The following is a 144,179-nucleotide window of genomic DNA, read 5'->3' on the forward strand; positions in this document are numbered from 1 at the left end:
CGTGTGTGATTTCAGTACATTCTTCTCAGTAAATAACAAAATAGCCACAAAAGATTCAAACAGTATGCCCAACAACTGCCAAAATAACAGACATTGTTTTCAGGGACATAAGAAGAAAAATTATATATATGTAAAATATTTATATTCAGCTGGGCACAGTGGCTCACACCTGTAATTCTAGCACTTTAGGAGGCTGAGGCGGGTGGATCACCTGAAGGTCAGGAGTTTGAGACCAGCCTGGCCAACATGGCAAAACCCCATCTCTACTAAAAATACAAAAAATTAGCCAGGCATGGTGGAGGGCGCCTGTAATCCCACCTACTCAGGAGGCTGAGGCAGGAGAATTGCTTGAACCCAGGAGGCACAGGTTGCAGTGAGCTGTAATCCCAGCTACTCAGGAGGCTGAAGCAGGAGAATTGCTTGAACCCAGGAGGCACAGGTTGCAGTGAGCTGAGATCACACCAGTGCACTCCAGCCTGGGCAACAAGAGCAAAACGTCATCTCAAAAAAAAAAAAAAAAAAAAAAAAATCAAAAAACATTTACTTATGTCTCTGAAAGCACTGTGTGGTCATTTGACACTATGTTTTATTGGCAAAATATAATAATAATCTCTATGTTTATAAATTGGCCATAAGTTGAGTTACAGAGTAAGCCTCAACCAATTGCAAAGTATTAAAATGATAGAGTATCTGAATACAATTCAACAAAGGTAGAAGTTGATAATAAAAGGATATTAGAAAACCACCATATTTGGAAATTTTTAGAAAGTACATGTAAGTAACTCATGGTTTTAAAAAAGAAGTACAATGGAAATTAAATATACATTTAACTTAATGACACTTAGTCACCTCAAAACCTGTGAGAATGGAGGCTAAATTATGCTTGGAGTAAATCTGTAACAATATATTAGGAAAGAAAAAATCAACACACTAAGTTTAAAAGAATATTACCCTCCGTCCACCCCAAGGAAATGGCACAAAATAATGAACTAACACTGTAGAAAGCACTAAAGTGAGGAGCTGGTCTTTGAAAGAAAAAAAAACAGCTAACAAAATTGATGTTAAGAAAAAAAACCAAAACCTGCCAAGGAAAATCAGGGGAAAAAAGTGTATGGCAGAGGTGGGGGGGAAAGAAGTATGAATTCAAGGGGGAAAAATGCAATATTTATAATTAAAAAGGCACACCAATAGAAACTGCAGACATTAAAACAATTAAGTGATATTTTCCACAATTTTACTTTAACTGAATTGAAAATTTAGATGAATTCCTTGAAAACTCACCAAAATGGAAACAAGGAGTAAAAAACTGAAATAATCCTGTATCTGTGAAACGTAATCTGTAATTAAAAGCATTTGCAAAAGAACTCCAGGCCCAAATGGTTTCACCAGTAAATTTCACGAAGCATAAATCACTATTCCAGGAATACAAGTTTCATTTAATTTAACATTGTGAACAAAGTTTCTGTAATTTGTGTACCAGATTAAAGAAAAATCAGCATCATCTCAATGAATGAAGGAAAAAACTACTTGAGAAACAAAACCTATTCATGATTTAAAAACTCACAGCAAACAGTAACGTCCTTAATCTGATCAGAGATATCTATAGGAAATATACAGCAAACTTAAAGGGTGAAATGTCAAAAGCTTTCGCTGTGAGAGAAGAAAGCCTTTTCTTTGCAGTACTACACTGGGTGTGTGTCCTAGCCAGTGCAGCAAAGCAAGAAATATAAATATATAATGATTAGAAAGGGAGAAGTAAAATTGTCATTATTCCCAAGTTACGATGTTCACAACAAAAAAAATTGGAATTGTTAGAATAAGTTTAGTAATTTCAACATATAAAAATCAACTATTTTTATATGCTGAGAAATAGAAAATCTAATTTTATGATAGTATTTATTAAAAATAACATATACCTTGGAATCAAAATTATGAAAATGCGCAAGGTCTTCAAAAGCAATAAAACAGAAACTAAAGGCCTGCATAAATGGAAGGATATGCCACATTCATGGACACAAGACTCAATATTTCAATGGTGTTCATTTTCCCCAAATGATCTATATATTCACTACCAAATCAAAAGCTCAACAGGGTTTTTTTTTTTTTTTGGTGGAACTTAACCTGATTCTACAATTTGTATGAAAAAGCAAGGCAAATTAAGGAACAATGGAGGGACGGATGGACTTACTCTACCATATTTTCTGAATTATCTTAAAGCTATATATTAAGTCAACACACACAGAGCTCTATGGAATATAACAGAGGGTCTAGAAATAGATGCATATATGGACATATGATTTACTACAAAAGGGATACTGAAGAGCTGTAGGAAATGAACTGTCTTTTCAATAAATGGTGCTGGATCACTTAGATATACATATGCCAATAAAACCCCTTAAAACAAAAACAATTCACATTGTGCTCAACAAATGAATTATAGGTGGACTGCAAAGCTAAGTATAAAAAGTAGAACAATAAATTTTCTGGAAAACACAGCAGACTATCATCATGGCTTCAAGTTAGGAAAAGATTTTGTATAAGTATACAAGAGATGGAAATAGACTATATTAAAATTATTAATTCCTAGGCAACTTGCAACACAAATGAAGGCCTTATATACAAGACAAAGAATTCCTATTAACATAATAAATTAAAAAAAAAACCAGGAGAAATGTATTAGAACCAACACCTTATAAAAGGGAGATTTCTAAATGGCCAGCCTTATTAATCTAGAAATATCAAACTAAACATGATGACAAATCATTATTCACCCACCAGAGAGGCAAAATTAAAAAGAATGACAAGGGTTGACTGGGATATGGAAGTAACCTATCAATTCCACTTTTAGGTAAACACTCACAGAAATACATGCATATAAGCACCAAGGGAGATGTAAAAGAGTATTCCTTTAACATTGTTGGTAATATCCTCAAACTGGAAACAATGTAAATACCCTTTAGCAACAGAATGGATATGTGTATGTGAGAGCCAGCTACAGACACACACAAGGAATACTATATATAGCAATGAAACAAAAAAACGTGTAGCTGCAAGCAACAACCTCGACGCATTTCACAAATACTGGGCAAAAGTAGACAGATAAAAATAATACATACTCTATTATTCCATTTCTATAGTTCAAATACATGCACCTAAACATGTTTAGAGAGAAATACTGAATTGGTAAAACCATAAATCAAAGTACCAATAAACACCAGTATAATGATTACCTTTTGGAGAGGGAAGTGGGACAGGATAGTGACCACAAAGGGTCATGAGGAAGCTTCTGGAGTACTGGCACTGTTCTGTTCTCTTGACCTGTGTCACGGATACAAAATTGCTCACTTTGCAGTTAATTCACTAAGGTGAGCAGTTGACCCCTGAACAATGACTGCCAGTCAAAAATTCACATAAAACTTTTGAGTCCCCCAAAACATAACCAGTAATAGGCTATAAAACAGTGATAAGTGTCACACATGGTGTTTTAAGTGGATACTAGCAACACTTGAGCTCACAGTAGCAACAGATGGCTATAATATTATAGTACAGTACATATTTTATGCAGTTATGATTTAATATGGCTTTACATTGGTTTACATTTCTCAACTGTGAACGGCGCCATGTAGTGAGCTTAAGTTTTCATAAATTTTAACATATGATAGACTTGTATATATTTTATGGTAGTAAATGATAAAAGAGTAGTACCTAGGCCAGGTGCAGTGGCTCACCTGTAATCCCAGCACTTTGGGAGGTAGTGACAAGTGGATCACTTGAAGCCAGGAGTTCGAGATGAGCATGGCCAACGTGGTGAAACCCCATCTCTACTAAATATACAAAAATAAGCCAGGGATGGTGGTGGGCACCTGTAGTCCCAGCTGCTTGGGAGGCTGAGGCACGAGAATCGCTTGAACCCAGGAGGTGGAGGTTGCAGTGAGCCAAGATCACGTCACTGCACTCCAGCCTGAGTGATGGAGCAAGACTGTCTCAAATCAACAGCAAAAAAGTAGTTATCTACGTACTTTGTGCATTAATCACACAGCTTTTTCTTAACTTTTAAAATATTTCTAGGCTATGTGGTTCATTTGCAAGCTTTTTTCAAATTGTTGTAAATCTCCAAAAATGTTTCAATACATTAATTATATAGGTTTTTTGAGACAGCGTCTCATTCTGTTGCCCAGGCTGCAGTGCAGTGGCATGATCTCGGCTCACTGCAACCTCCGCCTCCCAGGTTCGAGCTATTCTCCAGCCTCAGCCTCCAGAGTAGCTGGACTACAGGAGCCTGCCAACACACCTGGCTAATTTTTCTATTTTTAGTAGAGATGGGATTATACCATGTTGGCCAGGCTGGTCTCGAACTCCTGACCTCAAATGATCTGCCCACCTCGGCCTCCCAAAGTGCTGGGATTACAGGCGTGAGCCACCACACCCGGCCAAAATTTTTCAATACATTTATTGAAAAAAATCCATGTGTGCAACTCATGTTGTTCAAGGATCAACTGTACATTTTTGTGTTCTCTGTGTTACATTTCACAATAAAAATAAGACATCATGACATTTCATTACTGTTTTTGGTCTGTTTCAATTTCCTACTATTTCCATGGCAGACAGCTGTTGAGCTCAACATTTATCCATTACTCCACCTATCTCGATTAAGGACTATGGGCAACATAGCAAAACCAGCATTAAGCAGCAGTAGCTACAGCAAGATGAAAAGAGTTCTGGAGACTGGTAGCACAACAATGTAAATGTACTTCACTATTGAACTGTATACTTCAAAATGGTTAAGTTGGTAAATTTTATTTAATATGTATTTTACAATTAATTTTTTAAAAACGAGAAACAGCTCCAAATTTCATGATCCTACACCCCCTTGGCTATGGAAACTCACTACAGGATGCTTTTATACTATTTTAGTCCTCTGGTCACTTGGTCATGGCCTAGAATGCAAATGAATTAAAACTCCACAACTATAAACTCAAGTAGGTTACAATGTAAGTCTTAAAAGGGAATTTTGTCTTTGGAGTTGCTGCCTCACTGCCTTATTTATACTACAGAGCACTACAGCCTAAAAGCTGTTTTATAGTCTAAAACTTCAAGGCCACGATCTTTAAGTTCCTTTGGTGTACAATGTTAGTGATCACACATGAAATGAATTAAGAGATCTAAAGAATATTTTAAGTCAATTATCCTATATTCCAATGTATTCAAACTACTATTTCGCTTTTGTGCTACAATACAAGTGCTTAAACAGTTACAATATGGTATTTTACTGACAAGATACACTGAACCAAAATGTTGTCTCCTGAGAAAGGTGAGGGGTCTTTCCTTTGGGATTTTTCTAATGAGAAAATTCTATACTGAGACTTGACATTTCATTACCAGAACTTCATGGATGGTTTTGTTAGGTTCCTATCCTTATTTAAACAGAGATAAAATTCCTAGTTGGCTAGGTGTTCCCCCTCCCCAAATCCCTTCCAAAAACAAAACAAAAAACAAAAAACAAAAATAAAAACAAACCCAAAAAACCGAGATTTTCATTCCAGGGTAAAAGAAGGCCAAATAAAATAGCTCGGTCTAAGATGAAATAATCTAATGTATTTTTTTCCATATGTTTTCTTTAAAACCTTTGTGAAAGTTAACAAGGAAGAAAGAGGTATGTGTTCAGTACCAATTCCTTTCAAAACCAAAAGATTTGTAAAAAACAACACTTAACACAAAATTTGAATTAACTTTATTTCCCCTACAGTCAACAACTTCTCTGCATTGAATTTTAAAGCAACAAAGTAAAATAAAATCCCCCAAACGACAAGGTATCAGAAATCCAGACTTCGTTACACTCTATTTGTGAAAATGTTCAGCCATTTTATTGTTCTGTAAAGGAACCATCATCTGGGTCAAAAATGAATTCTATAAATCAAAGAATATTCTACACCTTGGAAAAGAAAATCAGCAGTAACATTCTCACTGAACATTGTAAATTACATTTTTCTTCATAAAAGGTACATACTATTCTGCACTTTTCCACCAAAAGCAGTGGTGTGTTATGCTTGTTATATAAAAAAAAGTTATATCCTGTGGCAGGAAAAACCCTTTCTCTTTCACTAAACAACTGGAGAAAATGTTCAAGTCTGTATAAAGTTGCCTATAAGCTGGAAAGTGAACTTGTTCAATCTCCATTTACATTTTAGTGCATTTTTTGACAATTGTCACATTTTTAATAAAAGTAAGAAAATGCATATAGCACTAAAGAGTGTTTCATCAAATGCTTAACGGATTAAAAAATATGGAGCAGAGAACAAAATCATTGTGATGGATGAAACTGTTGTAAAATGAAAAAACTCCAGGCAAAGTTGTTCCAAGTCTTTTGTCACTTTGATGAGTCACAGAAAATGAACTCTGGATACCTGTCCACTTTAAGGGTTTTTTCCTTAATCTTTTACATGTAAACATAGTGCTAACTTCAGTACTAAGATACCAAAACTCCACCCTGGTAAGCAACATCCTGTGTAGTTGCCATGATTTCCAAAGAATATAAATTTAGCCCTTGAATGAATGATGTATGAAATCTGCTCAGTAAGTACCTGGTGAAAACAACTGCTAACAGCAGTAATAATGTGTCAACATAAAAAAACTACTTGAATCAATTAGCTACTCAGAGGTCCATCTTTGAAACAGCAGCTTCTTCTCAGAGCAAACAGTAAGCAATAGAAAATATACATTTGATGAAACATTCTTTGCATTGGAGAAACATGAAAATAAATATAATTCAAGGAAGTATAATGATTTTTCTAATATGTCTTTCTCAGACCTGTACTAGTTTACCGGTTCAAGAAGCTCTCATCACATTTTGTCACTTGTATTTTACATATTGCTATTTGGGTAATTCAAATAAAATGCAGGTCTTGTAAAAGAATAAAAACATTGACAAGTATGCATGTGCCAGGGACCAAATTAGAGGGTTCTTTGGTGCAGTTAGTCCAAATTCTCAGATTTGAAGGATAATATGTACCAATAAAAAAAAAATCTGCTGCTAGACATTTACAGCAGTGCTCTGTCTTGCTTCACATTAGAAATCGAAAACAGCTGTTCTCAACAAGCCAATTTTATTTTTTTAATCAGGCATTGCCAGAAAATTTTGTACATTAACCTGGACCAGTGATGGTTCTGTACCCTCTGTTGCTGTGAAACACGACATGAGCTAAAGGCAAAGACCGGTTCTCACAAGGACAACTGCTTCAAGTTAGGAACCAGAACAGTGCATTTAAACAATCTTCTTGGACATTTTCTTGCCTTTCTTAAAAACCAACTTATTTTTAATGTAGCCACGCTTCCTTTTGGTAGTCTATAAAAAAACAAAACACATAGTATTAATGCAGGTTTCTTACTGATTAAAAAATCTGTAAACACACACATGTTTTACTGCACTATGATGACTTAGTAAGCTCTTTGCTCTTCTTGTGACTGGATTCCTTGAATAGTTCAGTGAACACCACTAAACTGTTAGTGGTGTTTCTCACCTGAGTACACTAACCATCCAAAGTGAAAGGACTAGGTTCCTAGACATCCTCACCATCAAGTGAATGAATCTTCAGCTCTCTTCTCAACCACAAAGTGCTGAGCTGTAATTATTAACATTTCCAGGCAAGACAGAATATGTAACACTAGACTAAGGAATCAGAAATGGTAATGCTGCTCCTGGTTTAGCCTCCAGGAAATTAGGTGTGTGCCAGAAAAACAAGTTAACTTAGTAACTCTTAAGAGTCCCTGTTTTCAGTAAAATGAGGAAGACTGTAACCATCTACAAAAATGAGAGATATAATCACTTGGCACATTCTCTAAAAATAATCCTTTAGGTAGGAAAATAAGCAATTGAAAATGTAAAGCAAAACAACATTCCTTCAGTTTCATACATCTTTTAAAAATAAAATATTTTTCTTAACAATTCAGTATCCCACTAAAATACTTTCAATAGACGTTTCCTAGCATTAGAAACAAATTACCGGAAATGTAGTGGTACAAATTACTGCAAAAATATTTATGTTAGAACCCTACAGGATAAATTATAGGCACATATGTCTTTCAATCTGACCCACAGCCCTAGATATTGAAGACAGCAAATATTTTTTGAAAATAAGTAATTTAATGCACCATCAAAGCTCTGGGTTAACAGAGGCAGAAGACTCAAGAGACTGACCATTCAATTCAATTTTCACATTTAAATACAACTCTCAGAAGTTTCAGAAACTGGGTAAATCCTGCATCATGTTCCTTTATTCATGATGTTCAATTCATGACAATTTATAGTACTTTCTAACAGGGATGAGAACACAAGGCAAAATGCAATCCTTCTTAAGTTACTAAAAATTAGCTACTGCTAACTTGTTAACCCCATTATGTGACCTTATTGTTAAACTGATCTTATTAAGGCACAAAGTAAGAAACTTCAGAGGGTACAATTTTTAAAAATTCAAACTAGATCTAGTAGTTTCTTTATTATCATTACGTCCAGATTCTAACAGGATACTTTTTCTATGAGATCTTATGATGTGCCCCAGGAATATCCAAGTGTGTAATAGCCCTCAGGGTGCTTTTCTCCTACTGGCAGTGAACCATGTGCCAAAAAGCCTTTTCTGCAGCCTGGACTACAACTTCTAGCACCTTAGTCATGCCGGCTTTGCGATGGCCGGTAAACTCTCAGAATGGATGCTGTTATGTATACCCTCCTCCTCCAAAGTCAAAACCAGGGTAGAGAAAGGAAAGTATAAAAAGCATTCCTTCATAGTGCTAGTACAAAACATCTAAAGCCATGGAAACCAGAACGTCAAAATATGTTATTGGCTACCACAATATATGTTTTGGGCACACAAGACACATTATGTTTTATTTATCCATTCACATTTATTTGGGGAAAATGATGGGAAGACAAAAGGGGTCAAATGAAGAAAATTCACTGCCTTTGGGGTCTATATCATCAGACAACAAGTTCAACAGCCCTCTTTTTGCAGAAAAAGTACACCTTAGTTATACTTGGATATCTCAGGAGTAACTGCTTTGAGACTAGCAGCATTTGCTGCTCACCAGTTTCTCCTACCTCATGCCTGTGACAATCATCTGATTTTTTTTTTTTTTTTTTTTTTGAGACAGAGTCTCGCTCTGTAGCCCAGGCTGGAGTGCAGTGGCGCGATCTTGGCTCACTGCAAGCTCCGCCTCCCAGGTTCGCACCATTCTCCCGCCTCAGCCTCCCGAGTAGCTGGGACTACAGGCGCCCGCCAACATGCCTGGCTTTTTTTTTTTTTTTTTTTGTATTTTTAGCAGAGACGGGGTTTCACCGTGTTAGCCAGGATGGTCTCGAGCTCCTGACCTCGTGATCCGCCCGTCTCGGCCTCCCAAAGTGCTGGGATTACAGGCGTGAGCTACCGCGTCCAGCTCTCATCTGATTTTTTAATGTTATTTTACCTAAAGATAATGAGTTTGATATGACTAACACAATGAATGTCAGCTCTATGTGACATCTTTAAATACATTAGTCTAGATATGGTAATTTACATCTGGCACATATTCATATAAAAAGCTTCCATTTACCTATCACACCATTAATATTCAGCACTTTTATAGTACAAATTAAAATCATCTGTATTTTGAATATATTTGATGTATATTTTAAGTAACAAAGAGTTCAGACAGTTGTTTCAATGATATAAGATAGCTGATCTGAGCTATGTAAACCTAAGCATCCTTAAAAAATGAGATTTGAAGTCAGTCTAATAATAATCAGTATTATAAGGATAGTACCTTATAATGAACTTTAACATTTTATCTGACTGTTCATTACTTCCCATTTCTTACTGCTGGACAACCTATATAAATACTAATTTTAAGTCATCTTTTATAGCAAAGATTATAATCTATTTGGCTTCAGTGAGCAATAATGACCCCCAATGAAATACTTCGTATCTTATATAATATTTATTAGAAAAGAATTGCAGTAGTCTCGTAATTCCTGCCTATAAGCTTTGTCACAATTACATTAAAAAATTATTATCTTAAGATAAATGATTTTTTTGGGCTTCAGAAGGACTCATCCAACTCAAACCTATTCTTTATTCAATGAATAACAGAGTAATATCATACTAAGAATGGAACATGAAGATGCAATATAACTTTGCTCAAAAGATGAAGAACTAATCATAATTCTATTACTTGAGAATTTAGCATTTTTACTTTCATACAGGTTTGGAAAGCGACGGCCACAGCTACATCTTACTTTACAAGTAAGTCTTACTAGTGGGAATAGCACAAACCAAAGCCAGAAGGCCTCTGGAAAAATCTCAGCTTGGGATATCTGAAGTGCTCAGTTTGAAAGGAATGCTCCTAGCAGGCTAGCCTGATATTTACTTCGTATTAATACAGAAGCCATAGTCTTTATAAATCTGGCAGATGGAAATTTATTGCAATTTCCAGAAATTCTTTTTCATACAAACCAACACACCTTAAGTTACCCTTTAATGCCTTCACTTGGCACCCACCTTCTTTGACAAATACTTCTGTTTTGGGAAAATGTTGGTGACTCGAGGTTTGTGATCTAATGTCTCCCTGTTATCAGGTGCTTTTACTTTATATATCCTAACAAGCCAGTGTTCTGATGTAAAGGCTTCTTCCAAATGTTTGAATTTAATGTCCTTATTTCCAATCTCAGCATTACGTGTTCGGTCAAAACCTGGGGGTGTACGAAAATCCAGCTGCAAAAGTGACATTATTATTGGGTGTTAACCATATTGGAAAACATTCAGTGTTATAAGACAGTAAATGTTATCATTACAGTAATACCTTCTCCCTTTAAACTAGGAAAACAATCAAGTAATCTATCTATCTTAATAGTTCTCATGTATTGCTAACTAGATAGGAAAAAATCAGGAAGAGAGAAACTAAGTACATCAGAGTAAGAATTTCACAAAATCCTTAGAGTAGATGAACATTCTAAAGGCATTAAAAAAAAAAAAAAAACACACACAAAAAGACCCCCACCAAACATAGAAATGAAATCTATCAAAGCACTTTTTATAGGTATACAGACAGAACACACCCAAAGGGCTTCTTTTCTGTTTCAGAGCCTTGCACTATCTATCGTCTCTGCCTGGCATGTTCTTCATTCAGCTCTTTTGCATGGCTAGCTCCTTTACCACCCCCTTCAGGGAAATATTTTCTTGAGATTAGTGGCTGACAAATCTCCTTTATTGTTTCCTCATAGCATCTTGTTCTTTTACTCCATAACATATATTATTAACATCTTTACTTAACGCTAAAAATTATCTGTATCTTCGACTGGGATGTAAACATGTCTTTGTCTTATTCAAAGTGTAGCTTTATATCCCAATTATTATTTGTTAAATAAATGCACAAGTAAGAGATACTACATTCTTAAAGTGGGAACTACAAAGGAGGCCAAATAAAAAAACCAAACCGTGAAAGGATTTATGAGGGATAAAAAGGGAAAACATAGGGAGAGGAGACTTTAAGAAATTCTCAGACTGTCCTGATGTGGTGGCTCACACCTATAATCCCAGTACTTTGGGAGGCTGAGGCAGGAGGATGGCCTGAGCCCAGGAGTTCAAGACCAGCCTGGGCAACATAGCAAGATCTCATCTCTACAAAAAATACAAAAATTAACTGGACGTGGTGGTATGTGCCTGTAGTCCCAGCTACTCAGGAGGCTGAGGTGGGAGGATCAACTGAGCCCAGGAGGTCAACGCTGCAGTGAACCATGATTGCACTACTGTACTCCAGTATGGGCCACAGACTGAGATCCTGTCTCAGGGAAAAAAAAAAAAAAAAAAATGCTCAGACTAAGTTTATGTTGACATACAAATCTAGCATAAGTAAATTCAGCTTTTTTTTCCTTTTTTTTTTTTTTAAACAGATACTGGGTTTCACCATCTTGCCCAGGCTAGTCTCGAACTCCTGGGCTCAAGCAATCCTCCCACCTAACCTCCCAAAGTTCTGGGATTACAGGTGTGAGCCACCAGGCCTGGCCAAACTCAACTTTAAAACAAACATGAAAACCAGCTCTCCTTCAAGTAGTGAATTACTTGTTCCTGCTTATCTACATGATAGCAAAAGTTACACTTCAGATTTTAACCATATATTATTCTTGAGTAAGGTAGGCATCAAAATGAAATGTATGCTGGGAACATGGCTTAAAACTATTGATAAACTTAAAAGAGAGGAAGAAAAAGGTCCTTCAATGTGATCAGTAGTGAGCAGAAAAACTAATCAGAAACAAGCCAATCAGAAAATATGTTTTCTGGGGTAACTGATTATTATGGCCAGTGTGCTTCTTAGCAAGCGTTTAAAGACCAAGTGTGGCCTTCAAAAGAAATTATAAACACAAACAAAAACCTAAATCTAGATTATCACCTGCTGTTTTTTAAGTCATCTACAGAGTAATTCCAAGTGAATAATGATAAAATACGATTCACTTGGAATTACTTGAAGCAACACAACAAACAGGAACACAGTATATGCTAACTATTCTGAAACCAAGTGAATATTCTAGTCCATATTAGCCACAAAGATGGTGTTTTAGAAAAGGATAAAACTTGGGGCTGGGCGCGGTGGCTCACGCCTGTAATCCCAACACTTTGGGAGGCCAAGGCGGGGGGATCACGAGGTCAGATCGAGACCATCCTGGCTAATATGGTGAAACCCCATCTCTACTAAAAATACAAACAATTAGCCAGGCGTGGTGGCAGCCGCCTGCAGTCTCAGCTACTCGGGAGGCTGAGGAAGGAGAGTGGCGTGAACCTGGGAGGCGAAGCTCGCAGTGAGCCAAGATCACGCCACTGTACTCCAGCCTGGGCGACAGAGCAAGACTCCCTCTCAAAACAAAACAAAACAAAAAACACGGTAAAACTTGATTCACAAATTGAGGTCCAAACCCCTCAATTTGTGAATCAATTGTATACCCTCTTATACTTTATTTTTGAACCACATGAAGAGGAGTAGACATTTATTGTATATCCTTTTATACTTTACTTTTGAACCATATGACTGTATTATCTATTCACAAAGTTTAAAAATAATTTAAGATGCACAGAAATTTAGAATTTCTGTAATATCAATGTTCAAAGCATACATTTAGAAACAGTGATCTATCACATGTCACAGTTTTAACACTGAGTGCTAAAGCAAATCCACAAATAAAAACCCCTTTAGTTTTGATAGTTATCTTGATCCCCAGTGATAGTATAAAATTAAGCAAGCAATTTTTCCTCTGCTTTCTTATCAACTTAACCAGAGAACAATACAGAAATAAGCAGTTTTCAGTGAAACTAATAGTATGAAGATAATAATTTGGGACAGACACTTATAACAAAGGACAGATTAACAAGAGCAAAACAAATTTATTAAGACGTTAAGCGCACATTATGCAGGAGAAACCTCAATGAAAAGGAACTCAAAGCAGTGGCTTAGAACTCTGGCTTATATAGCATGCTTAACAAAGAACAATACATTTGTGGAGAAAGGACAAAGGAAAGTGGTTTTAGGCCTTCAAGATGGGAAAGTAGAAGGGTACATATATGGGAGAAACTAGTAAAAGAGTACATATATGGGAGAAACTAACGGAGTAAGTTTTGTTTGCAGATTCCTCTGGTGCTTTCTTTGGGCTGATAAGAGTCTTAGAGTTGTCTCCAGTACAGAATTTATATTCTGCCTTTAGGCAGAAAAGAGGTTAGATAGAACTTTTTCTCTGTTTGCTGCTTCTAAATTGCCTTCAGCTAAAAATTAACTTTCATGTCAAAGAGGCATATTTTGGGGTGACATATTCTGGTTTCCTTAAAAATCAAGTCATCAATCCAAACCCCATTATTTACAAACAAGAAAAAAACCAAGTGGAATCCAAGGCAGATACAAATTGTCTGAGAGTTACATGACTTGACAGAACCCGATCGAAAACACAAGTATTATGACATCAAGTCCATTGTTTCTTCTTTCTGCCACAATGCCTCTTTGCACATTCACTCATTTTGTAGACCCTTAAGCTTTTGTACCACATCATTCTAATTTACTAGAAAACTCTGACCCAGACAGCTCTAGCTATTTGTGGTAACGGAGAACAGGGAGAGAGTGAACATGTGAAGTGACTATTTACTTCAAATCTTTAATTTTAAGCTTTTCTCCACCAAGCAGCAAAGTGACCTAAGACCACACTGTTTCCTAGCTAGAACTCTCCTTGGAGAACAATACTTTCCAAAAGCATGAGGTCTAACAGTGAGATGGCAAACAAAGATTGGATTTGAGGCTACTGTTAATAAATATTAGAAAGAAGCCCTTGATCTAAAATTTTATTTTCTAATTTCTCACATATTAGTTTCAGAAATCTAAATTTAATGGAAAAAAAGACTATTTAGATAAGCACATTTCTCTTCAACACAATCAAAATATCATTATCCTGTTTTCTAGAGGCAAATAAGACTTGTTTTAAATATTATTTTGAATGAAAATTAGAGAAAAATGGATTTAACTAACCTGCATTTCTCCAAATCTGTAGTATGACATTTTATACATAAGGCAATTCAACAAAGTAGGGGATCCTGCTTTGTCTACACGGAATTCTCCCTGTGGGGTAAAATAGTCACTTTCCTACAAGAAAGAAACCAGAAGTTCTATGTTAGTTCAACTTAACATATTCAAAGCTAGTTTCCTCTTTTCATTTCCCCATAAGAATAAGCTTTTGAGGTATCTTTATAAAGCCATATTCAGTTACACCTCAAAAACATTAATCCCACCAGACTTTGAACCATGTTATAAGGCCTTAATAATTATTATTTTTGAGACAAGGTCTCGTTCTGTCATTGAGGCTGGAGTGCAGTGGCGTGACTGTGGCTCACTGCAGCCTCAACCTCCTGGGCTCAAGCAATCCTCCCATTTCAGCCTCTCAAGTAGCTGGGACTACAGGCCCACGGCACCACGCCAAAATAATTTTTGCATTTTTTTGTAGAGACAGGGTTTCACCATGTTGTCCAGGCTGGTCTTGAACTACTAGGCTCAAGTGATTGGCCTCCCAAAATGCTAGGATTACAGACATGAGCCACTGCACATAGCCACTTTCATAATTTAAAGAGACTGGTACCAACACCATGGCTTAATACCAGGTAGGGCTGGCTCTCTCAATTACCCATCCTCATCTCCGTTACTCCTTTTCAGAGTTTTCTTAAGTGTTCTAGCTAAATTTTTCCACATGAACTTTAAAATCGGCTTTATTTGGGGAGGACAATGTTAAAAAGACTCCTGTGGTAATTTTTATGGGGTTAACTTATAAATTAACCTCTATGAGGAATAATTTTGGCACTCTAGGTAAAAAATGTAATTTCTGAGTCAGAAATTCCTTTTCCAGGAATTAACGCTACAGAGATACTTGTATATGGCCAAAATAATGAATGCAGACAGTTATTATGCCATTGTTTATAAAACTAAAATATTGGAAACAATCTAAATTCCATCAATGGGGACAGGTTAAATAAATCACGGCACACACATAAAAAATGCAACGTACTGTGCAAATGTAAACAAAGGAATAAAGAAGCTCTCCATATTCTAACATGGAAAGATCAAGACATATTATGAAGTGACCAGGGTATATAACTTGCTAGAAGTTAAGAATTACAAGAAAATAACCAGTGATTACCAGGGACTCCACTGCCCCCACCCCCATTTTTAACTGACACATAAATTTGTGTATATTTATGGTGTACACCATGTTTTGAAATATGCACTGTGAAATGGCTACATCGATCTAATTAACATATGCATCAATCATACTTATTTTGTTGTAGTGAGAACACTGAAATATCTACTCTCTTAGCAACTTACAAGTACACAATGCATTGTTATTAACTATAGAGGAATTTTCTTTTTTTTTAGGGGGGTAGACTTTTTTGTATATCCTCTTATACTTTATTTTTGAACCACATGAAGAGGAGCAGACATTTATTGTATATCCTCTTATACTTTACTTTTGAACCATATGACTGTATTATCTATTCATAAAGTTTAAAAATAATTTAAGATGCACAGAAATTTAGGATTTCTGTAATATTAATGTTCAAAGCATACATTTAGAAACAGTGATCTATCACATGTCACAGTTTTAACACTGACTGCTAAAGCAAATCCACAAATAAAAACCATACTGGGAGAATTAAATTTCAGAAGATTAATACAAAAAAATAATGTTTACTAATCACAGTTAAGGGAAACATTACAGCACTGACATTTGACCAGGAAATCTTAGGCTTTACTTCATCCCCATCACACGACACCTGCATACATTTTCCCAAAAGATTCCTTTATTCTGGATCAGTGGAGCAATTACTTTTATCTTTTGTGCCTTCATCATGTAAAAGCACAATGCTGGATGTCCATCTTCTAAAAGCTCACAATTTAGTGAAAGAGGTAAGACAGAATCTAATACAAAACAGCAGTGGTTCCCAACCTTTTGGGCACCAGAGACTGGTTTCGTGGAAGACAATTTTTCCACGGACGGCGGAGGGCTGGTGGTTTCTAGATGAAACTATTCCCCCTCAGATCAACAGGCATTGGTTAGATTCTCATAAGGAACATGCAACCTAGATCCCCTGCATGCGCAGTTCACAATAGGGTTTGTGCTCCTATGAAAATCTAATGCTGCCACTGGTCTGACAGGAGGCGGAGCTCAGGCAGCAATGCTCGCTCACCTGCCCCTTACCTCCTGCTCTGTGGCCTGGTTCCTAACAGGCCACGGACCAGTGCTGGTCCGCTGCCTGGGGTCTGGGGACTCCTGCAAAACAGGTATAAATAATTTGGTGATGAGTACAGATGTGAGTATACCAGAAAAGGGCTTTTGGAGAGGGGATAAGTCTGTGGTAGGGAAGGTATTCCAGGAAAGAGAACAGTAAAAACACACGTGTCAGGTGAGTCAAGGAAAGAAACCACAAGCAAGTTTCAGGGGCTAGAACATACTGGCAGAGTAGACAAAGGTGGCAGAAGAACAAGAGACCAGCAAAGGAAGGCAAAACATGAAGAGGCTTACATTCCAAGCTAAAGAGTTTACACTTTATACCAATGTTTTATCAGAGGTTATCTATTTTGTACCAGTCCCTAGGCTGGGGCTTCAACTACTTTACTATAAATTCTCATTAAATGGCACTACAAATTAGTTATTTTTGGCAAAAGATAACCTAGTCGGCCTTGGTCACCATTTTAATTCCAGATCCTAGAACTAGACCTAGTGGCTCAAAGCATATTATGTTGACTGGCTAAAATAACTTGCCCAAGTTGACAGTTTTAGTTTTAACTCATGTCTGTATGGTTTTAAGACCCCTTCCCTTAATCTACTGAAGTCTTTTGAGCCTAAAAGTAACATGATCAATTTCATCTTACACTGGGAGGGAGGAAACAAGGCAAAGATAGCAATTTCAAGGTTACTATCCTATTTCAGGTTTACAAGCATAAGGGTAAGTACTAGAGTGGAAGCAATGGAAATGGAAAGAAAGGGATGACGTGAGAGGCTGTGAAGAGACGTAAAAGTTAAGAAGTCTTGGCAAGGGACTGCTTCATAGGGAAGAATGGTATATTAGTTCCATTTCGAGTTCAAAAAGTTTTAATATAGGAAATGCCTCTACTATCTTTAATAAATAGTAAAGCCAGGGTAAGGAACTAATCTGAGGGATAGGATGATGAAACAAATACAATGCAATTAGCAAGATCACAGAATTACTTGGACACAGTGAGCCATCTTTCACATAACTGGAATTATCTAGTTTCTTACCCGAATGTCTTTGGGATGTTCTCCTTCAGCTATCCTAACCATCCAGAGAAATTTGTTGATATCATCACCAGAATAGCCAATAACTCCTCCAAAAATAACCAAAACATAATCTACATCTAGAGTCCTCATGATTTTATAGGCTGCTGTTTCATTAGAAGACATAGCTTTTCCCACCTGCAGAATTAAAAAAAAAATGAGAAAGTTTTTGATTATTCCCACATTCATAAAAATCAATATATTTTTACTACAACATGGAATTCATCAAGAGTTTGTTTTACATGGAATTTTTTTGCAGAAATGATTTCCTATGAATTCAATAAACGCATTGGAATTTATGAACCTCTCAACTACTATAACTAATTTATAGTCAAAAATCAGAATACATGTTCTAATATTTTGCTAATAATTAAGTTCTATGACATTAACATTTTATGATGAAAGCAGGCAAGCTTAGAAAAAACAACTTCTCACAACCGCAGGCCAGGGCTGGCCAGTGATCTTGCTAGCACATACATTTCTTCTCCCCAGTCTAGCACGCATCTGATAATTAGCTACAAGAGTAATACAGATAGAATTCATTTGGTTAAGACTACTCTTTGTATTTAAAAATCTTTGAAGTACAAAGAGGGGATTACATTAATCTATGCAGATTAGTTGTTTAATAGCTAGAGGAACAGTTTGCCTATCCATAAAATACAGTGCATTTACTTTACATATTTGCAAATAATTTTTAGTTTATAACACGAAAAATACAAGCCAAACATTTTAAGTTTCAGATTTTGTCTAATTCTTCAGTAAGCTAAATTTATCATAAAATCTACCAGAAATCAGCCTGCAATTGTGAATGATACTTAGTATCATTCTTAAAAACAAAATAAGCACACCTTGAACTCACTTTATTGAATATATGTGTAAAAGTATTTTGAGAATTCAGCAGAGTACTTTTCACCCACATTTTTCCTATTTAGTCACAAGTGAAGCCTGATTGCTAAGGAGTGAATAAAGATTTTTTAACCTTGTATTTATTAAATCCTTACCAGTGCTATGTGGCTGTTATTCCAGGTGTTATTATCCACCAACGTAGTTCTATTAGCCATTCCAGCTATCTGATAGCCATAATCCCACCAAGACATTACTCGTGCATGTTCATCTGTATTTTGCCTTAGCCAAAAGTAAGCTTCTCTAAAATCATCTAAGATATTCCTGGTGCTGAAAAGAATCACAATATTCTTTTAAATGAGATGTCACAAATGTGAAGAGGCTAACTTAAAATCTTGAGGTATTAAACCACTGAATACGTTCAGATTTTAAGGATGGTAGTTATTAAGTAAAAGCCTCTACCGATGAGAAAAAAAAGAGTGAAACAATGAAGAGCTAGACTAGTGTTATTCAAACTAATGTGTGTGTGCACAAACCACCTGCATACCTTGTATTTAAAAAAAAAAAAAAAAAAAGCCGATTCTGATTCAGTAGGTCTGGGGTAGGGCCTAATAGCGTACAAGCCTAATAAGCTCCCAAGTGAAATAGTAGTTGAAAGCCATGGCAATACATAAATCAGCTGTTCTTACATTTTAGCTGCATCTGAATCACCTGGGTCTATTAAACCGCAGACTGCGAGACCCCAGCCCCAGGTTTCTAATTCTATAACATTAGGGTGAGGTCAAGAATTTGCATTTCTAACAAGTTTCATGGTAATGATGATGCTGTGCATACAAAGACCACACATTTGAGAAAAACTGATGTATATGATTATGCATGCAGAAATATTCTGGAAAAGAGCATGAAATACAATGATTACTACTCATGGCACCAAGGTGGAGGAGAGGACAAAGAAAGGTAGATTCAAATACAGAGCTTCACAGGAGCAGAAGGCAGAGGCTGGCAGGGGCGGGGGAGGGTGCACGGGGATGGTTAACGGGTACGAACACGACAGGGTGATTACAGTCAAAAATAATTTAATTGTACATTTAAAAATGACTAAGAGTGAAACTTGATCGTTTGTAACTGGAAGGATAAATAGTTGAGGGGATGGAAACCCCATATTACACGTGATTATTACACATGCCTGTATCAAAAGACATAAATAGAATGTACCCCATAAAATTACGTATTTACTGTGTACCTACAAAAATTAAAATAAAAAATTAAAAACAAAAAAGCAAATGCAGAATCTCACAAACAACATTCTATTTTTTAATTATATCCTTTGAGACAAAGAAAAAGAAGTATAAGTATAAAATGTTTTTGTATCTGAGTTATTTTCTTACCCATCATGATTGTATGAGGCCAGGACTACACTTGGACTAGAGTAGGCATTGCTTGTGACCCAGGTACAGTGGACAGCAAACATCATCAATAGCATCAGCATCAACATGGTGACAATGCTTTTTATATTAGGGCCTAATCCCTCTTCAGTTTTTTCCTGTTCAGTTGCATGTTTCCTCACTTTACCTGCCTGAAGATATTTAAAAAATTGGTTAGACAAATTCATTATTTGACTTGCTTCATTAAGATACCCAATGGAAAAAGTTGGGAGACTGTTTATCTATCAATTTAATTCTATGACTCAGAAAATGTATAACCACATATGGTTATATAACCATATGTGGGTTATATAACCCACATATAACCACAGATATTCTTATGTGGGTGATGGAGTGTTTTCTAAGTCAAATGTGAATAAGGTTTCCTGGGAATATACCAATCCAGAAACTGGTCATAGAGCAAAATAATTATCTCCAGTAAGAAGCTGCTTTCAAACCCAGTTGTCCTTATACTTTAAGTAAATACAAAGGAGATTAACCAAATGACCCCATTCTGGTGAAATCTTAATATGTAAATTCTTATAAAATCTGAATTCCACATCCTGAAAATGGCAATGCTCAGCTATAATTTTGACCATGTACCACTTTAGTATAGGAAAAAACTGCATTAACAGAATCAGTCTTCCAATTTTGAAACCCTAAAACCAACAGACTTGTTAAAACTATGATTTCCTTAAAAAATCACCTTCCCCAACAAAAAAGGGAAGAGAGAATAGAAAAAGTCACAACTTCTAAATTTCAAGGCTGGTTAAGAAACCACAAAGCAACAAAAAAACCCCAACAATAACAACAAACACAAAAATCAGGAATGTGGGTTTATTAACACACATCTTTACAAATTACATTCATCTTATAGAAGGAAAGAATTTCAAAGTTATTACCGATACTGGGAATTTATTAGTATTTTAAAATCTAGGCAATATTCAAATAGCAAAGTTTAATATGTCATCCAAGACAAGTGCTCTAATTCTTACAAGTCCTTTTCACACTTGCACCAACTAAGAAACTATAGATTAAAAATAAATTACCTTCTATTGGCCAGTTACCTATTGCTAACGAACTGGAGGGTTTTTAAAAAGGCATTTTGCTCCCTTCATTTTACTGTTCAATCAACCAAATATCACTTCCAAAATATTTTGAAAGTATGCACTGAGTATGGATCTCAAGGATAAGCACTTGTCTGTCCACATGGTTTCAGAGGGGTTTACAGTGCCAAATGTTATGTAATTTAGTACAGCATCAAGTTTTTGCTCTCAAAAATGGAAGGGTATATTAACAAGGGTATATATCTTAAGTATTTACATAACAAATGACCAAAAAGAAGAATTCCTTCTCTGATTACATTCTATTTTCTAACTCTGAGCTAAAAGACTGACCAGGATTCATATTTTGAGGCAAACAGTGGAGACCAACTAGAAAAGTCACAGTTTGTCCAAATCATCATTTAATAACATTTCTTGATATGTACAGTTCTTACTGTGGTAGAAAAATTAAGAAAGTACATAGACAATTTAAAGGCCTTACTTTAGATTCCCCACCTTATCATACAAATTTCCTTGGTTTCTTTTGTCATCCTCATCACTGCTGTCCTCCACAGGTGGATTTTCCCTTTTCATGTCATCCCCCAAATAGTGCTCAAAAACATTTGAAAAGGCAATTGCAGACAGCATACACACGACTGGAGTCAAAGTCAACATCAGTCGCACCATCACTCCAGCAAAGTAGACAGCACTGATTGCATATAGAGCAACTGCAAAGACAAATTCTCTTACAATATGTTGGAGGGAAAAAGTTCCCAGGAAACTGAACTAGATACTTAAAACCACACTGTAAAACCAATCTGGAATTATATAAATGTCTCACAAACGATTTAATTGTTTCTAAATTGATACTACTGACCAACTGATTAATTAGCCACATTTAGAAATTATAACTAGTGTTCACTAAATAAAACCTACACATCCACAGTTTAGAAAAATGTATACAATTCAAATTTAATTAGCTATGAAGAATTAGACTTAATTCACTATTTGTCAATAACATCATAAAAAACCCATAGCTGGCAGATAAAAACATATTTGTGCATGACATCACCAGGCAAAATAAATTTATAGATTTAAAATCTATAAAAAGCCAGTGCCAATATCTGGCATAAAACCTGCTTTAAAACAAAAACGGGATGAGAAGAACGTAAGTTATGAATCAAAGGAGGAACCTGCAAAGTTACTGCCAAGAAACTTAAAAAAATTTTTTGAAACAAATTTCCAATAGCCAGAGCTTTCTGGATAATGTGCTAACCACAGGAAAAGGCTCTAACTATTTCTGGCTGAAGGCTATGTATGACTTTACAAATTCAGTGAGTCATGTGAGCTCCTATCTTATCTGATGCTAATTCAATTTTTTTTCCTGATTAAAAAATACATCACATCATATTCTTAAGTGTGTATCTCAATGAATTTGTATATATACACACCTGTGTAACTACAACCCATAATGATATAGAACATTTTTATATGTCCTCATGCCTCTTCTCAGTCAATAATTACCCCATCCCCTATCAAAAAAGGTAACCACTATTTAGACTTCTAAAGAATTAGTATTCCTTATTGTTGAACTTTACAGGAATGTAATCAGATAAAAATGTTCTCTTTTGTACTGGCTTCTCTTATTTCCCCATCCTGTTCTTTAATGATTGTTGTGTTGTATTCCACTATAGATAAATAAAAATTTATTCATTCTACTGCTGATGACTTTGGAATATTTACTATTAGGGGTTACTGTAAATAAAATTACTAATGCATTATTAAACATGTCTTCTGGTAGACATATGCACTCACTTCTCTTAGATACATACATAGGAATGGGATTACTGAGTCATGAGGTTTAAGTTAAATCTTCTGGAATGATGCAGTATTAACAGGGCCTCATCCAGGATCCATTAACCTAGAGAAGAATGAGTGTGCAATCCTTTAAACTGAACCCCTACAGGTGCTGTTCTTTCTTTCCTGATTCATGTGTCACTCATGGTCCAGATCCTATAATTGTACAAGTTTCTAGCACTACAAATTACTTACTAACTGGTGTGATCCTGTGCACATGATAAAGCTTTTCTCAGTTTCAGTTTTTATCTTATACAAAACAACCACGGCATATTTCATGTGTGATTAAATCATGTAGAAGCCTTTGATATCTGCTTATTTTGTCCACTTATATTAGAAATATCGAATCCTAAATATTTGGCTTTTAAATATTTTGTATTTCAAGTCTTATTAGTTGGAAATATACAAATCTATCAATGAAGAGGATGTTTAGTGAAAGGTGATCCTTATTCTGTTATAAAATGGACTTTGCTCTGAAATCTGGAAGATGAATGTCCCTAAAAACTTCTTCCTACTTAAGTAAAATTTTACTCAGAAAACAAAGTCAAGGCTATTGTCAACAAAGTTAAAATTTTCAATTCTCGAACACAAACTATAACATTAACCTCTCAGAAACCATAATATACTAGTCCTAAATTAAAACAATCAAAACACTTAATACAAATTCAATGAATTTTTCTTTTTCTTTTTTTTTGAGACAGAGTCTTGCTCTGATTCCCAGGGTGGAGTGCAGTGGCTTGATCTTCACTCACTGCAACCTCCGCCTCCCAGGTTCAAGCAATTCTCCTGCCTCAGCCTCCTGAGTAGCTGGGATTACAGGCATGCACCACCATGTTCGGCTAATTTTTGTATTTTTAGTAGAGACAAGGTTTCACCATGTTGGCCAGGCTGGTCTCGAACTCCTGACCTCAGGTGATCCACCCGCCTCGGCCTCCCAAAGTGCTGGGATTACAGGCGTGTGCCACCATGCCCGGCCTCTCAATGAATTTTTCTTGGTTAAGCACCTATGCAAAATAAGGGAGAAAATTTATCTTGAATATATAGAGTCAAACATAGAAAAACAAAAATTTAAAGTAAATAATCTCAAAAAGAAAACTATTCCATATCAAAGTATTCATTAAAAACCTCTCTTACCAAATACTCTTTCATCGTTGATATTTTTGATACAGAACCAAAGGCCTGCTGGGAAGGTACATACAAGAATATGTAGATCAAAGAAGAAAGACACCCAAGTCGTAGGTTGATGCTCAGACACTGATGCAATAATTGGAATGTGTATTTTTGCATACCTGGTATTAAAAAAGTTAATATTGTTTACAATTAAGTGATAAAACAGGAGTTCCTTTTAGATGAAGAAATCTTGTTTGGTTGTAGAAATGGTACCTACTCCCTACCCTTTCTTTTTTAAATATACCTTCCAAGGTAACCGGTTATACTGGATAGTTTCTGTTTGGTCTACACTGGTAAAACTAAAACTAGTATGCCCTCTGTAAAATCCAGAGAATTATCTAGATCCAGACGTGAGAATGTTGGCTCTGAATTCCAATACAGAAATCTCTGTTCAACTGGCAATTTGTTCTGCAGTTTAAGTCAGCATTTTTCATGTTTGCATCAACGAGTCTCATTACCTTTTGGAATTATTACTACAGACTGAATATCCTTTATCTGAAATGCTTAGAATCAGCAGTGTTTCAGATTTTAGAATATTTGCATTATACTTACCAGTTCAGCATCTCTAATCTGAAATTCTGAAATGCTTCAATAAGCATTTCCTTTTAGCATCATGTTGGTGTTCAAAAAGTTCATGATTTTAGAGCATTTCAGATTTTGAATACTCAACCTGTAGCAGAAATACTTTACCCAATAATTACACCTTACACAATGATAATGCCTTGCTTGACATGAAGCTGGCATGGAGGCAGGTGAAGGAAACGGAAAGGACTGAAAAAATTATTACTGAAACACCCTGAGATTCTAAAGTAGTCAATTAATTGATTACTTTATAATATAACTGCACAAGTTATATTATATTATAATTTTACTTTACAGTTATATATAACTGTATAATTTATTTTACAGTTATATTACAAAATTACTTCATAATATAACTGCACAAGTTAACCTAGTAATTTAACCTAATCAGAATAACAGTCTACAACTTGGGTTATCCTTCAAATTCGTTAGTGATCCACAGGCTGAACTCTTGAAGTATGTGTCTAATTGTTAGTTCCAGTCATTCATGCATAATTTGCTTATGTCCTTTAATTAGACCTGGACACAAGTCCTTCTGGTATCACATCAGAAAGCATGTCTGTTCAATAAATTGTTTTTTATTGAGCCACCTGGGGAGTAACAAGACAGAACAGCAGGAACAGAGGAGGGGCATAAGTTATAATCAATAGATATTTTCTAATCTCCAGGAAAACATTTTAGAGACAAAAAGTTTTATTGAACTAGTCTAGTTCAAAACCAAATGTATTAACTCATTTTATAACAGCATTCTAAAAAAAAAAAACCACAACAGATATATATTCTCTTGTGTTTCACAGATTTAAAAAAACAAAAAAACTTAGATCAGATGGTATTAGAAAAAATTAAATTTTCTTCCTATCGATGGCAATTAAATTATAACATAGTATCCTTAAGAATTCTTAAGAATAAAAAATTATTACTAAAGATGAAAATGTTATATGTTAGGTAAAAGACAAATCAATCTTTAAATTGCACAAAGGTTACCTAAATATTACAAACAAAACAGAAACAAGGAGTTGCCCATGCAGAACAGTAATACACAACGTACATTTCATACTAAAGGTGCATTCAGAACAGGTATCATAACAAGATAAAATACAAGGAATTTAACATTTACTAAACTAGCATCTTTGGTACTTAGAAATGTTGCCCAAGAACTGAGTGAAACACTGACAAAACAGATAAAAACAAAGGAAAAGGAGTATTTCAATAAATATGATGCCAAATAACATAACTGCACTTACCCAGTATCCCACAGTGAATAAAATCTGCCACTCCATGGTGCAATGTAACCTTGGAAGGAAAAACATGGATGAAATTAATCTGCCTTATTATTTTGTAAATCTTTTATTGCCTTTATGTTTATTGCTAATTATAGATAGACAAACTAATGTTCAAAGAATTTCAGTTTTCATTTATAGGTGTCAACCTATTTTAGACAGTTGGCAGTCAGAAAAAATAAGGTAGTGATCAAATAAAAACAATATCCATAGAGAACCCATTTCCAGAGAAACACATTTGAGATAAAGTTGTAGAAAGTTTTCTAATTCTCTTAAGCTTTTAGTTGACTAATAAGGCTAAGGCATTAAACAAGACCAGATCATTTAAAAAAAATAAAATAAAGGGGGGGCAGGGGAAAGGGAGTTTCTAAATGATCTAGTCCAGTATGCCATATCCCACCAGATAAATTCAAAGATGATTTTAAACACTCACGGCTTTTACATTAATTTGACAGAATAAATTTAGAAAGAATTCAATTTGTTTCTAAGGACTGGTAAATAAAGGTTAGAGGGTAACTTAGAATCCAGAAGCAGACTGAAACTGATTCTGTTAGTAAACTGCTGAAAAGTAAGGGAGAAAGAGGGAGTGTGTGTGCATGCAAGAGAAGATGAGCATATAACAGATAAATAACAGAAGCTCTGATTTTTTTTTTCTTAGTTTGGGCCTATTCATCCAGCAAGAGAAGGATGCTTAAAAGTAGATTTATCAGAGCTTGATGCCGCAAAATTAAGACATACTATTCAAAAAAAAAAAAAAAAAAGAAAGAAAAATCACTTTGTAGTCATGCTGTTATTCAGATTTTAGAACTTTTGGCTATTTTTGTTATATTGTTTGTACAGACAATATTCACATCCTACAGGTGATAACACTTACCTGTATAAGTCAAATAGATGACACTAAGGAACACAGCACCTGCAGCTAGTGATACACCCAAAAAGAAAAGGGTCTGGAACTCTTGTTTTGTTAATCGGTCTCTCAGATACTGCAAGAAAGCATAAGCTTGCAGCAATGCAAAGACACCTAATTAAAGAAAAGGGTCATATAATCAACAAAGCAGTTTTCCAAGGTCATTTAAAAACTTTCATTTGAAAGAGCTTCTTAGAATGTCCTTGCACGATTCATATCAAAGACTAGTTATTTCATCTAGCCAACATTTCCTTTGTCAAATGACAGTTGCCTAATGAATACAACCAAAAAATTCTGTGACTTTTTTTTTTTTCTAAATGATCAGACTCCTCACACATGTACCAGACCAAAGGGGAAAAAAAAATCCCATTTGAATAATAAGCCTATTTAACACATTAAGTTCCTCCCTTTCCTCTATATTTTAGGGGGATTTTCTGGGGTGGAGGGAAGTAATTTTTAAAAATCAATGAAAAACAATTCTCCGATTTGTTTTGCTGAAGGATACAAACACTTAGGATCCGGATAATCTTGATATATAGTTACTATTTATAACTGAGTAATAAGATGTGACCTTAATTACGCATTTAGACAAGATTCTAAATTTGTATCAGGGCTCATGCCAAATTATGGCATCTTGGCATTTGAGAAACCAGCAGAAACTGGGAAGTCTCTCTCATCTTTTCTGTTTGTTCTTCCCTGAGGCAGGTCATAAAATAATTCTCTGACTTTCCTGTAAGTAGGTTATAAGATCCTCATTCCAGAGGGGTCCTTCTAATACCCAGAGGAAAAGATGAAGACACAGAGACACCAAGAAGAATATGAACAAATAGGCCTTAAGTTCTTCCCAGTCTATTGCCATTAGATCGTACTTCTCTTTGTCCAATCTTATTTCTACATGACTGTCCACTCTTCATCAAACCTAAGCATAAAAATAGTTTCCCTGCCTTTTTAAAATTTTCACTTCTGAAGACTCTTGTGTCATGTAAAATTTATGCTTTTCTCTTGTTAATCTGTCTTTTGTTAGAGATAACAATCTTTTCTCCCCTACATTAGTAAATATAAAGGTGAGTTCTAAGATATACAAAACTAAAGGAGTAGTTGCAAAAACAGATTCTCAAAAAGTACAAAACATGATACAAAAACATTAAACATAAAACTTTAAACAAAGAGGATGTAAGAATCCTCAAGCATCTAGAAGATTAATTTTTAAAAATAAATTCAATTTTAAGGGTTGTTTTTAAAAGTCCATTTTACAATGGTTAAGTAAGTATTATCAAAGATTTAGAGTTTAGGAAATGTTGTAATGCATACGTGTAAAGACAGGTGACTGCGTATCTACATAGACATTCTATTCATTATTGTGTACACAACACTAAATATACATCTCTCTGCGTCTCAAATTACTACTTGGTCAAGTGACAACATCCATTCAGAAATCTAAGTAAAAGCATTTCATAAATTTTAAAGTGCTATATAACAGTAAGACAGTGATTCTTAACTATTCTGGGAAGATGGGGATTAATTCAGACTCCACTGAGAATCTGATAATAAAACTACAGAAATACCACCTTTGAAAGTTATATATTACTATCTATATAGTATCAGTGTACAGATGTTACAAATAAAATAACTACCCACAGACTTCCAATGGGTCATGAACCTTGCAATGAGAATGTCTGATAAAATTTTTATCTACAGATTTCCCATAATTGTGACTCAGATTACTTTGATTGTCATTGCAACAACCAAAATGATCAAAAACTGTCATCTCTTGGAAGACTGCCAATCACACATCCACATATTCTTTAGAAGAAGGAAAATATATATTTTTCATACCTGCAGCTGCCATGTGTTCACTTGTTCTGATTGGCTGGAATCCCACAAAAGGTATCTGCATGGATAATATTAAACCCACAATGTAGAAAGTGCTATATGCTATAAAGACAAAATAGGAAACAAGGATAATTTACTACTACCATTAAGTACCTAAAACATAAATGTATATGTAAATCCTGTTTTTTAGCAAAGTATTAACTGAATTTAAGAACAGAATCTTGAAATGACTTTTATTAGATGTAAATTTGTTAACCATATGTTACAGATTCTGAATATTCTATCCATTTTTAAAAAATACTAAGTACTATATTTTGTAGATCATTACAACAGTTTGTGAGACTTGTGTTGCATTCCTTTCCCAGAAATGGAATCAAGTTTGTTTTGATCTACCATTAGTAATCGTTAATATGACTCAAGAAGCTAAGTAATATATACATAAAATTAAGTAAATACCAGTCCTATTGGCATTAATCCAAAATACACAAGACTTAATACTCATCACCACTGCCAGCATGTGTGAATACCTGCTACTGTCTCAAAAGCTCTCAAGTATTTCATACCTTTTTATTATCCCATAATACTCTTTGTATAGTACTATGAGTTAAATAAATTCATATGTCCACCAAGTTTTCTGTAATTAAAGAACTAAGTACACAGAAGTCAAGCCATTATACAGACCAGCTACTGAATTTAGCATCTAATAAAAGAAACTCACTTCTTTTCACACTAAGTATATTATAGTATTCTCGTCAATCTAAATTAAGTTTGTCAATCTAAATGGACAAGGAAACTGGGGAGGGATTTACAATTTGTGTCAAATACTTGCTTTATATTCACAGACCACTGTTAGGCAACTGATTAGAGAGAAAGTATTTGAAGTCACTGAAACCAAAAATTCAGTAGAAATAAAGCCCATCTGAAGTAAGTTAACGTAAAAACTACCCCATTTATACAGATTATACAACATTTAATAGTTTTTGGCAAATAAACTACTCTATCAAAAACAAAGATTGGGGGTATATTTAGGAATACACGTATCTGTGTATCCTATATACTGTGTAGCATAGTCTACTACACACTTTCCTCCTCACCCAACTTAGATGAGAAAGAATATTCATTTGCTTTTAAAAGAAACCCATCTAGAGAAGGAAGCTAGGGGCTACTGGTTCAAATATTAAGTTGCCTCACCATCTATACGATAAGAAATGACCACAGTGTTAGGAAGACAGTAAGAAGCTCATAAATTTAATAGGAAGGACCAAAGTAAGTAAAGTTTCCATTGACCTCAAGCTAATGGAGGACCAGATGTCTAGAAGACAACAGACATAATCCATCAGATAATGTTCCTTCCAAACACATTAATGTTGGAATGGAATTACCCTCTATGACATACCCAAACCCAAATGTAATCAAAGTTAAACAAAAATTTCCCCGTCACATGACCTGAAATGTCTACAAATTATTTTTTTAAACAAATCAGCCTGTTGAAGCCCTGATAAAGGAGAGTCACAGACGCAGGAGAGAGAAAAAAAAAAAAAAAAAGAACCATGCATACTAAAGTGTAAAGAAAATTAAAAACTGAGAACAAGATCACTATGTAATCTTACAACTGCTTAACAGCAAGCTTCAGTTTCCTCACTATAGAATGTGGTTTGGACAAGATTTGTAGATCCCTCCCAACAATTATAAACTAAGATTCTATGATCAACAGGCCTTTCAGATATCCAGAGCTGAGAAGTTAAACCCTAGACAAACACTGAACACACAAAGGCACAACTAGAAATTGACTAGGCCTGAGAAAACCTTATGTCATTTATGTTTTTATTATAGCTAAGTCCACTTATGTTGAAACACACCAATCACTTCTGAAGCTGGATTTCTTTCTTCTAAGTACAAATAAACACTGAATGCTGTAACACTGTCACAGAATTTAGATTTAATATAAGAAATGATACAAACTGAAAGAAAAAGCTCTGTTAAAAAAATTGAGGTGAAAGTCACATGACATAACCATTTTAGAGAGAACAAATTCAGGGGTATTGAGTACACTCACAAGGTTGTGCAACCACTACCCCTCTATAGTCCTAAAGAATTTTCATTACCCCAAAACAAAACCCTACACTCACTAAGCTCTTACTACTCCACATTCTCTCCTATTTCCAGCCTATGGTAACCACAAATCTGCATCTGTCTGTATGGATAATTGGTTCAATTGCAAGGTAATAGGTGTTGTTTTTGTCTTAAAGTAAAAAGTGAAAAAGTTTCCACCCTATTTATTTCCCTCTAAGTCACATTCTCCAGAAATAATCACTAGCAGGTATACGGGTACGCAAATACATATTCATTGTCATATTCATACTTTCTCTTCAAATGGAGCCACACTTTGCTTGACAATGTAAAAATTTTAGCAATCACGTTTGGTAACTATAGATGAAGTTTCCTCTTAGACATTTGCTCAAATTCATTTCCAGGCATATTTGAAAAGAGTAGACCTGAAAATACTCTCAATTCAGCACTTCCATGCTACTTCTCAGATATTTACTATCATTAGTAAAGTAGAAAACACTTTATACAGAAGCAGATGCACTAGAGTTTAAGTTAATAATAAGAGTGATGGAGAGTTCAAGAAAAAGAAAATAACAGGAAATGAAAAAGCCCAGGTGGGACTTTAACTTGTATTACTTGGTAAAACATAGGTTAATGCTAAAGATAAACTAATAGAAACAGACAAGTTTTCAACAGTATTTTACCTTGAAACTTCCTCTATCCCAATTAGTTTCATTCATACCCACTTACCAGCACCAATGGTACAAATCTGATAAACGTGGTATCTACAACAATCCAAACATAAGCATTTACTTTTAAGAGAACTGGACCCAAGTCCCTATTTTTCACATTTTTTGGATCACTGATTCTGAGATGTTTACATATTGGAGATATGTGTTTTACGTCATAACACTCTTCAGTACACGGATAGACACAGTTTGAATATCCATTATCTAAAATGCTTGGGACTAGAAGTTTTTTGGATTTTTGGAATATTTGCATTATACTTAACAGTTGAGCATACCCAAACTGGTAATGCAAAACAGGAAATGCTCCAGTGAACATTTCCTTTGAGAATAATATTGGTGCTCAGAAAGTTTTGGATTTTCAAATTAGGAGTACTCAACTTCTACTTCCATTAAATAAAGTTGAAGATTGCTTGCCAGATAATATGTCCAATACAACAAATACCTTGCTTAATACTGACTGCTCTGCTTGAATTTGTAAAATTACACATACATTGCTAGACCTCAATTTAAATCTCATTTACAAATCTACATTTTAAGACATAGAAAATAAGAAATTAGATACATTTGAGTAAAAAAAATGGTGAAGTAACTCCATTCTTAAAAATAAACAAAATCTTGGCCAGGCATGATGGCTCACACCTGTAATCCTAGCACTTTAGGAGGCTGAGGTGGGCAGATCACTTGAGGTTGGGAGTTTGAGACCAGCCTGACCAACATGGAGAAACCCTATCTCTACTAAAAATAAAAAAATTAGCTGGGTGTAGTGGCGCATGCCTGTAATCCCAGCTACTTGGGAGGCTGAGGCAGGACAATCATTTGAACTGGGGAGGCGGAGGTTGCAGTGAGCTGAGATCGCACTGCACTCCAGCCTAGGCAACAAAAGTGAAACTCCATCTCAAAATAAATAAATAAACACAATCTCCACTGCAAAATGAAAACATACGCTTTTTGCCAGACTTTGTACTACAGCATCTAATATATGTTTAGAAACTACCTCTTCAATTTATGCATTTAAACATTGAGTATGGTCAATATATTCTAAAAACAGAAAATCCCATTAAGATCAATCCTACCCTCTAAGAGTCAGATAAATTGGTAAAAATCAGAGATGTAAACAAATAACCATAATATTAGAAAGAAAGGTCCTGTGACATTTGGTGGGGGAAAGGCTCTATAAAACTTAGGATCTCTTCTCTTCTTGACATGGACATCGAAGAGGTAATTAATGTCTGGTACTGCTCTCTAGTGTTTTCAGAAGACCTCAACAAGACAAACTCATAGCCATCATTCTCTACCAATTCTCCTTCCAATGAACTCTTTAAGAACCCTGACTAAACTACTATACCCATCTATTACAATTTTCTATCCATCCATGTAAACCTACTTTTCTTACCCTTTAAGTTAGAAGAATAAAGCATTCCATCAAAGTGGTGAGCTCTAAGGAAATACATGATACCAATAGTGTTGTAAATCATTTATTACATCATGAAAATGTTACCACACTGCCATCCTGTGGATGCACAGTTACTGGCATTCATTACTGGAGATCATAATTCCAATGTGTGAGAAAAATTCCACAAAAAATTACCATTAGAAAGATATGTATATACATATACACACACATATATTATTATTCTGTTTATTCTTAACCAAAGAAAATCTCTCATCTGGGACAGATAAGTAATAATCTCAACAGAATCTAAAGATGTCTACATTCTTGGAAGTATTTTATATCCAAGGGTGGGACGAGACAGATATAGAGAAGAAATATACCATAGCCCTTGACTTAATGTGCTTAAGTGAATTATTCCATAAAAGAAAAGGCACTGAAAAGTCTGACTCAAATTCAAATGAAATTTTAAGTACTGAAGAAGTTTGCTGTTCCCCAAAGCAATCTTTAAGTACCTTCTCTCTGATAAGGCATTGCAGCTTACGTTGACAGTGCTCTTTACACTTTTAAGTTATCGTTAAACTTCTTTTTATGTAAATAAAGTTAGAAGAGGTTATGCAAATACTATATTCCCATTAACTTTAACCCATGTTAAATCACATTAGCATTTTTGAATTGCTTTGCTCTCTCTCAACCAAAACAGTATTAGTCAAAACAAACACAATGGGTAGATACTTTAAAATCCAATCAATTTTGCTTTATTATAAACAAATATGATTAAAGGCTTATGAAGGCTTTGAATACTTAAGATATTTTATTTCTTTGTAATCACTTTTGGTCACTGTGAACCCTGGTAGATATGCAGGGTAAAGAATGGTAAGAAACATGGATTAAAGAATAAAACAACAAAAATACACACAACACTGATTCTTCTTGACCAGCAGAGAAATATATGATTAACTTAACAGGCATACATAATGATAAAAATCATTTCTCTTTTCCAAGGACAATGCTCATTATAAACTATGTTGAGAATGAATCACTGAAACTTATATTTTACAAACTCCAGACTTGTAAAAGCAGCAAGAAATTACTTGTTCAAAACACTTCAGTAGAGATACTTAATCACAACATTTTTAAAACAGCAAGTGTGGCCGGGTGTGGTGGTTCATGCCTGTAATCCCAGCACTTTGGGAGTTCAAGACCAGCCTGCCCAACACGGTGAAACCCCATCTCCACTAAAAATACAAAAATTAGCCAGGCGTGGTGGCACATGCCTGTAGTCCCAGCCACTCAGGAGGCTGAGGCAGGAGAATTGCTTGAACCCAGGAGGCAGAGGTTGCAGTGAGCCGAGATGGCACCACTGCACTCCAGCCTGAGTGACAGAGTGAGACTCTGTCTCAAAACAAAACAAAACAAAAAAAACAAAATAACAAACTCAGCAAGTGTATCTTGTACTGATAACTAAAATGAAAAAAATAAAATACCAGGAAAAAACAAATCTAAACAAAGTACATCTTGGTTTAAGTTCTACCACGTGGGAACAATTCATTTAATTCTGGCAATGTTTAATGAAATAATATTAAAATATAGTGAAATTACAAATGTACTATATGTGTGGTGTGTTTGGAGACTATGAAAAACTCATGGAATATATGATAATTTTTATGTAACTTAAGAGGTGTTAGGTAATGATCCTCAGTAGCTTCTAGAGCTAAGTAGTGACTATACATAACATATCAAGAAGCAGTAAAAGACAAATATCAGCAAATTTAATTCACTCATAAAGAAGAGAGTAAAACAAACACAAAATAAAAAAAGATTTAAACTACAGGAAATCACAAATCCTGTTACCACAAGTCATGTTACCACTAAAAACGTTTTGATTCTTCTTAACACATCCTTTTCTTTCTTTCTTTCTTTTCTTGAGACAGAGTCTTTTTCTGTCGCCAGGCTGGAGTGCAGTGGCATGATCTCAGCTCACTGCAACCTCCGCCTCCCAGGTTCAAGCAACTCTCCTGCCTCGACCTCCTGAGTAGCTGGGACTACAGGTGCGTGCCACCAAGCCCAGCTAATTTTTGTATTTTTAGTAGAGATGGGGTTTCACCATGTTGGCCAGGATGGTCTCCATCTCTTGACCTCGTGATCCACCCAACTCAGCCTCCCAAAGTGCTGGGATTACAGGCATGAGCCACTGCGCCTGGCCAACACATCCTTTTCTTAATGTCGACTACTACTGTAGTAGGCTCCTAAATTCATTTAACTGATACCATGAAGAATCCATAACTACTTCTATGCAGGAGTTAATTCTTCTGGACTATGAAACACACATTTCTCAATGAGAAGAATAGACCTTTAAAGGAAATCTCACTCAGGTCTATTCTTCTAGATAATGGTTGGCCTGTAGAACATGAAGACTGTTTCTATTCACTGAAAGCCTTTTTGATCAGGCCAATGATTATTGCTACAACATAGGTGAGATCCTTGCTCTAAATATCCCGAGTTTTAATATAAGGAGATACTGGAGGACTAATCCTTGTGAACTACACAATGAGTCATATCAGCAGCACAGGTGGTGCAAGCAATACCATCTTCCCTTTGTGTTTGAACTTTCAGTTTCCCCCAACCCCAATAACCTCTAAAATATCCACTCGCAAAGCTGCAAAGAAGATCCATAAATATTGTAAACCGATCTAAGGAAAATCTCATCTCTTTCCCCCAATAACTAGCTTCAATACCTGTTACAACACTCATCTTGAAAACTCACTTTATGTAACCAACACTGAAACTTCTAATTTTAAATGAAAACCTATGGAAAAAATGGGGGCGGAAGAGTGTAGTTATTGTAGTCCCCTGTTTGCCTGTGTGCTCTTGGCTCACCTACCTTGAAGGTACAATAAACAGTAAAGGCAAAACAATTGATGCAAATAATAATATTCCATCTGTAGAAGATGGAATCTTGTCTTTATAAAACTTTATCTGCCACAAACATAAAACTGTACAGCCTCTTATTGTTTTCAATACCTTAGGATCAAAACTATCAAAACTACTTGTTTAATTACATACTGAACACCAGTGTAAATACTGGGGTGTAATCCCAAATATTTTGTGGCAATAAAATGTAGCTATATTAAATAAAATGCTGCTGGGCACAGTGATTCATGCCTGTAATCCCAACACTTTGGAAGGCTGAGGTGGAAGGATCACTTGAGCCCAGGAGTTTGAGACCACCCTGGGCAACTTAACGAGATCCCCTCTACCATTTCTACAAACAACAACAACAGCAACAACAAAAACCCCCCAAAAAACAACAAAAAACAAGAAATCAACATTTTATTTGCTATAAACCCTGTAGTATTTGACTTTTTCAACTATATACATTTATTCAATTATATACATTTGTATTAGTCTGTTCTCACACTGCTGATAAAGACATACCTGAGACTAGGCAATTTATAAAGAAAAAGAGGTTTAATGCTCACAGTTCCATGTGGCTGAGAAGGCCTCACAATCAAGGTGGCATGCAAGAGAGAAATGAAAACCAAGCGAAAGGAGTTTCCCCTTACAAAACCATCAGATCTTGTGAGAGTTATTATGCACCACCAGGAGAACAGTATGGGGAAAATCACTCCCGTGCATCATTTCCCACCAGGTCTCTCCCACAACATGTGGAAATTATGAGAACTACAATTCAAGATGAGATTTGGGTGGGGACACAGCCAAACCATACATTCTGCCCTGGCACCTCCCAAATCTCATGTCCTCACATTTCAAAACCAATCATGCCTTCCCAATAGTCCCCCAATAGTCCCAAAAGTCTTAACTCATTTCAGCATTAACACAAAAATCCACAGTCCAAAGCTCATCCGAGACAAGGCAAGTCCCTTCTGCCTATGAGCCTGTAAAATCAAAAGCAAGTGAGTTACTTCCTAGATACAATGGGGGTACAGGCACTCGATAAATACACCCAGCCCAAATGGGAGAAATGGGCCAAAATAAAGGCGCTGAAGGTCCCATGCAAGTCCAAAATCCAGCAGGGCAGTCAAATCTTAAAGCTCCAAAATGATCTCCCTTGACTCCATGTCTCACATCCAGGTCACGCTGATACAAGAGGTGAGTTTCCATAGTCTTGGGCAGCTCTGCCCCTGTGGCTTTACAGGGTACAGCCTCCCTCCTGGCTGCTTTCATGGGCTAGCATTGAGTGTCTGCAGCTTTTCCAGGCACATGGTGCAAGCTGTCAGTGAATCTACCATTCTGAGGTCTGGAAGACAGTAGCTCTCTTCTCACAGCTCCACTTGGCAGTGCCCCAGTGGGGACTTTGTATGGGGGCTTCAAGCCCACATTTCCCTTCCACACTGCCCTAGCAAAGGTTCTCTTTGAGGGCCCCACCCCTCCAGCAAAATTCTACCTGGACATCCAGGCATTTCCATACGTTCTTTGAAATCTAGGTGGATGTTCCCAAACCTCAATTCTTGACTTCTGTGCACCTGCAAGCTCAACACCATGTGGAAGCTGCCGAGACTTAGGGGTTGCAACCTCTGAAGCCATGGTCTGAGCTGTACCTTAACCCCTTTTAGCCATGGATAGAGCAGCTGGGACACAGGGCACCAAGTCCCTAGGCAAAACTCAGCAGGGAGGGCCCTAGGCCTGGCCCATGAAACCATGTTTTCCTTTAGGCCTCTGGACCTATGATAGGAGGGGCTGCTGCAAAGGTCTCTGACATGCCCTGGAGACATTTCCCCCATTGTCTTGGCATTAACAGTTGGCTCTTTGTTACTTACACATATTTCTGCAGCCTGCTTCAATTTCTCCTCAGAGAATGGGTTTTGCTTTTCTATTGCATTGTCAGGCTGCAAATTTTCCAAACTTTTATGCTATGTTTCCCTTTTAAAAATGGAATGCTTTTTAACAGTACCCAAGTCACCTTTTGAATGCTTTGCTGCTTAAAAATTTCTTCTACCAGATACCCTAAATCATCTACCTCGATTTCAAAGTTCCACAAATCTCTAGGGCAGGGGCAAAATGCCACCCATCTCTTTGTTAAAACATACCAAGAGTCACCTTTACTCCATTTCCCAAAAAGTTCCTCATCTCCATCTGAGACCATCTCAGCCTAGATTTCATTGTCCATATCATCATGAGCATTTTAGTCAAAGCCACTCAACAAGTCTCTAAGAAGTTCCAAACTTTCCCACATTTTCCTGTCTTCTCCTGAGCCCTCTAACTGTTCCAATATCTGTCTGTTACCCAGTTCCAAAGGTGCTTCCACATTTTCGGGTATCTTTTCAGCAGCCTTCCACTCTACCAGTACCAATTTACTGTATTAGTCTGTTCTCATGCTGCTGATAAAGACATACCTGAAACTGCGTAATTTATAAAGAAAAAGAGGTTTAATGGATTCACAGTTCCACGTGGCTGGGAGGCATCACAATCTTGGCAGAAGGTGAAAGGCACATCTTACATGGCAGCAGGCAAGAGAGAAATGAAAACCAAGAGAAAAGGATTTCCCCTTATAAAACCATCAGATCTTGTGAGATTTACTCACTACCATGAGAACAGTATGAGATAAACCACCCCCATGATTCAATTATCTCCCACTGGGTTCCTCCCACAACACATGGGAATTACGGGAGCTACAATTCAAGATGAAATTTGGGTGGGGACACAGCCAAACCATATCAACATTTATTATCAAATTTTAAAATTATCAAAAAAACCCACCTGTTACAGGTTATATTTTAATTGCTATTTTGTACTTTATAACACACAAGTGTTATTTCTCCATTATGTTTCTTACAACTAAAAATAGCTGAGTGAAAGTTTATTTTCACTTAAAAAAAAAAAGAAGGAACACTCCTTAGATTCACACTGGGGTTTTATCCTTTCAGTCTTAATACAGTAATCACCTCTCTTAGCCTCTTGAACTCTTTTGTCTATCTGGCTATTCCTTCATAACTTTAACATCAACAACAAAAGCAAACACTTAAATAGTATTTTTTGTGTTCATCCATTATTAAGCACCTTTCATATATTAACCTATAACTCATTAATCCTTAACAATCTGTAAGGTAACTATTATTATCTTTATTTGACCCATGAGGACATTAAGGCCTAAGGACATCAAAGGACATTAATTTGTCCAAAGTTACACAGTAGTAAGGGAACAAGAATTGAATCCTGATAGATTGGCTCTGGAGTGTGTACTTGTACCCTCAATGTCATGGCACCTTTTATTTATGGTTACATTACCACAAATTCTAAGTCTGCTTCTATACTATTCTCTCTTCTCAAGATCAAGACTTATCTCCAAAACTTTTAAAAGAACATGGTTAAAGTCCAAACTGATTTTCACAAATTTTTCCCTATTTCCATTTTGATCATATGCTATTAAATTGATTACACTGTATAATATACACTCCTTACAGGAAGGTTTTTATTCATCTTTGTATCATAATGGCTGGCAGAAAACAGTATTTATTTTTTCAACACTTAATAAATGTATGGTGAGTGAAATTTGCTTTAATTTCCTCAATAGTATGGTAGAATTAGACAAAATAAACTCCAGAGCTTCCAGCCCTTGTATCCAGGAATTTTTTTTTAATCCTGGATTTTTTACATGCAATCTTTTTAAGTTTGTTTTTTCTAAGTTAAACTAGCATTAGCTGTGTTCTGTTTACAGCTGCCAAGTATAAATGTGACTCCTAATAATTTGGCTTTACTTTTAATGTACTCAATAATTGGATTGTCTTTTCTTTATTCACAAAATACATAATGCCCATAATAATCTGTACAGAACTAAAGTAGGTAGTATGTTCATAAAACTTTAATGATGGTTCCCAGCAAATACCATCCGAAAAATACATTTTAGATATAATATGAAAAACAGCTGTTACTCTCCTTACTCAACTCACTGCAGAAAACATAGACAATGCCATAAACAAGCTGTTCTAGTGACATTTCAAAAGCATTCATCAATATTAGAAATTGATTTCTTCTCTGTGCTTAAATTACTAACCTAATCTAGTTAATGCAGCCCTTGAGGTAAAATTTCTATTTCTATAAACTAAAAACCAAGTCTTATTTATTATAAACTTAACACATACTCATTGTATGTATTTGGAAAGCAGAAAATCTGGAAAGCAGAAATAAGTATGAAAAAAATCACTGGTAATCCTTACTGTCTGCTTTTAATTAACATTTTCCTGTGTCATCAAATACTCAAAAAGATTAAATTTAAAGGCTGCATAATATTCCATATGGCAACACTGCAATTAAAAAAATCATTCCCCTATTGGTCATTTAAGTTAGTTCCATATTTTCACAATTACAAGTTATACAACAGTAAATATCCCTAAATTTGTCTTCATATCTTTAATAATTTCCTTATGACATAAACACAAAGTATGATAAGCTTTAATCAAATTAGAAAGCTTAAATCACTTCACATCCCATCAGTTTTACTGTGATTTCCTGCAAGCCATTCTTTCTACAAATGCAACATAAGGTTTGGGTGTTCCTTTTAAAACAGTAGAATCCCATGCATAACATAATTTTTAAACATTTACTTCCCAATATAGTGAAATTCACCAAGTCAAAAATATCTCTTAACAGAAAATTAAATTTTTCCTCCCAAAATTTCAAATAGAGACGGCCTCCCATCTCAGCTTTTCTTACACCTCCCTTGCTCAATTCCCATGCCACTCTTCTACCACTATACATCCACATTACCTCCCATGTGCCTCCTTTTCCACATGTGAATAAACTTTGACAGTTTTCTGTGGTTGTGTTACAATTGATTTTAAGGACACATGCAAAAAATCGACTCAAAGAGGACACGACTTTTTCATAATTATTTAAAATAATTCAAGTCATTTAATTCAACACTTAGAACAACACAACTAGACATTAAGTTAATATAATTATGAGTCTGACATTTATCAATAATTATTTTTTTTTTACCTAAACATTTCTGCTCAAGGGGAGAGAGAACAAAAGACAAAGGATGTTACGTGCCAAAATCAAAGAACTTCATATACAAACACTTTACAATGCTTCCATAGTTTTTAGGACCATTAAGTTAGGAGAAATTGAACTTAAATCCTGACACACTCTGGGTGAAGGAAGAGCAACACTTGCTCTATCATACTACTTTCCATCCATTTAGAAGTAAACCCTATGAAAGCAGACTAGAAATCATCAAAATACTCCTGGATAATTATAAGTAAAAGAAACAAGTTGGGTAGAGTGGAGAATTTGAACATTATGAACATTAGCTTTATACACACATACATCCCTAACCCATTTTATTTTTCTTTCTTCTCAAAATACTCTCAAGAATCAACCAAAGTAGTATGAATTTCATATTTTTCTAGAATGACAAAAAAAAAAAAAAAAATCCCAGCTACCAAATACAAAGGCCTTTCTCAAATTCTAATTCTTTGAAATCTTGGTGCTAAGGTTAAAGGGGAGTTGGACACTGCTTGAATTTTAAACTTTTATGTAGAATATACTTCCATCTGACCATTTTAACAATATACTTATTTGACTACTTCTGACATCTCCTTTGGCTCTTCTTCCTGAATCATGGCATTTCATAAAGTGTATTTCTCAATCTTCTCTCTCCTGTATTCCTCTGACCATTAATTTCCAAGATCCCCAATTTTTAAACTTACACAAAACAACAACAACAACAAAACACCCTCTTAGTTCCTTCACTGTAACCATTTAACTTAAAAAATAAAAAAGTTTAATCCATTATTTATTATTCTCCTTTCTGGATCCCAACTACTGTTTATAGTGTTTTTGGGGTAGAGAAATACACGTTTATGTATTTCAACAGTACGGTTATTTGTTTATACGAGAGGCACACAGATTTGGTGGTTTTTAGCATCATGGGCCATTCATTCAGTCACTCATGCAATCAGAGACAGGTCTCCTTCTGTCACCCAGGCTGAAGTGCATAGCACACAGCAGTCTTGAACTCCTGGACTCAAGTGGAACTCCAGCCTCAGCCTCCTGAGTAGCTGAGATAAGAGGTGTGGGCTACTATGGCTGGCTCATTACAGGCTTTAAAGCCAAAATCTGAGTTCAAGCCTCAGCCCCGTTATTAGCTACATGATCTTTAGCAAATTATTATGTCTCCTCTTGTTTCCTCACCTGTAAAACGAGAATAGTACCTACCCTCACAGTATCAAATGAAAAAGTACGCTGAAATGGCTATAAATGTAATATACTATGCTTTTTTATTTTGTTGAGATACAATTAATATACTACAAAATTTATCTTTTAATAACCTATCACGTAATGGTTTTTGGTGTATTCACAAGGTTGTGCGACCATCACTACTATCTAATTCTAATATATTTCCTCATCCTTGAAATAAACCCCATATCCATTAACAGTCACACCTCTCCTCTCCTCTCCACTATTCTCCTCCTCCTAAATCCCCAGGCAACCACTAATCTACTTTCTGTTGCTATGGATTTACCCATTCTGGACATTTCCCACAAACTCTACTTTCTGTTTCTACGGATTTGCCTATTCTGGACATTTCACACTAACAGAATCATATACTATGTGGCCTTTTATGTCTGGCTTTTTTACATAATGGCATAAAGTTTTCAAGGTTCATGTTGTAGCGTGTATCAGTATTTTATTCCTTTTCATGGCTTAATAATACACCATTGTATGACTATACCATATTTTAAGGTTTCATAAAGTTGATAGACATTTGGGTTGTCTTCATTTTTGGCCATTAAGCACAATAAAAGCTGCTATAAACATTCACAAAGAGGCTTTTGTATGAATATATGTTTTCGGTTCTCTTGGGTAAATACCTAGGAGTGGAACTGCTTGGTCATATGACGAATCTATGGTTAACTTCTGAGAAATTGCCAAGCTACTATGCTTTTGAAAATGAACTTAATTAAGATTTATCTTTGTGTTATTGTTTTCCAAAAACAATATTATAATAGAATTGTATTATTTTACTAAGACACTGGTTTCAGTTCACAATTGCTCTCTAGTTCCTTCAACCCCTAAAAGTTCTAACTCTATCATGGAAAATGAGATCTAAGGTGAAACATCATCTATCGCTAAGCATCACAGTGAAAATATTGTTTTAAAACCTGTAGAGAAAAATGAACATTTTTCTAGAGACAACAGAGACTCAATCTATTAGTACATTATCCAAAAAAGAGCTTTTGAAAGCTTATTAAGCTGCTTACTTTGAGGATGTCAATCTCTTACAGTAAGTTGAATTTGATATAAAAAATGTGAATGATTTTCATGATAAAAATTCCCATTCCCCAAAATTAACAGGAGGAAAAAGTGTAGACAAATATTAAACCCAGACTAATTTCTACAAAAATAAAAAAAAAACTTATCAAGGAAAAGTTGATGACAAAGCACTTATATAAAAATGCCTGGCTTTCTTATCAATATAAACAGCAAAATGAACACAAAATTAATTTTACCTTTTCATGCATAATATTGACCAAATAGAAATATCTCTTCAATAAAATGAATGAATACAAAACATCTCTTAGTTGACAGATGTCAAAAATCAAATTACTTACCTATGTAGACTCTTTTGCTGTATCTCTGCATCAGTAACAACACAAATACATGCAGTGGAATAAGATTGATGATAAATACATAACCACCCCAAGCAGAGACCTATAGGAAAAGAAGTGCTAAGTTAAATATATATTTTTACTTTTTAAAATAAGTATATTTAGGAATCTAAACATACAATGAGCAAATATAAACATTACGATTTTAGCAATTTTGAGAAATGCTTAAATAAGAACTTACTAACCTATGAAGAACGTATTCCTCATTTTTATTGATCATTAAAATAACACGATCCCACAAATCCAATATGCTTTTCCAAACGCACTGGAGAAATGTTCAAATTAAATTAGATTTAATAGAAAAGCTGAGAGTATTATAATTTGTGAATCGTCAGTAAACAGACTGTCATAGAGACAAGGAGTTTTAGGATATAGATCATAAATTTTGAAAATAAAAAAACGGCTTTTACCTCACCCACTTTTTATGACAGATTTGTTGTAAGAAAGGTCACTGAGAGTAAGAGCAATGAAAGGACTCATTGACAACTAAAAAAAATTCAGATGACATGAATACGCTTTGAGATTCTCAAAACTAAAAGTGCTAGTTGGGCATAAATTTTTTTCTTAAAAATGGATTACAAAGCAAGATCCCATTTTAATCTTTGGCTTATATAAGATACACTATTTAGCCAGAATAACTGAGGATGTTCTTGGTCTACATTAATGAATATTCTAAAGAGAATCTCCATTCTCAACCAATAGAATTAATTAATTTTTTGGTACACTAAATAATAGGTAATAAGCTCCTGTCAATATCAAAGTTCTTAGATGTCCTCTAATAATCAGAGCTTGAAAGGCTCATTTGTATTAACAGTCACGTTAGCAGACTATATGCTAGCATATCTATTCCAATAATGCTTCTCTTACCTAAAATATTTCAGAACCCCTTGTGGAGAACTGCCATCAGTTTTCAATACATACATCAGTTTTCTGCCTTGGTCACATGCTATTTTTCACAAAAAACAATGTTATTCTAATGGAGCGCCAGTCCTATCTGAAAGACTTCTGATTACTTTAAAAATTTAAGTCTAAATTTGAAAGAGAACAAGTTTGATATTGCTAAGTACAACTACCCAGAATGTGCCCCAGGCTCTAACCACTTTAACTCGGATAACTTGGATGCACATATTCCATGACATTTGTTTAAAAAGAAAAAAAAGATTAGCTCAAATTATCATTAATTTTCAGAACAAGACTACTATACAGGCTATGGTGTAGAAAAAAAGAGAAAGAAGAATAAAAAGGTAATACTGAACCCCAATCTTAAGACACCTGTTTAAAAAAATTTGTAGGTAGCCGGGCACATTGGCTCACGCCTGTAATCCCAGCACTTTGGGAGGCCCAGGCAGGCGAATCACCTGAGATCAGGAGTTCGAGACCAGTCTGACCACATGGAGAAATCCTGTCTCTACTAAAAATACAAAAATCAGCCAGGCATGGTGGCACATGCCTGTAATCCCAGCTACTTGGGAGGCTGAGGCAGGAGAATCACTTGAACCCAGGAGGCAGAGATTGCAGTGAGCTGAGATCATGCCATTGCACTCCAGCCTGGGCAACAAGAGCGAAACTCCATCTCAAAAAAAAAAAAAAAAGTAAATTTACAGGTTAACCTAGGGGATATGACCATTATTTCGGTAATGACTCTAGGTATCTACTACATTAAGGTTGAGAATTGAGTATAATATCAATATGCTACCTTAACTACTCTCTTCACTTAAGAACAAAGAAAAGCTGAAACCAATCTGAAAGTGAATGTGATGTTCTGAAAAGTACTTGCTGATCTTATGCATGATCTTTAACTACAGGGATTTATTTCTTCTCGGACCCACATAAATTCATTTTAAGAGTTTTCCTTCATTTACTTTAAGGAGTGAAATGAAAGCAAATGGGCCAGAAGAACATTCTTTCTACAACTTTTTCTCAATCCGTCTCTCTTTTTAGTTAACTCTTTACTTGGGTTATCTTTTTCACCAAGACTTCCAAGTACTCTTATTTCTCTGTTCTAAGTTCACTTCACTAAACTGTTTAGATAATGACTGTTTAAAAACTCAGATTTTAACATTAAGCAGTTATCTAGTCAACTACAATACGAAAAACTAATTTTTAATATCATATTTAAAATTGAGTGTTAAGTAAAAACTTATTTCATCTAAACATGGTTCCATGCTTGATATATGACAGGCAAAATTTCCTGTTCTTTTTGAATATGCAATCTAACTTGGAAAATATTTCACCTGTCAGAGCTATTTAAAAAATAAAGCTAGGGGCCAGGTGCCATGGCTCACACCTGTAAACCCAGCACTTCGGGAGGCTGAGACAGGCAGATCACTTGAGGTCAGGAGTTTGAGACCAGCATGATCAACATGGTAAAACGCTGTCCCTACTAAAAATACAAAAATTAGCCAGGCATAGTGGCACACATCTGTAATCTCAGCTATTTGGGAGGCTGAGGCGCGAAAATAGCTTGAACCCAGGAGGCCGAGGTTGCAGTAAGCCGAGATCGTACCACTGCACTCCAGCCTAGGCGACAGAGCCAGACTGTGTCTCAAAAAAAAAAAATAATAATAATAATGAAATAAAATGAATAAAGTTAGGAAGAATAGAAAAATAATATTTAAATTTAAGTCATTAAAAAGTTAAAAAACAGGCACGGCGGCTCTCGCCTATAATCCCAGTGCTTTGGGAGGCTAACGTAGGAGGATTGCTTGAGGCCAGGGGCTTAAGACCAGTCTGGACAACAGAGTGAGGATCTGTCTCTACAAAATATTTTTAAAAATTAGCCAGGCATGGTGGCACACGCTTGTAGTCCTGGCTGCTCGGAAAGCTGAAGTGGGAGAATCACTTAAGTCCAGGAATTCAAGGTTATAGTGAGCTATGATTGCACCACTGCACTCCAGATTGGCAAACAGAGAAAGACACTATCTCTGAAAAAAGAAATGATAGGCCAGGCGTGGTGGCTCATGCCTGTAATCCCAGCACTTTGGGAGGCCGAGGCCAGCAGATCATGAGGTCAGGTGTTCAAGACCAGCCTGGCTTCATGGTGAAACCCCGTCTCTACTAAAAATACAAAAATTAGCCAGGCGTGGTGGCAGGTGCCTGTAATCCCAGCTACTCGGAAGGCTGAGGCAGGAGAATTGCTTGAACCCAGGAGGCAGAAGCTGCAGTGAGCTGAGATCGTGCCACTGCACTCCAGCCTGGGCAACAGGGCAAAACTCCGTCTCAAAATAAATAAATAAATAATGAATATAATCTTAAAAAATTAAAAAAAATTCTTAATAAAACATTTAAGTATTTTGAAGTGGTACACTTGAAAACATTTTGTTTCACTTGCTGCAAATATTTGAGGGGTTAAATATTAGCCCTCTCCACCAAAGCATGTGTATACAGGACCTGTGAGTAGGAGAAGGAAAGAGGATGGTAGTAATGAAAGATTACATTAAACAAAATAAAAATCCTACAGACTTCAGGAGAAAAGAAGAGACCTGTTTTAACCTCCAAAGACCTACTAGACTTCATGTAGTCTCAAATATGAAATCTTACCATATAGAAATAGGATAAGCAGCAGCACATTGTCCAAAAAACTGACCCAGTTTTTACAGATTTTACCTAAAAAATAAAAGCAACTGATATAATAAAAATGTTTACAAATGCTCTTGCGGAATTTTAAAAGTTAAATGTTTGGTAACTACATGCTACAAAAAGTCAAGGTTATTTTAAAAAATACTGTGGTTATTCAGATATGCAGACGTATTTCATATATGCATTTATAACACTGAGCAGCACACTGAGACATTTTAAGAATAGTTCTCATTCTCTGTTATGTAGTTTTCAGTAAAAAGAATCATCTTTTAAATAACAAATTACATTTTTTTCGTTTTCTGCAAAGTCTCTTGCCCTCAATGATATCCACACACCATGCCACAGGTCACCACGGCCACCTCCCACCCCTTCTCCTTAGGTGTCTACACTCCAGAGTGGTCTTTTGCTTGTTCAGCAGTGCCAAACCAGTTCAATGGGCTGAACCACACCCTACGCAATGAGGTGTGAAAACCTTCCAAGTCTGCCCTTTCCTGGGTACTCTCCCTCAGCCTCAGGATACCATATAGAGTTTCCTTCTATTTTAGTTACTCTTTTATCGTAATTAATACTTCTTTCTCTCTCCTAACTGAACCCAGACTGCTATAATCTATTACAATAAAACCAAGGTATATTTTACAACCACTAAATACAGTTCATATCTTGAAACTTCCCCAGACTCAATCCAATTGGCTGAAAGAGAAAAGTAAATGAAACATATTTTTCAGTATTTACTAATACACAGAAAACTTTGCTAGGCTATGTTGAACACAAACTATAACTCAGTCCTGTACTGGGGAGATAAGATACAAAGGCAAGAACTTGAGTCAAAGCATAATATAAAAGAGACCCTATGGTGAGTATAAACACTGAGTACCAAAAGGTCCTTGTAGAGCCTGAATGCCAAAGGCAGGAAAGCAGTTCTGGCTGGGATAAAATTACCAGAAGCTTTACTGAGGTGGTGGTTTTGGGCAGAACTTTGAGGGCAATGAGGCAGGAAAGATGCAAGGCATCCAATCAATCACCCACAGTGGATGCAGTAGCAGGCACAGATGGAAGAAGTATAGGTGTGGAATTTAAAATTTTTAAGCCCACAAAAAGCTCACAATCTAGAGAAGGAAGTAAACTGAAAAGCAAGTAACCAATATACCATATTTCATAAAAAACTATGACCATCACTCATAACATACATCCTAATTTCAGAGATGTCAAAATCTGGGGAGAAAGTATACATTTTAGGATTGATGAAAGGTACTATATACAAAGTGCTATAATAGAGGTAGGTATCAGAAACTAAGTGCTATGAAAACAGAAATGAGAGTAACAAAATCTATGTAAAAGAATGGTCAAAATGTCAAAGCAGGCACTGAAGAATTATAAACAAGGAGAGAGGGATCAATAACAAAAAGGGGAAAACAGCAACACCTGCCAAAACAGAAAACAACAGCTGAGCTACTCAGAAGGAACTGAAAAGACTTTAGGAGAAAAGTTAGGACTTCGTAAGTACGGTATTATGATATATGGACTTTCATCCACAGTTTGTGCCTCTTAATTCCCTTTGTTACAGAATCTCTCTCTCTGAACTTCTCCTACTCACTTTTCACTTCGCCACTTGGCAGGACTCTAATTTGATTTTGGGTCAGAAGACCCTCATTTCAGAGAGGGTTCTGCTCCATACCTGGAGGAAGGAATGCTGCACAGAGAGGCCAAGAAGAATCTGAACAGATAGGCTTTGCTGGGTTTAGGTCACACTCTTTTTGTCCAGTCACATTTTGACAAGGTTGTCCATGCTTCAATCATGGACAACCAATAAAGTCTCCATAAAAGGCCCAAGGACAGGGTCTGGTGAACTTCTGGACAGTTGAATACAAGGAGGCTGACAGGAAGGTGATCAAGAACTCATCCATGTACCAGGATGGTGGTGCACCCCAACTCCATGGGAACAGAAGCTCCTGCACTTGGGACTCTTCCAGATCTTATCCTACATATCTCTTCATCTGGCTGTTTATCTGTATCATTTAGAGTATCTTTCATAATAAGCCAACAAATTGAACTAAGTGTTTCCTTGAGTTCTGTTAGCCGATCTAGCACATTAATCAAACCTGTGAAGGGGAGCTGGGCCCAGTGGCTCATGCCTGTAATTCCAGCACTCTGGGAGGCCGAGTCAGGCGGATCACGAGGTCAAGAAGTCGAGACCATCCTGGCCAACATGATGAAACCCCGTCTCTACTAAAAATACAAAAATTAGCTGAGCGTGGTGGCACGCGACTATAATCCCAGCTACTCAGGAGGCTGAGGCAGGAGAATCACTTGAACCCGGGAGGTGGAAGGTGCAGTGACCTGAGGTCACGCCACTGCATTCCAGCCTGTGGACAGAGCGAGACTCCATCCAAAAAAAAAAAAAAAAAAAAAACAACCTTGAGGGGGTGATGGGAATCCCTAATTTAAGCTGGGCTATCAGAAGTTCTAGAGGCCCAGACTTTCAACTGGTGTCTGGGGGCGTAAGCTGGGACAGTGTCTTGGGGACAGGCCCTCAACCTGTGGGATCTCATGCTATCTCCAGATAGACAGTGTCAGAAATGATTGGGAGGACACCAGCTGGTGTCCGCAGCAGAATTAACTGCTTGGCAGTGGGGAGAAATCGCCAAATATTTTGAGGTCACATAAGTCTTCTGTGTTGATGATCATTGTTTTGGTGTGAAAGCAGAGAAAAAATATGGATTGAGTTTTTTCCCAGACAATAAGTCATGCTCACCATTTGGTCTTCATTTACACATATCAAGGAGTCCAGTAGTAGAGGCTTTGAAATAAGAAAATCGCATATTCGGATAAGCCATTTTTGAAAATAACAAGGGTAAGCTTTAACCCAAAACTACAAGACATGCAAAGAAACAAGAAAGTGTGACCCAAATTTGGACAGGTATAGGTTGGGGAAGGGGGCGTGGTTGATAAAAACTAACTCTGAGTGGGCCCAGATGTTGGAGTTAAGAGGATAAAGACTCTAAAACAGCTGTTATATGTTCAAGGAATTAAAGAATACTATATTAAGAAAATTAAAGAAAAATATAATGATATAACACAAAATTTCCATAAAGAAACAGAATATATATATTCTCCTATACATGTGAGAAATAAGAATGAATTAGAAATTTTAGAGCTGAAAAGCATAATAAATGGAATAAAAAATTCACTAAGTAGGCTTAATGGCAAATTTGAGATGGCAGAAGAATCAGTGAGCATGAAGATAGGTCAACAGAAAGTATCCAACCCAAAGAACAGAGAAAAACGAAGTTCAAAAAAAGAGAGGCTACAAAGACAGACAGATAAAAACATTTAAAGAAACAATTACAACTTCCCAAATTCTAAGGTAAGCACTAATCTACAGATCCATGAAACCCAAGAAGCCACCAAATATAATAAACACAGAGAACTACACCTAGGTAAACTGTAGTCAAAATACTGGTAGATAAACACAAAGAAGAAAAGTTGAAAAGAGAAAGAAAAAAAAAAACCCCACAAGGAAGTAACGACATGATTGACTTTGCATCAGAAAAAAAAATTTTGACAGAAGGCAGTGGAATGACATACTCACAGCGTTAAATGAAAGAGAAAATTATCAAGTGTTAAATGAAAGAGCAAAGTATCATTAAAAGTAATGGGAATAACGGCAATTACTTTTGCACCAACCTAATATATTCTTACATAACTATCCTTCAAAAAGGAAGGCAGGTGAGGATTCTGGGAAGATACTGAAAGAAGAAGCGACAGAAATCAGCTCCCCACCTAGACAATAATTGCACGGGCAGAATCAATCTGATGCGAGGAAACTTGTCCTCCAAGTATTGAGGTTCTGCACTCTGATCACTGATTGCTGCTTTTTGTCACAGAAGAGCAGACAGAGGTGATCACCTTTGCACTTTGGCCCCAATGTTGCAAGCCCCTCCTCTGGCTGAAGTGACTGACAGGGGATTTAAAGGGCTGGCACTTTTTTCACCTTCATTTTTCTGCTTTTCCCCACTTTGGAAACCAAATACTGAAGACTACGACACTCAAAATCAACCACATATATGAAGAAATATATGACGGGAAATTAGAAAGTCACCGTGAATACCCTGGAGAAGGTGTAGGCTTTTACAAATGGGCAATAAGCACATGAAAATATGCTCAACATTACTACTCATTAGGGAACTAAAAATAAAACTCCAAGATGCCACCTCACACCCATTAGGATGGCTACTATCAAAAGAACCAGAAAATAACATGTGTTGGCAAGGACAGGGAAAAATTAAACCTTTGTGCAGTGTTGGTGGGAATGTAAAATGATACTGCTGTTGTAGAAAACAGTTTGGCATTTCTCCAAAATTTAAAAATAGAATTGACATATGACCCAACAATTCCACTTCAAGGTATATACTCACAATAATTAAAAGCAAGGTCTTGGAGAGAGATTTGTATAACCACTTTCAAAGTAGCTAAACCATAAAAGTGTCCAGCTGCAGATGAATCAATAAGCAAAATATGGCATATACATACAATGGAATATTATTCCACCTTAAAAAGGAAGAAAATCCTGACATGCTACAACATGGATAAACCTTGAAGACATTATGCTAAGTGAAACAAGCCAGTCACAAAAAGACAAATACTATATGATTCCACCTATGTGAAGTATTTAGTCAAAATCATAGAGACAAAAATGTGAATGGTGGGTGCCAGGGGCTGAGGGGAAGGTGGAAAGGGGAGATATTGTTTAATGGGTACAGAGTTTCAGTTTTGCAAAATAAAGAGCTCTGGAGATGGATGGTGGTGATGGTTGCATAATCAATGTACTTAATGCCAATAAAGTATATACTTAATGATTAAAACATAAATTTTGTGTCATGTCAATTTTACCATAGTTTAAAAAAATTGGGGGAAAAATGAAGGCAAAATTGAAAAATTCCATTACAGCAGATTTGCTCTAGAAAAAATATTAAAGAAAGTCCTTCAGGCTAAAAGGAAATTATAAAAAATGGAAACTCAGATGATGGGACAGAACAAAGAATACTGGAAATGGTAAATATGGAGTATATAGAAGACTCTCTTGATTGTTTTCTTAATTTAATAAGTATAAGTTATATGAATATAAATATAATCTGTATTGTTAGGTAGATAACATACATAGATATAATACATATGACAATAACAGCACAGAGGAGAGGAGAGAAAAAATAAGACTGTGTTGGAGCAAAGCTGCTATATTTTACCAGAATTATGTTAAGTAGAAGTAGATTGTAATATTAAGACGCATAATTCTTCTCTGCATCAAGCGCTATAAATAAATAGCAATAACAGGCTAAACAATCAGGGGAATTAAAATGGTATACTTAAAAATGCATTTCAACACAAAAGAGGACAGTAAATGGCAGGTGCAAATCAAACAATACTTAAAACTCCAATAAAAAGGCAGAGATGGTCAGTCTGGATAAAAAAGCAAGATCTAACCATACGCAGTCAATGAAACTTTTAAAATCCAGAGATACAAATAGTTTGATTTTAAAGGACAGAAAAAGATAAGCCACGGAAACAGGAATCACATGAAATCAATCAAACAAAGCAGATTTTAAGACAACATTCCTAGAGATAAAGAGAACTACTTCACTATAATAAAAGGGTCAATATACCAGTAAAATGTAAAAATTTTAAGTATACAGGGACCTAAAACAAATCCTTAAAATACATAAAGCAGGAACTAACGGAACTAAAAGAAGAAACAGTTTCTGAGAGGCAGTTATTGAAATCTCCAACCATATTGTTGAAGATAGAACTTGAAAAAAAAAACAATGAGCATATAGAAGATTTGGACAATATCAACCAACTTGACCTGACCATTAATTTACGATATGCAACCTCCAAACAGCAGAATACATGTTCTTTTCAAGCATATGTGGATCACTGTCCAGGATGGAGAGCATGCTTGACCAGGATCCAGAAATCTTGTTTTGAACAGTCAAGATAGTAAATATTTACACTTAGGAGCCAGATCTGTCACAACTATGCAATTCTGTCATTCTGGTGTCAAAGCCAAAGACAGTATATGTTTATGAATGGCCAGGGCTATGTTCCAGTAAAATTTTATTTACTAAAGCAGGTAACCTACATATGGGCCATACTTCACAGACTTCTTTTGTGCTAGACCATAAAACAAGTCTCCATATACTTAAAAAGACAAATTATACAAAGTATGGTCTTCAACAACAGAATCAGAACAAAAAAAAGTATGCTAAGAAAACCCCAAATATTTGGAAATTAAACACCATGACTAGAAAAAACTCATGAGTCAAAGAAACTATGAATTCGAAGAATATTCAACCACATGACAATGAAAACACCACATATTAAAACACAGAGACTACAGCTAAAGAAGTAAATACAGTATATTCTAGTATAAATAGTTATACTAGAAAAGTAGAAATGGAGAAAATAACTTAAGCTTCAACTTTAAGAAGCTAGAAAAGAGTAAACCAAATGCGAATTAGAAGGAAATAATGAAGACGAAGAAATCAATGCAATTGAAAATATAAAGGAAAAAAAATCAGTGAAACCCAAAGTTGGATAAGCTTTATCTAGACTAATGAAGAAAGGAGAGAAGATACAAATTATCAGTACCAGGAATAAGGAAGGTGACATCACTACAGATTGTACAGAAATCCAAAGACTTATAAAGAAATATTATGAACAATTTCTGCCTACAAATTAGGTCATTTAGATAAAATAAAAAAACTTTAAAAAAGATACTACCAAATTACTCATGAAAAAATAGAAAATCTGAATAATACGATGTCATTAAAAAGCTGAATTCATATTAAAAATCTTCCCTGGTCCACATGGCTTCAATGGTAAATACTGCCAAACAAACAGTTAAAGAAGAAGTAATACCAATCCCATGAGAATTATTTCAAGAAATAGGGCAGGAAAAACTACCCTGTCCAACGTGATGTCAGAGGTTCCAGTCAGTACAACCAGGCAAGGAAAAAAAATTAAAGGTATACGGTTCGGGAAAAAAGTAGCAAAGACCCTCTGTCTCTGAAGATAACATGATCTTGTATGCAGAAAATCCTAAGGAATGTAAAAAGTAAGTTTTAACATGCAAGTTTAGCAAGGTCACAGAATATATGATCTACAATACTTCCCAATTTTAAAATGTACAATGAAGTTATAGTAATTGGGTCAGTACAGACAACTAGATCTATGTTTATGAGGTAGGTATAGACATCTAGATCAACAGAACAGAACAGAATCCAGAAATAAATTCATAATCATGTTTTCCCCCTGAGATCAGGACAAGATACAGTTGTCCTCTCTCATCACTCCTATTTGCATTGTAATGGAAGTCCTAGCAAATGCAATAAGAAAAGAAGTACACAGACTGAGAAGGAAGAAATGAAGCTGACTTTTTTTCGTGCATGACATGATTGTCTATGTAAAAGACCCCAAAGAATCAGAAAATTACTGGAATCAATAAATGATTATAGACAACACTGGAGGATACAAGGTTAATATATGAAAGTTAAACTTGTTCCTATATACCAGTAATGAACTGAAATTTAAAATTAAAAACATAACAGCATTTAGCAGCCAGTACATATTAGCACACACACAAAATGAATTACTTAGGTATAAAACCAACAGAATATGTGTGGAATCCCTATATGGAAAACTACCAACTCTGATGAAAGAAATCAAAGACGTAAATAAACAGAGATATATTCCATGTTTATGATAGGAAGACAATGTTGTTAAGATAACAAACCTTATCTCTGCAAGTGACTTTGTGGACATCAACAAATCAATTTGAATGTTTATATGGAAAGGCAAAAGACTGAGACTAGCTAACATGATATTGAAACAAGACTGATACTACATACACCTGACTTCAAGACTTATCATACAACTACAGTAATCAAGACAGTGTGGGAAAAGAACAAACAGATCAGCAGAACAGAACAGAGCACAGAAATAGAGCCCCATAAATATAAACTGACCTTTGACAAAAGACAATACATAGAAAAAGAATAATCTTTTTAACAAATAATGCTGTAACAGCTGGACAACCACATACAAAAAAAAAATCAATCTAGACACAGATCTTATACTTTTCATGAAAATAACTCAAAATGAATCACAGACATGAATGTAAAGTGCAACACTTTCTAGAAAACAACACTGGAAAAATCTACATTGGAATAAAAGGCAAAAATCTAGTGGTAGCCCAAACATGGCATGAAAACTGTATTCCAACAGAATTTACCAATGGCTTTCTTCCTCTATACTGAGCAAATCTAGAAGAAATTTAGTGCATCCAGATGACTAAAGAGACATTTTTGTAAAAGAATTTTTTTAATGGATTAGGCTTAGGGAATTAACTTCACATAATTCTCACAAATTATGAGGTCCTCTGTTTCTAGAATAAGTTAACATTTCCTAATTGATTTAAAAGAAATAAATATTTGAGACAAATATTTTAAGAGTAAAACTCAATTCTATTACTTATATTATAGTGAAGCACCTAGTACCTGCACAAAAAAAAGTCCATATACATGCGGCCAGTGACTATCTTATTAAACAGAGTAGAAAGTTCTATTGGAAAGTAGTATTGCTTTAGGCCTACAAACATGGGCCATCTTGTGTTTTGGTTCACAGTATTAGGAGATGCACTGAATTCCACTTGTGCTTGGGATGTGGAAAGCTGCAAGAGAATGTTATTTTCACCTCAACAATAAGGGAAAAATTCTAGATGATCTACAAAATAGTAAGTTTTCTTAGGCTTATCAGAGAGCTAAAGTCACAAGGCAAATAAGCAAGTGTTAAAACAGCTAAGGAAACCAGACATAAGAAGAATTTACATTCACAAGCTCTTTTCATAAGCCCTACCAAGTAGTCATGAAAAAGATTTGGAGTAGGATAGAAGTTCAGCATCCTTGGTGACACTGTCAGTCACATGGGAAATTAGAAAATATCTGAGCTAGAAAATTAAAATACAGCATTAAAAACTCTGTGCAATTCTTCTGTGTAATTCATCTGTGCAATTCATCCGTGTAATTTGTACACAGATGTTTATAAATGTTTAAAATGTAATAAAAATGTACATAGATGTTCACAGCAGTGTTATTCATCATAGACAGAAATTAGAAAGAACCCAAATGTTTAATCAACTGAAAAAATGGAGAAATACAATGTGATAACCATACACTGGAATATTATTCAGCAATAAAAAAATAAAGTATTTATAAATACTTCAACATAGACAAACCTTGAAAATACTATTGTAAGTGAAAGAAGCCAGAGGTAAAACAGGTAAGGTCGCTCACACTTTGGGAGGCTGAGGTGGGAGGGTAGCTTAAGGCCAGGAGTTTAAGACCAGCCTGAGCAATATAATGAGAACCCATTTATATTTGAAAATTTTTAAAAAAAAGACATAAAAGGCAACATATTATATAATTCCTTTTATATGGAATTCCAGAATAGGCAAATCAGAGAGGCAGAAAGCAATACCGGTTGCTAAGGGCTGGGGGGATGTGAAAATGAAAGTCACTGATCATGGGCGGGGCTTTCTTTTTGGAGTGTTAAAATGTTCTGTAACTGGATAGTGGTAATGGTACAACTTGGTTAATACACTAAAAGCCACTGAATTCCATTCCCTAAGAGGATAAATTTTATAATATGCAAACTATTTTTCAATAAAAAAATTTATGGAGTACAGCTAAAGTAGTATTTAAAGGAAAAATTATAGCTTTCAGTGCTTAAAATAGATCAAGTCACTAACCTGATCACCCAGAAAAATTAAAGCAAAAATGAAGAAGATCTAAATAAATGGAAAGAAATACCATATTCACAGATCAGAAGACTACATATTAAGATAACAATTCTATTCCAAACTGACCTATACATTCAATGCACTTCCAATCAACATCCCAGAAGGCTTTTTCGTTAAAGAAGTTAATAATGTGATTCTAAAATTTACATGATGCAAACAGCTAAGAAAAGCCAAATTAATTCTGAAAAAGAGAAATAACATTAGATTACTCATGCTACCTGATTTCAAAAGTTTCTAGAAACTAATGAAAATAACATAAGGTATTGTTATATAGACAGACACAGATAAACAGAAGAGTCCCAAAACAGACCCATATGTATATATTCAATTGATTTTGACAAGGTTACCAAAGCAGATAATTCAGTGGAGAAAGAACAATCTTTTCAACACATTATGTTGGAAAAACATAACATTCAAATCCAACAACCCTTATATTGCACCAGACCATAATCAACTTGAAATAGATGACAGACCTGAGTGTTAAACCTAAAACTATTTAATTTCTAGAAGTAAATACATGAGACAATCTTTGTGATTTTAGGGTAGGCAAAGATCTCTTAGATAAGATACCAAGAGCAAGATCTATTGAAAAAAAAAAACTGATAAATTCCATAAAAATCAAAATTTTCTGCTCTTAGGAAGAGACTAGAGAAAATGTTTGTAGAGCACACATCTGATAAAGTATTTATTTCCAAAATATATAAAGAACTCTCACACCTCAAGAGTAAGAAAACAACTCAATCAAAACATGGGCAAGATATGAACAGACATTTCATCAAAGAACAGGGACGGCAAATAAGCACGTGAAAAGATGCTCATCAGTCATTGGGGAAAAGCAAACAAAAGCCATAAGATACTACTACCTACATACAAGAATGGGCAAAATTTAAAAATGTGACCATGCCATCTGATGGAGTAGTAGAGTAAATATTACTGTTATGTATTTGTGGAGGGAATGCAAAATGAATACAGCAACTTTGACCAACTGCTTGGCAGCTTTTTATAAAGTTAAACCTATACTTATCACACAAACCACCAATCTGTGCCTATGCATTTACCTAAGTGAAATAATAATATATGTCCAAACAAAGACCCATAAGCAAACAATTTTATAGCCACTTAATTCATCATTGCCAAAAACTGGAAAAGAAATTGTAGTACATCCATATAATGGAGTACTGTTCACCAATAAAAAGTAATGAACTACTAAAACATCAACAACATGGATGACATTCTCAAAAATATTATGCTAAGTGAAGGAAGACAGATATACAGGGTCACACCTACTGTCTGTATTTATATGGCATTCTAAAAAAGAAACTCCCAAAGCTATATAGACAGAGAAACAGAAATCAGACCAGTGGTTGCCAGAAATGGGGTAGGGAGAAGATTGACTACAAAGGTACAGGAGGGAATCTTAAAGAAACAAAATAAAACAAAAAAAAACAAAACAAAACAAAACAAAACCTGTAAGAGGCAATACGATAAACACTGCTCCTTGTACTACTTTATCTGTGTTAATTACTTTTCTGAATCATGTACTCTGGTGCTCATAAATAATAACAAACATGTACTCATTTCTTACTATGTTCTCACAATATTCTATACCTTTACATGTATTAACTTTTAAGTTATATAAGGAAGGTACAATTATTACTTCCATATTATAGTTGATAGAACAGGCACAGGGTGGGGATTTAAACAACCTCCAGTGACAGAGCTGGAAATCAAACCAAGAGAAAACCAAACCCTGGCAATTATGCTACAGACTTCACTCTTAATCACTCAATCATGATGAAAATGTTTTAATCTCTGTAGGACACAAATCCAAAATGTCCAAAAATGTCTGTCAACACCAGCTTGTAACAGTAATACGGCATCAACAAATAATAATGCTATGACAAAGTACTTATCTTTTAAATTTTAAAAACATGTACCTTGTAAAAGAGTTGGTTTAAAAATAAAAACACTGGGTGAGGAATTAGACAACTTAACATTTATATATTAGAGATTACAAAAAATGTTTTCACCTTTTTATAACTTCATTTGGGCTACAAACAACTTTTCATAGTAGTTAGAACCGTAATTATTTCCACTTTCAATTAGTAATAATGAAATTTTAAATAAATGTCATCATCTATTATAATTCTGTAGGCAAAACGTTTTCTCTATCTTAAGAGAAAATTGAATGAGATTCAAAAGTGTCAATTTGTCAAGAGTCAGAGAGTATTTTATGCCAGAACTCAAACACAAGTGTTCTAATTTTCAAATACTGAAGCTATTTCCACCATAAACCTAATTTATTTAAATATATTGTTTTTAAAAAGAAAAGGAAAAACTCACCAGATAACCTCCCAGTTTCTGGGTGAGAATGTTTTATCATTCCATCCTTTTGTTAATATGATCCTTCAAAGCAATGATATCTATAATTTCTTCTACTAGATTATCAACTTCATATAACCTTGTATAATCCACACATAAAACAGCACCTGCTCCATATTGTATTCTACAAAAATTTGTTGAATTAACAAAACAATATCATGCCACTTAAAAAAAAAAAGATGTAATGAACAAGCTAATCTTAAAACTTATGAAGATGCAAGGGACCCCATATAGCCAAAGCAATCTTGAAAAAGAACAACAAAGTTGAAGGACTTATGCTTTTGGATTTCAAAACTCATTACAAAGCTACAGTAACCAAAACTGTGCGGTAGTGGCATAAAGACACAACATACAGATGGCAAGGGAATGGAATAGAATTGAGAGTCCAGAAATAAACCCATACATTTATAATCAATTGATTTTTGACAAAAGTGCTAAAACCATTCAACAAAAAAGAGTATTTTTCTTTAACAGTGCTAAGATAAGTGGATATCCACATGCAAAAGAATGAAGTTGGAACTCCTCTCTCACACCATATACAAAAATTAACTCAAAATGGATCAAAGACCTAAGTGGAGGAACTTGACATATAAAATCTTTAGAAGGAAACAGAGGTGTAAGTCTTCATGAGCTTCAATTAGGCCAACAGTTTCCTTAAATATGACACTAAAAGCACAAGCAACAACAACAAAAATTAATTAGACTTCATAAAAATTTAAAATTCATGCAAAGGACACTATCCAGAGTGAAAAGGCAATCCACAAATATGCTCAAAAGTAAAGGGATTCAAATGTTTCACTACCAAAAGAATCCACTAAACATAAAAGAAGACTAATGGAGAAATGAGGGACAAAAAAAAAGCTATAAGGCATGTAGAAAACAGCACAACCACAGAAATCAGTCCCTCTTTACGAGTAATTACTTCCAATGTGTATTAAACTCTACAAAAACAGAGATTGGCAGAAAGAATAAACATATAATCCAACTACATGCAGTTACGTAAGAGATGCACTTTAAATCCAAAGACAAAGAGACTGAAAGGACAGAAAGTTATTCCATGCAAATAGTAACCAAAAGACAGCAGGGATGGCTATACTAATATGAGAAAAGACAGACTTTAACTCTACAAAATTCAAAACAAAACAAAACGAAACAAAAAAAGTCAGGGTGTGGTGGTAATTCCAACACTTTGGGAGGTGAGGACGGAGGATTGCTTGAGCCCAGGAGTTCGAGACCAGCCTGGGCAACATGGTGAAACCTCATCTCTACAAAATTAAAAAAGAAAAAACAGACTTTGAATTTTTCTTTAAAAAAAAAAGGTTACAAAACAGAAAGAACCCAGTATATACAGCAATAAAACAGTTCAATCAGCAAGAAGGTATAGCAATTGCAAACATTTATGTACCTGATAACAGACCATCAAAATATAGGAAGAAAAAACTTGACAGAATTGAAGAAATAAACAGTTTTACAATAATAGCTGGTGACATCAATACTCTATTCTCAATAATGGATAGAACAACCAGACAGGAGATGATATAGAACTTAACACAACAAACCAACTAGGTCTAAAAGACACACAAAACACATTATTGAACAACGACAGCATACACAATTCTTCTCAAGTACACATGGGACATTTTCCAGGACAGACAATATGTTGGGCCACAAATTAAAGTCGAAAATTAAGTTTCAATAGATTTAAAAAGATAGGTACCATACAAAGTATCTTCTCCAACTACAACAGGATGAAGTCAGAAATCAATAACAGAAGGAAAACTGGGAAATAAATTTGTGGAAATTAAACCAGATACTTACCAACAGATCAAAAAATAAAAAGGAGAAAATACTCAGAGATGAATGAAAACAAAACCACAATGTATCAGAACTTAAGAGACACCGTCAAAGTAGTACTAAGGGAAAACTTTATAGCTATAAATGCCTACATTCAAAAACAAAAAAAAATCTCAATCAAAAACCTGACTTCACAAACTACGTTGTGAACTAGAAAAAGAACAAACTAGGGCTGGGTGCGGTGGCTCACGCCTGTAAACCTAGCACTTTGGGAGGCCGAGGTGGGTGGATCACGAGTTCAGGAGTTCAAGACCAGCCTGACCAACATGGTGAAAATCCATCTCTACTAAAAATACAAAAATCAGCCACACATAGTGGCAGGTGCCTGTAACCTCAGCTACTCGGGAGGCTGAGGCAGAGAATCGCTTGAACCTGGGAGGCAGAGGTTGCAGTGAGCCAAGATTGCGCCACTGCACTCCAGCCTGGGCGACAGAGCAAGACTCTGTCTCCAAAAAAAGAAAGAAAGAAAAAGAACAAACTAAACCCAAAGCTTCCAGAAAGATAAAATTGAATAAATAATAAAGACTATAACAGAGATAAAATAGAGTGCTCGCTTCAGCAGCATATATACTAAAAGAGAGAAAAGAAAAAGAATACAGAAAAAAAAATCAATGAAACCAAAAGTTGGTTCTTTAAAAAGAGCAACACAATTGACAAATCTTTGGCTAGATTAAGTAAAAAAGAGAGAAGACTCAAATCACTAAAATCAGAAAGCGGAACATTACTACTGATTCCATAGGGGACAAGAAGGATTTTAAGAGAGTATTATCAAGTCTTGTATGCCAACAAATTGAATAGCTTACATCAACAAATTCCTATTAATAGAAACACAAAAACCTACCAAGACTAAGTCAGGATGAAATAGAGAATCTGCAGAGACAACTTGCAAGGAGACTGAATCAGCAATCAGAAATCTCCCAAAAAAGAGAAGTCCTGGTCCCAATGGCTTCACTGGTGAATTCTACTAAAACGTTTAAAGAACTGAACCAACACTAATCCTCCTCAATCTTTTCCAAAAACTGAAGAGAAGGGAACACTTCCTAACTCATTCTATGATGCCAGCATTATCCTAATCCTAAGCCAGACAGACACTGCAAGTAAAGAATATTATAAACCAATATCACCTTATGAACACAGATGCATAAATCCTTAGGAAAATACTAGCAAACCAAATTCAGCAGCGTATGAAAAAGATTATATACCATGACCAACTGGGACTTATTCATGAATGTAATGTGCTCAAAATTCAAAAAGGCAAATGGTGGTTCACTCTGGGTGATTTTTTTCTTTATATTTTTCTGTTGTCTAAATGTCCACAAAATAGAATATTTTATTTTTTAAATTTATTATAAAGTATTTGAAACATACACAAGTGTAGAGAATATTAAAATAGTTACGAACCTAACTTTTCAGACTTTCAAATTCAAAAATAATACATTTGCTTCAGAATATTTGATTTAAAATTTTTTTAGCTGAGCTAGTTGAAGCTCCCTTAATATTGCCCACCTCAGTATCACCCACCCACCCTCAGGAAAACCCATTATCACAAAGCTGGTGTACATGCAGCTTATCTATCACATTTTTATACTTTCTTTATAAACTGCTATTAACAGACATAGTGTGGTTTGTACTGCTTAAAAACTTACATCAAGGATTTCTCATACTGCACATATTTTATCACAACTTATTTTTCCAGTAAGCATTATATTATCAGGGTCTAGCCACATATGCATGTATTATTTTTATGATTTAAAATATTATATAGTTTATTAAAAGGCATTCAACAGAGGTTCTAGATTTTAAGGGTTTTTTTTTTTTTTTCTCAGCTGCACACAATAAACAGAGTTTTTGAAAACACTTTTTGATAAGTACAGCAGCACTGGCAACATCCTACTGCTTGGTATCATCTTCACTTGTATGGGTATTTTTCTTTCTTCTCTTTTAAACTCAAGATTAAGACACGTCTATACTGATCACATTGCAACATTCTCTGGAATTCCATGCTAGAGCAAAAATACTCATTAACCAAGTAGTTTTGAACAATATAAAATAATTATTAAAGAGAAAATTTATGCTGCCATTCACCTAGCTATCTAAAAATATACTTAATAAAATATACAAAAACATATTGACACACACAAATTTTGGTAATTTCTATCACTGGAAAATTATAAGCTAAAGCTAAAATAATAAATACATAAATAAATGCAAGCTCTAAAGTGAACCCAAGATTAAGTAGCATCATATTTCATACATAGGGGAAAAAATCATTAAGTTTAACCTAGCAGCAGCAAAACAAATAATGCTAGTTTCAGAAATAATTTAAAATTCTAAGCCATCAAACCATGCTTCAACTTTCCTGGGTAACTATTTCTTACCTATCTCCCCAAAACAAACAAAAATATCAACAGATTGTTTTATGACAGCTCTTCTTTTGGAGTTCTGACTTATTAAAAAAGGATATTTACACATAACTTGAGAGATGCCTAACATATTTTAAAATGTTATCCATTATTAAATTGATTATGAACAGTAATACAGACCTCTGTACGCAACTACATAATTTGTAAAAGACAAATTTGCGTACAGCCTGAAGTGTTTCAGGAGAAAGGTCACGAGTAATAATGGCAGCAAAACATTAACTGTTACTCACCCATAAATAGTATGTGAACTGAAGTGCAAAAATAGCAATGCCTTCATTATCAAAGGATCCAGCTACTGACCGAGATATGTAGCCTGGTACAATGGCAATAAAACAAGCAGCTAAAAGTCCTGCTCCTTGGTTCCAAAGTTCTCTTGTAAGCAGGAAAGTAGATATAGATGTAAGGCCGCTAAAAGTTGGTGCAAGGAACACACATACATCTCTTATGTGAACTGTTATGTTCAATGTATTTAAAATCCAATGAATAAGGCCAGCGGTTATCATCAACCCTGGGTAAACCTAGGAAGAAAAAAATGGAAAATTTAATTACATATAAAATGAGACACAAAAATATTAATGTATGTACTCTTCTTTATCATTACATTTTGTTTACCTTACGTAAGTTTGAAAGCAACATCTCAAAACAATTTGCCTTCTTTATAAACTACAAAAAAAACCCCACACCTTTTTGTGCTGCATACAAAGAACTAGCTCATATCTGGAGGAATACATAAAAAGATCAGAAAGAATATGAAACAAGAATGATTAAAATTCAAAATGTTTAACAATGTTAACTGTAGGTAACTTTCTTACTGATCCCACTAACTTTTTTTTTTTTTTTTAATCAAAACAGGGTCTTAGTCTAGCTTATCCTTGAGTTTGGAGTTCTAACATACTCCAATTTTGCCCCTACTTGTGTGTACATAAGAAAATGAGAAAAGAAAGATAAAGAAAAATTACACACAAAATTATTTAAGTCATATTTATAAAAAATGTTCCCTCCTTTCAAGCCCTAGATTTGGAAAGCAAGCAAGGAAAAAGAGGGAACAGTCTAGCTAGGAAAAGAGGGAACAGTCAGTTGGTGAATCCAGAGATAACGTTTTGGGACTCCTGAAAAATTAAATTTTTTTATACCACGTAAAGTACTTAGGGATAAAAGGGAAATAATAAACTAGAAGAGGCCAGTTAACAGTTACACATACCCTCACTCTAAAAGAGGAACATCAAACATTAAAAGGATTCAAGAACAGTGAACAGGACATTCTTCCTGAGTTATTATTCAGTGACTAAAACATGCATTTACATCTGCTTCCTTAGCTAAGTCCTAAAAGACTCCCTTTTTACTCCATAACAGAAACTACAAAGGTTATAAATTTCCTTTCCTGGCTATACAGTTTGTAACTGCAACCTCTCTCCCCTACACTCCCGTCTTTAACTCTCTTGCTTTTTCTCCATAACACTTATCATCATTTGACGTACTATTTATTTTACTTATTTACTTTCTATTTATTAACTGCCTACGCTCACAAGAATATAAGCTCCAGAATAGCAGGAAATTTTTCTCCAGCATCCAGAAAAATAATTGGCACAAAGTGGATGCTCAATACCTACTGCATGCATGGAAGGAGAAAGGGGGAGGGGGAGAAAAAAAGGATGATAATTCATCCACATTCTCAACACATAAAAATTTTGTTCTACTTCAGATTCAATACTAGGTACCAGTGCGTAATTTTGTCAGCAATATTAGGGGGAAAAAAAAAAAGAAAGTGAATTTAAAATATTTTTCAAGTTAAGTCAATATATCCATATAATACGGTAGACTGAACTGACACACACAAAAACAGCCAAGATTCATAGAAGTACTAAATGAAAGAACCAAAAATAAACCAACAAATAAAACCCCAACAACAAAAAAAGCATAATCAAGCTCAAGATAGGGTATTCTCCAGATGCCAAAAATGAAGAGGAAATTCAAAGTAGGCGCTGATGTCATGGGAGCCCACAGGAGAGAAGAAAAAAGCCAAACATAACCAGGCCTGATACAGGCCTTAAGGAATGAAAATGAGGGGGTTTCGCCAAACACAGGGATCAGAGTGCGGACCTAATTACCAGCAAAAAGTCAGGACCTGCTTATGAAACTAGACAAATTCTATTCATCCATCAAGACTTCCAATGCTCAGAGCAGAAACAAAGTCCTAAAGGAGAATATGAAACTCATTCAAATGTGTGAATGTGGGTTCTACATTTATAATAACCTTAAGTATAAGAAACCTCAAACTAAGTAAAACTGTCCTAAAACCAGTGAAACCCCTAAAATTCTCCAGCAAAGGCAAATGAGAAAGATTATTACAGGGATGATCCCAAATCTCAGGACATCAGGACTCTCAGAGAAAACAGGCTTCCACTGAGGATTAATTTAAGATAAAGTTATAAACTGCACAAGAAAAACTATAGTTATCAAATGTAATACAATTTAGGTATATGATAAGATCAGCACCGCAAGAACTGCAGGTAATAGCTGTCTGCCATATGTACTACCCATTTAATACTTCTCCAATTCACAATGCAGAACATGATAACTACTATTGTGCCTTCATCTCTTTATGTCTTTCTATTTACATCAAGGATAAGAAGATGCCCCAGACTAGAAACACAACACCTTACTATCATGGAGAACATGTTCCTTCTAAACACAAAGGGAACATTTATAAAAATTTGGATATATCCTAAGCCACAAGTCAAGTCTCAATAAATTTTAAAGGACTGAAATTACATAGAAGGTGTTCTCTAACCACAACATATTTGAAGTACAAAGCAAAAAACATAACTGGGTAATCCCCTTATGTTTGAAATTAAATATAATTCTAAATAATCCATGAGTCAGGGAAATTATAATAAAATTAAGATACATTTTATTTTAAATGATAATGAAAATACTACACATCAGAACTTATGAAATGCAGCTAGTACAGTGGTTAGTGTGTAGTTTCTAGGCTTAAAATGCATCTCTTAATAATGAAGAAAAGTTGAAAATTACTGAGTAAACCATCTCAAGAAGTCAGAAAAAGAACATGAAAATAAACTCACAAAAGTAGAAGAAAATAAATTAAAATTTTAAAAATGCAAAACAAACATATACTAGAAGTAATCAACAGAGTCAGAAGTTTCTTTGGGTTAAGAAAAACCCTAATAAAATGAATAAGTCTGGCAAAATTGATTTAAAAAAATCAAACATATATTTCTCCAATACAAGACAATGTTGCCTTGTCTTTCACCTTCAATTCTCCTTATGTCCCAAATCCTAAAAATATTTGCCTTTATGTCATCTTTCTGGATATCAGAAGTCTGCATGAACTATAATCTTTAGTCAGTTACCTGGAATAATTTGGAGACATTCAGGGCCTGAAAAATCCTAATTATCTGATTATTCTAGATATATAATTATCATGATTATTCTACGTTTCTATGTCCTTCCAAATTCCTTTTTCAACCAAATTGCTGTAAGAGCAAATACACAAATAAACTGAACTTCATTCAGATGCACTGTGACAGCAGATCCCTATCCAGCCTCCACCACTTGTCAAAAAGAGTGGCTGGTGTGAGACAATCCAAAAACAGGTTGGGGATTAAGGGGAGAAGGTGTCAAGAAAAGAGCCTAAGTAAACTGAATACTGGATAATAAGCCACAGAAAAATTTGTTAACTATACAAAGCTTTCAAGAATCCCTACCACCTTGGCAACTAATGATTTACTCAAGTAACAATAAATGTTATAATTAACATAAAGAACTGCTAATATACTTACAGTACCACCTACTATTCTTCCTAGTGGATACCATGCTCTTTCATCAAACCAATTTAAAAATTCATAGAACCCATGAGATGCAAGATGATGTGTTGATCTATAGTTAAACCTAGAGAAAAGAGAAAAAAGAAATGTTATAAAACTGCTTAATAGAAATAGCTCCTTCTTTATATTAAACTCTGTGGCTACATAAATGTATCTTTCAGAGCGTTTTTATCAAACTTGTATAACATAATCTGAAGATATCAGAAGAACATGCTTATACCTCTATATAAATAAAAACACCCCCAACTTCAAACCCACACCTACAAAATTAGTAATGCTCAAAATAACATTTAGCCATTGCTTGGGGTCCAGGTGGTAGAGGGCTATAAAGAAGTTCATAAATCTCAAAAGATTAAGCACTGCTGACAGAAGATAACATCAAAATGGAAGAAAGGGTACACTCACCATAATTGCCCAAAATCCTGCAACCCTAAAAACATTGGCTTTAAACTATAATAGCACTAAAAATATAAAGAGAATAAACCATAGCAGCACTGTAAAACAAGAATATGGCCTTATAGAAAAAGAAATTATAATTTCTAAAAGAGACAAATGAGAAAAAATGAAATTGAAGAAACCAGGGCCCAAAATGAAAGGCAGAAGAAAACCACAAACCATAGAGGGCAATTCCAGGGATATTCCATGTTTAGTATAAAGCAGCTGTGATGGGCAGGGGAAAAGCCTGGAGCAATCCTTAGGGTAATGCCATTAAGTATACTCAGTCAGGTCAATCCCCTTCCCCCTACTATTGAGAAGCAGGGAAGTGGGCATCAGAGGTGTCTGCCTGAGGTAGAAGCATTACACGTAGACAAGTGAGTCAAGAAGCAGAACAATGCTGGATACAAGATAAACAGGAAATCCTTATACCCCAGATCAGTTTGATACATCCTTTCCAGCAGCAAGTTATGATGATCTCAACTCCAACAATCACTAGATGCAAGCTTTGTAGCATTTTTAGTCTTTTCCAATACTAAAATAAACAACATATCAAAAAAAAAAATCAAACATTTGACAAAAGCAATCACCATGACAGCTAAATATCAAAATCAACAAATAGAAAAATTAATACTGTAGAAACAGAAGCAAGAATATATTCAGAGGGTTAATATAACCCCGGGTTATATTAACTCTGAAAGAGTTATTAATATTAAACTTTCAGACCTGACAGGAAGTATAACCTAGAGGTTGAGAGGTCAGGTTCTAGCATCATACTGCATAGGTTTGAATGTTAGTTCCACACTGACTAGCTATGTGACCTTGGTTGGGCAAGTTACTTATGTTCTCTGCCTTCTAGTTTCTTCATTTGTAAAACAGGGATTAACAACAGTACCTATGATAGTACTAGTGTAGCTATAAGTAAACAATATAGCATCTCTGAAGCACTTAAAGGCTATAGTTACTGTAATGAAACAGACTTATGATAAAGGATCCATTTAAGATTTTGAACAGCAAAATTATAATTGCCAAGATAAAAGATAGGCTAAATAGCGTAAAGGACAAAAATGAAGAGCAAATTAGAACAAGATAAAAAGTATGAAAAAATTTAAGTAGTCTAGTTCTTACACTGATATAAAAAAAAATTTTTTTTCCACAGAGCATACACATCCCAATACATTTCAAAATACTAAAGTACAACTTAAAATCATTAATTCAGAGAGAAAGGTTTTCTACAAAGGAATGACAAAATTAGATTAATACCTTATTTCTCAGTGGAATCACTGGATTGCTATAAGGCAATGTAGTAATATATCCAAATTTCTGAGGGGAATTTTAAAATCAGAATTTTAAGTAATAACTTTGTGTGCCAACAACATGGAAAGCTAAGCTAATGCTAGAAATGCTACCCTGCTCCCTTCCTCCTCCAAGAAGTATTTACCAGATCAGAATTTAAAAAGGGATATCTTCAAATGCCAGAAACAAAGTAGTGATTGTATTTACAAAGCCAGGATTATGGATAGGCTGTCTAGTAAAAGATGGAAAACAATCTAACCACCACCATGGAAGTGACAAAGTTCTTCTCTATCTAAAGACTTTAAAGGCTCCAATAAAAAAAGCTAAATTAAACGTTGTGCTATGCATTAAGGGTCTAAATTTACAAAGAATCCCCAAGACAAGAAATTAACATTGAAAACAAGACCCAAACACCTGGATTAGCAATAGAAGCAAAAACTAAAAATAGCTCTACCCAGATAAGCTCATAAACAACAGTTAAACTAAATAAGGAAGAGATTCACCACACAAAGTTGAGTATACACCAGAAAGAGTAACACCCCCCCGAAACTTCTGAAAATATTTTAATGGAAGAGGCCTAGTATTTTAAGCAAGAATACCAAGGTTTTAAATTTTCAACCTAATTTTTCATTTTAAAAAACTGACTTCAAGGGACTATTAATAACACGTTTTAAAAACCAGGAACCATGAGAGTCCAACCTCATAAAGTTTTCCTGACAAGTATTTTTCACTTTTCATTTTATATAATTCTTGGCCTCTCCCTCTTTATCAAATCATTCTTCCTTTGGCTTTAATGACTACAACAGTCTCTTGATTTTTTTACCCCCACCTCTCTAATCTCTGTTTTCTGTATAGGTAGCCTCCTCTACCTAAGATACTCTTATTAACTCACTCTAAAATCTCTGCCGAAAGGATGTCATTCACCCAAGTCTTCAATTATTACCAGTATGCCCACAATTCACTAATATCATCTCCCTAACTAGATCTTTCTTCTCATGTCCAAACCAGTGTTATGTGACTAACCATGTGGTATGTTTTTCTTGAATGTCACAAAGGCATCTCAGACTCCACATTCAACTAAACTCATGATCAGACACCTACCATCCACTCCCAAAACAAACATATGCACTATATCTACTTTCAGTATTCTCTTACCACCACCTAAGTTGAAGAAATCTAGGTGTCATTTTTGAAAGTTCCTTCTCTCTCACATCCTATACAAAAATCATAACAAGGTTGTCACTTCCTAAATATCTCTGAAATCTGTACACTATTTTCTTATTCTGCTACTAGCACTGTAATCCTAGCTATCATCTTTTAACTAGACTACTGAAATAGCCTCTAACTGGTCTCTTTACATCCATTCTGCCCACCTTCTAGTTCCCCAATCTGTGCACTCCACCACAAGAAGGAAGTTCTTTTCAAAATCTAAATGTGATCATATTGCAACTCTCTGAATTATTCAAAGACTTCATCACTTTAAAATTAAAGCAGAAAAACCTCCACTTCTTAACACAATGGTCAAAACCACACAGTCTACCTCATACGTAACTGTAGTCTCATCTCACACCATATTACCTCTCTTCTTTCCATCTTTCAGTCTTCCAAGCTCACCTCATTCCTTCCCGTCACAGGATTGTTAAGACTGCTAATCCCCTCTGCCTGTATCACTGATGTCTCCCTCCCTATCCCAGTTAACTCATCCTGCAAACTTCAACATATTTTTAAGAGATTCTGTCACTTTTCCATCTTGACATAGATAAAATTTCACATCAGTTTCCTTGATTAATATCTATTCAAATAGATAAATACTCCTAAGAAGACACCACTGTGTCTCCAACACCAAGCACAGCATCTGGTACTTCACAAACTCAAAGGACACATGAGAATTTTGTTTCGGTTGCCCATGCTTCTGCAGTGCAGTGGTGCAATCACAGCTGCAGCTTCAGCCTCCAAGGCTCAAGTGATCCTCTGACCACAGCATCCCAAGTAGCTAGGATTACAGGTGTGTGCCATCACCCCCAGCTAATGTTTTATGCTTTGTAGAGATAAGGTCTTGCTTTGTTGCCCAGACTGGTCTCCAACTCTTGGGTTCAAGCAGTCCTCTCGCTTCAGCCTCTCAGTGTTGGGATTACAGGCGTGAGCCATTGCACCAGGCCAAGAATATTTTTAAAAACATAAATGTAAGTTCAAACTTACAACATTTAGTCAATAGTAAGAACAATTACATTGTTTCAATGAACACGAAAATCTTAAACTTGAGGTTAGAGATCATAGCTGCAATGATGCCAACCATGTCACGAATCTACTTCTGTATTTTGTTTTGGTTCACAAAATTGCAAAAATTTTGACTCATAGAGATAAGTGTCAAAGAGTAAATTTTTTAAAAAAAGTTTTCCTTACTGTTAAATTCTACAATTAAATAATACAGAAGTTTGTTTGGGGCCTAATAGAAAATTCTGGTTCAAGGTTGGGTAATTACATATAATAACTGCTTGCATTCCTCATCATATATATATATATATATAATATAATAAATATAATTAATTATATATTATATATCTCATATATATAATATAATAAATATAATTAATTATATATTATATATCTCATATATAGTTATATATAATATGTGATATATTATATATAATATATATAAATTTAGATTAGATGCTTCCTTTTTGAGATATATATCATATATTTAATATTTTTAATACTTGCATATTAACATATTTAATATGTTAATTTATATATTTATTATATATTAATATATTTAATAATTATATATTAATATATTTAATATCGATATATTTAGTATTTTAATATATATTTAATATTATATAATTAATATATATGAGATATATAATCTCAAAAAGCACCTAATCTAAATTTATAACATATCATGAACTTATGTTACAGATTGAGCTGTTACTAAACAAAGCATAGTCTGATTATTTTCATTCATGCAAATTCCCAGGATAACTCAGTTGGAACATTAACAATTCAATCCAAAGCAAATATAAGGCATTTGAGCCTAATACATGGCTCCAAAGCTATCTCAAGGACTTCTTCTGTTTCCTCCAGCTTTAGCTGCCTGATTTTCTTTTCCTCAGTTCATGTAAATATGAGTAAGAATATGATTGGCTCAAATCATTTCACACAAAGTCACACATCACAGGTAACAGACAATCTATGTGTTGGCTGCCATGAGATCCCATGCTTGTAATCCAATACCTGTAGCCAAAAGAGCAGGGTCATACGATATAAAATATGGCTGTTTTGGCTTCTTTGCATGTGCTGTGAGTAGATGATGATGGGCATGAGAATTGTGCAAGGGTTGTGAATGTAGTAGGCACTATAATTCTTTTTCCTAGAATAAAATAAAGCCCTTAGTGATGCTGAAAATACTTAGATACTTAGTGCTTCATCAAAGTATTGAAGGCATAACTGGCTTATTTGCTTCTCTTTTTTACACCTCCTCCAAAAAAAAAAAAAAAAAATGCATGAGGCTTTCCAGTAACACTTTTTCTCCCTTTTCCCCTCTTAAGACTACCCTTAAAATCCACTTAATAAAACCTATAGTGTGATTATCTCTGGACAATGCAGTCTACACGGGATTAGAGCTGCCTGTTCATGTCAGAAGACATAGCAATACCTATGTAATTTTTTTCTTCCTAGTTGACAAATACTCTCCTCTTGACCAAACATTAGGTTTCTCTAAACCCTCTTCTCAACTAGGCTTTGACCTTGGGCCTCAGTGTCTGTTCCTGTTGGGCCTGGACTGCCCAGTTACAGCAAGAATTCTGTTAAGTCAGTTCAGAAAGAATACCTACCCTCCATTTCTGATCACCTCAATATGATCAAATTCCTTACCCCCAGGGTATCTGGTCACCCTGGTCTGCCTTCAGCAAGGATCCCTGTAAAGCTAGTTTAGCCAGAATCCCCCTACTCCTTTTCCTTACAACTGTGTTTTCCACCCATTGACCCTATCCCTGCTCCTTGACTATAAATCTTCCATTTTCATTGTATTCAGAATTGAGCCCAGTTCCATACTTAGGTGTCTCTTCCCTACTGCATTAGTTCCTGAATAAAATCTGTTTTTATCATTTTTTTAAAAAAGGTACTTGGATTGATCGTATTGATCCTATAACTACTCTTTTCCATTCCATTTTTAGAATAACTAAAAACTGAATGTATTTATCACACCTGCTTTTGGAGATATTTCAGCATGGTCTTTTCCTCAGCCCTTGGCTCTGTCTACATAGAAACGTGCCATAGCCAAGTACTTTATTCTCACTTCTTCATACGATCATCTCAGACCTGAAGTTCCTAATCATTTTATAAGAAGTCTTCTCTAATGTTTCATCCTCCTCCTCCCAGTCTACCTTAATTTCTGCTCTTAAAACATGTTGGAACCTCTATTGAAGTTCACCTCACAATGAACTACCTTTTCTTAGTAATTTTTGTATCTTGGAGTTATCTCATAGTTCCTGGCAGTTCACTCTTGAGGTTCAATTAATGCTTGCTTAGCTAATTACTCCTTTTTAGCATACTAGTATCAACACTTAAAATTTTTGTCTTCTATTCCCTTCTTCATTAAACTCAAACACCTGTGTGTACAAAGGTAGTCTTCAATTTTGGCATGCCCTACTTACATATTTTTTTAAATATTTAAATAGCTGAAAGGAGAGTGTTATAGATGAACCATAAACTGAAAACTGTTGAAGCTGAGTGATGTATTCATGGAGGTTCATTACAGTATTAGCTCTACTTTGCTGTATGTTTGAAATTTTCCATAATGAAGGGTATATATACATAGATATAGCTTATTATCTATACATATATTTATAAATATGTACTTATAATAAAATTTATATGATTTACATACATAATGACACATATGAGTAATATAATACATATATATGCAAACTCTATTATGGAAAATTTCACACACTCACACATACTCTCACACACAATTATAGTTTTCCCCCAGTAAAGCTAGGTGAACTGGCTTAGAAATAATGTTTTAAAAATTAGCAGTCACCAAAATAAAAAAAAAGAGAAACCAAGTAGTAAAAAATGATGTCCAATCTCATATATATCCTCCTCCTTTTAATACTGTCAATGCAAGTTTTAGTATTTTAACTATAATAAAAGAATCTGTTTTGAAGTAAGTGTGACAAAAAATTGGTAAGTATTAAATATAGGTGGTAGCTTAATTCATTATGGTCTTTTTACTTTTGGTTTATTTGAAATTTTCATAAAAGTTAACAACAAAAACAAAAACATGCCTCCTCCAACTTCTCTTAACCTGATTTTTAGAGCTAATGAACTTTTTCTGCAAGGGGCATTTAGGGAAAAAGAGACCGTCTCCTAAGGTAGCAAGAAGATATTAAATTTTGGAATTCAATTTATGGAAAACAATGGTTATGTTTTTTGGGTTCTAGCACAGTTAGTACAATAAGGTATTCAAAAACATTAAAGCATATGGCTGATGCAGTGGCTTAGGTCTGTAAACTCAGCTACTTGGGAGGCTGAGGCAGGAGGACTGCTTGAGCCCAGGAGTTCGAGAATAGCTTGGGGAAAAAAAAAAAAATTTTTTTAATTAGCCAGGCACGGTGGCACATGCCTGTAGTCCAACAACTCAGGAGGCTAAGGCAGGAGGATCACTTGAGCCCAGGAGTTTGAAGCTGCAGTGAGCTATAATCGCACCACTGTTCTCCAGCCTGGGTTACAGAGCAAGATCCCGTCTTTAAAAAAAAAAAAAAGAAAGAAAGAAAGAAAAGAAAAGAAAGCTCAGCTTAAACAGAACTTTATGAGCTGGTAGGTGTATCCAGTAAATACTGCGTTATTTCCTTACATAAACAAACACTAGGAATATCAACCTATTTGTAAACCAGGGCTTTTACAAATAAAGAGGGGAAGTCACAAGGAGCTGCCTTTGCATTTTCCTTCCATAGATCTTGTCAGAGATCCAATCATTTGATACATTTGGTTTCAGATTTATTTCATCTTATATTGAAACACCTAATTTACACTCAAAACAACAACAAAGAAATCTCATGATTGTCCTGAAGCAAAATACCACAATATACTTTTAATCTTAGATTAAAAAAAATTATGTCTCTATAAATGGCCAACAGGTATATGAAAAGATGTTCAACATCATTAGTCATCAGAAAAATGCAAATCAAAACTATAATCAGATAACATCTCACCTCAGTTAAAATGGTTTGTATCCAAAAGACAGGCAGTAACAAATGCTGGTTAAGATGTGGGGAAGGGGGAACAGTCCTACACTGTTGGTGGAAATGTAAATTAGCACAGCCACTACGAAGAACAGTATGGAGGTTCCTCAAAAAAACAAATAGAACTACCATATAATCCAGCAATCCCACTGCTAGGTACATATCCAAAGAAAGAAAATCAGTGTAGCAAGGAGACACCTGTACTCTCATGTTTATTGCAGCATTATTCGTAATAGCCAAGATTTGGAAGCAACCTAAGTGTCTATCGTCAGATGAATGAATAAAGAAAATGTGGTACTTGTATTCAATAAAGTACTATTTAGCCATAAAGAAAAGAATGAGACTCAGTCATTTACAACAACATGGATGGAACTAGAAAGGTCATTATGTTAAGTCAAATAAGTCAGGTATGGAAGGATGAATTTTGCATGTTATATCTCATATGTGAGAGCTAAAAATTAAAACAATTGAACTCATGGAGATAGAGAGCAGAATGATGATTACCAGAGGCTGCGAAGGGTAGTAGAGAGGGGGGCAAAATGTGGGGAGGGGTAATGGATACAAAAATATACTTAGGATGAATAAGATCTAGTATTTAAGAAAAAACATCTAGTATTTGATAGCACAACAAATAATTTAGCACATATTTTAAAATAACTAAAAGACTGAATTGAAACGTTTCTAAAACAAAGAAATGATAAATGCATGAGGTGATGACTATACCAATTACCTGGATTTGACTGTATCAAAACATCACATATACCCCATAAATAGATATATCTATTATGTACCCATAATAATTATAAAAAATTAAAAATTATATCTCAGCCTTAAAATTAACCTAAGGCTTTTATATCTTCAAAACAAATTTTGAGGTGGCAAAGGGTTTCGTATGTTTAATTAACATTTCCAGTCCTCATTAAAAGTGACACCGTATCAGAAAGAAATACTAATAATTGGAAATGCCTAAGAATAAATTAAGTGGAAGAACAATATATTGTTAGCCATAATGCTATGGCCACAATAAGAGACAAACATGTCCCACATTCCAAAAATGTTCAGTTCTCAAATGTAATTTTAACAAGACAACACAAATCTGATTTAGTTTAACCTCTGCAAATTAAATCCAACAAACAGAAAAGAATCAATCAGGAACAGAAAGCAAATAACAAAAAGGGAGGAAAGAAGCTTTGATCAATGATAGTGATAAAAGAACAGCAAATGTTAGTAGTAAAGGAGGATAAAGAGGTGCAGCAAAAGGCAGCGGGGTGGAGCACTGTACCAAGTATTACATTTCAACACAGTGCCCCCTTAAGGCCAGGCAAAGCCAGGGTCCTAATTTGCTCTGAGTTGAGAAACAGGTTAACTAAAGTTTCCATCTATCAAAATAACCACACATGGACTCCAAGTGAGGGCTCAGGCCTGTCTCCCGTGGATAGAGACAGCATAATGTCAGTTTGACAGCACAGCTTTAAGAGACTCCCAGAAAGTCTTGTATGACAAGATATTAGAAAAATACATGCCTCTAAAGGTGGTTATTCTATATCTGACATTGATTTGTTTTCATTTTTACAAGGTAATAATCATGTTTTCAAAAAACTCCTTGAGCAACCATAGTGTACCAGGTTTCTGTTAGGCACTGGAAATAGAGCACTGGAAAGACAGGCAAATTCTGCTCTTTTGGAACCTAAATACAATAAACACAAACCAGGTAATTACAGATTGAAACAAGAGCTGGGGGGAGTAGGGGAGAAAAGATTCAGATAAATAAAAGAGTAAAATGGGAAGAAGGGAAGGAGGAAGGGGTAGAGATTGCTTTAAGCAGGGTATAAATGAGGTCCTATCTTAAAACATCTGTGAAGTCTTTAAGGATGGGGGTAACCAGCAATTCAAAGAGTTAAAGAGCTGTCCCAGGCAAAGAAACTATCAAGTGCAAAGGCCTTGAGGTGGAGAAATGGTGTGTTTAAGGAAGAAAAAGATGTTCAAGAGGGGGAGTGGTAATTTATGTTGTGTACACTACTTCTGCATAATTATTGTTTTAAAAAAAGTCAGACACTATGATCATATTTTTCATTTAATCATCACACACATACAAACTCCTTTGAGGCAGGACACTACACAGATGATCAGACTAAGGCACAATATGTAACATAAGTTGTCCAAAGTCATACAGCCATGAAGTGGTCAAGATGGGATTTGATCAAGGTAGCTTTGACTCTGGTGCCCACATTCTTAAGCATGATCACAAGGTGATTCCAAACAGCAACAGGGCAATTAATGCAGGTAAATCATTTGTATCACCTTCTGGGCACTGTGAACCTTAAAGATTTCAAACTGTTCCCAGTATCTCAGGGATTCCAGACAAGAGTGGGGTACCAGAATGGACACACAGTTTTGAATGACATATGGTACCATCTTATATAACCTTACCTATTTGTCTATTTATATATGGGGCTTTTGTACAAACTCATTTGAAGAAAGGATTCAAATGCTGAACAAGTATTTGAAAACAATGGCATGCGTATCTATAGATCTATATCTATATATGTTTAAAATGTCTAAAACAAAAACCACTGGTGTAATTCTCTTAAGATCTGTTAAGATGCAACTTTGAACCTTAAAGCTTATGCCCTTTCTAAAGTTACTTTGGAAATAAAAGGATGGAGAAGTCTAATATATGTCTGACTGTACCATTTCAGATTTCAATTCTTTGGTATAGCTATGTCTTTTAAAAAATCATGGCCAGAAACCTTTATTAAGTACTGCTTGACCAGTAACAACCATCCTCACTCACCAGCTTACAAGGGTCACACATAATTGTTGGTTTTACCAAACAAATCCTCCAATAAGTTTGACTATCACAAAGAAACAAAGCCAAGTAGTCCCTATTTCTAGCTCACATTTCTCTCCTTTTTGGCACCTTTCTCATACTTCTTCTATTAACCAGTTCAACCACTGTCAAAACTGAACTCTTCCCAGTAAGCTATAATTTGTCATCTTTACTTCTCCGAAGTTTAGTTCTTACAAGGTTATGTGTAAGTATGTGTACACTTTATTATCAAAAAAATGTACAACACCTCCTTCCTCTTTCAACCAACAAACGTTTATTTTATCTCAATCCCTCCTCTGATCACAGCCAAGTTTGTCACATAATGTTACACAACTACTTGGGAGATTGTCCAATGAGAAATATAATGTCTGCCTGCTATCATTTGAATACTAAGTGTAACAAAAAGAATGAAGAAATGGAAAAGCATTTGTTCTCACACAATTTTTCCTTCCTGCTTTTACAACTCTATGAGATATAAAAACAACAAGAAACAGGAATTTCTATTTGGTCTAAAAAGGCCAGTTCATCTTTGCAATACACGTTATACATGGATCAACAACTAATTTGAGAGAAAGCAAAGTACCAATTTCTCACGAAAAAGAATGAGAGAATGCAAGGAAGGAAAGAAGACAGGCAGGCGTGTTAAAAGTTTAAACCTATTGTTTCTATTGTCCATTATTTGCAACATCTTCCAAGAGATACAGAACTTCCATTATCACCATAATTATTATATATTATATATTTTGATTTGAATAAATTATTTATGGGATTTAAAGTTTAACAATTGGTTCGGAATCTCTTCCTCTTTCTTGTTATCAGGTACTTTCTAATCCCCCAGGAATTTAAAGTATGATTGTTTCTCTTCTTTCACTAAAATTAAAAAATCACATTTTACTTTTTATTGGCAATCCTTCCTTTATACCTAACCCTGACGAACTTTGCACCTTGCATTCTACCTTTTCCAATCTAATATACGAAATAGCATTGATTTACAGATTTGTCTCCTCCACTGGATTGGAAGGTCCTTGAGAAAAGAAACCCCCAGCCTAAGAGAATAATGAAAACAACAAAATCAATAAATCGTTAACATTTTATGAGTGGTTATTATGCCTTAAATACCTTTATTTGTTATTAATAATTTGATCTTTATGACAACTTACTGAGATGTATATTATTGTCATTCCCTATTTACAGATGAGAAGATGGAAGCACAGAGAGGGTAAGTAACCTGCTCTTACTCAAGGTTAGACAAGTCAAAGCAGCAAAGCCAGGGGTCTATTTCACATCATTTTGCCTCTGGGCATATATGAAGGAATCAATCTTCCAACTCCTAGCACCAAGGACGGTGCCTGGTATATATAGTAAAGTTAATAAAATACGTGTTAAAGCTCCTCTGAACTATTTTATATATGACCCAATTTTAAAGCATTTTTACACAACTGTCGCCCGAGTAAAGTGATTTAGTGCCAGTGTGAGGTTATAAATGATGTGAAATGTTTAAACATTCCCACTTTACTAAGGTAAACTATTTTTTTATATAGAAATATACTATTCAGATAGAGGGCACCAAAATAGTGTAACTGGTTTAATTAAATTTTCATTCAGGGAATACTCCCGTATACTTTATTCAATGCTGTTTGGGTCCCGGTTCATGTTCTGGCCTCTGAAGTCTTTCATCAACAATCACTCACAGAACCATTTAGTATTGTATACAGAAACGGAAAACACCTGCTGCAGTCAGCTACTCGGGAGGCTGAGGCAGAAGAATTGCTTGAACCCGGGAGGCGGAGGTTGCAGTGAGCCAAGATCGTGCCTACTACACTCCAGCCTGGGTGACAGAGCGAGACTCCGTCTCAAAAAAAACGTTTGAATAAGGGTCTAATTTCCACAATTACCAATTTCAGCACTTGTTCTGGCTCTATCCTAACACTATTCACACCACTTTTCTAACTCTATCCTGGCCACAGGGGCATTATTTCTGTTCCTTCAACATATCAACTTTTTTCTGCTAAGAGGAATGCTCTTAACCCAGATCTTTGCAGGGCCCTAATTCCTTGTCATTCTGATTTTAGTTCAAATATTATCTCAGAAAGGCCTTCTTTCACTTCTCAATCTACAGTAGTGGCCCCACAGCCATGGTCTACAAACACATCAAATACTAGTTAGCATATTACTTTAACAGGCTTTATCACTAACTAAAATTATCTTGATCTTTTTATTTACTTGTTTGCTTGCCTATCTGAAAAATAAGCTTCATCACAACAAAGATCCTTGTATATATCCCAAATGCTTAGTACTGTGTCTGGCACATAGTTATCACACAATAAATATTTGTTAAATGTTAAAGGCACTCACCATGCATACTAAAATAATTTGCTCTACTAGTTTAGATAAGCAATCAAAACCAATAAAAATCAATGCTGAAGATGGCTGACTAGATGTATCTGGTACTTGTCTCATCTATGGAGAGGAACCACAATAGCGAGTAAAAAAGATCACCTGAGAGAGAACAATGAAATTCAACAGAGTAGTGATGGGAAGCATCAAAAGCAAGGAAAAAGAGGGAAACAAGCCTGTTCGGCTGGGATCAGGTAGGAAGCTGGAGTGGCTTGTAATGCAGACAAAGGGTGAGAGACCCCCAGAGGTCTACATTCCCACTGGAACCACTAGGACTCCTAAAATCCTAGCCACAGGAGAGCTCCTTGACCCTCTCAGGTCCCAAGACTAACACAGGGAGCTGCCTGAAGTCCACACGAAGGCACTGCTCCAGAGAGACAGCTCATGCTGGATCCCACGAATCACCCAAACCTAAGCAGCTACAACATGGTGCCATTTTGAGAACACAGGCCCCACTAAACTGCATCCTGCCCTGCTGCCAGGGCCACTACAACAGCGATACTGCCCACCCCAGCAGAGGGCGACTGTGAATTTTTACCTGCCCTAAGGACAAATTCCATTGCTTACAGCCACTTGAGGGCTGCAGGCTGCTGCAGAGCCAAGGCAGGAAACCCATGCCCTGCACCACCTCCCCCCGCCAGTTGCCAGCCTACAGCTACTCTCAGGGAAAGCAAACTCACCTTCCCTAGTAGAGCAGGGTTGCAATGCAGCTGCTGCTGGCCCCTCCTGAGCACTCCACCCACAAAGTGGGGATCACCCCTCCCTTGCCTACCACTGCCAGCCGGTCCACCCAGCCAGCTCCATCCCCCCACCAAAGCAAGTACCCAAACACACAATCCAAGGTGTGGATGATCTCTGGAGATCACCTCACTAAGTCCACCCAGTGACACCTGAACACTACTCCCAGGGTCTGAGGTCAGGCCCCCTTAACCTGCCACTACCAGCAGAGCTAGGACCCATACTCATGCATCACCTGCAGGTCTGGGGACCAGCCCACACAACTCACTGCAGCCACCACAATACCAGCACAGACACTCAGGTTCCAGGGAGTTGTCCACTGCTGCTACTGCAATCACCCATGCTACACCTGCTGCCCAGGGGCTCGAGAAGCTGCCCACTTGCAGCATGACCCACCACTGCAATCCCAGCACCTAAGCAGGCCACCTGGAGGCCTAAAATCAGCCTGGATGCACGAACACTGTCACTGGCATAAGCTGCCCTGGGGCCAAAACACTGATGGGATGCTCAGTTCACTGCTGCCACCACTGGGTCCAAAAGACTGTTACACCTGGTATCCCTGACCCCATCAAAACTTCACCATAGCCTCCACTAACAACCACATCTTAAGCCCCTGGGGAAATCACAGACACACTAATGCTGTTTACAGAAAAAAAGAAAATCATACGGAGACTACACACTATCACACACACACAGAATCAAAACCAAAGTGCCATATCCAACCAACACCATAGACATATCTTCAGGAAAAAATTCTCTCCAACAAAAGCAATGTCAAAAAATGCCATTACAACAGATGTGCAGATACCAAAGTAAAAACACAGGAAACATAAAAAAGAAAATATGATACACCTCCAAAAGAACACAGTAATTATCCAGCAACAGATCCCAATCAAAACAATAAATTCACAACAAACTCATGGACACAGGGAGTAGAAAGATGGTTAACAGGGGCTGGGAAGAGTAGTTGGGGGTTTGGTGGGGAGGTGGGGATGGTTAAATGCGCACACACAAAAAAATTCCAGCACGAATGAATAAGACCTATTTCATAGCACAATAGGGTGACTATGGTCAATAATAACCTAATTGTATATTTTAAAATAACTTAAAGAATGTAATTGGATTGTTTGTAACTTAAATGATTAATGCTTGAGGGGACAGATACCCCATTCTCCATGATGTGCTTATTTCACATTGCAAGTCTATATCAAAATATCTCACGTATGCCATAAATAAACATACTTATCATGTACCCACAAAATTTTTTAAAAAATAAAAAATTTTGAAAAAAAGAAAGTCACAAAATCCCAGAAAAAGAACTCAAATTATTTATTCTAAAAAAACTCAGTAAGATATAAGAGAATTCTGAAAAACAATATAAAGAAATCAGAAAAACAATTCAGGATATGAATGAGAAATTTACTAAAGAGGTAGATATCATAAAAAAGAACCAAACAGAAATTCTAGAACATAAGAATTCATTGAATGAAATAAAAAATACATATGAAACCTTCAATGACAGACTAGACGGGGCAGAAGAAAACTCTCAGAACTTAGACAAGTCTTTTGAAATAACCTAGTCAGACAAAAATAAAGAAAAGATTTTAAAAACATGAACAAAGTCTTCATAAAAGACAACATAAAGTGAACAAATATTAAAATTTTCAGTGTCCTAGAAGGTGAAGAGAAAACAAAAGATTTTAAAAGCCTATGTAACAAAATAATAGATGAAAACTTCCCAAGTCTAGCAAGAGATTTGGACATCCACAGACACAAGGCTCAGAAATCTGCAAACAGATACAATGCAAAATGTTCTATCCACAATACATTACAGTCAAACTGTCAAAAGTCAAACATAAGGAGAGAATTCCACAAACAGCAAGAGAAAAGAGTCTAGTCACTTATAAAGAAACCCCCATAAGACTAATAAAAGATTTCTTAGCAGAAACTTATAGGCCAGGAAAGAAAGGGATAATGTATTGAAAGTGCTGAAAGAAACAAAATTGCCAATGATACTATATCCAGCAAAATTATCCTTCATAAATGAAGGAGAAATAAAATATTTTCCAGACAAGCAAAAGCTAAGGAAATTCATAATCACTACACTAGCCTACAAGAAATGCTCAAGGGAGTACTTAATCTGGAAGTGAAAGGACAATATCTACTACCATGAAAATACACAAAAATATAAAAATCACTGGCAAAGCAACACATATACAAAGAAAAGACTCAAATGTTACCACTACTACAGAAAACCACCAAACCACAATGATAAATTATGAGAGAAAGAACAGAATAACCAGAAATCAATTAATAAAATGACAGGAATAAATCCCTACATATTAATAACCCTGAATGTAAATGGATTAAACTTTCCACTTAAAAGATATACACTGGCTGAATTAAAAAATAAAAGACCCAACTATATGCTGCCTACAAGAAACTTATCTCACCTGTGAAGACACATATAGACAGAAAGTAAAGGGAAATAAATTCAGATATTCAATGCAAATGGAAACCAAAAGTGAGCACGAGTACCTACACTTAGATAAAGCAGGCTTTAAGTCAAAAAACAGTAAAAAGAGACAAAGAAGGTAATTATATAATGATAAATGGAGTCAACTAGAAGAAATAACAATTCTAAACATATACGCACCCAACACTGGAACACCCAGATATATAAAGCAAATATTACTAGACTTAATGGAAGAGATATATTCCAATACAATAGTAGTTGGGGACTTTTAACAATCCACTCTCACCATTAGATAGATCATGTAGACAAAGTTAACAAAGAAGCACTGGATTTAAACTGCACATTAGACAAAATGTACTTAACAGACATAACATTTCATTCAACAGCTACAGAATACACATTATTCTGATTAGCACAAGAAACATTCTCCAGGATAGACCATACAATAGAACACAAAACAAGTCTTAACAAATTAAAAAAGAAACAATATCAAGAATCTTCTCAGACCACAACAAAATAAAATGAGAAATTAATAACAAGAGGAACCTTGAAAACTGTACAAATACATGGAACTTAAACAACATGCTCCCCAATGGCCACTGGGCAAAGGAAAAAATTTTAAAGAAGAAAATCAAAAAAATTTCTTGGAACAAACAAAAATCTAAACATGACATACCCAAACCTATAAGAAACAGCAAAAACCATGCTAAGAGATAAGTTTATAGCAGCTTATAACACCTACATCAAAAAAAAAAAAAAATACAAAGACTCCAAATAAGCAATCTAATAATGCACCTCAAGGAGCTAGAAAAGAACAAACCAAACCCCAAATCAGAAGCAAAGAAATCACAAAAACCAGAGCAGAACTAAATGAAAGAGACAACACACACACACACACCCCCCTCAAGAATCAATGAAACGAAAACAAAAAGTTGGTTCTCTTGAAAAGATCAAAAAAAAAAAAAAACAAAAAAAACCAGTAAGGCACTTCCTAGACTAACTAAGAAAAAAGAGAAAGACCCAACTATAATCAGAAATGAAAACAAAGACACTACAAATTAGTACCACAGAAATACAAAAGATCATCAGAGACTACTATGAACAACTATACTAGAGAACCTACAGGAAACTGATAAATTTCTGGATAAGCATAACCCATCAAGATTGAATCAAGAATAAATTAAAAAAAAAAAAAAAACCTGAACAGACCAATAAATGAGTGATGATACAGAATTAGTAATAGAAGTTCTCCCAACAAAAAACGTCCAGGAATTGATGGCTTCACTGTCAAATTTTACCAAACTTTCAAGGAAAAACACACGTATTCTCCTCAAACTATTCCAAACAACTGAAGGGGAGGGAATTCTCCCTAACTTTTTCTATGAGGCATTACCCAGATATCAAAACTAGACAAGGATACTACAACTGGCTAAAAGCCAATATCCTTGATGAACACAGATGCAAAATTTCTCAACAAAATCCAACAGTACATCAAAAAGATAATACACCATGATCAAATGGGTTTATACCAGGGAAGCAAAGATGATTCGACAGACACAAATCAATAAATATGATACATCACTTCAAGAAAATGAAGACAAAAACCCTATGATCATCTCGATAAGGAGAAAACATTTGATTTTTTAATTTTGAACTTAATCTTGAATTTGCAAGATCCCTTCATGATAAAAGCTCTCAGACTATGCATAAAACACGCCTCAAAATAATAAATGCCATATATGACAAACCCAGAGCTAACATCATGCTGAATTAAGAAAAGTTGAAAGCCTTTCCACAAAGAACTAGAAAACAAGGATATCTACTTTCACCATTCCTAATTCAACATAGTACTGGATATCCTAGCCAGAGCAATCAGGTAAGAGGACAAAAGTAAAAGGCAACCAAATTGAAAAAGAGAAAGCTAAACTGTCCCACTTTGCATATCACCTGATCTTATATTTGGAAAAACCAAAAGACTCTGCCAAAAAACTCTTAGAGCTAATAAGCAAATTCAGTGAAGTTGCAGGATATGAAATCAACATATAAAAATCATGTATTGATTCATTTTTATATGTCAATGACAAACTAGCTGAGAAAGACATCAGGAAAGCAATCCCATTTACAATAGATATTAAAAATACAGTGGCTCACACCTGTAATCCCAACATTTTGGGAGGCCAACGTGGGCGGATCACGGGGTCAGGAGATCAAGACCATCCTAGCTAACAGTGAAATCCTGTCTCTACTAAAAATGCAAAAAATTAGCCAGGCATGGTGGCAGGCGCCTGCGGTCCCAGCTACTTGGGAGGCTGAGGCAGGACAATGGTGTGAACCCGGGAAGCGGAGCTTGCAGTGAGCCAAGACTGCGCCACTGCACTCCAGCCTGGGCAACAGAGCAAGACTCCGTCTCAAAAAAAAAAATAAATAAAATCAAATAAAATATATATATACCTAGAAATAAATTTAACAAAGGAAGTGAAAGATCTCTATAAGGAAAACTACACAACAATGATAAAAGAATTAAAAGGACACAAACAAATGGAAAGACATCCCATGCCCATGGATGGGAAATATTAGTATTGTTAAAATGAGCATACTGCCCAAAGCAGTATACATACAAATTGAACACAAGCCCTATCAAAATACCAATGTCATTTGTTACAGAAATAGAAAAAAGAGTCCTGAAATTAATAAAGAACCAAGGAAGAGTGAGAATAGCCAAAGCAACCATGGGCAAAGAGAATAAAGCTGGAGGCCAAACTACCTGATTTTATAAGACTACAGTAACCCAAACAGCATGGTTTTAGTATAAAAAGATACACAGACCAATGGCACAGAACAGAGAATCCAAAAGCAAATCCACATATTTACAGCCAACTGATTTTCAATGAAGGCTTCAAGAACAAACACTGGGGAAAGGACACAGTCTTCAATACATGGTGCTGGGAAAATTGGATATCGATATGTAGAAAAATGAAACTGGACCTCTATCTCTCCCTTTATGCAAAATTAACTCAAGATGGATTAAAGGCTTAAACATAAGATCCCAAACTATAAAAGTAGAAGAAAACAATAAAAAACCACTTTAGGATAATGGTCAAGGCAAAGATTTTATGCTAAGACCTCAAATGCACAGAAAACAAAAACAAAAAGAGACAAATGGCACTATATTAAACCAAAAAACTCTGCACAGCAAAGGAAATAATCAACAGAGTGAAGACACAAGCTACTGAAAGAGAGAATATACTGTAAACTATTCATTCAACAAGGGACTAATATGCAGAACCTAGAAAGAACTCACACAACAGTAAATCATTATCATCATCACATTAATAAGCAAAGGACATGAACAGATATTTCTCAAAAGAAGACATACAAATGGCCAAGAAGCATATGAAAAAATGCTCGTCACTAATCATCAGAGAAATGCAAATAAAAATCACAATTAGGTATCATCTTACCCAAGTTAGAATGGCTATTATTGAAAAAGACAATAACAAATGTTGACAAGGGTGCAGAGAAAACGGAACTCTTATACATTGTTTTGGGAACATAAATTATACAGCCACTTGGAAATGAGTGTGGAGATTTCTCCAAAAACTAAAAATAGAGGTACCATATAATCCAGCAACCCCACTACTGGGTATTTATCCAAAGGAGAAGAAATTAGTATATCAAAGGGACATGTGCATTCACATGTTTACTACAGCACTATTCACAACAGCGAAGATGCAGAATCAACCTAAGAGTCCATCAACAGACAAATGAATACAGGAAGTGTGGTATATAAGCACAATGGAATATTATTTGGCCATAAAAAGAATAAAAGTATGTTATCTGCAGCAACATGGATGGAACTGGAGTCATTATGTTAAGTAAAATAAGCCAGACACTGAAAGACAAATTCCACAATTTCACAGTTCTCACTCATTCGTGGGAACGGGAAAAAAAAAAAAAAAGTTGATCTCAGTGAGGTAGACAGATACCAGAGGCTAGGCAAAGTATGGTGGATAGGAGAGAAGTAGAGATGAAGAGAGGTTGGTCAATGGGTACAAAAATACTGTTAGATACAAGGCATAAATTCTAATGTTGTATAGCAGAGTAGGGTGACCATAGCTAGCAACAATTTACTATGTATTTCAAAGTAGCTAAAAGAGAGGAACTTGAAATGTTCTCAACACGTAGAAATAATAAATAAGATGGATACCCCTAAATAACTTGACTGGATCATTACACATTCTATGTATGCTACAAAATAGGATATGTACACCATTAAATATGTAAAATATTATATATCAATAAAATAAAGTGATGTTAACTAATGTTTAAGATTCTGAGACCTTTAAGGGTATCCTAATTTATCACTTTCCTGGTTCCACAAAAATACATAATAAAACAAAGATAATGTAAAAAGACTAAAGAACAAGACAAGTATAAATAAGTTGAGATTGGATAAAACACACAAATATGTAAGTAATAAGGGCCTATATGATTCAAATGTGTAATGTGACTTAGTTTCCCAGCAATCAGGGCCAAAACAGAGAAGCAGGAGTAACAGATCAAGGAGAAAAAGAAAGAAATGCTATTTCCTTAATCAAATTAAGTTTTGATTAAGTGTATCAACATCTAACAGTGTTCTTAAAATAGAATACAGATATCAAAATGCAGACTCATGAATTTTCTTAAAATATAAAGCTTATCCTAACAATTTTTTGCAAGAATCATGTTATTTTTATCTTTTCATAGGTTTTTATAGCTAGAAACCACCTCAAGAATAACAACAGGATTTGAAATAGAGGCAGCACAGAGTAAGTGAGCAGGTGACAGGATATGCATGCAGCCACACGGTTTTAGATTTTGGCATTCCTAAACATCTTGCCAAGAAGGATATATATTCCCCACAAAATTGGTACTATAATTGAGAACAAGTATATTCTAACCAGAGATTGCAAAACAAAAACCAGCTATGCTGATGGGAGTATTTCCTTTTCATCATTCTTATATGTCTGGGATGGTTTGGAACACAGAAGCAAAGAGGCCAGTCAGTGGAACCCAGTAACTATGATCCAGTTCTGCACCCAAGAAGGTCAAAAAGAGAGTAAAAACAATCATGAAGAAAATAGACCCAACAAACATATCAAATACATACTGATAGTCAATATAGGTAAGCAATCACTATGGAATAAATTCTTGTTGACTTCAGGGTTGTTATGTTTCTTAAAAATTGGCAAAACCAGCAGCTGGCAAAATAAAAATCTTAGAGAAAATAGAGGTAAAGGCAGGGTTTTTAATCTTTCTGGGTGAGGGTCTGTAAGAATCTGATGAAAATATGGATTCTCTTACCAGAAAAGTGTGCATAAAAGTTTTGCAGAATTTCAAAATTATTTTTTAGAAGACCTCCAACATAAATCATAATAAAAAGGCATCTACTTGATGAATAAATTAAAACTCACCAGCACTGAAAAATCTGCTCTGAGTTACCTTCTCAAATAGTTTCAGAGAAACTACACCTTGGAGATGCTGATGCGGTTTTGGGAAATTCAGACTATCTACACTTATCTTTCAAGTTTTTGACATAGCCATTAAATCATTTAAAATTTAGTATTATTTTCATCAGGGAAAACAAAACAGCAAAACAAAAACAAACAACAACGAGAGATAGTACTAGTTAGACAAAATGCTACGTAACCACCTGGTTCTTTTTCAAATTACTCTGGTGTTTAAGGGCTTTTGATCAAAAAGATTAAATGACCAAGGCTCATTTTTTCCATTGGCTCAAAAAGTTAAGAAGTGGCAGGAAGGGATTCACAAGAAAACAAGATTAATATTGAGTTTTCATTTTTTTAAGGAGAATAAACCACAATTTGTTTCTTAAAATCTGATTTTTAAACTTTGGTTTACAAATATAGCACTGTGCTATCTCAAACTGTGGTTGGCAAAATTGTAGTTGGAGCAAGATTACTCTACCAACACTTAAACAGATGTCTTTTGTGAATCCTAGAACAGAAAAAGCTAGAAGCTACATAAAGAAAAACACTGAATGTAAGATTCTATAATAATGCAAATATTTTTCTTAAAAATGCAGCCATAAAATATGGGTATAATCTATGAATAGATTATAGATCTCAAATAACTATTCACTTCAGGGCCAATAAACTTGGGCATTCTGCATACAAGTACACAATTGTAAGAACCACAGGCAAACTTGGTCCCTGACCTCACAGAGCTGACAATCTCACAGGAGGAAGAGGCAACAAGAAAATATAATCAAGCAGAGAACCCAGGGGGTACTAAAGGATACCTTCTTCACTCATTTTTTTTTCATTTTTAAAATCTAAAGTATAATTTAGATGCATTAAAATACACCAATTGACATGTTTCATTAGATGAGGTTTGACAACTGTATGCATAACATCACCCTCATCAGCCCAGAAAGTTCCCACATGCACCTTTAGGCACTTCTTCCCAAGCACACTTTGACTTCTTTCACCATAGATTCATTATGTTTGTTCTCAGATTTCAGATAAATGGAATAACTGTAATTCTACTTTTTAAAAAGGTGAGTCAGGCTTCTTTCATTTAACATGTTTTTGAGATATATTCATATACCAACAGTTTATTCTTTTTTACTGCTGAGTAGTATTCCATTTAATGCATACTACAATCCATTCCCCTTCTGAAGGGCATTTGGGTTGTTTCCAGGGGAGGAAATAATAAGGCTGTACATTCATTCTTATAAAATATGAACAAGCATTCTTGTAAAAGCCTTTTTTAAGGACACAGGTTTTCACTTCTTTGGGTGAATACTTAGCAATTCCACTCCAAAGTTATATAGTAGACATGTATTTAAGAAATACTAAACAGTTCTCCAAAGTAGTTACCATTTACACTCCCATCAGCAATGTACAGGAGCTCCAGTTCCTCCATATCAAGTTTTATTTGGTTTTAAGAGCCTATCTTATGTATCACACTGGGTGCTAAAGATACTAGCAAACAGGACGGACCTGTCCTCACAAAGCTTACTGTCCAAAGGACTCGTGGATGGCTTCTACAACTGACATCTAACTTAAACCTGGATGAATTATTGAGCAAAAAGACAGGAAAAGAGTAGAAGTGTTCTTTGAGGGAGGAAAGAACACACGTAAGGGTTAAAAAATACACATAGGTAGTTTTCATAATGCTAACAGAAAATAAAGATAGAACAAGTTTTGTGATGGCAGAAATATGCTTTAAAAAAAAGGTAAGAAAACAATGTAGTAAGTATAAGTTTTTAAAAGTCAAATAAGGATTCCTAAAAAGACAATGTGTTTAGTTTATCTCCCTATTATAAGCTCTCATTGTATCATGTTCCTTCACAGCATTGGTCATTCTTACTGGCTCAAGTCTAACTCCCTCACTAAACTAGAATCATGTCTATTTGGGTTCACACTACTGTAGCCACAGTCCCTGGCAAGTAAGAGGTATTCAATCAATATTTTTTGATTACATGAGATCAGAGAGAAGTTAGGTAGTAACATTCAGAGATAGGTTTACGAAGGGTATTTGTATTAGTTTCCTATTGCTTATACAGCAATTTTAAACAAACTCAGTGGCTTAAACCAACATACACTAATTATATCATAGCTTCATGGGTCAGGAATCTAGGCACAGTTTAGCTGGATCTTCTGTTTAGGGTCGCACAAGGTTGCCATCAGGATGTCACCAGAGTTGGGTTCTTATGTGGAGGCTAAATTAGGGAAATAATCTGCTTCCAAGCTCACTTAGGCTTCCAGCAGAATTCATTTCCTTGAGGTTATAGGACTGAGGGGCCCTGGTTTCTTCCTGGCTGTTGGTGGAAGCATCATAGAGGCTGTTAGTAGTTCCTTGCCACGTAGGCTTCCCTAATAGGGCTGCTTATCTTATAATGCCAGCAAGGAGTCTCTGGTGCAAGTCTACTGGTAAGACAAAGTTTTACACAACGTCACATAATCATGGAAGCAACATCCCATCACCCTAGACTCTGTCTACCACTCTGTTCTTCAAAGACTATCAATAAACAGGCTCTCTTGAAAATAACCCTTTCTGTAAAGATTTACAAAGCCACCTATAACAGTTTGTTTGCGAAGTGTACTGTTAAGATTTTACACGTAAGACTACCAAAACTGGCCAAATTAACATGTATTCGTGGGAATGGTAAATGAGAAAGCGACTAGTACCACCAACAGAAATGACCAATTATGGATGCTAACGTAAGCATAAAATTTAGAATCAGGAAAGAGGCCGGGCACAGTGGCTCATGGGGGTAATCCCAGCACTCTGAGAGACCAAGGTGGGTGGATCACTTGAGTCCAGGAGTTGAAGACCAGCCTGGGCAACATGGTAAAACCTGTCTCTACCAGAAATTTTTCAAAATTAGCCAGGCGTGGTGGCATGTGCATGTAGTGCCAGCTACTTGGGAGGCTAAGGTGGGAGGATAATTTGAGCCTGGGAGGCGGAGGTTGTAGTGAGCCGAGATGACACCACTGCACTCCACCGTGGGCGACAGAACAAGACCCTATCAAAAACAAACAAACAAACAAACAAAAAACACTCAAAAACCACAATCAGGAAATAAAGGAAAGGAGTACAATTCAACAAAGGGAGAATAAAAACAGAAAAGTAAAGGGCAAAAGACAAAGTGTTAGAACACCTCAAGGATTATTCTATTCTTTCTCTTTTACCCTATTAGTAGGCCCTCTCAGGCTATATAAGGTACCAGATCTTTCTTATAGGACTAAGTACCACTATTTGCAACACTTCATATATACCCAAAATTCAGCACTAATAGGGACAGAGAACAACCAAGGTAATACAGTACAAAGCAGCTAAGGCCAACTAAAGTTGGCATTTCAATCTACCTTTTATTGCTCCTGCCATCTAGTGGCAGGATCAAAAACGAAAGGATGCCAGACTGATGAACTCTATTAAAAGTAACACATGGAAAAAAAAAATCCCCCCTCAATAGAACGAAAAAAACAGCCTAAACTCAATCTCACCAAATGATACACACGAGCACTGTCTAGATAATCACATTAAACATAGCCAATTTTATAACTAATTCATAAGGATTACTAATGATATATGAGAATAACTTTTTTTACTAGGTTACTTTTACTGGGTTAACTCTGAAGGGAAAGACTCACAAATGTCATACCACCATAAATGTGGCACTGTACAGTTGCAACTGGATCTCAGACTACTCTCACAAACCTCTCTCTCTGCTCTTGCAACTGATGGGTGGTCATTTTGATTGAAGCGGAGAGCATGTCATAAGCTTCAGATAAACAAAGTACCTGTTTCTCTACTTTGAGCAACACAGAGAGAAAACCAAGGGGTGTTTAAAGGCTGCAAAAATGTCTTGAAGACTCCTTAGAGCTCCTCTGCATCTTCCAATTTAAAGTCAGATGCATGTGCAAATCAAAAAAAGAACACACAGAGCAAAACTTTTGAACACACATTAACTGAAAACAGGATTCCTATTTTAGTACCATCTCTTAATTTCTGCCTTAACTGGCAGTGACAACTGTCAATTTTTATCAGTATCCATTTGAAAAAGGAGGGTCTATTCTGATTTATAAAGGACATTTACTAAACTAATTGGAAAAAAAAGCAACTGACAACAAAAAAAAATTAAAACAAAATAAGAGGCTATTAGAGCATTTTAATGGCACTAAAAAAATCTGAAAAAAAAATCTAAGATCGCATACAAAATAGTATATTTGATCAATTAAAACTATCCGGTGACACTTTGCCCAGCTAAGCCCAATAGAGATGGAAATCTAAATAACGTAGGCAGAAGGGATGGGCACAAGTGTTCTTTCTCTTTATATAATGCACGCACAATGTGTATAACATATATTTAAGTCCGGCATAACCATTCATATATTATAGAAACAAATCTCCAATAAATATTATATGTAAACATGTTATATTTACATTTCTTTATTGTTACTAGATATTATCTACATTAGACATATGATTACACACTACTATATAAAGAGGATTTCTAACAATTATTAGATATAGAAATTCATAATACACGTTTAAGTCAGACCCATAGTCATATACTATAAATATAAAATTTATAACTAACAAGCATTATCCATAGTAATAATATCCCATGGCCCACAAGTTGGTGTGATGAAAGAGCCAAAGTGGTTGGACAACTAATAAACTCAAAAGCAAAAATGACCAACTTTCTGAGGACAGTCTCGGTGGAAAGCAATAGCAAAAGGTAAACTAAAATAAAACAATCACTCAAAATAAGCAATGTATACAGGCCTGAGAACTTAACTATCATAGAGGTTAGTGGTATAATACTCAACTTAGTCACCAAGACAAATCAGGAGAATCAGGGGGGATGTTATCAATGAGCAGATACTCAACTGTCCCATTTGAAAAGAAAAGTATGTTCCTAATGTGGATATACTTGTTCCTAATGCAGTAATTCAAATAAACAAATAAAAAGATTTAAAACATTGAAGAATGTCAGTCCTAGTTTTATCATCTCTACGACTTTGGTAAAGTTACTTAGCCTTAGGCCTCAGGCTCCTCATCTATCAAATAAAACATCTACATCAGTCTTTTCCATGAATTGCATGGAACACTAATTAAAAAAAAAAATTAAAATCTTACAGTGATTCATAAATTAAATATGGTAAATACTAGATTAAATAAAATTAACAGTTAACTGAACAACTTCTTAAGACTGTAACATGGTAATGCGTATTGCAAATCAGTATCAAAGAATGCAGTAAGCAGTTTTTTTCCCAAATTCAAATTATCAAAGATTATTTTGCTTAGAAGTGTAATTTCTGGAATATGTGGTCTACAGAACATACTTTGGCAAAATAATAATTTCTTTGTGCTCGCCAGGTATGAAGTTTGTTCCATATTACAGGGAAACCAAAACTTATCTCCCTCAAAGGGGGGAAGGTTCTTCACCCCCTTTCCAAACAGAAAATATCAGCAAACTAATGAGGGAGCAGAGAAAGAAGAGAATACAAGGAGAATAAATCAGTTTTCTCCTACCTTTAGAGACAGGTTGAGGAGAGGTGGTCAATACTGAACTATAGGGAAGCTTTAGCATCCTTAACATATTTAAAATAACTTAAATTTCTGTAAAATAATAACATGCATTAAACTCAGAGAATAGCATGTTTGGTATACTCTATTTTAAAATTCATTTTGAGAATACAAATGTTAAAAATACATTTATTAAATTTTAAACGGGCTCATTTTGTCCCCTATTTTACAAATGAGTCATTTGTAAAACAGGGAAAAAAATGGCTGTTTTTTTTCCCCGGTTTCACAGAAACATTTTTTCCCTGTTTTAAAATGGCTCATTTTCCCTGTGTTACTATGCTCAACCTGGTGAAATCTTTTTGCCAAACTACTTGACACTTATACTTTATCACAGTAACATTATATCAGCATTATTATAGCAAATATGTTATACTTTAGTTTACTTCTTAGGCAAGGATAACTACCTCTTTAAGACACTTAAAATGGAAGAATTCGGGGCAGGAAAGAATGAAAATGAATGAGGCTCAATCATGCAATGGCTGGAATCACCACTCCTGTTCCAACCAAACAGGAAGGTAAATGACCAAACATTACTTGGTCAAAAGTCTCAAGATGCTCTGCATTTCTTTACGTGTCCAAGAATCCTTCCCCTAAGTATTATTATTTCCACTCTGTCTTTGAATGTTAGATCCAAGAAATCTGAGGTGACATGAAAATAAGTCATGCTGCCTGAAGCACTGCTTTTACACTGCAGAGATATGCTGAGGTGCCTTCAACACATAGAATTTTAAGGATCAGAAACTATACTTTTACACAGAACAAATCTTCCTAATTTGAAGGTTGGGAAGAAGTGTCTACAAATTTATTAATGTCTTTTTGTACTTGTTCAGGCTGTTTTATCCAAAGCTTTGCATTTTGGAATTCAGAATTGTTCTGTGGCATTTCAGTTTAAAGCAACTGAGTTGTACTTGATGCGTGCCTACAGCGTTCTTCTGAGATGGAGTCTTGTTCTGTCGTGCAGGCTGGAGTGCAGTGGCGTGATCTCAGCTCACTGCAACCTCCACCTCCCAGGTTCATGCAATTCTTGTGCCTCAGCCTCCCGAGTAGCTGGGATTACAGGCATGCACCACCATGCCCGGCTAATTTTTTGTATTTTTAGTAGAGACGGGGTTTCACTATATTGGCCAGACTGGTCTCGAACTCTTGACCTCAAGTGATCCTGCCAAAGTGTGGAAATGACAGGTGTGAGCCACCGCACCCGACCTACAATGTTCTTTTTAAAGTATATAATGCAAACATTTGAATATTAATTATAATAAATCTCTGGCTTCTATTATAATTTTGAAAAATATTTTGCCACTACATTTAAGATGGATTTTGAATATGCTGGCAGAACCTGGTTGATCCAAATGAATAATTTAGAGAAAAAAAATTGAGGAATAAGGAGGGCAAATAAGACTAGAAAGAACTTGGGGCTGAATTTACTGCCTACTCTGTCACTCCAGGCAAGTCCCCTCACATCAAACATCCTCAGTCTACTCATAGCAAAAGTCACAGTTACATTAAAATTTACTAGTAAATAAAAATACTTGTAAATTCTTCCAAGCCTCAATTATTTGGAGGGGAAGGGGTATAACAGGTAGGTTGAGCAAAGCATCATGCTGATTCATAATTGTACACCTTTGCAAATGCTATTCTTTGTAACAAAAATGTCACCCTGGAGGCTGACTTCAAGGCCTGTCCTTTTAACACACTAAGCAGTACTCTCTCATCTGTAAAATGGGGGCAATAAAATATCTAATAGGATTGCTTTAAGGACCAATTAGGCACAAACTGGAATAAGATATCTGCAACAAATTTAACCCAGACTTAGGATGCAAAATACGTATACATAAAACCTCCTACTAAATTAGTGAGACTAAACAACCCAGTTTAACACTTTGGGAGAGACATGAACAGATATTTTACAGGAGATAAAAATGATAAACACACTGCGGTAAGTGTTTCCAAAGATGACCTTAAACAATTCTGCCCCTACCTGTATATGCATCTCAACATTGAGCTAGGTCTGTGTGTATTTTGAGAACGACAAAATATAGTTGAAGTTACTTGTGTCTATTCCAAGCTTAACCCTTAGCTGACCTGGCAGCTTTCTCCCTCTTTGAAATGTTCTCTTTCTCAGAACCCCGCTGCAATGCTGAGGCAGACTAAGCAGTCACATGGAGGAGCCAAAAGCCCCAGCTGAGGTCCCAATGGAACAAGATTCCAGATGACTCTCAGCTGTCCAGGCATCCCAAACATTCTAGTCCCAGCTGACTACAGCCTATTGAGCCTCCAGGTGACTACAATCATCTCAGCACCTCAGCTGACACATGAAGCTGAAGGACTCCCCACTCAACCCACAAAATTGTGAAATAATAAAATGCTGTTTTGTCACTAAGTTTTGGAGTGGTATATTTTCATAAATAACTGAAGCATATTTTGACAAAATCCCACTCCCAGGTATATACCCCAGCAAACATCCACACATATGCATCAGAAAACAGTTTTAATGTTCATAGTAGCATGTTTCACAATAGAAAAAAAACTGGATATTCAAACGTCTGTCAACAGATGTATAAATGAAAGTCAAAGAGGAGGATAATAAGGTAATACCATTTTTTAAGCTCCAAACAAAGCAAAAATTAGCAATATATTGTTTACACAGCAGGGGTGTCCAATCTTTTGGCTTCCCTGGGCCACAGTGGAAGAACTGTCTTAGGCCACACATAAAATACACTAACGATAGCTGATGAGCTAAAAAAAAAAAAACCACTCATAATGTTTTAAGAAAGTTTACAAATTTGTGTTGAGCCACATTCAAAGCCGCTCTGGGCTGCAGGGTGGACAAGCTTGGTTTACAGATATATACATATGAGAGTTTTATTAAAAGATGGCAATGGAAACATTAAACAAAATTCAGCATAATGTTGCCTAGTGCTAAGGGGGAAACTAAGGGGACAGGCTAGAGAAGAAACACAGCCAGACGCAAAATTGGTAATGTTCTGGTTTCGTAGTTGGCTAGGAGGTTCACAAGTATTTATCATTAAGTTTTATAATTATATATAGAATATGACAGCCCATTATATATGCAAGTTGTATGTTAAATATACTTCAATTTATTTAAAAATTTATTTATAACTTTATATTATGTTGTGATTCTTATACAGTTATAACATCACTTAATGTTATATACTCTTTTCAAATGTCCAGAATGATTATTTCAAAAGGAAAACCTTTCATATAACAGCTGTTTATATTTGACACTTCATTTAAATGCAGTAAATTATTTTAACAACCAAAATAAAGTATTTAAACAGGTGAAAAGATCTTCCTAATGAAGTGACTGATTCATCTTAACAACTTTAGAAAAAAATCCTTATTTAAAAAGATTTTAGTTGCTCCTCAAACTCATGACTTATGACTGGCCTTTACAGTTTTAAGATTAGATTTATTTCATCTACTTCACAGTTTCATTATCCTGTTCCTTCAAATGCCATAAAGCTGCTTAGCATATTAAAATAAAAGCCTTCTTTAGCGATGGTCTAGAGTAAAAATAATCTTGGGATTGCAATTAAACTTCTATGGAACAAGGTTATTAAATTTTAAAAATTAAGAGCATATGCAATGTTCCCCCAGCTCCCTGAGATGGAGTCTTGCTCTGTCACCCAGGCTGGAGTGCAGTGGTGCAATCTCGGCTCACTGCAACCTCTGCCTCCTGGGTTTAAGCAATTCTCCTGCCTCAGCCCGTCTAATTTTTGTATTTTTAGTAGAGACGGGGTTTCATCATGTTGGCCAGGCTGGTCTCAAACTGGCTAGTCTGGAACTCTTGACCTCATGATCCACCTATCTCGGCCTCCCAAAGTGCTGGGATTACAGGCATAAGCCACGGCGCCCCGTGGAAATGCTTTAAGTGTCAATGTATTCAACAAACCCTGCTCACTGTAATAGATTTTTTAAAAGGCACACTGATGGACAAAGATTTGTTTTTAAAAGAGCACACATTTTTAAAAGCAAAAACATCTTGTGAGATCAGTACAGCATACTGTTTTAGGATTCACAGGAATACTGCCATTATTACATGGAATGATTCTATAACTAAAGAGCTGACCATTTTGTCAGGATTCAATGCATAATAAAAGAAAATAAAGACTTTATCTGGTTTATTTAACCCACAATATCTACAATATTCAATGATCCTCTCCAGTAATTAGACAAAAACAAAGCTATTTCCACTGCAAAGACACTTTAATGAAGACAAGCAACTTATTTTATCCCTAATGAGTATTTTTATTTAGTATCCTTTAACCTCTTATGGGAAAGTTTAAATGAGATCAGTCAGAGCTGTGATGGTTTCCTGAAGTGTTGCTTAATTTGCATATTACTTAACTATAATCATAAAGTTAAATCAAGAGCCATGAAACCAAATGAATCATTAATCCAACCCCACCCAAATTCATCATGTGCATGAATTTAGTATATTCTAACTAACGCCTATGTATGCAATGATAATTTCAATTCTTACTATTCCTTCGCATCAGAATATATTTCTCAAGTTCAATTAAAATGGCAGCTTGTGAATTTTACTTCTATTGCTGACATCTGTCTTTTTTCATGTCTCATTTGAAAAATAATAGAACTTTCATAACTCATATGGTTTTTGGATATTAACTAGTCTGTCTTCTCTTATTCAATGTTCCCTAACTAGTGAGTTAACACTTGAGACAGACCTCTCTAAGAGTTACTTGTACTTGGAAGAAACAGGAAACTAAAATCTTCCTCAAAGTTCCTCCCAAGTTATCCATCCAGCCATTCATCTCCCAATTGTTGATGGCCGTCATGATGCTCACATATACCATTTCTTCCATAAGCATTATCTCCTTTCTTCATCGTCAACTCTTTCCTTCTTCTATAAAGAATAATATATGTGTATTAAAAGTGGGATTATGATGTTCACTGCACATGTGATCTTACTGACATCACAGTCAAATCCAAAATTTCAAAGTATTGCACAACAGAGACTTACTGTACTATTACTATTATGACCAAAACATAAAATGTGGTTACCATTAAAGATAAAGGGTCTGTCTTAATATTCATTGTGCACTCACTATGTTCCTAATACTGTGTAGCATATTCTAGAAAGATTAGAAAAATGTTCTTGCCTTAAAGAATCTTTTGTCTCCCTACAATAATAGTAGTAAGTTATTATTATATTCCTTAGAGGAAAAATGAGCACCAAAATTTAAATCATCATAACAGTAACTTACCAACTTTGGCAAAGAACAAATAACTTAAGTCTCCTTGAGTGTTTTTACATACACAGGTGTTAAAATCTTCAAAATGGCTCTGGCCTAGTTAGCCAAATACACAGTCCTAAGTAAAATTTAGTTTGTTTTGTATTAATAAAACCTGTACCTAGACCTCTCACGTAAGACACAGATGATCAATTGTGATTTCTGAGAGAAGTAGGCCTGGAATTTCTTTCTTTCTCTCTCTCTCTTTTTTTTTTTTTTTTTTTTTTTGAGAGATGGAGTCTCACTCTGTTGCCCAGTCTGGAGTGCAGTGGTGCAATCTCGGCTCACTGCAACCTCTGCCACCTGGGCTCAAACAATTCTCCTGCCTCAGCCTCTCGAGCAGCTGGGATTACAGATGCCTACCACCACGACCGGCTAATTTTTGTAGTTTTAGTAGAGACAGGGTTTCACCATGTTGGCCAGGCTAGTCTTGAACTCCTGACCTCATGATCCACCCTCGTGTAACCCAAAGTGCTGGGGTTACAGGCGTGAGCCACCACACCCAGCCAGCCTGGAATTTTTCTTAATAGTCAATATATCTCAGAAAAGAATCTCCATTTGAGGAATTCTACAAGAAATACACTAGAGGCGTTAAAAATAGCTTAAATCACTCAGTTGGACCATCATCCAAATAGAGCCTAATTTGAGCCATTTATATTACTCTCTGGCAGGTACACATGGGATTTAGTGAAGATGGGATACAGTATGTATACCTATCCTAAGACACTTGGTTTAAATATTAAGTTTGAAATCTGTAGGAATACTGGCTGACTAAACAGAGTTTGAAGAAAGACAGTCCTAGATTTAAATTTTTCTTCAACAAAGAATTAACTATGACAGAAATGCAATATATGCAAAATTGCTAAATCTACACAAATAAACAACAAAATACCTAAAAACCAGGATTGACAATCTCTACAAATATATCAATACAGCAAACAGTCCATGCTCAGGGTTTTCTTAAATTCCTCAGCTCAGACCTCCACTTCTATTATTCTCTTTCCTGCTTTCAAGAATTATCAAGCAACCAATCCCTTCTTTATGCCAATTTTAATATACAATACTTTAAAATAATAGTTGACAAAAAGCCATAGTTTAAAAACCAGTCATTTTGAATGTATCTGATCACCATTTGTCTCCTTAAAGACAATGATGTCTCTCTCTTCTATCCCACCCACTTTCTTGTATTCTTGGTTTCTGTAGAAAAATTAAATCTCTGGACAATTAGTACCTTAAAACAAAGTTGTCAAAGTTACTCTAGTCAAAGATGACTCCACCTCAAGGGTTCAGCCTTGAGATGTTTTTTTTAAATCTCAAGTGAAGAATACCTTCCCCTTCTCTTTTCTAGAGGCACTTCCTGCTATAAAAGAACAGGCAACCCCGTCAGGTGAATAAGACACCTGGTTAGCCAAATTATTGCTGAAATGCTGGGCGTGGTGGCTCACACCTGTAATCCCAGCACTTTGGGAGGCCGAGGAGGGCGGATCACGAGGTCAGGAGTTCGAGACCATCCTGGCTAACACGGTGAAACCGCGTCTCTACTAAAAACACAAAAAGTTAGCCGGGCATGGTCACGAGCACCTGTAGTGCCAGCTACTTGGGAGGCTGAGGCAGGAGAATGGCATAAACCCAGGAGGTGGAGCCTGCAGTGAGCTGAGATCGCGCCACTGCACTCCAGCCCGGGCAACAGAGAGAAACTCCATCTAAAACAAACAAACAAAAAAATTATTGCTGAACTTTATTACTTACATACATACTGTCAACAATCCTTGGATCAACAAGGATGAATCTTAAAGAAAATGCTCAGCCAAAAAAAAAAAAAACAAAAAAAGAAAAAAAGACACAAAAACCACAATTCTATTTATCTGAAGTTTAAAAATAGGCAAAACTAAATTGTATTGTTTAGCAATGCACACAGAGTTTACCACCTATGAGAAAAAGGAAGGATGTCATCACTATAAAGTCAGGGGGTGGAAGGGATTGAGAAACACACCAGGTCGTCTAAGGTAATGGCAATGATCTTGATCTGGGTAATAGTCACATGGGTGTTCATTATACTTTAGACTTATATTTTTCAGGATGTGTCATACTTCATCATAAAAGAAAATTGTTTTAAAAACTGAAACTGAATTATCTTTTCTCCTCTAATGAAATCCTTTGCAGAACTCATTTCTTTGCTCTTGTTTATAGAAACATTTAAGACTTATTTTCAAAGAATATAACTGTACAAGAGTGCTGCCTCCCAATAGTTCTGTACTCCATTTCTGATGTGGGTTACATAAATAAGATGTATAATAATTTACTTTAATAATAAATCTTCTTAAACTGGGTATAGTCTACAGGTGTTACTGGTATTTTAATAGGCATCCAATAATAAACGTGTGGTAGGCATGGTGATCACAAGTGAGTTTCCAGTTATGATCCTTTTCTCCAACTCCTTATGGCCTGTGTTCTCCTTAAGATAAATTTGGTCAGCAACAAACAATAATTTAAGCTGTGGATATACTAGAATTTTGAAAAATCACACTACATTTTAATTTTTTTAATAGTGTGGACAACATAAAATTTTACCTTCAACATTAGTATTTGTATATATACGCATATCTTATACGCTACAACATTATCTATCTATTGTGGGGCGGGGAGGCGGGGGACAGAAAGTGAAACAAAGCACCAATATTTAAAGTTTAAAACAATGCATTTGAAGGATTTTATAGGTTGGAGGGATAGCCAGATATCACCAAAGAAAAGAATATCATACTGGGGAGAAAAGTCTTTACTTGAGAACAGCTAATAAACCTGTAAGGCATGAAACAAAAAAGAAAAGAAAACCCCAAAAGAAAATATTATCAACTTGGTTATCAACTAATCATTAATACTTTAACACTTAACTAATATAAACAAAATTGCTTTAAATGTCTTTATGCAGTAACATTTCCCTTTTAATAGGAATGAGCAAACAAGGTAAAAAAGAATAAAGTTTTAAAACTTATACTGCTAATTTATGGAGATTACAGACAATCAATACACACAATTTTTTAAATAATCAATTCCAAATGAGTCAAGCTTCACACAAAAGCTCTATTTGTTTCCATATCTAAGCCTGAATTGTCAACATTTACGATACTGTCAATTTAAACTGAGTGGTACAAAGTAACTTCCCCTCATCTTCTGAAGTAACAATTTCAAACAACTTCTCAAAATATTCCCTTCTACAGCAAACATAGGTGCAAAGAAAATGGAAAAGAATCTAGCCAAGCTATAACTGTATCACCTTAGAAAAAGTATTATCCTTCTGGTCCTTAGCTTCTTAGAAAATAGAAACAGGCGGCCAACACATACACTAAAAATCCTGTGGGTTATAGAATTCTGAGTCTACTCTGAAAGTTCAGCTCTCCATCTCCCAATTCCCTTAACTGGCATGGCTTAAGACTTCCAATCTCATTATTATGAACTTTTTATAGACAAAATAAATCTAAATAAGAACAATATTCAGTTAGATTTGATCATCTTTTCCTCTCATTCAGCTACTCTCTTCAGTTTCTGAAAATCCCATAGTAATTGAAGGTTAAAAGTCTTAAAACCATCAACTCATCTCTTCGCTCCATCAAAATAATCAAAGTAATCAGCTATTATCCAACTAGTAAGTTTAGTTAGCTACAGCCCAGATTGTGAAGAGGTATTCTGATAGACCAGTATTTTAAGACTTAAGTTGGGGCACTTGAATAGAAAACATAAAACAGAGGACACTTTTATTTAAGCTGGCCCTGGAGGCAGAGGGTGTAGTAAGAGGAACAGACTTTGTAGTCAGGCAGATCTGTATCCTTCAATTCTTGTGGGAAATACTGAATTGAATTATCTTTTGTCTATGGAAATAAAAGATGTTACCTCATCTCCTCAATTCTTAAGATGTTACTGGATTGTAAAACACTGTAAAAACTAAGCATCTACTATCATTTAGAACATATATTAAAGTTATCCTGCAACATTAAGTTCCACAGAAAGAAAAGAAATAGACACAGTCGAGAGTGGTCAATTAGTGCCAACAGTCACAATTTTTTAGAGATCTGTTTGTCAACAAATAGTACAACCTTGAACAACATAAAGAGGCATTCACTAATTTATGTACACATTATATTCCAAAACACGTTTAGATGTTTTTCATTTGAAACTATGAAAGTATTTTTCCAAAGACATAAAATTCTAAATAGTGGTTAGATTTCCTGGCAAGCCTACAAATGCAGATTAACATACATTTACCTAAATATGGGAGCCTCTGGGGCAACTGATCCTATCTCCCCCAACGCTAATCCTCACCTCCTAATATATTCGACTTTAAAAACAAACAAAAAACCCTACAGTATTACCACTTTCTATGAATTTCTAAATTCCCAGAAATTACTCATGGTCGGAAGTAGGTAAGAAGAGGACAACAGAAGCCTTCTCAAAAGAGTTACTGGTTTAAATACAAAAAGCATCCACCAGAATCAGGTAGATAGACGGTTGAAGACAGAGTAGCAGGTTAACCATTTACAGGTTTTCCCCTTTCAACGGTATTAATTTGGCCCATATAGTATATCAGTGGGTCCTATACTATTTGGAAATGTTTTTCTTTTTTCCTATTTATTGCAGGGATTTACAGAAGCCGCTTTTGCAATCACGCTAAAGCTAAACCATTACCTCTGGATGAAAGATGGCAGAGACAACAGGCTGACCTATAAAAGACTTCTAATAATTCAAGGAATTTAGGAGTTTCACATAAATTACACCTAATAAAACCAACATCAACATCAATATCCATCTAACCACTTTAGAGTTTCTTCTGAGACACCAGATTCAGCAAACTCAAGTCATTTAACAGATGTGGGGCTAATACACTGATTTACAACGCACTCAGGTAAGTTGCTAACCAAAACCTGGAATGATGGAATCTGATCCTAACTTCAGTCTGAGGATACTGAAACAGCATGTATATTCATATGTTCAAATAATATAGAAAACAAACACTATGCAGAAATAAATCCTCTTTATCATGGCGTTGGGGAACAAAGATGGCATTCTTCGTATCATAGTAACAATGTCTGTCTACAAGAAGGATTTAAAAGTAGTAATGGATAGGAAGATATGCTAAAGCAAAATACTAATTGTAGAATCTAGGTGGTTAGAGTATGAGTGTTCACTATAAAATTCAACTTACTTGTGTATTTGAAAATTTTTATAATAGTTTAGCAATAGGTCTGTTGAATTGTGGGGTCCTTATATTTCAAGTTAACTGCAGTATTTTCACTCTCTAAGATCATTAAGTTTTAAAAGTAAACAAATTGAGGGGAAAAACATGATTTGGTCACTTGAGAATAATATTAACCTTTCCATCCTTCATTTCTGAGAGCACGTGTGCACAGATGAATACTAAGATATAACAATAAAGATAAATGTTAACATTTTCTCGAACACTCAAAACTTATAGAGAGTATAAAAATTGATTAGGTACAGAAGGGCTAGTAAAGTTAGCCCATATTCATTAACTGGGTCAGAGATTATGATGTAAATCCTTATATTGAGTTTCTAATGTTTATAACCAATGTTGTCTTTATGCAAACTACTCATGGCAGTAAGGGGCATGCAGTCCTACCCAAGTTAACCTTTAAGATATGAAAACCCTAAAGGGGGAAGGAAAAGTCCCAAGGGCATTCATGACAGACCCTAACTACCCTAGGGCCTATACTTCATGAAATCCATGATTACTACTTATGGAAGCCATCACGCTCAACCGAAATGGGAGTAGTACCAATCTTATCATAAATTCATACAATTTAATTGTCAGTGAAATCAGTAATCAGTAACAGTGACACCTGGTCTGAAGTGCAGCTGGACTGCTGATGCTAATGATCCCACAAAGTGACTTTTTAAGATTTGGGGACGTTTGCGTTCTAAAACTGGTTTGGCTACCAATTTGTCTTCTTCAGAACTGAGGTCAACAGCCTCTTTTTGTCATCTGCAAAGTGAAGGAAAACATGGAGACCTCAAAGTACAGGAAGCAGTCCCCAACTTCTAACACTTTATGTTCCAAAGGTTTATCATTCCTTTGAAAACATATCTGTACTAATTAACCAATTTATACCATGGTTTCTTTGGAAAAATTGCATTCTAAGTTCCAACTCTAAATTGCAACTTTCTGCCCAGCAAAAAGGCATCTGCTGCATTTTTGCTAACTACAGCCAAAACCTAAGGCTCAGAGAATTCTCTCTAGGGAGAACCCACTTTATAACCTGCTAAGGCAGGGAAAAAAGACAGCTCTCACATAGGGAACTTCATTGCTTCTATGGGAAAGGCTACCACAATTGAACAAGATAGTGGGTATGGAAAAGGTATCTGGCTAATATAAAGTAAAAGTATTATCACTTACAATATAAATATGTAGAAAACGCATTTTGCTCCAGATAAAAAGATATAGTTAAGTGCTGTTAAAGTGGTTGATTAACCAAATATTTGGCAAGTACAGACAATATATTTTCAAACTGCTTCGTCCTATCTGTTCAACTCAGCTGATAAGGGAGGAATTACTAAAGTGAAGTCAAATTGTTACCAAAAATCTTGCTAAATTCTAAAAAAGTGCAGTGTACTTCAATAAATAAATCACACACCACCCCTTATGACAACTGGTAACATAAATAACTTCGGTGACAAATTTAAAAAACAAGTATAACTCTGTGACAAGAAGTCACTTTCAACAGCTAACTTGAGTCTTTTACACAATTTAAGAACTACTGTAAAATTTAACGAAATAGCTCACAGAGAAAGTAAACCCTTCACTAAAATGACTTTCAGAAATGAAACCATTGATAGAGATATGGAAAAAGAGGTCAGGGAAGGTATGAGCAGGCCAGAATAAATTGGTTTGTGGATGCACAGCCTGAGAGTAACATTTAAATATTATTAAAGGTCTGTGTCATTGCTATATGATATGATGGTGATCTGAGCAGCTCCCAAACTGGAAACACTAGAGTGTTCAGCTACAGACCAGTTAAAGTGTTGCGACTATTAGTAGCTATAGAAGAAAACTAGATTTAAAAGCCCAAAAAAGCTTTAAAAGCCCAAAGTAATAATGGCAGGCAATCTACACATCTCCCTCCTTTTAACCTTTTCAAAAAGAATGACTGTAAGAATTAGATAAGAATGAATGAGATGCCTAACTACGTGAGATCTTCAAAAGACATGAAAAAAAAAAAAAACGAGAAGAAAACGAGGTGTTTTTTTTTGTCTGAAACTTGATTCTCTCATTAAGTCACCTGAATTAGACATTATATTAGATTCATATTGACAAATCTCCATTCATGGTAAGGCATGGGGACAGTCCATTATTATACAAATCTCCTTACTACTAAGCAAGATTATCTAACATTATGAATATAAACATTTAATTAAGAAATGTCAACATTAAAACTATATGCAGAATACCTAAATTAAGTAGCTCTTTAAAACAGAGATGTATACTTTCAAATGATAATGTGTCAGAAATGCGTTTTCATATATATAAAAAATGAAGCAAAACATATTTTCTTTTTTGAGACGGAGTTTCGCTCTTTGTTGCCCAGGCTGGAGTGCAGTGGCGCGATCTCGGCTCACTGCAACCTCCGCCTCCCGGGTTCAAGAGGTTCTCCTGCCTCAGCCTCCCAAGTAGCTGGATTACAGGTGCCCGACACCACGCCCGGCTAATTTTTGTATTTTTAGTAGAGAGGGGGATTCACCATGTTGGCCAGGCTGGTCTCGAACTCCTGACCTCAGGTGATCCACCTGCCTCAGCCTCCCGAAGTGCTGGGATCACAGGTGTGAGCCACCGCGCCCGACCAAAACATATTTTCATGTGCATGAAAAAGAGTTATGCCCTCCAACCACACTATTGAAGCTGGAAAAAGAAAACTTTTAATACTTAGCTACACTAAAAAAAATAAATAAATAAAAATAAAAAATAAAAAAATTAGCCACTTTATCTGTTGAGCCTTTTCATTATTGCATTACTCAATTTCAGTGGGGATCTTTGGCTGACTTGATGCAGATTTCTAATCTTAAGGAAAAATGACAAAAATCTCATCATTCAGTCGTGAATTTTTCTGCAATCTTTAATTTCAGCTCCAGAGTTACTATTAAACAGTAGTTAGCCTTCCATTTGTAAAAATGTTACTATGGAAATATTCACAATTTTGTTACCTGAAATGTTTGGTCAACCATGCATTTCTGCTATTTTAATCTGAAAAGAGAACTTTATCTTTTCATATTGTCCAGTAAATACTAATTTTCATTTTCTGGTTCCAATTTCATTTTTATCTAATTTGCTTAAGTGTTTCAAAACAAGACCACCTAATATTGTGTCAATAAGCCTTCACAGGTATTCTTAGGCTCATAAATAGTCTACACTAACATATTTTCTTCTGTGATTGCACGTTAACAAAAAGGTTTTTTTTTTAAAAACTAGTGTTAGAAAACAAAATCAAAACTTCTAAAATTGAATGAAAACATTTCATGGAAGACTGTCACAGTAATTAACTGATCTAAACTGAATTGTCCATGAGTGGGCCCCTCTGGTGTTCAATAGATGTTGCAGTACCAATTTTTCTTTCCATAATGCAGAACTTAAATCTGGTATATTACTATACAGGTAAGTTACTGCCCCCCTCCCCCGAACACTTATTATCTATATAGTTAGTAACACTCAAAAAAGATTTTCTCTCTTTGAATCTCAAATGATAAAACACATATCCTGAAATTTAATTAGGTCTAACTGTGAGGAAGTAAGATTAACTCAAGGTTGACAAGTCAATAAGATACACTAGTTTAAAAGGCATACTCTCAGGGGAAAATCCTAATTCAGGGGGAAAAATCCTAACTCGGGTTGGGCAAGTTGCGAAAAAAAGTTAAAGCAATCTTCCCATCTAGATAATTCACAGACCAATGTAGTGTCTAAGTTAGCTAGTATTGTTAAGAGTGGGGTAATTTCCTAAAACATTCAGGTCAGTCCTTTACACCATGTGCAACTTCGGTATTACAATCTAGGACTCCCATCACCGTGGTACTGTTTGCTCTTATCCACAAACCTTCTTGCAGACCAATAAAGGAACTAATGCAATGCTTTCAGATACTGTGCATAACACACTAAGGGTGACAGTGGCTAACAGGGTAAGGATCTTGTTCTAAAAAGCAACCCAAGACGATAGTGAAACAGTAAGGTGCTGAGTGCACTTAAGAGCTCTGAAAAAAAGCCACTCTTTAAAATACCTAATGATAAATAAATAAGAGTAGCTGGCTTTCAGATCACTTTCAGGGGTATTATTTCCTTCCCTCCAACACCCCACTCACTCTCCTTTTCCCTTCTCGTATCATGAGAGCATAAAAAGAAACAGTAAAAGCGTAAAACTGCAAGGGTGAGCAGCCGGGGTTCCGGCACATCTGGACCCACCTCCAGCGGCAACAGGGCAGTCCCCCTGGCCGATTCCGTCTGAACTAGCAAAAACGCGCCCGCAAAAATGAAAGAACGCGAAAGCAGCGGGCGAGGAGGGCGGGGGAATCGGGCGAGAGTCCGCGGAGGAGCTACCTGCCGGCTCCTGGCGTGGCGGGTCCGGACTCAGCGACCAAAGCGGGCTGCGAGGGGCTGCACCCACAATCCTGACGACTGCACCCATACTCCTGGCAGTCTTCACACTAGCCCGGCCGAGAGTCAACGTTTCGCTCCCGGACCCCGACGCCCCGCCTCAGGCTGCACGGGGCAAACTTCGCCCACGGGCAGGGGGCGCGCCCGGAGCTCCGGGATCCGCGCCGGCCTCAGCCAGGACGCGAGCGGGGCTCCGCGGCGGCGCGCGGCCAAGTCGAGGAGAGCCGCGGCGGGCAGAGGAGCGGGTCCCGGTTCCCCGCGGGCTACGGGCGGGGGAGGGGCGGCGGGGCACTTACCAAGGGTCGAACTCGTGGATGATGCTTTCGAAGCGGATGACGGCGAAGAGGCGCGAGCTGAAGCCGGCAAGCCAGGCCAGGAAGAGGATGGTGAAGGAGAGAAGCGACTGCCACCCAGCCGGCTGCGACAGCCCCCCGGACAGCCCCGCCGGGGCCGGCTTCGGCGGCGCCGCGCCGCCCGCCGCCTTGTGCGCGCACTGGGCCCCGGGCCCGTGGTGGCCGTGCCGGCTGTTTCCCAGGGCCATGAGGCCACTCCACGGGGACGAGTTGAGGGACGACTTGTGCTTGCTCTCCGGGGCCGAGGGCTCCGCCATGTTGTGCCCCGGCGGCGGGTCTAGCTCTCCTCCTCCGCCGCCGCGGCCGCCTGGTGCGAGGGGTGCTGGGCGGGGACCCGGAGGAGGAGGAGGAGGAAGAAAAAGGAGGAGGAGAGAAGAGCTCTGCGCGCTCCCGCCCTCAGCGCCGCGAGGCCGGCGGACTGGGGGTGGAGGAAGCGGCGGCAGGGAGTCTCCGCCTCAGCAGCGGCCGCGATCGCCGCTCTTTCAACCCAGATGGCCTCTGCGCCCCCCTAGCCATCCGTATCCCCAGTGCAGCTGCGGCGGCGGCGGCGAAAGCCGACGGGACGAGAGCGCCAGAGAAGAAGCAGCAGACGGAGGCGGCACCACGGCTCTGCGAAGCAATGACATTCCCTCTCTAGCCCGCCACCCGCCCAGCGGAGAGGAGCAGGGGGAGGAGCCCCCTGGAGTCCAGGCGGAGCTCAAGCAACCTCTGACTCCGCCCCCGGCCCGACAGGAACTGGCCCCTCCGCCTGTCACAAAGCGACAGGTCCGTTAGGGGGCGGGCCCAGAACCGCTGCGCCCACCAATAGGCGCGCGAGCTGGGGCGGAGCTTGACCCAACCGTCTCCCCCTCCTCCTCCTCCCCATCCCGGCCTCGCGCCGATTCGCCCAGAGTGGCCGAGCTGCGCGGCTACGGCTTCATTGTCAGTTGAAAGACGCGGTTTCGCGCGCCTGTGCGGTCGGCGAGAAAGGGTACTAGGCGGCTCCGCTAGGTTCATGGAGCTGAGCTGGACCGAGGGGCGGGAACTGCGGAGCGGCCTCGGTCAAACTCGTCTTAAAGGACGCGGAGAGCGCCGCACCGACCAGCAGGACGCTCGCGGGCTCTCCGCGGTCGTGACTTTTAACCCGCTTTGCGCGGAGCCCTCACCACGTGACGGCCGCGCAGGCGCATTATCGTACCCCTCGGCGCGTGGGTCGGGCCGAGGGGTTCTGCCGCCCGTGGCGCTCCTCGCGAGCCCGCGGAGGCAGTGACACGGCCGGCCCTGACTGCGCTTCACGTCCCGCTTCCGGCTTCTGCGGCTGCGGGAATCCGAGAATGTGAGCGAAGACAAGTTTTCCGGCACCGAAAACTCGTTGGAACCGGCAAGCGCGCCCCTAGCTCCGGCAGGCAAAATGCGACCTTCTCTCGCCCTTTTTCCTTTGTACTCCTAATTGCAAAACTACTGTATGTTCACTGGAAATATGGGAAAATGCAGAAATACGTTAACGGCTGCATACATTCCGTCGAGTGAGTGAGACTAACTTACTCTGGACGTTAAGCTGTTTCCAGTTCTAACTTTACTAAATAATAACAGAACGAAGGTTCTTGTGCACGTCTACCTTGTATTTTTATAATTCCTTTCCTTTCCCCACTTCCCTCCTTGTCCGCTAAAATAAAGTGCTACCAGATAAACTCAGGGCAAAATGAGCTTAAACTAAGTGAAGTAGTGGGGAGACTCGAATTGCTCTGATATAAACCCCATAGAAAGTACGGAGCTTTCGGCGTAATCGGTGCTCAGTAAATACTTGTTCATGTCAATTCACAGCTAGTTGTACATTTTATTAGGTAAGTAACATCTGGATATTAAAGGGCATATTAATGTAAAACTATAAAGGCCCTGAATTATTTTCTTAGGTGATGTAAATTTTTCTCTTTAAACTACAAATTGTGTTTCAATATTAATAGAGGTCTTTTCAAAATATTAGATAAATGAACTAGTTATTTTGAGGTAGTACTTTGAAAGTAAAGCAACTCCAGCTACCCTTTTAACCTGCTAAGTGATTACATTTTGTCTTGTTTTCTTAAAAAAACCATAAATAGTCTTATTACGGAAATAATGAAAAGGTTTCCAGAAATAGACTTTCTCACCGACAGTTTAATAGCCGACATTTATTGAACGTACACATTTTAATGAGAATTAGGATAAAATATTAACTGCCTCTGTTATACAGAGAAAGATGACATGCTTTTCCTCGTAGCCCAAACGGTACATGCTGAAATGACAGCAGAGGATTTTTGTCTGTGTTCCCTGAACCAAAGTTTTATCAGTCGAAAATAAAATTTGTGTTTTTGTTTTAATTTGTTTGGATATTTGTATTTTATTGTCTTTGTGTGTCTATTCCCTATTAAGTTCTACGTTATCTTCTTTTGCTTCCTGTTTTGGCTGTTTAATGGCCATAGGCCTGGTCTGAAAAGTGACAAAGTGAAATAGTCCCAAATTGTTGCTTACTAGTCATGTAGCATTGGACAAGTCACCTGCATGGGTTGCCCTTTCTGCTCTTAAAGTCAGTTGTTAATATTAAAAAAGCTTATCTGAAAGCATTTTAGGAAATTGTTAAGGAACGTGCAAATACAGGGTAGTGGTAAAGGTAAAAAGCATTACGAAAACCCCTTGATTTTTGACCTTCATTTATTCACTCATTCATTCAGCAAGTATATATTGAACTCCTTTATGCCGACCACTGTTGAGTGAACTGGGATGCATCGGGGTTCAGCTAGCAACAGGAAAGACATGGCTCCTACTCTCACAGAGTTCACCAGCTAGCCCTAGGAAGGGAGGTATTAACCAAATCATCAGATGGTTCAGGACCAAAATGCAGGGTGAGAAACACTGTGGAGGACAGGCACATGGGGAATTTGATCTACATGAGAAGGATGAGAAACATTACCCTGAGGAAGCAGCACTGGAGGTGATGATGAACGGACTAGGAGAAGGAGAATGGAATGCGTTAGGTAGACAGAGAAGCACGTGCAAAGGCCCTGCAGTGGGGCGGGGGAGGCATACGAGTAACCCAGAAAAGTGGCTGCAATGCAGACAGTGGGACAAGGTGCAGGAGGAGTCAAAGGAATGGCCAGGTAGTGTAGGTCCTTTTAAGAGGTGTTTTTTGCTTCATTTTAACTTCAGAATATTGAGAAGCCATAAAGGGTTTTAAGCAGTATGTGGTGTAATTGAGATAGAGGGAGCGAGTTGATCACATGTGTGTTTTGAAAAGATTACCAAGCCTGCAATGTGAAAAGCATTTTGGAGAGGAGACCAGTAAGAGATCTACCTGAGAATTCAGAGATTACTTTTGTGAGGAATGTGCTATTGTGGAACCACTAGAGAACCCATAAAAATAAATTGTAGCATTGTGAATTCACAATTTCTAGCCTATCAACATGGAAAAATGGTTTACAGTTTGTGATGAAGCTTGAATGTGTTTGCCCCTTTGCACTTGAGGTTCTAATGCTGCTAGGTGCTTGTAACATCCTCCTGAGTTCAAATCTTTCAGGAGTCAGTCAAACACTATGGGTGCAACATGATGAGCAGAGTGGTGTGCCATCAGAGGCCCAGCTTCCAGGGGAAGGGAGTATTTGAGCTGAAACTTGAGGGGTGAGCAGAAGTTCACAAGACACACCAGGAAGAGGGATGGGGGATTCCAAGAAGGAACAAGGAAGTCCTTCAAATTAATACACAAAGTTTAATATTAATGAAGGTGCATTGGGAGATGAGACTGAAAGAGAGATAAGAACCAGATTATCAAGGACTTGTCTGCCTGGTAAAGGAGTTTATTATTCTGTAAGTAGCTGGGATTAATTGAAACATTTTGAACAACAATAAAATGATCAGACTTGGTTAATGGAAGAAAAAAAATTGATAGTAGTATGAAAGATGTACTGGAAAGGGTGAGAGTGGAAGCAGAGAAACCAATAAGGAAGCATTTACAGAAATTTAGGCAAGAGAATTAGGTACCAAAACTGGGACAGTAGGGCCCAGAGAGGAGAGGACTGATAGGAGAGGTATCAAGAGGGTAGATTCCAGAAATTGGTGATTGGGGTAAAATAAAAGTAGGGTTTAGGACAAATCTGGAGTTTCTGGTTTGGTTATTTGGATGGAAAGTGATGTCTCAGAAATAGGGAGCAAAGGACAAGCAGCAGATTTGGATGGAAGATGATCAAATCAGCTTTGGAGATGTGATGTTTTAAGTCCCTGTAGGACAACCAAGAGGAGCTGGATAACCGACACTTAAAGAGATGTGATGTTCAGGAGGAAGGGTTTTCTGAGAATAAAGGCTTGGGACTCCATAGCTACGGGTGAAATTTTGCTGGAATCAAGGTTATAGACAAGGAGAGAAGGGTTGAGGATACAGCCCTAAGGACTTCCCAAATTCAGATGTGTGTACAGGGAGCCCAAGATAGAGCAATCAAAGAGAAGAAAGAAAAGCAGAGAGAGTGATGTCCCAGCAGTGAAGAAAGGGAAATAAAGAGAAGTCAGAAGCAGCACAAGGTACAGAGAAATGGAGTGTGACACAGCTGAAAAGTGTACCTTTCTTTTGGCAACCAGGAGTTCACCAATTACTTTAGCAAGGTCAATTTTAGTGGAGTCATAGGGGCAGAAACCAGATGGCAGCAGGTGAGAAGGGATCAGTGGCAAGGGATGTGGAGGCAGGGAATGTATACCACCCTTTCTAAAAGTCTGGTTTCAAAAGCACAGACAGGACCAAATCAGACCAAGAAAAAACTAAATTACGATCCGCAGTCCCTAGCATTTCCCACAGTGATCAAGAAAAGATTTAAGTGCCTGTGATATGTCCCAGGAATGACACAGGTCGGAGAGTGGGTTTCATTGTTCCTAGAGGAAACACAAACAATAAGACATGTACACTTGTACTAGACACACTACACTAGGGGCTGCTACGGTCTGTAATATAATTGACATTTGCAAATATCTGGTAACTGAGGGAATTCCCAATGCTTATATTCTCCCTTTCTGACAAGCACCTGTCAGAGAACCTCCCTGGTAGCCCATAGCCCCAGTAGAGGAGAGAGAAGCAGAGAGGGAGAAAAAAGATTTGAGCTAGGTATGCTGCCAAGAAGTTGTACCGTGTGGTGGTTTAGAGCACAGGCTCTGCGGACATACTGCTGGGTACCAAATCTTGACTTTAGTTCTTCTGAGTCACATGGCTTTTGGCAAGCTACTTCCCATCTCTGCTCCTTGGTATCCTCATCTTTACAGCGTAGATAAGCACTGAACCTTTCTCTTAGGGTTATAAGAAGAAATAAATGAATCAATACATGAAAATAACTTAGGACAGTGCCTGGCGCAAAGGAAACATTCAATATATGTTGGTTATTAACAATATCACTGGTACTACTGCTATATTCAGAACCATGACAGATGGGCTATGAGACTTACTCCCCTGGATAGCCTTAAAATAATTCTCCATGACCTGAGCCCATATGAATGCTTCTTTATTTCTTTAAGCCAGAAAATGCCTGCTTCAAATAAAACACCTTACAAAGTTAGGCAATACCTAGCAGCTGATAATGAATAATAACCTCCAATTTATAATCCAATAGAACTGGGGTCTGCAACTTTTTTTGTAAAAGGCAACACAGTAAATATTTTCATCTTTGTGGGCCATGCTGTCTCAGGCTACTACTCAACCCTGTTGTTGTAGAGTGAAAGTAGCAATGGACAATATGTAAGAGAACAGGCATGGCTGTTCTTCAGTAAACACAACCACACCTGCAGACCAGAGTTTGTTGGCGCTTGTGGTAGAGGATAAGGGGATTGCCGTGATCTAATGTAGCTCAAAATCCAGTAGGAGGCAGAGAATGTTTTCTATCATGATCACTGTGAAGAGTGACAGCTTGTGTCTGGGCAGTCATCATGGACATGTTCATGAAGTGATTGGCTTTAAAGAATAGGTAGGATGTTGGCCGGAAGCTGTGGCTCACGCCTGTAATCCCAGCACTTTGGGAGGCCAAGGCAGGTAGATCACAAGGTCAGGAGTTTGAGACCAGCCTGGCCAATATGGTGAAACCCCCATCTCTACTAAAAATACAAAAATTAGCCGGGCATGGTGGTGCACACCTGTAATCCCAGCTACTCGGGAGGCTGAGGCAGGAGAATCGCTTGAACCTGGGAGGCGGAGGTTGCAGTGAGCCGAGATCACACCACTGCACTCCAGCCTGGGTGACAGAAAGAAAGAAAAAAAAAAAGAATAGGTAGGATGTTGAGAAGTGAGATTTGGAGTGTGGGAAGGACGCATTAGAAGCAGAGGAAGGCCGGGGGCGGTGGCTTACGCCTGTAATCCCAGCACTTTGGGAGGCCAAGGCGGGCGGATCACGAGGTCAGGAGATTGAGACCCCAGTGAAACCCCGTCTGTACTAGAAATACAAAAAAATTAGCCCAGCGCGGTGGCCGGCGCCTGCGGTGGCCGGCGCCTGTAGTCCCAGCTGCTCGGGAGGCTGAGGCAGGAGAATGGCGTGAACCCGGGAGGCGGAGCTTGCAGTGAGCCGAGATCGCGCCAATGGACTCCAGCCTAGCGACAGAGCGAGCCTCCGTCTCAAAAAAAAAAAAAAAAAAAAAAAGCAGAGGAAAAGGAAAAACAAAGCCAAGCAGGGGACACTTGGGAATGAGCCAGTAATCTAGAGCTGAGATGCAGTGTCACATTTTATCTTTATTTGCTACCATTGAAACAACACAACACTCTAGTCTTAAAATTCCAGATCATATATAGGAAATTAATTTTCTATTTTAGTACTTTTGAAAATTCACATTTCTATGCCCACTATCTCATGGTTTTCATAAAAGGACATTGTAACAGTGAGGCACGCATTTGATTTCAAAAAGGGCCAAAGGATAATGGCTTAAACAAATAGAAGTTTATTTTCTCTCATAAAGTGAAATCCAGAGAAAGGTGGTTGCTGGTATGAAGTCAGTTGCTCAACAAAGCTTTCAACTTTTTTGTCTTTATACTCTTTGCTGGATTCTCGGATGTCATTTTATGCTGTCCTTTGCGTTGCATAGCAGAAGCTGAGAACCACTTTTCCCAGATTTTTTTCTTGTATGACTCCATGATATTTTGTCACTGAGGGGAGCTCAGTCGACAAAAAAGACAGAGAAGATTTCAGATAGAAAAGGAAGAATGGGCAAATGTAAGATTTACACATCTTTTTCGCTGGTGTGAGAACCACTTACATAATTGTCATTGACTAAGACAATTTTGGGGAGCTTTTTGGAGATTATTGAGAATTGGAGCAGTTTCCTAGAGAACTTCTGAGAGCTCCCTGCTTCAGTCCTTCAGGCTAAAGTTTTCAAAGTCTCCTTCCTTGACCTTGACCTTCAGGCAACAACTTCTCTTATCTTTATTCCCTATGGTCTTTCAACATTAGTGTAAATAATCATTCTTGATTAAACCTTTTATTCCTGAAGTACCTAAAGTATCTCTGTTTTCCTGATTGAAGCTAGTAATACACTTTCAATTCACTTAGCATATTGGTTTTCATTCTTTTGATTATTGCCTCACTATTGTAAGACAGCTGCTGCAGCCCCAGACATCACATCAGCATTTGAGGCAGAAGGTTAGGAGATGGGAAGATGCCAATCACATATGTCTTCCTTTTTTAAGAAAAACATTTTCCCAGAAATTATTTTAGCAGACTTTGTCTTAGGTCATATTGGCACCACCACCTCCCATGACCATATTGACTTTATATTGCTGCAAGTTTGCAGCTTCATTTCTTTAGGCATGCCTGGTTTTCCTGAGAGCACAAACAAAAGTACTGAAATTAGGTTCCAGTGGCTCTAATTAGTCTGTCTTAGATCATGTGCCAATTCCTTTTTTTTCTTTGGGATGGAGTCTCAGTCTGTAGCCCAGGCTGGAGTGCAATGGCACGATCTCAGCTCACTGCAACCTCCACTTCCTAGGGTCAAGCAATTCTCCTGCCTCAGCCTCCCAAGTAGCTGGGATTACAGGCGCCCACCACCACGCTGGGCTAATTTTTGTATTTTTAGTAGAAAAGGGTTTTACCATGTTGGCCAGGCTGGTCTTGAACTCCTGACCTCAGGTGATCCGCCCACCTTGGCCTCCCAAAGTGCTGGGATTGCAGGCATGAGCCACCACACCCGGCCTATATACTGATTCCTGACCAAGTGCCTTTAAGAAGAGAATAAGAAACACTAATTGGCCTAAGCATCCTAGAGTTGAAGTTGGGTCAAACCTAACTTGTAAGAAATCTGAGGCACTATTACAGAAAGGAAGCAAGTCTGGATGCAGAAAGGAAAAGATAATTCTCCACTATATTTAGGATATAGAATTTTGACCAAGATAAAAGCAACCTGAGTATAGTTATTTACAATCTAGTGTGCATATTAGATAGAATTAGCACTAAAGGATATAAAATCTGAAGAATATATATGGAACTATAATTTGTCAATATGTAATTTTTAAAAAGGCACATACTCTAGAACAGAAAAAATAAAATAAAAATTGAAGAATGTATAGAAGAAGTATTTTAAGTGAGGAAGGGGGTAGACGCCTTTCCTTATTCACTTGTGACTTGATTCAGACCTGATATCAATATAGGGCAGAGGTTGGCAAAGTTTTTCTATAAAGATCCAAACAGTAAATATTTTAGGTTTTATGGGCCTAAATATTTTAGGTAAATATTTTAGGTTTTATGAGTTCAACCACTCAACTTTGCCATTGTAGTGCAAAAGCAGCCATAGACAATACATAAACAAATGCGATAGTTGTGTTCCAATAAAACTTTATTTCCCAGAACAGGCAGCAAACCAGATTTGGCCCAAAGATTGTACTTTGCCAAACCCTGAACTAGAGCATTCCTTATCCTTGAAGTGATGCAAACTTGGAAGCTAAGGTTTTTCAGCCTGTGTTCGAGAACTGATTTTATTATTTCTTATTAGTTTTTACTTAACTCTATACAGAGGTAATACATTCACGGTCTGTCTCCTGACAGCCAAATCCTTCCCTCTCCTCATCCATATAGGTAATCATTTTCATTATTTTATATTGTATCCTTTCAACATTCTCTGTGGAAATGCAAACACATGTGAAGCTATTTTCTTATTTTCTCATTTTTTCCATGCTATACGTACTTTTCCCCATCTTGAATTTTTTTCTAAATATTTATCTTCAAGATCTTTCTCTATCAGCTCATAGAGCACTTTTCATTCCTTTTTATGGCTTCATGGTATCCCAGAAGATGCACCATAATTAATTCAACCAATCACCTACTAGTGGATGTTTGGGCTTTTACTGGTCTTGTGCTACTACAAATAAGGCTGTAATGAATAAATTTATGCAGAAGGAATTTTGCCCAAGTGCAAGTGTGTTGATTGGAATTACCATAAGGAAAATTTGGTACAGGTATGTCCATTTGTAATTTCAATAGATAAGTTGTTCTCAATAAGGGGTTGTACCAATTGCATTCCCACAATGTGTGAGAAACCCATTTCTGAGGGCTCACCAACTGAGTGTTAACAAACTGTTGGCTTTTTGCCAACAAATGAGGTACAAACTGGTAGTGTTAATTTGCATTTCCTTTATGAGTAAGGCTAAGGGTACTTATTTAATATTTAAGACAGTCTTTTCACATCCTCAATGAGGCAGAATTGCCATTACTGATTGTATATTCTTAAGCATAATTATTGGAATAGTATGCTCCTATGTTATGGAAACCATTAGCATGTATAGTTTTATTTGCTAGTTGCTCAGAAAATGAGGTCATCTGCATTAAATTAATGCAAATCTGTTCTTGAAAAACAAAAACTCTTCTACTGTTCAATTTAGCATATCCCCTAGATTATCTATTCTAGATCATGTACTTCCTGAAAGTATCTTGGAAGCAATGAAGCGATTTTTTATGATGTGTTAAGAAATTCAGATAGAATATTTTTTAGATAAAGTAATTGTTAGCAAACACCTCCTCTGATGGAAAGGGAATTGTTTTATTTAGTTTCAGTGTCATTAATTTGTGTGCCTTCCTGATGTATAACTAAACAGTCCACTTTTTCTTGAGAGCTTTATAGAAGCAGATGAATAAATAGGTTACTTCAGCAAATGTTTTCTTTCAATGCAGTTTAACTACAATTACAGTGCTTCAGATGCAATACCATCACCTATGCTCATAGATTTGTGTTCATATTTTTAAAAATTTAAGCAATCACAGAATCAGTATCTGCACTTTATTTTTAAGAGAATTTATTAAGTTATGTTCTTATGTGGTCGACCATAAAATAAGTCAGTGAAGTTCCAAGCAGAAGCCTATAAAACAAAGATTTCAACCTATAGTTGTCAAGAAAACAGAAAATTTGAAATAGGGACTTTCTCTGGCTTAACAAGAGAACTTAATATGTTAAGCTTCAGAATTACACATTTAAGAAAATCCCTCTACTTGTTATTGTTGTAAATTGTTGATATCTCAAATGTTTAATTTTAAATTTAGGTACAATAAATTTTATACTGAAGAAATGTATTCCACTTAATAATTACACAGAACAAATTCATTTACTAAGGAATTAGAAGGGATTTTGTTGGTTATTAAATTAGTGACACAATAAAGAATGGAGTTTGCATTAGTTAGAAGTTATAACATAGAAAACACATTATAATTTTAATAATAAAAACAAAATTAAAAGGAGCTGAAGGGACCTACTTAATATATAATCTAAACATCTAAAACATTGTACATGCATATGATTGGGGTGTTATTTCTACTTCTGATAGTGTGGGTTTCTTAGGCCCTTTGAGTTTTCAAAGAACAGAGTTATATTTGGGTCACTGGGTAATGGAGTTTATTAAAAAGGATACACAGAGGAGTAACAGACAGATATCATTGCAGCTGTAGAGCCATACATCATAGAAAACAGGAAGCTATTTCATACAGCAGTTCTGGTGGCTCAACAAAACTCTACTAAGCCAGCAGCATGACCTGTCATCCTTCCTGCACTCAGCAGCTCCCTACCCCATACCCTGTCCAGACGCTTTCTCCACTGTTCTGCCTTGGTTTCCTTTGTGACTGCCTCTCCTCCCCCAACTCACTCACTAGTGTTCTCCTAGACTCTTAACATAGACTTCCCTCTGGCTCCCACTGCTCTTATTCTGCCAAGAGAATAAGAAACACTCATTGGCTTAAGCCATCCTGGAGTTGAACAGAGTTATATTTGGGTCACTTACTGATTGCCCCCTCTTGAATATCTCTCTGCTTCTCATGAAATCTTCGTGCATCTGTCTTATATAAGTTTCTTCAGAAGCAGAGCCAGAACTTTTGTGTGATTTGTTAAGGTGAGTTATTAATTGCTCTCAGGAAACATCAGTAGGAGAGGGAGAAGGTTAAGATGCCAAGCAACGATGCAATCTCAGGCAAAGACTATGGAGAGTCCTTTAGTCTCATCCCAGACTGACACCTCTCAGTCATTGACTAATTGAGGAGATGCATGAGCTTCTAGGCACTTCCAGCTTTCTGGTCATTGGGAGGAAAAGCTCCAGGGAAGGGTACACACAAATGTGTGTGTAATCTGAGGATCTTGGATATGGATGGAACACTGCTTCAGCATTCCTCTCAAATGCAAGTATGACTCAGATTGGAGCTCCCAAGGAGAGAAGATGTGATTGGGTCAAGAAGTTACCCTCCAGTATAGCCTTCTCTTATTGGGTTGTCGTACTGGGTCACTCACTCTATAGGCTAGGAGACATTGGCAGACTTTTAGACCAGGCTTATTTCTCTGGCCTTATCAGTTGTGGCTAGGGCAGCAGGGCCACACACTGCAATATATGGTCACTTATGTACAATAAGCCTCCAACAGGGGGCTGTGGCTCTGACATCATGCTGAAGCCTCTTAGAAAAGAGCACAGCAACTGGCCTGCATCTTGTCTAGGCTGTTCCTAGACTAGTTTGTTTGCACCTAGATATATACTTGTTACTTTGGTTTTTGGGGAGTGAGAGGGGTTCAAGTGTGTCTTGAAAGTAGCCACCCTGATGCCTGTAATCCTAGCACTTTGGGAGCCCGAGGCAGGCAGATTGTCTGAGCTCAGGAATTCAAGACCAGCCTGGGCAACATAGTGAAACCCCGTCTCTTCTAAAATACAAAATAAATTAGCTGGATGTGGCGGCATGCACCTGTAGTCCCAGCTACTTGGGAGGCTGAGGCAGGAGAATTGCTCGAACTCGGGAGGGGGAGGTTGCAGTGAGCTGAGAACATGCCACTGCACTCCAGCCTGGGCGACAGAGCAAGACTTCATCTCTCAAAAAAAAAGAAAGAAAGAAAGACAGCAACACTTTTGTTTTGCATATGAAAGAAAATACTGTATTATCATTTTTATAAGTTGTTATCATATTCTTTTAAATTCATACCTTTTTAAATTTTCCCCTAACCTGTATTTTAAAATATATTTTTGAATTTAAATAGCTTTTGGGGTACAAGTGGTTTTTGGTTACATAGATGAATTGTATAGTGGCGGAGTCTAAAATTTAGTGCACTATCACCCAAGTAGTGTACACTGTACTCAATATGTAGCTTTTTAAATCCCTCACCCCACTCTCACCTATCCTCTTTCTGTGTCTCCAAAGTCCATTATATTACTCTGCGCGCCTTTGTGTACCCATAGCTTAGCTCCCACTTACAAGTGAGAACATACAATATTTGGTTTTCCATTCCTTATTTGCTTCACTTAGAATAGTGGCCTCCAGCTCCATCCAAGTTGCTTCAAAAGACAGTATTTCATTCTTTTTTATGGCTGAGTAGTATTCCATGGTGTACATATACCATATTTTCTTTATCCACTCATTAGTCAATGGGTACTTAGGTTAGTCACCAACTCTTGATCTCAGATTTAATTTTTTTCAGTGAATGTTATAGTGATTATTGTTCATGTATGGGAAAGGGAACCAGTGCTCGATATTTTCTCATTTAATTAATTTTTTACTATCATATTTCACAAAACAAGAGCCCAGTAATGCTTACATCATAAATTATTGGGGTGTTTCCTAAAAATGTTGCTTTTTGGGCCACCTACTTAGTATGTCTGGGTGTACCCTAAGTACTCTGCATTTTCAGTCAGGACTCCAGATATTTTTCTCAAACTAATGTCAAAGTTTAAGAACCACTGCTTTACAAAGTAGAAATTATCGTCTTCATTTTACTGTGAAGGAAATCAAAGCATTAAAAGACTAAAATATTTACCTGAGGTTACAAAACTAACACCGAAAGTGTCTCAAAGATTTTTTTCTTAAAAGGAAGTTTCCATTGATGCATTGTTTGCAATATGAAAGTTCACTTGTTCACAAAAATGTTTGCTATCATCTTGAAGCAAATTTCAAGGTATCTATGACTACATAGTGTCTGTATCTATCATCTTATTTAGACTAAGTGCAGCTTCCCCATTGTGTGACTACAAAATCATAATTTGAATACCTCTACATTACTGCTAGAAAAAAGGACTTGAGTGCAAAGGCAGCAGCTGAGCAAATCTGTAAAATTTAAGGTGAAGGAATTGGTAGAAGAATACTATCAAGTGATTGAACTGGTGGTTCAGCAATTTTGTTCCAGACAGAGTGACAGTGTATGTTTGGTTAAGTGATGAGAGGGTTCAGCACGTCATACTTATTCCGTCTGTCAGGGCCAAGATTGCTGTCCTATATGTAGGATAACCTGAGCATGTACATGGAACCTTGGAGTGTTGCTTTTGATCCAGGTGAGAATGCAGGAAAAGGATGGAGCTGAAGTTCTGTCATATCTGACATATAATGCAGAGCTTGCATGTCTGGACCTGGCTGTATAGAGAAATGGCCATGTTTCTCCATAAAGTATGAATTGAAACATTGGGTAAAGTCATAGCAGTTCTTCACCTCCAAATCCAAAGATTGGCCTGCTTGCAAAAAGATGGAGCATAGTCCATAAAAATCTAATTTTCTTGTGTATTATTGCCCATAAGTCATTCTTCTATGGGAAAGAATTTAGAGATACCTTAGGTAACAGGATCTCATGTTCATCCTTGCCTTATCTGAAACCAGAATCTGTGTTCCTTCCACTAAATTATCTTTTCATTATATGTGTTGTTATGGACTGAATTTTGTCCCACCAAAATTCAAATTTGATGTCCTAATCCCAATATGACTGTATTTGGACAGAGGTCTTTAAGAAAGTAATTAAGGTCAAATGAGGTGATAGGGTAGAGCTCTAATCTGATAGGACTAGTGTCCTCATAAAAAGAGACCAGAGATCTCTCTTTCTCTATTTGCACTACACAGAGGAAAGGCCACGGGAGGACACAGCAAGAAGGCAGCCATCTGCAACCCAAGGAGAGAGCCCTTACCAAGAACCAACCAGTTGACACCTTGATCTTGAATTTCCAGTGTCTAGAGCAGTGAGAAAATAAAATTCATATGTTGAAACCACCTAGTTTGTGGTATTCTGCTAATGCAGACTGAGTGGACTAATTAATACATGTATACTGAGTACAGCCTAGGTAATCAATACATTTTTCTTTAGGTCACTTTCTCTATTCTAGAATATTCACAAACATTTTTGAAATTGTAAGACCTGAGTCTTATAAGAGTCAGCCAGACTAAATGTAAGAAACTTACTGATACATGTATCTCATTTATCTAAGAAACTCAGGAATATAAAAACATTCTCAGAATTCTTACACCTTGAATTATTATTTTACCTATATTTGAAAATTGTTTAGCATATAACATAATTATTCTATTTCATTCTTATGTACACACATTACATGAACTTGAAGACCACAACTATAACATTTTGGCTGTAGAGAATCTAGTTCAACCCTCATTTTTTAAATAACTGAGAGGTCCAGAAAGGTTAAGCAGCTTGTGAAAGACACATTACTTATAGTGGCCAAACCAGGATTAGAATCCAGTTCTAGTGACTCCTAGTATATCTTGAATGCTTTCCAATTCGCCATGCTAAGTACAATATTGCAAAGGTAATAAATTTTGATTATAAAAATATTTTAGAGTCTTAAGATACTACAAATTATCAGAGACAGAATACCTGACAATTTAAATTTGAAAGAGAAAGCATTATTTTTAGCATTATTTTATAATAGGGTTGGGTTGTATTAGTCAGCTACTGATAAAATAATTACAATAATTCTGCATAACACATAACTCCAAAATTTAGTGACTTATCACAACAAGCATTTATTTTCACTCACTGGCCTGTGAGTAGTCTGTGATTCTGCTGGGCTCAGCTGATATCAGGTAGACTTAGCTTTTGGTGTGGACAGAGTTGAGATCTCCCCCATGTGTCTCTTCAATTTCCTTGGATCCAGTGGCTATTCAGATCATCCTCGTTTCAGGATGAATGGCAGAAGCTCAAGAACCAAGCCAAATCATGCAAACAGATTTATATCCACATCAATGGGGTGGGGCTGTATACACCATCGATTCTCCTGGGAACCATTACAAAGTCTTATGGGAAAGAAGATGGTTGTATAATCCTATTACAGGAGAATGATAACTTGAAAATAATAATCTAGTCTATGAAAAATATTACTTGTTCCTGGTTATTACAATATAGTTTATGAAATACAGTTTATAAAATTCCATGTAGCAAATTTATGAGCCAAAAATGAGAATAAATTCTAATATGCTGTACACATTCTCTTCTTTAAGATAAAGAAACATAGTATTAATTAAAAGTTCTATATTTCTTGAGCAAAACATATGTCTCTCCTGAAGAATGCCTGCTTTACTTATATGCAAGGCTTTGTTTAAATGGGAGAAAAAGAAATATATTCTGGTTGTAAATTTGTCATTTTGGAAAAATTTTAATTATATAAGTAGTTTTAATGTTTAGGCAAGTAAGCCTAACTGCATTTACCTAATAATGGACTCAACCATTAGATAAAGGAGAGTTCTGAATCCAACAATATGGATTTTGAGGTAATAAAACCAAGAGGCCAATGCAGAGTCCAGGAAGAATGACAGAGGAAAAGCTCCAAGAATGGGAAGGAATTCTGTACAGACTCATGTGATCTAAATTTTACACCCGTCTAGTCAGAATTGGGCACTTTGCTTTTGGGATACCCAAACTTCCCTTCTGACCAAAATCTCATATAACACTTGATTAAACAAAAAAATAATTTTTAGCTCACTAAAGTGAAAATCTCAATGTTTGATTTCAGAGGCAGCTTGATCAGGGGCTCAAACAATGTCACTAGATGCCATTTCTCCATCACAACCATGTGCTTGGTATCATTCACCTCCACCTTGGCTTTATTCCCAGGCAGGCTCTTCCTTCGTGGCTCAAGATGGCTGCCACATCTCCAACAATTTCAACATCTTATGTTCAAATGAGAAAAAAAATCTAATACCTTTTTTCCAGGATTCCCAGCATTCTCATTGCATCTTATTAGCTCTGAGCAGACAATGTGTTCATCCTTGAACCAATTACTGTGGCCAGGGAGATGAATTGTGATAACTGCCTTAGCTTCAGGTCACGTGCTCTACCCTGGAACGTAAATGGAGCCCTAGTTGGAACATGTTGGTTGAGAATGGGGGCGGGGTGGGGGGGGTGGGCAAGAGGATTTCCCATGGGAATTTGAGTTATGGTTAACAAAAGGAGTGTGAATGTTAGGCGCCAAAACATATTTATAAAATGGGTGCGTATTATAACCTTGTTTACATGTTGTATTGGAAATAATCTTTGGCTGTTTTACAGTTATAAGCAATTTACAGGAACCCAATAATAAACTCTGCTAAGCAAATGTTGTTCACATCCTTTATACACTAAGTTACTTAGGCTGTTCTTTTTTTTTTTTGAAGAGACAGCGTCTTGCTCTGTTTCCCATGCTGGAGTTCAGTGGCTTGATCTTGGCTCACTACAACCCTGCAACCTTGAGTGATCCCCCCAGGCTCAAGTGATCCTCCCACTTCAGCCTCCTGGGTAGCTGGGACTACAGGCACACACCACCACACCCAGCTAATTTTGCTTACTTTTTATATAAATAAGGTCTCACTATGTTGCCCAGGCTGGTCCCAAACTCCTGAGCTCAAGCGATTCTCCCACCTTGGTCTCCCAAAGTGCTGGGATTACAGGCATAAGCCACCACACCCAGCCTTGTTTGGTTACTTTGATGTAGTGCAATACTGAATAATTACCATAGCTACTATTTATTGAGCAACTTCTATTTGCCAGGCATACAAAAGCTCTCATTTAATCCTCATGTCAACTGCCAGGAGAGTGTCAGTGTGCATATTTTAAAAATAATGAAATGAGGCTCAGAAAGGTCAAGTACCTTTTCAGTGATTACACAGAAAACCTGGTGAAACTTGTGGACTGTATTAGATAGTATCAGAAACAAACTAGTCTTATTTACCAGTGGGTTAACATAACTGAGGCTTCTTTCTTACTCCTGGTTCCTATCCAAGTGGGCTTATGAGGGGCTCTGTTCCATATGAATGGACCTAGGCTGCCTACGTCTTTACCATCATTTAGCTACACCATCTGAACCAAATAGCTTTCTCAATCACTGTGGCAGATGAACAGAGAACTGAAGATTCACACAGTGGCTTTTAAATTCTTCAGTCCAGATGTGGCCTGTTTCACCTCCATTAATAGCCCATTGGACAGACTAATCACATGGGCTCAGCTGATACTATGCAGCCTAGAAAATGTAGGGGAGCACTTGAATATCCAGTGAGCAGTGAAATCACTACTACAGAGACAATCCCAGCTCTTTCTGACTTCAAATAATTATTCTGTCCATTAGACCCCCATTGCTATATTTTATCTAACCACCTTTTATTTCACTGTTTTGAAGTACCAGTTGTTAAAGATCTTCCTTGACTGTAGAAAACAATACAATGGTAAGAGCAGTGTAATGATTAAGAGCATGGGTCTTAGAACCAGGCTTCCTGAGTTTGTATCCTGGCTCTTGTTACTTGCTGTGTGCCTTTGAGTGAGTTACTCAACATCTCTATGCTTCAGTTTTGCTATCTGTTAAAAAGAATAATAATTATATTAATAATAGTGTCTATATCCCAGATAATCAGGATTAAATGAGTTCATTGAAATAAAGCATGAGACAGTGCTTAGTACAATGAAAGCTTAATAAATCTTGTAATTATTATTATAGAGCCAGTTAAGTTTTCACTGATAAAAAGTATTTTTCTTCTGCAAAATGTAACTTCAGCCAGAAAATTTGGAAACATGTTCACTAGGTCACAAAGGCAACCTCATGAGAGGGAATAACAGTGCTAACCAGAAACCACTATTGGAAAAACAACTCAAAGGTCATGTTCAATTGAAAGTGGTTTAGCAGTGTGACCTTTATTGGCAAAAGGAGGGTATATGTGTGCGTGCATGTGTGTGTATGTGCGCACATGCTCATGTGTGGGCGTGGGTTTTCATTCAAGGTACAAAATGTAAAGCAGCAAGATGTTTGACAAGCCACACATGAAATTCAATCTTGCTAGTCCTCCTCATGGATTATGTACATAATGTACATATTATGTACATAATGTACATATTATGTACATAATGTACATATTATGTACATAATATATTTGGTTTTGTATATTCATGAATCAAGAAAGTAAAACCTAGAACTAGAATATAGATTTTGTTTAATCTACTCTTATTTCACACACACACACACACACACACACACACGAAATACAATCTCTTCTTGGCTACTGAGGTCTGAAAACATTGCAGAGAAGCCCACTATTTCTTGTACTCTCATTCCTTATCTTCCAGACACTCTCTCTGGGGAGCACCATTTCTCAGTTACTGTGGGCAGGATTAATAAGCACCATTAACTCTTCACTGTGGCCCACAGGGGTGGGGGACTGAAAATAGTCTGTCAACAGTTTGGCCAACTTGCCACGGGCAGCCTTCTGTCACCTGCCAGTATCCACTGGACACATACCACTTGATTCCCTTTTATTTCAGCATTGAGAACACAACCAAACATTTGTGAGAACCAAATCTTGCTTAGATATGCTAACAAACCTGAATAATTAACTTTAAAATTAAATTTATTCCTGATTGAATTTGAAGATTTTATTATATTTTATTTTATTTTATTTTTTTTTGAGACTGAGTCTCGCTCTGTCCCCCAGGCTGGAGTGCAGTGGCGCGATCTCAGCTTACTGCAAGCTCCGCCTCCTGGGTTCACACCATTCTCCTGCCTCAGCCTCCCGAGTAGCTGGGACCACAGAAGCCTGCCACCATGCCCAGCTAATTTTTTGTATTTTTAGTAGCGACGGGGTTTCACCGTGTTAGCCAGGATGGTCTCGATCTCCTGACCTCGTGATCAGCCCGGCCTCAGCCTCCCAAAGTGCTGGGATTACAGGCGTGAGTCACCGCGCCCAGCTCAATTTTTATTTGTTAAAATTGAGAGCACTTATTAAACCCAAGAGTCCACAAGCTTACTGTGTTACATACATGAGAACATTTAAGATTCCAAGTGCACTGTAAAATTTACTTTTGAAAAGCAAGACATTTTGAAATAAGAAATTCAAATCTCTTGCTATGTACATTATTTAACAAAAATAATGAAGGGTTGATAGTAACTTCTATGAGTATTAATATAGGCCTTAATTTAGTTCTCCTGTTTTTCTCTCTTCTTCTTCGTGCCCTTTAAATAAAAGAGATTTATTTTATACTTTACATATAATTATTATTTTGTGTCTCTGCTTTAGCAGGAAATCCGTTATTCTATCTCTACTTCAAAAGAGGGTTTTATAATTTCAGAAACAGTTAAGCACCTTGAGGCAGAGCATGTAAGTACAGATTATATAGTAGACACTGACCAAACGTTGTTGGCATTAACATCTACACAGAAATTTATAATGCCCATGGTAAGTAGCAAGAAATAGTCCTGAGAGTTCTCAATGAATTTAACAGGTTTTTAACTCTATAGACCAGGTTAAAAGTAAGGTGTTTATTTAATTAATACCTATGTTCCTCTCAAGGAGATAGAGGACATTTTCACCAGGTCAATAGCATCATTTATTATTCTGTTTTTGTTTGAGCTCCAGGTTTTCATTTGAGCTATTTATTTTCTAAACAAATGAACTCTGTTTTTAAATAACTTTATGTACCTGTACGTTCATTTTCTTTGCCAAGTTGTATACCCAATTTACAACCTCTATAGAAAACAGTACAGAGATATCTCAAGTAACTAAAAATAGAACTACCATTCAACCTAGCAATCCCACTCCTGGGGGTACCTACCCTCCACACAAAAAAGAAATCCTTATATCAAAAAATCACCTATATGTTCATTGCAGCACTATTCACAATACCAAAGATATGAAATCAAACTAAGTGTCCATCAATGGAAGATTGGATAAAGAAAATGTGGTGTATATACACAATGGAATACTACTCAGCCATACAAAATAATGAAATAACATCTTTTACAGCAACACGAATGGAACTGGAGGCCATGATCTTAAGTGAAACAAGTAAGACATAGAAAGACAAATACTGCCTGTTCTCACTTATAAATGGGAGCTAAATAATGTGTACACATGGATGTAGAGTGTGGAATGATAGACAACAGAGACTTGGAAAGGTGAGGGGGTGGGAAGGGAGGGAATGATGAGGGATTACTTAAGGGGTACAATGTACATTATTTGGGTGATGGACACCCTAAAAGCCCTGACTTCACCACCATGTAATCTATGCAAGTAGCAAAATTACACTTGTACCCTACAACTTTATATAAATAAAAATGGATAAATTAATTTTTTAAAAAGTAGTTGCAAACTTTCTTTGAAGTTATAAGACCCTTTTGAGGTCATGAAGATACATCTTGGGCATACTTCATTCTGGGCTGAGATGCTATTGTAGAGATTTGAGAAGAGGGAAATGGCCAGGCATGGTGGCTCACGCCTGTAATCCCAGCACTTTGGGAGGCTGAGGTGGGCGGATCAGGAGGTCAGGAGTTCAAGACCAGTCTGGCCAACATAGTGAAACCCTGTCTCTCTAAAAATACACAAAAAATTAGCCGGGCATGGTGGTGTGTGCCTGTAATCCCAGCTACTCGGGAAGCTGAGGCAGGAGAATCGCGTGAACCTGGGAGGTGGAGGTTGCAGTGAGCCAAGATCGCGCCACTGCACTCCAGCCTGGGCATCAGAACAAGACTCCGTCTCAAAAATAAAAAAGAAGAGAGAAGTGATTAATTCTGGATAGAGTGTAAATATTACACAACTTAAATTTTGAAGAGGTAGGGGTGGGTTTTGTGTGTTGTTTTACAGACTGTTAAAACAAAACAAAACAAAACAGTAACCACATTAGACCCCTTATTTCTCTGATACTAGTGATTCCTGTCCTTAGAAATTCCAAACGAAGTGAGGAAAGAGATGGTGAGGAGACAAAAGGAGATATGGAGAGTGTATTAGTCTATTCTCATGCTGCTAATAAAGACATACCCAGGACTGGGTAATTTATAAAGGAAAAACGTTTAATTGACTCACAGTTCCACATGGCTGGGGAGGCCTCACAATCATGGCAGAAAGCAAAGGGAAAGCAAGACATGTCTTACATGGCAGCAGACAAGACAGAGCTTGTGTAGGGGAACTCCAATTTATAAAACTACCAGATCTCTTGAGACTTATTTACTACCTCGAGAACCATATTGGGGAAACTGCCCCCATGATTCAATTATCTCCACCTGGCCCCACCCTTAGCACATGAGGATTATTACAATTCAAGTTGAGATCTGGGTGGGGACACAGCCAAACCATAGCAGACAGAGAAGAAAGAAAGTAATGTAGTTATGGGCAGAAGCTGTTGGGGAGGCAGAAGCAAGAGAGTCGGGGGAAGAGTGGGGAGAAAGGTCTTTTGCATAAACATCATTTTAAGATAATCATTACTAGGAATAAAACCACCACAAAACTGAAATATCAAATGATTGAAGAAAAGAAATCTGTGTGCCAAAGGAAGCAATGCTGCTCAGCTGTTGACAGGAGCACACAGGCTTTTGCAAGAGGGAAAGCAGGGCATCTGATATAGATGCAGTGTCAAATTGTCCATCATTTCTTTTCTATCTTGATAAACATTGTGTTATTTTTACAAATTGCCACCAACTTAGCTGCTTACAACAACACGTTTATTATTTCATAATTTAATTGGATCCTCTGCTCAGGGTCTCATAAGTCAAAGTGCTAGGCAGACTGCAGTCTCATCTGGAGGCTAAACTGGGAAGAATTTGCTTCCAAACTCACTCAGGTGTTGACAGAATTTATTCTCTTGAGGCTGTAGGATTGAGGGCCCTGGCTTCTTTTTGGCTGTTGGCTGGAGGCTACTCTCAGTCTCTAGGATCTGCTCTTATCTCCTTGCCAGCGGAGGGCTCCCACAATGGCCAGTACTTCTTCAAAGCCAGCTAGGAAGAGAGAGCTCTTCAGTGAGTCTACTAGCAATATGGAGACTTATATAATGTTACAGAAATGACATCCCATCACCTTTGCCGTATTCCATTGGTAGAAAGAAAGTCAAGGGGAGGGGATTATACTGGAGCATAAAAACCAGGTGTTGGGAATCATGACTGATTCCTTAGTCTCCATCCTCCATGCTTGCCATGTTTCCTTTGTCTCCTCTAATCTATGACAATTACTCAGTCTTTCTTGTCTTTCATGACTTTGACACTTTTGAAGAGTACTGATCAGTTGTTTCGATTTGTGTATTTTAAATTATTTTGTTTATAACATTTATTACAATATGTTTCTCAGAAAATTGTGAGCACATAGATATCATTTACCCTTGCTCCAGTCATACACCGTGGAACAGTAACGCCTCTCTTGTGTTAGTTTCTTTGTCTTTACTTTTTGAGGGATGGTGGCGAAAAGACTATATTGAGCACAAGAGAAAATAAGGTAACAGTATTACATCTGAAGGGACAGCAGGTTACATTAGCATTGTGAGCATAGAAGAATGATCATACCTTTGATGGAAATCAGAAAATTAGGGAGAAAATCTGGCTTGGGAAGCATAGTGAATATTGTTTTCCCTCTGGGAAACCTCCCCAACTTTCAGTCTGTGCAATTCAGATGAATGAAGAGAAAAGCACTCTCAGTTCAAACCTTGGGCACATCTCGGTTAAACCTTCTGGAATCCCAGGCCACGGTGATTGGTTCAGGAATTGACCCATGACCCAGTCAGAGCTATTGAGCTGTTCAAATGAAACTCTAAGGCCACTGGGAATGAGGCAGGCATAGTTCAGGACTTCTACCTCATAGCATATAAAGCCTGGAGCGATAGTAAGCATTTTGCTATGTATATCAATTAAGATTAGGTTTTTCCATGAGACAGAAAACCCAAAATTACAATAACTTAAGTAAGATAGAAATGAACAAGTGAAGTCTGGATGTAAGCAACCTAGGGCTGGTGGTAGCTCCCTGGACATCAGTGAGGGTTTCCTTCTCTCTTGCTTTGGTGCCCTTGATACATAGCTCTGCCTGATGGTCTAGGGTTGCTGTTTGAGCTTCCAGGCAGCAGGGAGAAGGAAGAGGTGAGGAGGATGGTTCAAGGACACTTTTGGAAATTGCTTTTGACACTACTACTTGTATCCCATTGGCCAGAAATTAGTCACATAGCTATGCTTAACTATAATAGAGGTATGGAAATATAGTCTTTATCTCAGGATGGTGTGTGCCCAGGCAGTTAGGGTTTTATTATGAGCTATTGGAGGACAATGAGCTTTCTCTGCTGTACCATTTCAAAGTGAAAGCCTGACCGAGAATAGAACCTGTTCTGAATGAGCAGAGTTGAAAGATGAAAAGAAATCTTTCCCCAATTATATCTTTGAGCTTCTGGATCAAGGGACATCTGAAGTCAAACTACCCCTGCTACTTAAGTTAATCTTCCTTCTTTCTCTTCTCTTTCTTTCTTTTTTTCTTCTTTCCTCTTCCTTCCTTCCTTCCCTCCCTCCCTACCTCTCTCTTTCTTTCTTTTCCTTCCTTCCTTCTTTCCTTCCTTCCTTCCTTCCTTCCTTCCTTCCTTCCTTCCCTCCTACCTTCCTTCCTTCCCTCCTTCCTTCCCTCCTTCCTTCTTTTATTTCTTTTTTTTCTCCAACTGGAAAAATCCTGACTGCTACAGAAAGGAAGATTCTCTCAACAGAGCATATAGGATCATCTTTATTTCTTTGTTCTCTCAAGCTCTCAATTCCCCCTGCAGTTACTCAGAATGGCAACTGAGTCTTCCCTTAGATCTCCTAAGGGCCAAATTATGCATCTTCATGCTTCATTTCTTTCCAGCATAGAGGAGAAGGAGTTGCTTGTATTTCTTAGAACTCGCCTTCTTGGATTTGAACATTTAAAAAGTATGTTTTGTAAATCTCTACTAAGAATATAAGCTGGAATTCACAGCCTTACCTATTCTAGGTATATTTATTGATCTTTAGCAAACACTTCTTGGAATTATTTTACTGTTCAGTAAAAACTCCTCTGTCTAAATAGCCCAACTGCCTACCCGCTTCCTCTTTCTCAATTATGTCTTTTATTAACATTAACAGTATCTGTAGAAATTAGAGCTTAATGGATTTCTTTCTGTTGATCTCAGAATCCTACTACAACAGGTCGCAACCATACAGTGCACTTTTTTCTTTTTAAAGTAACTTTGCCTACCCTGTTTCTAAGTATCAATTTACCTAGCCTGTTTCCTTGGCATCTTTTTTTCTGGGTGTTTCCTTTGAAGCAGAAGATACAAAACATTAGTAGGGTTTCCTATCAGATTCTGAAAGCATGGTTTTCACTTAAATTATTATGCTTCTCTGTACCTACTTATATCAGTAAAGTGATTAGGAGTGTCTACCAACTGCAATTCTCAGGCTATGAAATTTGGCTTTTTGAATTTAAATTATACTGCAGCACCATATGGCATAGGAGAAAGGAGTTCTCAATTTCTTATCTCACAGAGAGTTCCTCTCAAGCAAGGGAAATTGCTGTCACAGCCTAAGTTTCATTGGCTTTCTGTGGCTTAGCATTACCCACTGCCTCCCAAGCACATACATGTAGGCTATTCTTGAGCCACTTTGAGAAAAATTGCTGCAAACCATCACAGATGAGGAGAGCCCATGTGAGTCAACTACTGCTCATCTTGCCACAGTTGGATGCTGAAGAAGCCCTGAGTTCAAAGTTCCAAGAATGGGAGAACTCTGGGTGCCTTTCACTTATGTTTTTTAAAAAATTTATTTAACTTGAGGCAGAGCCATGTTACAGAACATCATTCACATTCCCGAGGGCATTATAAGCAGTGGTTACCAGCCTAATGTAATTATGCTTGGGAGCACTGCAGAGACTCCTAAAGCTTCTGAAATGCAAGGTCAAGTTCTACAAATGTCCAGGTATGCAGGAGGAATCTACTAATTTATGATTATGTTGACTCTTTTCTCTGAGTCGGTCACAAATTAATAGAACTCAGGGAGCTACACATCCTCTTTAGGATTATAAACGGGGTCCTGACATTTCAGACTCTTTGCCACTGTAGTGACTGAGAATCCTGTCTCTCATACCCGGCATTAGGGAGCCCCTTACTGTCTAATGAGAAGGCAGACTTCTCTACTTGACTTCTGTCAAGTCGGCATAAGGACAACTCAGAAAGAGAGGGAATATCCAGGTTGTGTTGTTCTCTGTCATCTAACTTATGAAAATTATGAACATATGAATCAAACAAGTCCTCCATACGATGGTGGTACTGGATATATCCTTGTCCTCCAGATCCACACCCCTTGTGCCCTCTGTCCCTGGTGGTTGAACTGATGAGTTGTACCAACATGGTTACTTGCCCTCTGGCTTCCAGTTGGGTTTGTCCAGTGGCAAGCACTGGCAGATGAGGTTAGGATATCTATTCCCCTGGCATTGCCAGTGCTTACACACTAACCCAGCTCCTGCTGGGCAGCCCTCTCCTCACAGTTCTCATTCTGATTTCTCATAACTTCTCTCACTCCTGTCCCCTTCAGACTCTGAACCCCCTCTCTGCTCTTCCTAGCCCTGAATACTATACTAACCGTTGTGGTTTCCCTAATCATGCCCACACTTGTATAAATTACCCATTTATTAAACTCTCCTCAAATTATTCAGCTTGAATGTACCTTGTGTTTTTTTGCCGGAGCCCTAAGTGATAAAACAGCACTGTTCTGATTTGCCCATTTTCTTTTCTACCTTTTTCATGTGCCCTAACTCTAATAGTCCTGTCTTTCTAAATGTCTACAAAAGATCTCCATATTTGTTTCTGTTTGTGTCAGGCCTCTGAGCCCAAGCTAAGCCATCATATCCCCTGTGACCTGCATGTACACGTCCAAATGGCCTGTTCCTGCCTTAACTGATGACATTCCACCACAAAAGAAGTGAAAATGGCCTGTTCCTGCCTTAACTGATGACATTATCTTGTGAAATTCCTTCTCCCGGCTCATCCTGGCTCAAAAGCTCCCCCACTGAGCACCTTGTGACCCCCACTCCTGCCCGCCAGAGAACAATCCCCCTTTGACTGTAATTTTCCTTTACCTACCCAAATCTTATAAAACGTCGCCACCCCTATCTCCCCTCGCTGACTCTCTTTTCAGATTCAGCCCGCCTGCACCCAGGTGATTAAAAAGCTTTATTGCTCACACAAAGCCTGTTTGCTGTTCTCTTCACACGGACGCGAGTGAAAGTTTGTATTTATATATTTTATGCATGTTTGCCCTATTTCATTTCCAGAAGGATGTGATGATGCTGCATGTTTGCTGGTTTTGCCCCAGTACTGACTTGCCTCTGTTTATCTAAAATGTACTGTATCTTTGGGTCCCCCAGACAGCCTTTTAACAAATTGGGGAAAATCCTCAAACTGGCTATTTCCTGTCATGAAGACAATCACTAAAAATAGATTTTATTGAATTCAGTCTTATTAAATCGAATTTGATTGAACCTGTTTGGCATGGACAGAACCTCAGAAATACAATAGGCAATTGATTGGTGACACTAAAACATATAGTATTTTGGTTAGCACGGATTTCATTTTGATTCTTTTGAGACAATTATCTTCTTGTATAAGATGGACAATTTCTTTTTCTTAGGTACCTATTGCCCTTATGAAAAAATATGACAAGAAAAAAAATACCAATATATGGCACTTGTGATAAAAAATGATCCAGACATGGGTGCTAATGTCTGGGCTATTTAAAATCAAGATGGATTATTTAAGACTAAATTAGACACTGCATAATTTTTAGTACAAGGGAAGAGTATGGCATCTTAAAATAGTGGTAAAAATGATTTGAATCCTCGGTATTCTGATGATGGATTTGGGCCAGGAGTAGTTTGTGCCCCAATGAAAAAAGACATGTAGCAGACGCTGTAAATGCCCCACTCGCCTCTTCTTGCTCCCCTGCCCGCCAGGTCCCCTGTGGCCTTGGTGAAGGGTCCCGATACTTGCAAAACAGCTTCCTCCTGCCTGCGTTTCTCTGTCAGAAAACTTTTTTTTCTGCCTGTGGAATTGTGCTGTGCCTATGTGAAGAAGATGCCCGTAGTGCTTGGGATTTAAAGCCCCATTAGCAATTCTCAACCATGTAGGGACAGGAGTTGGAGGATAAATATCCACATTTTCTCACAATTCTGAGATGTGTTCTGTACATTCACTCAGGGAGTCCCCAGCAGGATTGAGCCTCTGTTGCTCACAGCAGTAACATGCTAATTAACACACCCTTTATTGGTTTTCTTCCCTTTCCTGTCTCAGTGCCTTACTCTCACACTTGCTTCCTGTGATCACCTCCCAAATACTTGCACCAAAATTCTTGCCTCAGGGACTGATTTTCAGGAGAATGCATTTAGAATAGGAGACTTTAGAAAGACAATAAGAGGTGAGAAATACAGTATGAGTAGATTATGCCACTCTAAGCTTCAAGAGAATAGCATCTTTTATGTTCTTCTGAATCTCTGTGTTTAGATTATAAACTATTGAGAACACTGGCTGTTTCTAATCAAATCTATAAATTACCACAATCTATGAATACTGTGAAGGAGGACTTCCTAAATATTTGATAATAATGACAATTCTAAGATTATACTATTTATGGTACCCATTACCATAATGAAGGGGCATAATTATTGCAAAAGAGCAAATAAAATTCTGCCTTAAAAAAAGGTGAATGATGTTAGCTCATTTTTCGTCATCTTTAAAATCTAAAAAAAAAAAAAAAATTAGAGTGGGCCAGGCATGGTGGCTCACGCCCGTAATCCCAGCACTTTGGGAGACCGAAGCAGGAGGATAACTTGAGGCCAGAAGTTTGAGACCAGCCTGGACAACGTAGGACCTCATCTCTACAAAAAATTAAAAGATTAACTGGGTGTGGTGGCATACACCTGTAGTCCTAGTTACTCAGGAGACTGAGGCAGGAGTATTGCATGAACCCAGAAAATCCGGGCTGCAGTGAGCTGCTGTGCCATTGCACTTCAGCCTGGGCAACAGAGTAAGACTATGTCTCAAAAAAAAAAAAAAAAAAAAAAGAATGTCTTACTCAGATGAGCACTGTTAGGGGGATGATAAGTTTATACAATTGTGTGCAATGCAAACTGAATTTCTTCTCAGGTGTCTGGTCGATTTTTTATATTCCTCTACTCATATCAGGCTTCTAAGTGAAGCGAGCATGGCATCTCTGCGTGGTTTCATTAGACAGTAACACAATTTGGCTAAATGCACATCAGGGGTATATATGTGTGCATACACAGCTTAGTCTCACCATTTGGAACTGGCTAGAGACCTTTATAGACCTTATTGGAAAGAGCCCAATTCAAACATAACAGCATAGAGTTCAGTGAACTCTATGTGTGAACACTGAACAGCATAAAGTCCAATGGAGAAAACAATAATGAAACAGAAATTATGTGCATTATTTTACTTTAGGCAAGTTCCGAAAATTTGACCTTTATTCTTTGACTTATCCTATTCAGTGAAATGAATGATTTTTTCATTATGTTGTTTTAGGAACTTTTTTCACCCATAATAACTCACTAGCATTCATTATATGGTAGAATAGTGAAAAGTCACACACAAGATAATACCAGACAATTTCTTCTTCTAGCTAACGTTAATAAAATTGAATAGCCTTGCTCCAAAATTCATTGGGAATCATTATTCACTGTCCAAGAAGCATTGAATCATATTCAGGTGTCCAAAGATTGCATTACACATCTCTGAGGAAGAAAAGTTATGGTATATAAAGTTAAAATCTCCAAGGCTGTACACAGTAGGGCAAAATACGTGATCACTCTTGGAAACCAAAGCAAGTGAGCTTAATTTAAAAACGTCAAGCTTAATTTAAAAACATCAAGCTAAAATGTGGCATATCTTAGCAAAAAAAGGTAAAGTGCTCCTTCAAATTATCCCACATTTCATCCTTCAAAATGTATTCTATATTCATTTTCAAAATCGTCATCCTAACTACATTTAGGCATCACAGCAAATAAGCTAATGGTATAGCAGCACAAAATGCTGAGACGACTACAATTATCTCTTAATTATACACAGCAGGCTTCCAATATGTGTCCCCTTCTGAGGATACTTAACAAGAAACAAAAAAAGTCAGGCAAACCAGTTAGACATCCCACGCAGGCTTCTTGATGACAGGTTTACTCTGAAATGCTGTGGGACTAGATACAGTAGCAGCTACTGTCACTAGGAAGAGCTTGCCCAGTCAAGAAAATAGTTGGACAAAATCGGATTTCTCCGTCCACATTGTGAGACTTGAGGAACTAAGAAACAAAGCAAAGAGGAATATATGATCTACAAGTTAATGGTTTATAAGGAGCTCTGCCCCTCTATGTATGACATAAGGAAATTTCAGGTAACTCACCCCAGATTGTGTTGCTCAGGGTGAGTTTATATCTTCTTTGAGAAAGAATCAATATTTCCATGTTATTGTGAGATCATATATTTAGTAGGGGAAATGGTCCAAGGCCAGAAGTATGTCAAACAACTTTATTTCATCTTTGAAGAGATTAATGTAATTGGAAAAAGTATATCAGTTAATTATCCAATAAAAGTTTATTGCATGACTATTAGTTGCCAGCATCATCCGCAGTGAGGTTAATAAAAACTTTGCATGTACTCTGTGCTGTTTCACACATTCTGTGACAAAGCTGTGGGGGAAGTAGCACCCAGACACATGTGGATGGTGTGAATGTGAAAATGGATCGACTGAGGATGATAATAATTATTCTATGTATATAAATCACTTGCCAGACAACAAAGGATGTTCACAAGCTTTCTCTTCTTTGATTCATATTACAACCCTGTGAAATAGATATGGGAAAATATTAACCCCTTTCTATAAGTGAGAAAATTTCTTGATCAGTGGTCTAGAAATTACCAAGAGCTCCGGGAGTCGAGTTTCCGGTACAAACCCATTATTATATACTTATGGTGAGAGAAGGATAGGAGAGCTAATAAATGGAGGTTTCTAGAACCACACCTAAGAACAGCTGCCACCCCCACTCCTCATATCCAGCCCATCTGAGAAATTTCAATTAGCCTTGCATGAAACTTCCAATCTTGCTGATTTCACAGAACATTTTAATATCTTTAATTTAGCCTTTCATAGTGCTCCTCTTTTCTTTGTTCTCTCTCTTCTACTAGACCAGCAGTCTCAAAGCTGGCTTTATAGCAGTCACTTGCTGAGTTTATTAGCAATTCAGTTCCCTGGGCTCCACTGTAGACCTACTGAATCAGAGATTCTAGATGCTATTTGCTACTGGATCTCTTTTTTTTTTTTTTTTTTTTCTGAGACTGGGTGTCACTTGGTCACCCAGGCTAGAGTGTAGTGCTGTGATTGCAGCTCACTGCAGCCATAACCTCCCACGCTCAAGCAATCTCCCACATCAGTCTCCCAAATAGCTGGTACTACAGGTGCACGCCAGTATGCTAGGTTAAGATTCTATACTTTTTGTAGAGACAGATTTTCATCATGTTGCCCAGGCTAGTCTCCAACTCCTCGGCTCAAGCGATCCCCCATCTCAGCCTCCTAAAATGCTGGGATTACAGGCATCAGCCACCGTGACTAGCCTTCACTTGGAAGCCTTGAACTAGAGCTCCTCGAGGGCAGTTTTTTTTTTTTTCATTTTCATGACCTTAGCCTGATACAGTGTAAGTAATATTCCAATCAATAAAAGTTAAATGATGAATCTAAATTAGGAGGATATTGTTGTTCATTCGATTATTCTTGCAACTTTTCTGTGATTTTGATATTTTTCAGTATAAAATGTTGGAGAAAAAAAGATATGATTGGTTAAATAATCATTAACAAATTTGGAAATAGTTAAATATCCAAAGTGAATTATGCTTCACTAATAAATAAATATTTGTTGAATAAATGGATGAATGATCTACTCTCCAGCTTTTTATTTGGGAGAAGATATTAGAAGTGAAACATCAGACGAAAATTCGTTTACATCAGAGAGCAGTAAATGGAACCAAGAAGATCTTAGCAACATGAAAAAGTGGGGCTAAAAAGAACTTTCTCTCTTAGTTGCACTGTTGGAACTCACAGACCGATTTTTTTAAAAAAAACTTCCCATTCCGTATTATCCTCTAATAGAAACCTGTTTCTGCTTTCATTTCCAGCCAACCCTTCATTGCACATACAGCTGGACAGGGAGCAATAATGTGGATCAACAAGAGCAGCAATTTGAAGAGGACAGACCAAGAAAGAACAGGCTGGTTTTACTGTTCTTTCTGAGGAGCCCCAGAGTGCCTGCCAAGCCCATAATCCCTCTCTGCAGAGTCCTTTAGTCATGAGACATTGTGATTTGTACCACACTGCCCTCTCCACCCAAACCATGTCTGATTGGAATAGTAACGAATTCCAGGTTCAATGATAGCCAAAAGTCAGCAGTCTTTGAGGTGGTCTGAATCTATCCTGGTTTGTGACTAATTTCTCTTGGGGTGTTGGAGTATGAAGGACTCCAACACGGATGTTGGATCATACATGACAACAAGAGAAAGGCAGGATGAAAGCAGAGAGGAAACCAAGGGATGGCCCTAAGTGTGGAAGCTGTGATGGGAATATGAAGAGAGTTGACAATGACTGCAGCAGTAGAAGCAAAAGCAAAAAATTTTTGGCAATATTCTTGGTTTTAAGGAACAAAAACCCAATTTGAATTTGCTTGGACAAAACAAAAAGAATTTATTGGCTAATATAACCAGGAAGATTAGGTATGTGGTTAGGTAGGATGAGAAGCAGGAATAAAACCCACCCAGAAATTAGAAATCACTGTCTTTGTCTTATACCCATGTTTCCCCCATGTTTGCTTCATTCTCTCTTATTGTCAACAGGCATTGTGCATGAAGAGAGAGGGGGCATGGTCCCCTGCAGCTCCAACACTAAAAAAATCCTAGGGAAGGCTCTAATTGGTCCTGCTTAGATCACCTAACCAATAGTGGAGTAATCAGTATGCTCACCGTGTACTGTGATTGTCAGTCTTCAGTAGAACTACACGGTTTGCAAGGGAGACAAAGAACAGATTTCTAAGAGAAAGAGAGTACACTTCCCCCGAAGAAGGGAGAGAAATTCTGGATAGAGAATACCATCGATACCCACCCCAAACATAATGGCAGAATGTTAAAGAAGGAATCAGGGAACACATACTTCGGAGCACATAAGCATTTAAGATTTGGTTGCATCATTAGAGCAGCTGCTGATCTCCTAGTGCTATAGTTTTTCATAGGTATTAGCCAGTTATTACTATAATAAGATCTATAACAACAACCCGAAGTCTCAGCTTATAATGACAAATATTTATTTCTTATTCATGAGCTGGGGGTCAGGAGGAATGATTCTGCTTTGGGTTATGTGTTGAATTCTGGTCTGCTTTGTGCATCTCCTCAGTCATGAACAAGTGGTATCTGGGGCACGCTCTTTTCATTATGAAGATCAAAAGCATAACAGATCAAGCCAAAATGGGCAACAATATTTTTAAATGCCTCTGCCTCTATTTGCATCATGTCCTCCAACATTTCATTATTCATGCCCCACATCAATGAGGCAGGAGAAGTATACTAGCTCCAAAAGAGGTGGGCAAGAAAAAGGGAATACTTGCTGAAAAATCTTAAAAAACCTCTCATAATACTGAATGGCATTGAATGGCCTTCTAGGGGGTCTGCTGAAATTGTTTCTTATGTTTTCCTACATATTTACTTAGTGGATACCTATCTCAGTGCAGAAATTCAAGTGTTTGAAATTTAACTTTATTTTTCTATAATGCAACTTAATTCTATTTTGAGCCTCCAATCAGCTGAGTGCCTGAAACTTTACCTCATTTAATTCAGAATTATCTGTCTCAGTTTCTTTCAAGATTGTATCTAAATCCTAGGGGCTTATGTATTATCAAAACACATCTGGGTAGCATCTGATCTTTGGGTCATCTATCTGCACAGATATCCACAGAAGTGTTTTTGATCCTTTTGTCCCAGGAGTCAATCCATGCAAATAACCTCTGAGATGTTACGTCAATGGCTTGCTTTAGGAATCGTATTTTGGAGCATGAGAATCATCCAACTGCTTCTGTGCTATACTGAGCTCACTAGGGCCAGGGATGACCAAAGTTCTGCCTGCCTAGCTGCTTATGACTCTCACTGGGTCTCTGTCTGTGGCATGGTCATTGTGTAGTCTGTGCCACATTCCTAGACAGTTCCATCCGCATGAGAAGCAGAGATCAGGGACCCATCCCTTGACCCGACAAATCTATCTGAGGTTTTGCTCTCTCCTGGGGGCTCTAACCAGGAAAAAGCCTACAGGCCACACTCTACAGAACTGTGTTATAAATACTTAATTTGTCTCCTAG

General features: G+C 36.7%; 1 protein-coding gene across 2 annotated transcripts; it reads right to left on the minus strand.

Moving 5' to 3' along the window:
- Positions 1–5,714: 5,714 nt before the first annotated feature.
- STT3B (STT3 oligosaccharyltransferase complex catalytic subunit B) lies at positions 5,715–111,300 on the minus strand. 2 transcript variants are annotated; one of them, XM_002813975.5, is made up of 16 exons: positions 110,284–111,300; positions 67,498–67,606; positions 63,925–64,212; positions 47,144–47,209; positions 43,547–43,646; positions 28,785–28,883; positions 26,916–27,062; positions 26,006–26,054; positions 24,144–24,298; positions 21,669–21,880; positions 20,074–20,261; positions 18,844–19,015; positions 17,807–17,980; positions 14,527–14,640; positions 10,527–10,739; positions 5,715–7,342 (listed from the first exon to the last, which is right to left on the minus strand). In XM_002813975.5, the coding sequence occupies exons 1-16, from the start codon at positions 110,595–110,597 to the stop codon at positions 7,262–7,264; spliced, it is 2,481 nt and encodes an 826-aa protein (XP_002814021.1). In that variant the 5' UTR covers positions 110,598–111,300; the 3' UTR covers positions 5,715–7,261. The 2 variants fall into 2 exon arrangements, with proteins under 2 accessions (XP_002814021.1, XP_054408416.1); XM_054552441.2 differs by having other exon boundaries at positions 7,215–7,342; positions 10,490–10,739.
- Positions 111,301–144,179: the final 32,879 nt, after the last annotated feature.

This window comes from Pongo abelii, chromosome 2, assembly GCF_028885655.2.
Source record: "Pongo abelii isolate AG06213 chromosome 2, NHGRI_mPonAbe1-v2.0_pri, whole genome shotgun sequence".
Classification (NCBI taxonomy): domain Eukaryota; kingdom Metazoa; phylum Chordata; class Mammalia; order Primates; family Hominidae; genus Pongo; species Pongo abelii.

What these genes read in the sequence shown, in the direction of transcription:
- STT3B (XM_002813975.5), bottom strand. Translation starts at nt 110,597, where the DNA reads ATGGCGGAGCCCTCGGCCCCGGAGAGCAAGCACAAGTCGTCCCTCAAC. An exon ending in CATCTATTTGACTTATACAG is followed by an intron (nt 26,055 to 26,915) that starts GTAAGTGTTATC and finishes TTTCCTTCCAAG; the next exon opens with GTTACATTGCACCATGGAGT. An exon ending in TATTCACTGTGGGATACTGG is followed by an intron (nt 24,299 to 26,005) that starts GTAAGTGCAGTT and finishes TTTTAATACCAG; the next exon opens with GTATGCAAAAATACACATTC.